General features: G+C 35.3%; 1 pseudogene; it reads left to right on the forward strand.

Moving 5' to 3' along the window:
* The first annotated feature begins 30,104 nt into the window (after positions 1–30,104).
* Positions 30,105–94,265, forward strand: LOC101146242 (little elongation complex subunit 2-like; annotated as a pseudogene).
* Positions 94,266–144,179: the final 49,914 nt, after the last annotated feature.

Here is a 144,179-nt window from a genome sequence, read left to right on the forward strand (position 1 = left end):
TCTTATTTCTGTATCTTGTAGCTCTTGCTTTCAAACCCTATTGATGTACTGTGGTTGTTGTATCAAAGACCTGATGAAAAAGGAGACACAAGCAGGTAAGCAGGCATTTTTCATTTCTCTCCTTAAGAAATTTAGCAGAGGAAATAAGAAAAAGATGAATGAAATCAAAGGTACTCGTTCTCTTTTATAAATGTCTGAGCTTACTAAAGACCTTGTTTGGACATTTGATAGGAGGAGCAACAACAATGTTCTGTGTGTGCTAGGAAAGGGATGTGAAAGATCAGAGTTAGAGGTCTGCTTAGGGATTCCCAGAAGGGACTCTTCCACTAAAGAGCCCCAGGGAAGTAGAAATACCTGAAAGGAGATGGCAAGACCCAAAGAAACTAGACCCTAAGTCCAGAGTATCTCAGCCTCACCCAAGATTGTTGTAACTCAAATAACATCACACAGGATCAGATCCAGAGAATCATAAGATTCAGATCATAAGATTCAGTTCCAGATCCAAAGAATCATAAGATTTCAGAGATCAGGTATTTCAGCACCATATCCTAAGGCTAGAGTTATTTCTCCATTGCTTGTCTTTGAGCAAAATCTAGGGACATGAGCACAACACTGTAGAGTTACTCTGATTATATTTAAAATTCAATAGTTTTGCTTCCATCACAACAAAATTCTTATTCAGAATCAGATTTAGGCTAATCGTGGAAAATAATAAATCTTTCCACCTCTGAGTTTGATTGGAAGGACTTACCTGTTACATAAGTTTTGTTTGTTTGTTTGTTTTGAGATGGAATCTCACTCTGACACCCAAACTGGAATGCAGTGGCACTATCTCGGCTCACAACAACCTCCGCCTCCTGGGCTCCAGCGACTCTCCTGCCTCAGCCTCCTGAGTAGCTGGGATTACAGGCTCCTGCCACCATGCTCAGCTAATTTTTATATTTTTAGTAGAGACGGGGTTTCACCATGTTGGCCAGGCTGGTCTTGAACTCCTGACCTCAGGTGACCCACCCCCTCGGCCTCCCAAAATGCTGGGGTTACAGGCATAAGCCACCGTGCCTGGCCCTACACAGGTATTTTTACATAGATGCTTTAAATACATATTGATGGTTGGTTTTTGTTGTATATTACTTTTATGTCTATAATGTGGCCGCCAAGATTAATGATAATATATTCACTAACATATACGTGTGTTAATAATTGTGTTTAATTCTGGAGATAGCATAAAATAATCTTTGTAGAGCTCACAGTTAAATGAATTGGTTCCAACTCAAGGACTATCTTCTATCTGTTGATGGTGATTCCTGAGCTCTGTGTTGTTATGAATTCTGGGCCTGTGCCTAGTAATTTTACCTGTACTTAAATTCATGCTAAGTTATTGATTAGTGATTTCTGTATGGATGGGAAAAGGAACACTAGCAGAATATGTTTTATTATAATTTCTTTCCAGGCTAGCAGGTTCATGTTTCAGGTAGGAGGACAAATTATATTCATTATCAGTGTCCATCAAAATTCAAGATACGGTATCAAGCTTAGTAAACAGGTTGAAATATCAAATTCAGCATATAAGAACATGTAACTTGGAGCTTGATTTATGCATGCCTCAATTTCTTTATTTATAAGTGGGTGATGACAATGTACTAACTGGATAGTATGAGGATTAAAGGTGATGATAAGTTGCTTGTTCAATGCTTGATACATAGAAAGTGCTCAATAAATTATCATAATCCTATAAATAATTTGAAGATATATTGCTTTGACCTCCTTTCAGCCCTTTTTCTAAATCAGATGCAAGTGGTATTAGAAAATATTTGTCAATATTTTACAAATGCCTCTTCAATATAGACATATCCTTTATTTAAAAGCCCAAACTGCAACATATTCAGCCATTCAAAACAATAATTATCGTCCCAAGCACAGATTAGTAAACTAAGTTAAGTGTATGATTAATTTCTTTCTTTTCTGTATTAATTATGTAATTATTTCTTCTGTGTGTACATGTAGCTCAATAGTAGTGCCTATGGTATGAAATATTTGATTTCTAAAACATACAGAAACCTTCTAGTCTTATAGTTCACCTTCACTTTCCCTATTTTACAGAAGTTCACTCTTCCGCTCACATAAATTGCCTTTTTTGTTGACCTTGTCGATTTGTATTAACTACTGTTTTAAGTAGCATTTGTGTATGTGTGTGTGTGTGTGTGTGTGTCTAAACCTACTTAAATTGCTTATAGGTTTAACTAGCATTTGTGTGTGTGTGTGTGTGTGTGTGTGTGTGTGTGTGTGTGTCTAAACCTACTTAAATTGCTTATAGGTTAATCCCTGCTTTAGAACTTCAATTCTTGACATCTCATTTCTGAATTAGTTACTGTCATTTTGTCTGACCTTTTCAATCTCAGCAGTGTCCTTCCTATAAATACAGCAACAAGAATTAAACACAGTAGTCAGAATGCAGTCTTCCCACAAAGCACTGATAGAATGACTATAGTCATTTTGCACTTTGAAGTAAGAATACCAAGTCCTTTTTACTCTATCCTTGACTTGTTTGTTTCCATTTTCTATATGCCTGGAACTAAGAAAGCCCTGTTTAAAAAGAAACCATTTAAAAAGCATTGAAAGTATTATGAATAGGGATAAGGGACCCTAATATTCAAGAATAGAAATTAGTTTAAGTTAGTATAAACTTAATTTTAAAACTCTCTTCCATTGCGCTCACATCATGGTGCTACATCACTGTCCCTCTCCTCATTAATCTCATATACCAAATCTTGTTTATTCCACTTCAATCCGTGAAAACTTTCACTTTTTTATTAGACCCCCTGTTCACATCTGCTATTGGTAAAATCAGCAACCATCATGAAAACCTATCCATCATCTTTGCCTCTTGATTTCCTTATTCCGATGATGTCTCACTTTACTACATCTAATTCACCCACTTCTACAATCATGCTTTTTTGTTACCAGAAACTCTACCGTCTCTAAAATAATTAATTAAAACATTCCGTTCTCTGCTGAAAACTCTCTTATGTTTGTTCCAGTACTTGAATCAAATGGTTCTTTAAACTTATTAAGACTTTATTCATTGGTCTTTTTAAATTCTTTCAATCCATGTGTCAGTTTCTTTCAACACTTCCCTCTGTATGCAGGTTACATTCTATAATTAACCAGTGTAATTATTCCCATACAGTACTTTAAACTGACTCCTTTCCTTCTGTTTTTCCAGCCTGTGAAATAGCCTTTTGGGAATGCAACTGATTTCTGAGGAAAAATCATATATCCAAATAAATTAGCATCATCATGAATTCATGATTCATATCTTCAAAATAAAAATCTTTCAAGAATATCATTTCTGTACTAAAATTACCTTCCCACTTTCTGCTATAACTAATTTATGTGTTTCCATTTTCTTTAAAGCCCCCACATTTCATACTTCATTGATAAAATAGAACATATATTCAAACAATTATTTAATAAACTTACCTCCCCCTACAAAGGTCTTCTCTTTCTTCCTACCTTTCAAAACAGAATAAATTTCCTTTATTGCACAGCTTAATCCCACCATATGCCTTCTTGTCATCTTAGAACCCTATCACAAGACAATTCTCCATGGATTTCTTATGTTTCTGCACATGGGAAATAGGGACATTGACACCATTTATTCTCTTTTATCTTTCCAAGATTATTTGTATAGTGAACATCCTTGAAAGATAGAATGGTGTCTGCTTTGGGGGCAGAGGGCAGATATTTTTGCCATCCAGTATAATAAAGATATCTTCCACTGTGACAAAGATTGGGCAGATTTACTTACTGCCTATTATAAAAGATTCAGGTTCCCTAAGCTAAATTTTCTTCACATGTGAGTTAAACTCATTGCATTCAGGATCAATCTGGGCCAACTTTCTTTTTTTTTTTAAATTTTTGTATTTTTTTTATTATTATTATACTTTAAGTTTTAGGGTACATGGGCACAACGTGCAGGTTTGTTACATATGTATACATGTGCCATGTTGGTGTGCTGCACCCATTAACTCGTCATTTAGCATTAGGTATATCTCCTAATGCTGTCCCTCCCCCCTTCCCCCACCCCACAACAGTCCCCGGTGTGTGATGTTCTCCTTCCTGTGTCCATGTGTTTTCATTGTTCAGTTCCCACCTATGAGTGAGAACATGTGGTGTTTGGTTTTTTGTCCTTGCGATAGTTTGCTGAGAATGATGGTTTCCAGCTTCATCCATGTCGCTACAAAGGACATGAACTCATTTTTTTATGGCCACATAGTATTCCATGGTGTATATGTGCCACATTTTCTTAATCCAATCTGTCATTGTTGGACATTTAGGTTGGTTCCAAGTCTTTGCTATTGTGAATAGTGCCGCAATAAACATACGTGTGCATGTGTCTTTATAGCAGCATGATTTATAATCCTTTGGGTATATACCCAGTAATGGGATGGCTGGGTCAAATGGTATTTCTAGTTCTAGATCCCTGAGGAATCACCACACTGACTTCCACAGTGGTTGAACTAGTTTACAGTCCCACCAAGAGTGTAAAAGTGTTCCTATTTCTCCACATCCTCTCCAGCACCTGTTGTTTCCTGACTTTTTAATGATTGCCATTCTAACTGGGCCAATTTTGTTTACCCTCTAGGATTTTGTAGGAAAGAGGAATTGACATGAGTCTAAAGTTCAAACTTGCTGTTCCTGTGTTGTAAAGTCTTGTTTTTCTTATCTAATAGTCTGATATCTTTTCCAGCATCCATGAAACTGTGTCAGGCTAACATGTTGGCTTGCAAGGAAGTTAAAAATTATAGCCCTTCAATATTCTTGATAAGCTCTTGCTGTACTTTTCACTATCTTTTTATGACTCTTTACCTTCTTTTCCATGAGATCATTTTCTTATATGTTTAACATGCTCTAGATTCATCTTTAAAATAGCTAAAATAATTTTTAACCATACCTATTCTGACTGGTGTGAGAGAGTACGTCATTGTGGTTTTGATTTGCATCTCTCTGATGATTATGAATACTGAGAATATTTTCAGGTTTGTCGGCTACTGGTAAGTCTTTTGAGAAGTGTCTGCTCATGTCTTTTGCCCACTTTTTAATGTTTTTTTCTTTCCCTATTGATTTGTTTAAATTCCTCAAAGATTCTAGATAGCAGTCCTTTGTCAGATACATAATTTGCAAATATTTTCTCTCATTCTATGGGTTGTCTACTTATTCTGTTGATAGTTGCTTTCTCTTTGTAGAAACTCTTTAGTTAATTAATTCTCATTTTTCTATTTTTTATTTTGTTGCATTTACTTGTGTGATCTTCATCATAAATTGTTTCTCTAGTCCAATGTTTGGAAGAGTATTTTCTAGAGTCTTCTTCTAGAATTTTTATAGTTTGAGGCCTCACATATAAGTCTTTAATCCATTTGGGGCTAATTTTTGTGCATGGTGAGATATTAGGTGTCCAGTTTCATTCCTCTCTATATGGTTGTCAGGGTTTTCCGGCACCATTTATTGAATAAGATATCTTTTTCTAATTGCTTATTTTTGCCAAGTTTGTGAAAGATCAGTTGGTTGTAGGTAGGTGGCTTTATTTCAGGAGTCTCTATTCTGCTCCATTGGTCTATGCATTTATTTTTGTACCTGTACCATGCTGTTTTATTTACTAAAGCCTTATAGTATAGTGTGAAGTTAGGTAGTGTGATAACTCTGCCTTTGTTCTTTATGCTTAGGATTGCCTTAGCTAATGGGGCTCTTTTTTGGTTCCATATACATTTTAGAATAGTTTTTTTTTTTCCTAATTCTGTAAAAAATGACATGGGCAATTTGATAGAAATAGTGTTTAATCTGTAGATTAGGCAGTGTGGACATTTTAATAATATTGATTCTTCCAACACATGAGCATTAATTGCTTTTCCTTTAGTTGTGTCATGCATGATTTCTTTAAGTGGTGTTTTGTAGTTATCCTTGTAGAGATCTTTGACCTCCTTGGTTAGATATATTGCTAGGTATTTTATTTTTCTATCACTGTAGTAAATGGGATTGCATACTTGATTTGGCTTTCAGCTTGGCTGTTATTAGTGTTACAGGAATGCAATTGATTTTCGTACATTGGTTTTCTATCCTGAGACTTTCCCAAAGTCATTCATTAGGCCTATGAGTCTTTTGGTGAAATCTTTAGGGTTTTCTAGGTATCGAATCCTATTGTTGGCCAGGCACAGTGGCTCACACCTGTAATCCAAGCACTTCTGGGAAGCTGAGGAGGGCAGATCACCTGAGGTCAAGAGTTCAAGACCAGCCTGGCCAATACAGCAAAACCTCGTCTCTACTAAAAGTACAAAAATTAGCTGGGCGTGGTGGTGGGCACCTGTAATCCCAGCTACTCTGGAGGCTGAGACAGGAGAATCCCTTGAACCCGGGAGGCAGAGGTTGCAGTGAGTCGAGATCGCACCATTGCACTCCAGCCTGGGCAACAAAAGCGAGACACCATCTCAAAATAAACAAAAAATAATAAAAAAAGGAAAAAAAAATCATATTGTTAGCAAAGAGAGATAATTTGACTTCATTTTTTTTCCTATTTGGTTGCCTTTTATTAATTTCTCTTGCCCAATTTCTCTGGTTACCACTTCCAGTAGCATGTTGAATTGAAGTGGTGAAAGTGGACATTCTTTTATACTGTTGGTACAAATGGAAATTAGTTCAGCCACTATGGAAAGCATGTGAGATTTAGAGATTTCTCAGATTTAAAAATGAAAATATCATTTGACCCAGAAATTTCATGTGTTATTCTACCAAAAAGACACATGCACTTGTATGTTCATCACAATACTCACAATAGCAAAAACATGGAATCAACCCAGATGCCTATCAACAGTGGATTGGATAACGAAAGTGTGATACATATACACCATGAAATACTACACAGCCGTAAAAAAAACTCTGAGACCATGTCTTTTTCAGCAACATGGATGCAACTGGAGACTGTTATCCTAAGTGAACTAACACAGAAACAGAAAAGCAAATATTGTATGTTCTTGCTTATAAGTGGTAGGTAATTTTGAGTTCACACAGAAATAAAGAGAGGAACAATATTCACTGAGGGGACCAAAAAAAGGGAAGCAGAGAGGAGAGCAAGGCCTGAAAATCTTCCTGTTGGGAACTCTGCTCACTGTCTGGGTGAGCATCATGCAATACACCCATGTTACAAACCTACATATATACCCCCTGGATCAAAAATAAAAATAGAAATTTAAAAATATAAAAATAAAAAAATTAAAATGGGACTTCTAAAAAAATTAAAAAATTAGCCAAAATAAGACTAAAATCTTCCTTGACAACAAATTTTCTTCCAGATCTTTTCCTACCTTTCAATTCCTTGTTAAAGATAGACTCTCTCTGTGCACTTCTCATGCATTTTTTCTTTCACAACACTAGTTTTGAATTATGCTCCTTTCAGGAAACATCCTGTAAAAATGGTAAGACACATCAATATTGTCTAAATATTGTGGAAGGCAAAGCCTTATAATTCCACCTCTCCTTGTAGCAATGAACATAGTTTTTAGAAATCCTTCTTTAAAATATGCTGTTTCTTGGCTCTCTTGATACCATGCTTTCTTATTTCCCTTGTCTGACTCTTGGTGGTTATTTGCAGACTTCATTACTAAGTTTTCTACTCAATAGGACCTCCACACATCACGTTTTCTTAGGCTGTAGCCCTAAGTCTCTTTCTTGTCTCACCCAAAAATATGTATATAGATTATCTTTTTTGGTCACATAATGTGATGGTTAATTTTAGGGGTCAAATTGACTGGATTAAGGAATACCTACATAGCTGAAAAAGCATTATTTCTGGGTACATCTGTGAGGCTATTTCCACAGGAGATTGGCTTGTGAATCAGAGGCCTTCATGGGGAAGACCCACCCTTAATATGGGAATGGATCCAATCAACTGGAGCCCCAGATAGAACAAAAAGGCAGAAAAAATGTAAATTTACTCTCTCTGTCTCTCCTGAAGCTGGGACATCCTTCTACTCCTTTGCTTGGACTTTAGAAATCCAGAATCTCTGGACCTTGGACTCAAGGACAAGACTTCACAACCCCACCAGGTTCTCAGGCCCTTGCCCTCAAGCTGAGAGTTACATCATCACCTTCCCTGGTTCTGAGGTCTTGAGACTTGGAATAAGCCACAATACTGGCGTCCCTGGTTCTGCAGCTTGTAGACAGTGTATGGCATGAAATTTCAGCTTTCTTAATTTTTTGAGTCAATTCCAGTAATAAATCACCTCGCATGTATCTATATAGATTTATATCCCATTGATTCTATCTTTCTGGAGAATCCTGACTAATACACATAGCTTTAATTGGCACAGGAAGTCCTCAACATCATCAAAACTACATAGAGCAGGTCCTTGAATAACATAATTTTCTCCAACATCATCATTTCCTTAACCCTAGATCAGAGAAAAAAAAACGATTTTGTTATACATTGTTTTCCTTAAGGTCACAGTTGCCAAGAACTAATCAATGACATTAAGTGAGGACTTACTATATTTCTATGTTAAGAAATATCAATGTCTCCCTTGAATTCCAGGCTAATATTTTATACTTTTTCTCACATGCATCAAAAAATTGATATGACCTGGCCCACCACTGCTTCGTAACCACCCACCATCATTTTTCACATTTCAGTAAATGACATCGACTCAAGCTAACTCACATGTTTGGGAGTTTTCTTTATGCCTCTGTTTGCCTGCTCGTATGCAATGCATTACCAAGCTCATCAGTTTTGCCTAAAAAATGTATCACCATCTGTCCATTATCTTCCCATCACCATCTTAGTCTATACCGTCATATTTTTGTCTGTTATACTAAATACTAATCTCTTGCTTCTTAATTGGTCTTTACACTTGTGATCTAGCTATAATCTTTTCATTCCTTAAAATGTCACAATAATCTGGAAATATAAAAATATAAGTCACATAATCTGTCTTAAAAATGAAGGAAAAAACTATAATAAACACCTATTGTGCTTTGGGCAGGGTTGCAAATTATAATCAGATCTGCAGTACTCTGATACGATGTGACAATTGCATATCTTTACACCATTTCCTTCTAGGCCCTTTTTCTCTTCAGTTAGTGATGACAGCTTATTTAAGTTCTTTGAGATGTACAAACTCCTCTGCTATAGAAGTATTTTGATCTTTCTTCTTCTCTCTGCCTGAAATGCCCTTAACCTCATACTTTACTTGGATAAATTCTTGTCCTTAAGATATCAGTTAAATTTCAGTAATAGCATGTTTATTTTAATTTCTTTCATAGTTCTTAGCACAATTTGCAATTATATTATATTTCTGTCTGTTTACTATATTGGTCATCTATTAAATTCTAACTTCAAAGCATGACCATTCATTCTTTGTCACCTCTTAAATCTAGAAGAATGTTTGGAACATAGTAGGTACTTAGTATGTTTAATATGTTTTGAAAAGAAATGAATACATCTTTAGAAAGCTCAAGGTGCAAATAGATTTTTAATATTTAGAAGTTTACCATATTGTATTAAAACTAAAATTTTCCCAATTTATTATAATAAGATTTCAATTAACTTCCTAGGAAATTTTTCAACTATGCCAGCATTGAATGTTACTGAATAGTACCCTCAAAGGTAATTTGGTTTTGCTGAGGTTACTCAATTTTCTTAACTAAAGTGGTAGAATGATACTAGAATTGATTTTACTGTGTAGACATGGCTCAAGTTGATTACTAAGCAAGTTGTATAATACTGTGAATTCCATCTATTTAGAGTTCAATCTAATCAAGCCATTTTCAACTTTTATTACTCAGTACATGAAGATGAAATAATATTGTAAACATGGTAGTCCAGAGAATCAGATGGAATCCTAGATGAAATAAATCATAGAAGATACAGGGCAAATAGGATCAGTTAAGATATAGTTCTATTCTGAGGCTCCACATGTCTTTATTTTTATATAAACACTGAAAGTAAACATATATGTATGAAATTTAGTAACTAACATATCATAAATATAAATTTGAAAATGTTTCTGTACTAATTTCTATTAAGGCATTCAAGTTCATATTGAAGTAAAATATATACATGAAATAAAGACTATATCTTCATTAGAGGATATTTTCTAAATAGAAGAATATTGATTCCTATTTTCAATTTAAGGGAAAAGGGTAACTCTTTTCACTACTTAAATGCATTGTTTTGAATTATATATTTTAGTTTTAAATTTTGTATGAATTATATGAAATATCCCAATCATCATTTATTATAAATATAAGGAATCAAAATGCAATTTCTAAAACATTTTAGAATATTTCTATACAACTAAGAATCAGGTATGAGATGGCCAATTAAAACTAAGGAGATTTACTTACTGTAGCTGTCATTCATCAATAAGAATGGTATTAGGAATAGGAACACTCTTTTGGCTCATGTTTTTGTATTACTTTAAGATTCCTCGTTCTAAGCATAAGTTGGATTTGAGAATATATTTTTTGGCAGCCAATAAGGATGCTATCAGAGAAACATATAATCTAGTCATTACAAAAGTTTTGGAAAATAAATTGATAGGGATTAAAAGTGTAGGTAGATGGATGAGATTGGAGACTATTACTCTAAGTGAAGTAACTCAGGAATGGAAAACCAAACATCGTATGTTCTGATATGTCGGAGGTAAGCTATGAGGTTGCAAAGGCATAAGAATGATGTGATGGACTTTGGGGACTCGGGAGGAAGAGTGGGAGGAGGGCAAAAGATAGAAGACTACAAATAGGGTGTAATGTATACTGCTTTGGTGATGGGTGCACCAACATCTCACAAATCACCACTAAAGAACTTACTCATGCAACCAAATACCACCTGTACCCCATTAACTTATGGAAAAATAAAAATGAAAATAAAATATATGTAGAAATTGGCTATTGAGTTTTTACTATGTAAAATTTTGGTTTTTACGGATTAAATATAATTAAAATGCAATTTTACTTTAAAAAATTAGACCACCACCACCCATCAACTACCAATTCCCCACCCCCCCAACTCTTTTTTTGAGACAGGGTCTTGCTCTGTCACCCATGCTGTAGTGCAGGGGCATGATCATGGCTCACTGCAGCCTCAACCTCCTGGGCTTTAGCGATCCTCCTACCTCAGCCTGAAGAGTAGGTAGGGCTACAGGTGTATGCCACCAGGCCCAGCTAGTTTTTAAAATGTTTTTGTAGAGACAGGGTCTTGCTATATTGTCCAGGCTGGTCTTGAACTCCTGGGCTTAGGTAATTCTCCCACTTTGGTCCCCCAAAGTGCTGAGATTACAGGTATGAGCCATGATGCCTGGCCAACCAATTCCGTTTTCTTGCTCAAACTAAAGTTGCTGTTGTTTATAACATGTCCTGACACTATGGCCTATATCAGGACTTGTTCTCAGTTTCCATATCTAAAATCAGACCAAATTCTGGGATCAAATCCATGAATTGGACATGAGTTGAATAATGTTGAATGAGATGTTGTAGGGAATATAGCAATTGAAGATCTTGTGGTGTGGATACACATCACACACATAGACATACGCGTGTACACATACACACACACAACAGCATACATATATTAATTCACCATTGGTATTGACATGTTCTTGATGTGTGGCTTCTCTTCTTCCTTTTTATGAATAGAAATTTTTATTTAACTTACTCTGCCCCCATTCTATCAGTGTTTATTAAGATGTGTTGGGCAGTGGGCAGAGAGCTTTTATCCCATAAAGAAGAACATCTGGACCTTATTGAGAACACTCAGCTGAGACTGCATATGCTGGGTTGGGCACAGCATCTGGATGGGGCTTTGGGTTATCTCCCATGGGGAAGGGTGAGGATGTATTATTTGTATGGGAAGAAAGATGTAGCACAAGTTCAGACTATGGCAGAAAATATTAGTTATTTCATGGTTGCACAGAAAGATTACGTATCCTACTTTCTATTTAATTAGATATGTTTACTGATTCTTGCTATGGAATGTGAATGAAGTTAATATGCACCTTTTCCAGCCTGAGATATAAAGTTTCCCCAAGCACTTTTTTCCCTTGTAGATAGTCAGAACACCCAACACCCAGCAATATCTAAAAGTTACATGTTGAGGACAGTAGAATATCTACCAGTCTTGAGTTCCTGGATAAGTGCACAGAGCTGCCTCACCTGACTGAATTGTAAACCCGTTCAGCACTTTTACAGAAGCAAGCAATAAAATCCTATTGTGTTTAAGCCTTCATATATCTTAAATATATTTGAAATAACAGCCGGCATTATCCTCACTGTCTAGTTACTGATAACGAGACAGAAAATTCAAGTAACTAATTAAATGAGAAGAATATATTAAACAATCTTAAATTCCTAAGAGTTGTCTTAACATAATTAATAAAGAAGCTCATATTAAGCACTATGATCAAGGAAAATTACCAAATATTACATACATTGTTCTTTTACCTTGAAGATACACATTTACAGATATAAATTCATATAATCATTCACAACCAGAATTATCTAGTAGGATAAAGAAAAACAAGAAATTCACATAATTGTCAATAATGTAATGAATTGTTTTTCTACATCATTGGTTTTCAACCTTGTCTTTTCATTAGAACCATGTGGAGAACTTTTAGACACACCGATTCCTAATAACAGGTTGTTATAATGCTTTAAAAGCTTCTAAAGAGAATCTGCTGTGCAGTCAGATTTGAGAACTATTGGACTCCACATCAAAAAACTCAGCAAGTTACAAGTTGTATGTCTTATTTTCATTCCCAAAATAGGTTAACTACATGAATATTATGCAGTTTACTCATCACTCTCTTAGAGCTTCTTAAACAGAAGAATGAGTCAGGGTCTGCAACTTCCTATAAAAATATATATGTCTGATTTCATCTGTGAAAATTCTGGTTCAATGGGTTCAGAATAGGGAGAGCTATAGCTAAGACTTTCTATCTTTTAATTTGCACCCATCCAGCGATGTGCTCTTTGATTCTAGTGCATATTGATCAGTGCTTGAAATGATATAGAAAAAAAATTTTTAAAAAGAAAGATCTGCACTTTAAGCATTTGTCAATATGCCTTATACTCTTTTTCAATTTTCTTCTTCATATTCTCATACATCCTGCATGTTATGTCTGAAACTTCTCGAATCTGGAAACATCAAAAGCAGCAGCAGCAACTAGTCTAAAATGAAAATGTTAATGAAGCAGCACATGAATTGAAAAATCATTCTAACTACCATTTCTTCAGTTAAACCACTACTCTGACTGTATCAGAACCTTTCCTGCTTTAAAGAAAGAAGGAGTTAGAAGGATGCCTGAAAGTAATTACAAGAATAAGCTCTTTCCCAAAGAGAGAGAGCTTACCTCTGACAGACGAAAAGAAACCAGACTTCATGAAAGTCAATGTTTTTATCATTGTTATACTTATTGTTCTGTTTTTTTTGGGGGGCGGGGGAATAGATCTGTTCCATATGTAACTTGGTTTTTCTAATTGCTAATTCAAAAAATTCAAAAATTTCTGAATTTCCATAATATAATTCATCTTTCTAAACAATCTGAGGTATTACTCTATTTTATTGTTACTTATATAAAAGGAGAAAAACACGTGTTGTTTTCAAGATATACAAAATATTAAAGATGAATATTTAAAACTATTTTTAGAATCCCAACAACTATCTTACTCAATTTCTACCCACTGCAGAAAACCTTTCCATCTAACCATTGTGTACGTGGAACTTCTATTTGATTTAAACTCATTGTGGATCGCTCAGGCCAGTACTTTAAAAAAGTTCAGTTTCTCTACTTCCCAAGTTTTCTAGAAGTGACTAAATTTCACTGAATTAATAAGCGTCTCTCATTTATGGTCACCACCAATTATTATAAAACTATTGTAAATTATCTCTGCTTATTCTGAACCCAGAGCTAAAATGTTGTATCTGAAAATAAAATCCTTTGGAATTTGTAACTGAAAATGATCAGATTTTTTAAATGGTGTTAAATTACATAATTGGGTTATAAAGCTTGAATATTATTCTAAGTGATATAATATTGACTTCAATATTTTGAGAATAGAATTTTAAATTTCTTCTAATTAATATTATGGTTATACTTAAATTACAAAGCACAGCCAAGTCTTCTGTCGGAGCTAAATGACTCCAAAGTAGGAAATAAGTTATCTTGAAGCTGAGGACGAGGCAAGGTCTTATTGTACAGGCCTATAATTACACATGTGCATATCTCTGTAAATTCAATCCCCAAACTTCCAAAGAAGATCATAAAGGAAGCATATCATTTTAAAAATAATTTATTGTAATTTTATTTATTTTTTATCCTGTATTTTAGAATCAGGGGTACATGTGCATGTTTGTTAAAAGTACAGTGCATGATGCTGAGGTTTGGAGCATGAATGAATCTGTCACCTAAGTGGTGAGCATAGTACCCAACAGGAGGTTTCTTCAACTTTTGCTCTTCTCCCTTCCTCCCACCTCTCATATCCCCAAAGCAAATTCAATGTTAAGTATACAATTTCTTCTTTCTTTTTACAAAATATTTTGTTAAGACTTATATGAGGTCCTTGAAAATTGGTCTAATATTTGCTTTTAAAAACTAGATAACAGAGGCCGGGTGTGGTGGCTCACGCCTGTTATCCCAGCACTCTGGGAGGCCAAGACGGGCGGATCACGAGGTCAGGAGATCGAGACCATCCTGCCTAACACGGTGAAACAATGTCTCTACTAAAAATACAAAAAATTAGCCAGGCGCAGTGGCGGGCGCCTGTAGTCACAGCTACTCGGGAGGCTGAGGCAGGAGAATGGCATGAACCCGGGAGGCAGAGCTTGCAGTGAGCCGAGATAGCGCCACTGAACTCTGGCCTGAGCGAAAGAGCGAGACTCCGTTTCAAAAAAAAAAAAACAAAAAAAAACCAAAAAAAAAACAAAAACAAAACAGAACTAGATAACAGAAAGAACGTAAGGCCACAAGAAAATATTTCTTGGGTGAACAGCCATTATTCCTTAGTTTGTGCCCCCAATTCTTTCCATCCATTTATCTAGAGAAAATTTGAAGATTATCTTACGAGCATCACTAGGCAAAGATCTCATTCCTCCTCTGAAGTAATACAACTCATGATCAAAATATACTTGCTTCATAATGTAACTAAATTGATCCATCATTAACAACAAATAGCAAGAGTCAGAAATCAAATTACATTTATTTTAATTCAGTAATCATTATGCAATGTAGTGCTCTAGATGTGGGGAAGTCTTCAGAGAGATATGAATATACATCCCTGTCCTTAAAGCTGAACAAATTTCCAAAATTGTTGTTATGCCCATTTGTAACACAAACAATGGTCAATGTCTGGTTTAACTCTTGATCTCAATTAACTCTCAATCTTGCTATGATTGCAACAAGCATGATCATTCAATTAATACATTTGTCAAAGAACAATAGTAGGTATGCTAAAAGGTTTCCTAGGCTGTGAGGTTTGTGTTTTGTTTTGTTTTAAAGGGGGTTATTTTCTATTTTTTATCTCTACAATTTAAAGCCATGTGCTTTGCATATATTAGAAACTTAATGACATGGTTTGACTCTGTGTCCCAAGACAAATCTCATGTTGAATTGTAATCCCCATAATACCCACCTGTTGAGGGAGGGTCCAGGTGGGAGATGATTGGATCATGAGGGCGCCTACCCCCATGATTTTCTCATGATAATGAGTGAGTTATCATGAGATCTGATGGTTTTATAAGGCAGATTTCCCTGCTCTTGCTCGCTGTCTGTCAGCTGCCACCATGTAAGATGCGCCTCTTCCACTTTGGCCATGATTGTAAGTTTCCTGAGGCCTCCCCATTGACATGCAGAACTGTGAGTCAATTAAACCTCTTTTCTTTATAAATTATCAGTCTCAGGTACTGTCTTTACAGCAGTGTGACACCAGACTAATACACTGAATATGTGTTTTGTGAGTAATTTTTGAACAACATTGAGAATTATTTATGAGTAATATTAGGAATAAGTTCAAGGGAAAGAGATATTGCTGCAAGCCAGAGCGTGAAAGAGACGTTTAAAGAGTTCGAAATGTATTTATTTTCATGATGCTTTTAAGCTAATTTTAGTGAGTGTATTTAGTTCATCCTCACATTGCTATAAAGAAATACTTGAGACTGCATACTTTATAAAGAAAAGAGGTTTAACTGACTCATAGTTCCACAGGCTGTATAGAAAACATGGCTGGGAAGGCCACAGAAAACTTACAATCATGGTGGAACGTGAAGGGAAAGCAGACAAGTCTTAGGTGGCTAGATAATGAGAAACAGAGAGAGCATGGGAAATTGCTGCACATTTTTAAAAACCAGAACTCATGAGAACTCAGTAACGTGAGAACAGCAAAAGGGAAATTTGGCCCCATGATCCAATCACCTCCCACCAGGCCCCTACTCCAACATTGGGGATTACAATTTGACATGAGATTTGGGTGGGGACACAAATCTCAACCATTTCAGTGAGTTTGAAATTTTACAGGATCAGAGGCATTAATGATATTCTGATGGAAGTTATTAATACTTTTGTCTAAAAAATACACATGTACTTTACCATAATACTTTTGTGTATAATTTCAGGGCCTCTTCTGAGAGCTGTAATTTCCTCCATGGATGCCTTCCTGGGATCCATGGGTTCTAGATGAAAAGGTCCTTGATATTTTATCTGATATTTTTTAACCTCACCAGGTAAGAATACATCTTCTCATCCTATACATGCATACATTTCCCTGTTAAAACCAATTGCAGTTGTTATATGGGTATTTATATTTGCTAAAATTCTTAAAACTGTATCCTCAAAGTTGGTGCCTTTTACTTAAAAGTTACATCAATAAAATTTATTAAAACTAGTTTTTTAAACTCTATAAACATATCACAGAAAGTACTGCTCCCATAAAAAATAAAAAAACATTTTCACTGATCTTGCATGTGACATCATGGCAAACTTTTAACTTCTATTAATAAAAAGTGGTACAGATTAACATGAAGGCATCCTTACATCCCTGGCACTGAACTGAGAAGTGAAGACAATTTTGTACTTTACAAATATTTTGTATTACTCAGGGGGAAAAGTAGTCACAGAATGGCTTACATTATGTAATCTATAACCAGAGTCACATGAAAGAAAACTTGATATCTCTGGTCAAAAATCTTCTTTGTTATATTTTTGTGGAGAATTCCTCCAACTCCCCAATACTTTACTTTTTCATGTGTAGACAAATATTATCAAAATCTGGCAAACATTCTACTGTGTATATGTACCACATTTTCTTTATCCATTCTGCCAGTGATGGACACTTAGGTTGTTTCCATATCTTGGCTACTATGAATAACACGGAAATGAACACGGGAGTGCAGTTATCTCTTTGACATATTGATATCTTCTGTGGATATATACCCAGAAATGGGGTTATTAGATTTGTATTATAATTCTATTTTTATTTTTGTGGAACCTCCAAGAATAGATGTTTAACATATTAACCACAAAAAAATAGGTTGGTGAGATGACAGATATATTAATTAGTTTAATTGACTCTTCTACATTGTATACATAGACAAAATATATTGTACCCCATAAACCATACACAATTGTTATTTGTCAATTAAAAATAAATTTACTTTAAAAGTCCAGTGAAAATTATTATGACTTTTCATTGTCATGTGACCAACATGATCTATATAGTTGGCCAAGCCCCATTTAAAAAATGATATCAGCTTTTGTCTTGAACAGTTTGGATAATGTTTCTTTAAAAACAAAAGAAGAAGCCAGGGAGCTTCAGTTACCCTAGGGAAACTGAGGTGAATACCTACTCATCTTTACTTAAAATGAATACATGCCATCTATCAACAAACACCTTTTTCTCCAAATCTATGTTGACATACTGTAGTTCAAATATCAGGCATGTGGGAATATAGGTCTTGTGCTGCTCACGGTATGCGAGTGCTAGGACAATGTCAGGAATAGGGTGAGTAATGACACTGCAGATTGAAGTCATCTGCTTATTTTCTGTATGCCTGTACAGAGCACGCATCTGCAAAAGAATTTTCCTCATGTTGCTTTGCCCATGACCTTGATCCAAATAAACCCATCCTTCAAAGAGAAATGCAGAGTCATTTTATAGAATAACTATATGACTAATTAATCTATCTTTTAGTCTTTTATAAATAATAGTATACTTTTTGAGTCCAGTATCTATCTATTAGCTCACAGGTGTTTTTAAATGCATTTTCTATATTGGTCTAGAGAAGATATGAAAGAACAACACATTAGTTCCCTATTTTATAGACACACTTAGTACCATATAAATCAAAGGGAATTTTGTCCATATATCTTAGAACAAACAAGATAAGCATATTGGTATTTCATAAATACTTGAGAAATTAAAGACATTGCCACTCTTCAGTGTACTGTAAATATCACAGGCAGAAATAAATAAAGCTTATATCACCCAATCTTCACCCTTACATAGTCTTTTTAATATAAGAGTTCTGTGTTAGTCCATTCTCACACTGTTAATAAAGACATACCCAAGACTGGGTGATTTATAAAGGAAAGAGGTTTAATTGACTCACAGTTCAGCATGACTAGGGATGCCTCAGGAAACTTACAATCATGGTGGATGGGAAAGCAAACACGTTCTTCACATGGCAGCAAGAAGAAGTGCAGAGCAAAAGGGGGTAAAGCTCCTTATAAAACCATCAGATCTCATGAGAACTCACTATCATGAGAACAGGATGGGGGAACCACCCCCCAAGATACAATTATCTCCACCTGGTCCTTCCCATGACATGGGGATTATGGAAACTACAATTCAAGATAAGATTTGGGTGGGGACACAGCTAAACCATATAAGGCTCCAAATAATAACTAATAGATAAATACCTAATTGTTGATCTGTGCACTTGTGTAACCAAATTGCTACCCCTATACTTATCCATACATTCTTTAACTAAAAATGAAGGATTACTCTATTTGTAAGTCACTGGAGCAGGGTAGGACCTTTGCATCAAGTACTTAGCTACATATTCTCATTGAATCTGTTCCAAAATGTATACGCATTATTTATTTTTGGAATTATAAACAATTAAAATGAGTAGTTTTGTGTTAATCACAGCATTTCCTACATTCCTAAATGAACAAAAACATTTTACCACCTTGAAAATTGTTTGGCATATTGTAGTATAAAAGGAAACACCAAACTAACTAAAAACAAATACGCAAACAAAAAATAAAACACAACTGTTCTCTTCTCCCATCTGTAAAGATCTATGTGATGACCTTGAGCAAGTCACTTGATCTCTTTAACTTTCATTTTTTCCCCTAGCTCACAAATGAAGATCTGGTTATTCCTAAGGTCATTTATAATGAAAAACTTCGGTTATCAATGATACATCACTATAGAGCTATAAATATTTATTTTCCAGTCATGGAGAATGAAAGCAGAGGTTATGCTGTCCAATTTTCATGACAATATTTGAAGTGATTTTTTTTTTACTTGCTTATAGAAGCATGTAAAGGGTACTAACAACATATTTGGTCCTTTCTAGATGAATACCATCACTAGTATTATATCATCATCTTTTGACATTTTGACTTTGGAAGATTTCTTTCCAGAATGATTTGACAGTTCAACAGGAAGTATATAGTTTCTTGGTATTTGAATATATGCTTGATACACTGAATACACACACACATACACACAAATATCTTTATTACATTGCAGTGTTTTCACTTGACATATCAACTCTTATTTTTTGTATTATGTCCCCTTAACCTTTAGTAACTGGGAACGTCTGACCTCCACAAAATGTAAGAAGTTGCCTTGTTGCTAATCCTCTGGCCAGTTTTTGAAATTAGAAGTGATGCCTACCTCCTAAGTTTTAAAGCGGCACAATTTCCGGTAACCATCATAAATGCTAGGTGGAATTGTCCATCCTTGAGGATTCCAAGTATACATAGATATTTCTCAAAGGATCAGGAGATTCTTATCTTACTGGCATTTAAACCACCCATACCCTGTCAAGAAAAAAAAATGATTACAGACATGAGGATACTACTCTAGCATTTCTACCTTGTCAGCTTCGCCTATCAAATAACCAAATAAACTCACCACTTATGATTTCTTTATAGCTATTAATTTTCGTGGAAGTGCATCATACTGGAAATACACTCAAAACATGTAGAATAGCCCAATTCAGCATTGTTCTGCCTAGTGACATGATTCCTTTAAGTATCTCCGTCAGGGCTTGGTACGCAGTCCTTCACATAGGAGTGGTTCTGTGTATGCCATTACTACATGACATGACATGCCAGAACACCATGTCATTTGTTCCCACTTACTCTGACTATACTGTATTATAATCCTTTTTCATATAAGTTCCCTCAGAGGAAATTTTTTATTGCTCTCAGATATTTCAGCAACCTGGAGCATTTATCTGCCTTTAGTCTACCACTGATCAGTGGATGCTAGTTTTTGAAGAGATGTACACAAATAGACCTCATAATTAGCTACATCATAAGACTGATTTATTTAAACTGTAAGACAAACTTCGTTTTTAAAGTTTTCATTTACTTGATGAATATTGGAAATTCTTCACCAGAAGGAAAAAAGTAATAAAAATTTATGAAGGAAAATCTATCACTTACTGAAATCATTCATTCTAGAATCAGCTCACTAATAAATGAAGGAGACAGGAAATATCTCAACACTTTACATCCCAAGAATTGTCATTTGTAAGTGACACTGATGAGAAATTCTTCCTGCAATAAACTATTGATCTCACTGGTCATAATGATATAAAGAACATGATATGTTAGAACAAGAACATCTAAGTCTCTGCATCTAAGTGTCTGTTTTTTTCTGCTAATACAGTCACATCGATTATGTTTGCTTCTAGGAGAGGGAAAAGGACATTATCCTAAGTCTTTTCCAATAGCCTTTATATCCACATAATGTTCAACTTGCTAAAATATAGGATAAGTGAAATAAAAATCAGAAACATACTAAGAGTGTTGCAAACAGCAACACACTATCAGAAGCCCTAAACTTCAACAAGTATTTAATTTAAAACCAATTTCCAATCTAAATTGATCTTAAAAGTAAAAACCAATGCATGTCAGTGATTTCCTAGGTTTCTCTTTCATGAAGTGGAAAGCTTGCCAGAAAAAAATGGCTTTTTTCCTCAGATAATTGGCTTAATAATTTTAAGTATCTATATATTTTTCTAGTCAATCGACCTGTATTTTTAATACTAATAATATATTTCATCTTTAAAGTTTGTTTTCCTCCGATTTTTTAATATTTGAGCATTCTTTGTTCTACTTTAAGTTTTCCAGATTCATCCCCTTGGTAGGAAATTACAAGTCTGCCTAAGAAAGAAAAAGTCGAATTAAAAATCTCTCTCACTCTCTCTCATACACACACACACACACACACACACACACACACACACACACACACACACGGAGGAGGGAAAGGAGGGGAAGGGAAAGAAGTAAAATACATAAAGAGAAACAAAGACAGAGAAATAAAATGAGAAACTACTATGTGCTTACTAAGTGACAGACGTATGTGGCTATTTTTGAAAACCTGAAGAACTGCTCTACTCTAGTAAGTGGGTGAGAGAATGAATTCTAAAATGAAAAAAACTTCAAATGAAACTTTGCCCCAGCTACTTACTGGCTTTCTTATTTTAGGCTTATGAATTTTAGATATGATAGTACTTACCTCATAGGTAGTGTCATTGGTAGAATTATTTGAGTGTATTAAAGTGTTTAACATAACATGTGGCCCAATAAAAGCCTTAATAAATGTTTGCTCTCATGAAGACATCATGACTCCCCCTCAAAGAATTCATAGTCCAAAGAGGGACAGACAAATGAACAGAAAACACTAATAAAATCTGTTCAAAGCTAAATTAGGCTTATGCCCAGGATGCTGTGCAAAGTAGCCCAGGGGGCTCAGCTGTGCAGAGAAGTGGCTTGCAGAAACAACCAAGCTGATTTTTATAGAATAGCAGTGTGAAACACCTTGTGGTGTGTGCCACAATTCACAAGCAAGTTAAAGCATATTGTGCTTCTAACAGGTTTTCCCAAAGTAGAAGTGTTTTTATATTCCCTCAAAGTCTTCAAGCATAATTGGAAAACACAAAATTTCTTTAAAAGAGTCTATATACTGCAGTAATGAGGAGAGTGTGTCTGGTTTCAAACACACCTATACCCAAGCCTGTCTCTGCCACGTAGTAACGACTGGTAAATAACTTGTCCTTTCTCACCTCAGGATCTTCATCAGAAACAAGGACATTATATAAGCATTCTTTGGGATAGTAGGAATTAAATAAGTTAATGCTCGCAGAGTCCTTAGTAGTGCCTATCATATAGTATGTGCTCAATACATATGAAACCTGTTATCTGTCTTTGCAGTTTGGTATATAGTCTTAACATTTATATCCATTTTCTACTATTATATTCCCATGTACTTTTAATTCCCATTTCAATTACTTAGAATTGAGAAAAATTGAGTTTTAAGATGGTACACTGTTTAATCATACTTCCTAGAAAGAAACATTGTTCACTTATCCTTTTATTTAATACTTACTTATTATATGCCTCCTTTAGGACAGATACTGAGATAAATGCTGCGAATACAATGAGGATAAAAAGATGAACTTATAGCCCAGTAGGGAAAGTAGGCATTAATCAAATAATCACACTAATAAATGCATAATTTCAAACTGAGGCAAATTATCTGAAAGCAATCATGTTAATGAATGTGTAAATGCTTATTAGGAAAGTTGGAAGAACAAAATAAAGAAGACTGACTTAGATGAGGGAAAATGGTGATCAGAGCAGGTCTGAATAGGAGAACTGTATGAAAAATGAGTGAACTGCCCCAAATCAGTGGGAGAAATTAGTGGTCTGGCAAAGGGAATAGAAAATGCAGAGGATTTTGTCAGCTAAGTAAAAGCACAATATCTTCACAGAACAAAAGAAGGGCAGGTTAGTTGAAACAGGGTAATTAAGAAGGAGAGGAACATGAGATGGAGTTTAGGCATGGACAGCAAGCACCACCATACTGAGCATTGGATGCCCTTTTATGGACTTGAATTTATATCTGAAGAGCAACAGAATGAAACTACAGGATTCTAAGTAGCAGTGGTAACATAAGATTTTCATTGTGGGAAATAAAGGATGAAAAGAAGGACCAGAGAGAAGGTAGGGGAAACTCAAATATGATGTCTTAGTCCAGGCCCTCAGAGAAGCAGAGATTAGATATGCAGGAAAATGTGGAGAAGCCTGGGAGTCATTGGATCACCACACAGGTCTGAACTTTGTGAGGGAGAGAGGGAAGGAAAAAATCTGAGTGGAAAAGTCTTAGGTGGCATTTCGACATGAATAATGGGAAGATCTGGAGTTTTCTTTCAGGTGAATCCGTTGTCTTTCAGGAAAGGGCCTACACATGCAGTCCCTGTAGTACTTAGTCACTGCCTGGCAGCAGTCCCTGGGATGTTTAGCCTAAGTATGGATGGGGTAATAGATTTTGGGGTGCAGCAACTGGGACTTTAGTAGGTTGTGTTCTTTGTACTTAGTAATAGGTGTGCTGAAAGATTCAATTTCATGGAGGCTATGTACTGTGTTGACTCTGAAGAAAGAAAGTAGACCAAAATGATCAAGATTTAAGAATAAAAGTCAACATCAATATATAATTTCTTAAGAAAGGTTGATAATTTATCAGAGCAGTCTTCCCTGGCCACCCAAACTATAAAGCACTCCCTTCTCACATATATTCCTATTCTCTTATTGAGTTTTATTTAGGGAACTGGCATTTACCAACTGATCACATTATATTTTTGTTTTAATTTTTTAAGTCTGTCTGTCTATACTCCCCTACTATAATATAAACCTAATAATTGCAAGGAACTTCCTTGGATTGAACTGCTATTTTTCCAGCAACTCAAACAGTGTTGCCATTTAAGATATATGTGTTGGAAAATTAATGGCGGTGGGGAAGGTGTTAAGGATGACAGAATATATTGTCAAAGAAGACTTCCAGGTTTAAGGCATGTGAAGCTTAGTGGATGGTGGTTAGTTACTGTTGAAATACACACTGGAAATCTCGGGCAGGTGGGACAGAAAACAACACGTTTTTATTTGTACCTGTTGAGTATGGAATTCCTCTAAGACATCCAAATTGAGCTTGTAAATTCCCTAATAAACAAAATGTTATAGTACAAAATTTTTTTTGTGGGTAATGTAAGAGTGCAAGTGTAAGTACAGGTTAGATCCGGTTGTGAAGACCATTCTATAATAGACTAAAGAGTTGAAATCTGAGAATTGTACTTCAAAATCAACATATATTCATCAAGACTCTGTTAAGAGATGATTGAAGAGATTAACATATCGGAAAGATAATATTTGAAGAGAGATAGATCACTCATGAAAACAGAGAAAATATGGAAGTATAGAAGTAAAAGGCCCCAATATCCATTTGAACACACAGGGAAGGAACTGGGTCTTTAAAATCATGTTTCCTTGGTAGGCTCTTCCTTCTATGAAATAGTTAAATAAATTTATGCCAACAAATAATATTAAATATTGGATTCATCAAACTCCCTTAATTCCAATTTCATGTTTATTAAGTTGTCTTCTGACATTTTTCACATTGGTCTGCCTGTCAGAAAAATAAAGTCATTTAATAGCAATATCTCATTATAAATCAATAATCTGGGATTGTGGTTTCACATAAAAATCTCTTGGACTCAGTGTATGCCTTTTGCCCACCCATTCCTGATAAAGGTATTAACTCAGTTCAGATTACATTAACAAAGCCCAGTTCCTGAGCATCCAAGGCTCAAGGGCAGATCCAGGACTGGACAAATTTATCAAAGTACCAAAATGCCACCCTGAGCATTCTTTGGAGTCAGCCTACTAGCCATAGTTTGTGGTGACAAAATCTGGACATTGTTGGTGCCTTTGGGGGAAAAAAAACTTCAAATATGATGCCAGATTAAATAGCAGTTGACTTGTCTCCAAAATAGACCAGTTTTTACCCTAAGAAGTGAAATAATTTTGTCCCTTTAGGAACAAAAAGGAGTGCAAGGCAATTGTTGTTTAATTGTGGGCTATGAAATGAATATGAACATGAATTCAATCATGGACCATCCATTTTATAGGCATGTGACATCAGGCAACTTGCTTTATGTCTCTGTCTCCAAATGTTTGTGTTGTTAAGATGGAGGTAACAATACTTACTATACAAGACTGCTATGAAAAAACATATGACCTAATGTAATGTGAAATGCATTAGCAGATAGTAAATGCACCACAAAGAGTATTAGGACATTATGAATGTATAGAAATCCTGGAATGGAAAAAAAATACAAAAATGTACTCTTCTTTATTTCCCACTTGATTTTGGTAGGGAAATAACATACTTCCTGTCCACTAGTTAACTTCCCTTTGGCAAGTTATGTTATGTTGTTAATTAATTAATTAAAAGGCTATATATATATATATGTATATATACCAAAAAATGTCTGTAATTGCTGTAATGTACCCTTATACAGGCAGACCTCACTTTTCACAGTGCTGTGTTAAGTGAGATTCATGCACATCAGAGCCATGCAAAGCAAAGTCATTGCTACTCTACGTAGAAGTTTCAGTTACCATGGTTAAGTGATCATGAGGACTGCCTACAACATAGTAGCCCATGAATCATTAACAGCTGTGACCATAATCACTCTTTTGCTCTTTCATATACTTTAAGAACAGAAAACCAAACACTGCATGTTCTCACTCATAAGTAGGAGGTGAACAATGTGAACACATGGACACAGGGAGGGGAACATCGCACACCAGGGCCTGTTGGAGGATCGGAACTAGGGGAGGGATATCATTAGGGGAAATATCTAATGTTAATGACGAGTTGACGGGTGCAGGAAACCACCATGGCATGTGTATACCTATGTAACAAACCTGCACATTCTCCACATGTATCCCAGAACTTAAAGTATAATAATAATAATAAAATCATCATACATATGAGTAAGGTCTGAAATAAAATAATGGCAAATTGTTGGTATTTGTCAAAAAAAATCAGCTAGAAAAAATCAATAAAACCTAGTATTTGTTAGCACAATAATGTGCTATAGTCAATAATGATTTAATTGTACATCTTGAAGTAACTAAAAGAGTATAATTGGGCTGTCTGTAACATAAAGGATGCTTGAGGGGATACCCCATTTTCAATGATGCGATTATTACACATTTCATGTCTATATCAAAACATGTCATGTACCCCATAAATATACACATGTACTATGTACCCACAAAAATCAAAATAAAAATATACTTCAAAACTCATGGAATCAAGCATTCTAATATACCAGTAACTGGAATCTTAGAAGAAGAGGAGAGAGAGAAAAAGGAACCCAGTTTTTTTAATTAAGAAAAAGAGTTTTATGCGGCCATAAAAAAGAATGAGTTCACTTCCTTTATAGGGACATGGATGAAGCTGGAAGCCATCATTCTTAGCAAAGTAACACAGCAACAGAAAACCAAACACTGTATGTTCTCACTCACAAGTGGGAGTTGAACAATGAGAACACCTGGACACAGGGAGGGGAACATCACACAGTGGGGCCTGTCAGGGTGTGGAGGGCAAGGTGAAGGAAAGCATTAGGACAAATACCTAATGCATATAGGGTTAAAGCCTAGATGACAGATTGATAGGTGCAGCAAACCACCATGGCACATGTATACCTATGTAACAAACCTGCACATTCTGCACATGTATCCCATAACTTAAAGTAAAAATTGAAACAATTTAAAAAAGGAAATAACAAGTAATATCAATTGCATAGCTCTTAACCTTCAGTAATTACGTCATTTGTAGTTAAATGCCTTTTTCATCAGTCATATTATTATATTCTGTAGCTGGTTTCTATTACATAATTGTTTATCTTCAATAAATATGTTTTAATAAAAAGAATATGACATTAATAAATATAATATTGTTCAGTTTTCTATTTATATGTGGTGGTTGCTGTTTGGCAGAGAAAATGCATGGAGGCGATGTTCTCCAAAGTGAATCCATCATTTTTCTCCCCAAACTTGCTCTTCTTTCTTTATTCACTATTAAATAACTTAATATCCTCCTCATTATAAGATGTAAATCCTTGCAATTATCTTTACCTTTTTTCTTTGTTAGCCTCATACCCAGTGGGTGGTTAAGCACCTACATTTCTGGCATTGTGCTGTCTGTCACAGCTGTTCTTTTTCCTTTAATTTTATTGCTCCACAAGAGATTAGACTATCATTAATTTTCCCCTGGATGACTGCATAGTTTTCTACCTAGTCTGCTCTTTTTTTCCTCAAATAACATAAGCGCTATGCTTACTAATTAATTTTCTTAATACACAACTGTAATCATGCCATTTCTCTGCTCACAAGACCAAAACCAGCCAATATTTGCATTCAAGTTCCTCCCCAGACCAGGCCTCAAATTACCTTTTCTATCCCCACAGTTTACATCATTTCTCTAACTCTATATTCATCATAAATTTAAGCAACATGGATTAACTGTATATTGACCTTAAATTTAAGGAACATGTTTTAACTCTATATTCACCCTAAATTTAAGCAATATGGAACAATTGACTTTTGTACTTTTGTTTCATCTAAGAGAAATAACTACCTTCATTTTCCCCACTTTCGTTCCTCACACTCATGTCCCATATTCTACACAATCTCTAAATGCTGGCATTTTCTCTACTTTTCAAGACCAAATGACAATGTCACTTACTCCACAAACTATCCAACTCAAAGCTAGATGTTCTCTCTCCTCCCTCAGCATCCTGCCTCTCTTGATTTTTAAACTTCTTATGACAGGTATATTTTCCGTTTCCTATAGTTATTTGTGAATGCAGTAGGCCTCCAACTATCCTAGAATATTCACAAATAGGGAATCTGTATCTGTTTTGCTTGTGCTCTCCTTTTGTATTGTACACTCAGTTACTTGTATAGAAAAATTACACACCAAACACTTTTATTATAGCAAGATAAATTGACAATAGAAGTGTTCATCCTTTAATCATTTTAAGGATCTGTGTAAGTGCAGCTACATAAGCTCAATACTGTTTGTTATGAATGCTCATTGGTATAATTAGGCCCTCTAAGAAAAATAAATGAAATCGTAGTAACATTTTCATAAAAAAAGAAACAATTACAAGGGATATGATCCTCAAAGAGCTGTCTAATTGTGCCTATTTCTATTTCTTTTACTATTCATGCCGAGAAGGAGTTTTTAAAATTTCAACTCAGTCTTATTCTTTAGAGGAAAGATACTAGAACAAAATCCACTTAAATTCTCAGTTGCTATCGAATTTAAAATCATTTCATTTAAATATACTTAGAATTTCACATAGCAAACACATTAAGAGGATTATGTTTTCCCTCAAAGTAAGCTCATCTTCTTCAGGGCAGAACCAATAATCAACTACCATGGCATTTGACCTTACTAAATTTAGACCTTATTAAGGAGGTCCATTTAATTTTTTTGAAGATTTACTTTCTGTGAGGAAATCACATATTCCATTTTATGTCATTTGGGAATTATAGCATCAAGAATACCATTGCAGACTAATAGAGAAAACTTTCCATTTCTTTTTTGTTTTTCAAACTGTGAAGCACATAGTCCAAGTTGTATTACACTCCTTTGATGTAAAACTTTAATACTTGCATTTGGGATTCTGATGATGTGTCAGGAAACTTTTTTACTCTCAGTAACCAACGTTGGTCAAGAATAATGGGGAGAGTTATTTAGACAACATTCCTTACCGAAATCTGGCCCAGGGAGACATAAATGTAAGAGGATATAGGACAGAGTTTGCCGTTGATTTCATGGAACGAGCAGAGAATTCCACATGGTTTTAGAAAGAGAAATTATCTTTATCAATTCAAACCAAGTACAGTACATTCATATCCAAAGAATATTTTTTGCCAAGCAAAGTTGAATATTGTAATCAAATCAATAGAATATATCAAACTAACCAAAAAAGAGCTTTGAACATTTGAATAATAACCTCCAGGATAAATTAATATTTCGGAGAAAACATGATATTGTATTTTAAACCTAAGCAATATTTTCTAAAGGAATGTAAAATCATTTTATTTATTTGATTTCATCTTTTTTTTTTTTTTTTTTTTTGCAGTTGCAAGATTTAATAGAGTGAAAACAGAGCTCCCATACAAAGGGAGGGGACCCAAAGGGGGTTGCCGTTGCTGGCTTAAATGCCTGGGTTTATATCCAGATCCTTGTCCCTCCCGCTGTGCTCTCAGGCAATAGATTGGCTATTTCTTTACCTCCTGTTTTTGCCTAATTAGCATTTTAGTGAGCTCTCTGATTGGTTGGGTGTGAGCTAAGTTGCAAGCCCCGTGTTTAAAGGTGAATGCGGTCACCTTCCCAGCTAGGCTCAGGGATTCTTAGTGTGCCTAGGAAATCCAGCTAGTCCTGTCTCTCAGTACCCCCTCTCAACAGGAAAACCCAAGTGCTGTTGGGGAGGTTCACCGACGACCGCTCTAACTGCTTCTTGCTGAACTGGGGTGTAGTAGGGGTTGTGCAGTTGAGATTTCCTCAGGAGGGGCGCCTTTGATGTCATTAACATCGGAGCATGGGCTAGCAGGCCAGTCCAGGGGTCCGCGGTAGATCTTAGTCATAGACTGCATCTGGGGCTCCATTGAAAGAATGATTTGTAGTTTTGCAGCTTTGATTCTGGAAGAGACAAACGCTTTGGAGGTCCCTTCGTGATCACCAAAATGTTATCGGGGGTCCTTGTTCACAGAGCTTCCAAGATGGTGGCAAGCCTCGTGTTCTCTGGCCTGGGCTTCTTGGCCTCACAGATTCCAAGGAATGGAATCTTGGGCCATGCAGTGAGTGTTATAGCTCTATTAGAAGCTGTGGGTCACGGAAGAGAACCGTGGAACCCAGTGACTAGTGTTCAGCTTGATTAAGAGGAACCCGGGCACTTTGCCATGCAGGAACAATGGCAAGCTTTTAGCCCAATCGGGAGTGGCAATGGGCGCCTCGCTGGATCAGGAGCACAGCAGACACCCTGCCCGATCCAGAGGGGTGGAAGTCAGCGGCAGGTCTGCCCCGGCGCGTCCGCCACCGCGGCAAACAGCAGTGGTGGACTGCAAGCGAAAGCTCAGCTCCAGCAGTAACAAACATGGATCAGAAGAGTGCAGTTGCAAGATTTAATAGAGTGAAATAGAGTGAAAACAGAGCTCTCACACAAAGAGAGGGGACCCAAAGGGGGTTGCCCTATTTGATTTCATTTTATGCATTTGTTATTGCTTATTTTGTGCAGAAAAGTGACGTAACACGGTGGACTTTGAATTTAGAATACCTGAGTGTACTTGTTTCTCCACTAATTGTGTGCACTTTGGGCAAGCTTCTATGACTCTATGCACCTCTGTTTTCACTCTGAAGCCTTTTATAAATATTGCTTGTTTTTTATTAGACAATTCTTATTAACCTACTTTTATGTGTTTGTCAAATTATTAGAAAATAAGATGAATCTCAACTCTTGAGATTTTAAAAACAGTACTGAGATGCATCAGTTTATCTTTGCGTAGTATGAAAATGTTATAACCTAAATTGTCTCCCCACAAAATTCATGGTAAAGTCCTAAGCCTGAATTTTGTTACAGGCATACTTGTTTTATTCAGCATCACTTTACTGCATTTTGCAGATATTGCATTTTTTTTTAATTGAAGTTATGTGGTAACCCTGGATACAACAAGTCTGTCCAACAGCATGTGGTCTCTGTGATACATTTTGGTAATTCTTGGAATATTTCAAACTATTTATTTATTATTTTATGTGTTATAGTGATCTTGATGTTACTATTGTAATTATTTGAAGGTGTCATGAATCATGTCCATATAAGATGACAAATTTAATCAATAAATGTGTGTACTCTGAATGCTTCACCATGTTCCATTTCTCCATATTTGAGCCTCCACATTTGCTGAGATGCAATGTTGAAATTAGGACAACTAATAACTCTATGATTACCTGTAAAGTGTTCAAATCAAATGAAAAGTCACACATTTCTCATTTTAAATCAAAAGCTAGACATGATTCAGCTTAGTGAAGAAGGCACGTCAAAAGTTGAGATAGGATGAAAGGAGGACTCTTGTATCAGTTAGCCAAGTTGTGAATGTAAAGGAAAAGTTCTAGAAGGAAATTAAATTTGCACAAAACTTCATTAAGTTCTGGAAGGAAAAACAAGCAAATGATAAGTGAACAGCCTTATTGATGATATTAGGAAAGTTTTAATATTCTCAATGGACGATCAAACCAGCCACAACATACTCTTAAGCCAAAGCCTAATCCAGAACAAAATTCTAACTCTCTTCAACTCTATGAAGACTGAGAGTGGTGAGGAAGCTGCAGAAAAATATGTTTGAAGCTAACAGAGGTTTAAGGAAAGAAGCTGTCTCTGTAAAATTAAAAGTGCAAGGTGATGTACCAAGTGCTGTTGTGGAAGTTGCAGCAAGTTTTCCAGAAGATCTAGCTAACATATTTCATGAAAGTGACTACACCAAAAAACAGATTTTTTAATGTGGGTGATACGGTCTTACATTGGAAGAAGATTCCATCTAGGGCTTTTATAGCTAGAGAGATAAATCAATGTCTGACTTCAAAGCTTCAAAGCACAGGCTGATTCTGTTGTTAGGGGCTAATGCAGCTGGTGACATTAAGTTGAAACCAATGCTCATTTACTATTCTGAAAATCTTAATGCCCTTCACAATTATGCTAAATCTATTCTGTCTGTGTTCTATAAATGGAACAACGAAGCCCAGGTAACAATGCATCTGTTTAAAACATGGTTTACTGAATATTTTAAGTCCATGGTTGAGATCTACTGCTCAGACAAAAGAGGTTTCTTTCATGAAACTACATAATACTGCTGCACACAGTGTACCTGGGCACCCAAGTGTTATGATGGAGATTAATGTTTTCATTACTGATAACACAACATCCATTCTCCAGCTCATGGATCAATTAGTAATTCTGACTTTCAAGTCTTATTATTTATAAAATACATTTTGTGGGGTATAGCTGCCATATATATTTATTCTTCTGATAGATCTGATCAAAGTAAACTGAAAACCTTCTGGAAATAATTTACCATTCTAGAAGCCATTAAGAACAATTGTGATTTAGGAAAGGAGGTCAAAATATTAACATTAACAGGAATTTGAAATATATTTATTTTAACCCTCATGGATGACTTTTAGGGGTTCAAGAATTCAGTGAAGGAAGTCTGCAGATATGGTAGAAATAACAAGAGAACTGGTATTGAAAGTGGAGCCTGGAGATGTGACTAAATTGGTGCAATCTCACAAAAAAAAAAAAAAAAAAAAAACTAGAACAGGCAAGGAGTTGCTTTTTATAGACAAGCAAAGAAAGTGGTTTCTCAAGATGAAACCTACTCCTGGTGCAGACGCTGTGAACATCATTGAAATTACAATGAAAGACTTAGAATATTACCTAAACGTCCTTGATAAAGCAGGGGCAGGGTTTAAGAGGACTGACTAATTTTGAAAAAAAAGATTTACTTTGGGTAAAATGCTGTCAAAGAGCATTGCATGAGGCAGAGAAATTTTTCATGAAAGGAAAAGTCAAATGATGGGGCAAACTACGCATTTGTCTTATTTTTAAGAAATTGCCACAGCCATCCCAATCTTTACCAACCTCCACCCTCATACATTAACAGCCATCAGCATTGAGGCAAGACCCTGCACAAGCAAAAAGATTACAACTCACTGAAGGCTCAAATGATTGTTAGAATTTTAAACAATACCTTAATTTTTCACTAAGGTATGTACATTTTTTGGATATAATGCTAGTGAACACTTAGACTATAGTGCAAATATAGCTTTTGTAGGCACTGACTGAGAAACCAAAAAATTTGTGTGACTTTATTTATTGAAATATTCACTTAATTGTGGTGGTCTGGAAATGAACCCACAGTATCTTTCAGGTATACCTGTATTTGGAGATAGGGTTTCCTGGGGGTAATTTAAGTTAAACTTACTAGTATAATTATAGCAAGCAATATATGCAGTGGATACTCTCATCATGTATCTGTCTTTCACTCTATCCTTACTCTCCAACCCATCCTTTTCTTAGCTTTATCACCATTATAGAGAACACTGAATATTTTCCCTCGATATGATGTGCTAAATCATTTGGTGCTTAAATATTCTGACTATGGCCGTATTGGAGTGAGATATAGGTAAGGAAGTGCCATGATCTTCCTCTTTAAAATAAATTCAGGACAATTATTCAGGTGAGTGTCAAGATACTGTGGAAGTCAAGGGTGGGGAAGGGGTGAATTCATATTTATTGATTGACAGACACTGACCTAGGCAGTGGGGCCATAAAAAGAGATGACTAATTAGGTCTATAACTTTCTGGAGTTTCTGTTATAGAAAGATAATAAGATAGTAAGTAATTAAAACAATAAGCAAGATAATTTTAGATGTTTATATTATATGTTAACATGCTAACAAAGGAAAATGGCAGAGTGATGTGATAAACAGCAACAGGAAAGGGGCAACATCAATTTGTGTGGTCAAGGAAAGACCTCTATAAGAGGACAAGGGTAGTGATATCCCCTTTATCATTTTTTATTGCATCTGTTTGATTCTTCTCTCTTTTCGTCTTTATTAGTCTTGCTAGTGGTCTATCAATTTTGTTGATGTTTTCAAAAAAATCAGCTCCTGGATTCATTGATTTTTTGAAGGGTTTTTTGTGTCCCTATTTCCTTCAGTTCTGCTCTGATCTTAGTTATTTCTTGCCTTCTGCTAGCTTTTGAATGTGTTTGCTCTTGCTTCTCTTTTAATTGTGATGTTAGGGTGTCCATTTTAGATCTTTCCTGCTTTCTCTTGTGGGCATTTAATGCTATAAATTTCCCTCTACACACTACTTTGAATGTGTCCCAGAGATTCTGGTATGTTGTGTCTTTGTAATCGTTGGTTTTGAAGAACATCTTTATTTCTGCCTTCATTTCGTTATGTACCCAGTAGTCATTCAGGAGCAGGTTGTTCAGCTTCCATGTAGTTGAGCAGTTTTGAGTGAGTTTCTCAATCCAGAGTTCTAGTTTGATTTCACTGTGGTCTGAGAGACAGTTTGTGATAATTTCTGTTCTTTTACATTTGCTGAGGAGTGCTTTACTTCCAACTATGTGGTCAATTTTGGAATAGGTGTGGTGTGATGCTGAAAAGAATGTATATTCTGTTGATTTGGGGTGGAGAGTTCTGTAGATGTCTATTAGGTCCACTTGGTGCAGAGCTGAGTCCAATTCCTGGATATCCTTGTGAACTTTCTGTCTCATTGATCTGTCTAATGTTGACAGTGGGGTGTTAAAGTCTCCTATTATTATTTTGTGGGAGTGTAAGTCTCTTTGTAGGTCTCTAAGGACTTGCTTTATGAATCTGGGTGCTCCTGCATTGAGTGCATATGTATTTAGGACAGTTAGCTCTTCTTGTTGAATTGATCCCTTTACCACTATGTAATGGCCTTCTTTGTCTCTTTTGATCTTTGTTGGTTTAAAGTCTGTTTTATCAGACACTAGGATTGCAAACCCTGCCTTTTTTTGTTTACCATTTGCTTGGTAGATCTTCCTCCATCCCTTTATTTTGAGCCTATACTGATCCCACAGAAATACAAACTACCATCAGAGAATACTATAAACACCTCTTGCAAATAAACTAGAAAATATAGAAGAAATGGATAAATTCCTCAACACATACACCGTCCCAAGACTAAACCAGGAAGAAGTTGAATCCCTGAATACACCAATAACAGGCTCTGAAATTGAGGCAATAATTAATAGCTTACCAACCAAAAACAGTCCAGGACCAGATGGATTCACAGCCAAATTCTACCAGAGGTACAAGGAAGAAGGAGCTGGTACCATTCCTTCTGAAACTATTCCAATCAATAGAAAAAGAGGGAATCCTCCCTAACTCATTTTAGGAGGCCAGCATCATCCTGATACCAAAGACTGGCAGAGACACATAAAAAAAGAGAATTTTAGACCAATATCCCTGATGAACATCGATGCAAAAATCCTCAATAAAACACTGGCAAACCAAATCCAGCAGCACATCAAAAATCTTATCCAACATGAGTGGGTTTCATCCCTGGGATGCAAGCCTGGTTCAACATACACATATCAATAAATGTAATCCAGCATATAAACAGAACCAACGACAAAAACCACATGATTTTCTCAATAGGTGCAGAAAAGACCTTTGACAAAATTCAACAACACTTCATGCTAAAAACTCTCAATAAATTAGGTATTGATGGGATATATCTCAAAATAATAAGAGCTATCTATGACAAACCCATGGCCAATATCATACTGAATGGACAAAAACTGGAAGCATTCCCTTTGAAAACTGGCACAAGAGAGGGATGCCCTCTCTCACCACTCCTATTTAACATAGTGTTGGAAGTTCTGGCCAGGGCAATCAGGCAGGAGAAGGAAATAAAGGGTATTCAATTAGGAAAAGAGGAAGTCAAATTGTTGCTGTTTGCAGACGCCATGACTGTATATCTAGAAAACCCCATCGTCTCAGCCCAAAATCTCCTTAAGCCGATAAGCAACTTCAGTCTCAGGATACAAAATCAATGTGCAAAAATCACAAGCATTCTTATACACCAATAACAGAGGGAGAGCCAAATCATGAGTGAACTCCCATTCACAATGGCTTCAAAGAGAATAAAATACCTAGGAATCCAACTTACAAGGGATGTGAAGGACCTCTTCAAGGAGAACTACAAACCACTGCTCAATGAAATAAAAGAGGATACAAACAAATGGAAGAACATTCCATGCTCATGGGTAGGAAGAATCAATATTGTGAAAATGGTCATACTGCCCAAGGTGGATTCAATGCCATCCCATCAAGCTACCAATGACTTTCTTCACAGAATTGGAAAAAACTACTGCAAAGTTCATATGGAACCAAAAAAGAGCCCTCATCGACAAGTCAATCCTAAGCCAAAAGAACAAAGCTGGAGGCATCACACTACCTGACTTCAAACTATACTACAAGGCTACAGTAACCAAAACAGCATGATACTGGTACCAAAACAGAGATATAGACCAATGGAACAGAACAGAGCCTTCGGAAATAATGCCACATATCTACAACTATCTAATCTTTGGCAAACCTGACAAAAACAAGAAATGGGGAAAGGATTCCGTATGTAATAAATCGTGCTGGGAAAACTGGCTAGCCATGCGTAGAAAGCTGAAACTGGGTCCCTTCCTTACACTTTATAAAAATTAAGTCAAGAAGGGTTAAAGACTTAAATGTTAGACCTAAAAACCCTAGAAGAAAACCTAGGCATTACCATTCAGGACATAGGCATGGGCAAGGACTTCATGTCTAAAACACCAAAAGCAATGGCAACAAAAGCCAAAATTGACAAATGGGATCTAATTAAATTAAAGAGCTTCTGCATAGCAAAAGAAACTACCATCAGAGTGAACAGGCAACCTACAGAATGGGAGAAAATTTTTGCAGTCTACCCATCTGACAAAGGGCTAATATCCAGAATCTACAATGAACTCAAACAAATTAACAAGAAAAAAACAAACAACCCCATCAAAAAGTGGGTGAAGGACAATGAACAGACACTTCTCAAAAGAAGACATTTATGCAGCCAAAAAACACATGAATAAATGCTCATCATCACTGGCCGTCAGAGAAATGCAAATCAAAACCACAATGAGATACCATCTCACACCAGTTAGAATGGCAATCATTAAAAAGTCAGGAAACAACAAGTGCTGGAGAGGATGTGGAGAAATAGGAACACTTTTACACTGTTGGTGGGACTGTCAACTAGTTCAACCATTGTGGAAGTCAATGTGGCGATTCCTCAGGGATCTAGAACTAGAAATACCATTTGACCCAGCCATCCCATTACTGGGTATATACCCAAATGATTATAAATCATGCTGCTATAAAGACACATGCACAGGTATGTTTATAGTGGCACTATTCACAATAGCAAAGACTTGGAACCAAGCCAAATGTCCAACAGTGATAGACTGGATTAAGAAAATGTGGCACATATACGCCATGGAATACGATGCAGCCATACATATGTCCCTTTGTAGGCACATGGATGAAGCTGGAAACCATCATTCTCAGCAAACTATCACAAGGACAAAAAACCAAACACCGCATGTTCTCACTCATAGGTGGGAATTGAACAGTGAGAACACATGGACACAAGAAGGGGAACATCACACTCCAGGGCCTGTTGTGGGGTGGGTGGAGGGTGGAGGGATAGCATTAGGAGATATACCTAATGTTAAATGACGAGTTAATGGGTGCAGCACACCAACATGGCACATGTATACATATGTAACAAACCTGCACGTGGTGCAAATGTACCCTAAAACTTAAAGTATAATAAAAATAAAAGAGGTCAAGGGAAGGCCTGTGTAACAAATAATAATGAAAAGGGACCTAAATGACCAGAAAATAGTTTCCATGAAGAGATCAGAAGAAGGATATTCAAGCCATATAAAATTGCAAATACAAAGGCAGAAATAAGCTTGACGTTTACAAAGAACAAGACATTTTAAAAACCTGTAGATTGAACACACAGTCATGGGAGAGAATGGTGAGAAAGAAGGTTAAAGATAACTGACATATGGGTTTGTTGGCCAGAGCAAAGAATTTAAATTTTGTTTTGTGTAGAATGGAAGCCATTGGACTGGCTATGTAAAGGAGTAATGTATGATTGACATTTGAAAACTAGTCCTCTAGTTTTAATTATATATATATATATAATATATATAATATAATATATAATTATATTAATTATATTAAAGTATAATAATAATAATATATAAAATAATAATAATAATATATATCTAATAATATATATAATAATAATATATAAAATAATAATAATAATAAAATTTAAAAAAAACCCGCAATATCACCATCATATCTAAGAAATAAGGATTTTTTTTTTTTTTAGGAAAGTGACTTTTTTCATTATTTCAATAGGTTTTTGGGGAACAGGTGCTCTTTGGTTATATGAATACGTTATTTAGTGGTAACTTCTGAGATTTTGGTGCATCCGTCACCCAAGCAGTGTACACTGTACCCAGTGTGTAGTCTTTTATCTCTCACCCCTCTCCCACCTTTCCCCCAAGAGCCCAAAGTCCATTGTATCATTCTTATGCCTTTGCGTCCTCATAGCTTAGCTCTCATTTTTTTTAATTTTTATTTTTAGATGAAATCTTGCTTTTGTTGCCCAGCCTGGAGTGCAATGGCACGAGCGTGGCTCACCGCAACCTCTGCCTCCTGGGTTCAGGCGATTCTCCTGCCTCAGCCTCCTGAATAGCTGGGATTACAGGCGCCCGCCATCACACCTGGTTAATTTTTATATTTTTAGTAGAGATGGGGTTTCATCATGATGGTCAGGCTGGTCTGAAACTCCTGACCTCAGGTGATCTGCCTCCCAAAGTGCTGGGATTACAGGCATGAGCCACCGCGCCCAGACAGCCTCCATTTATGAGTGAGAACATACAATGTGTGGTTTTCCATTCCTGAGTTACTTAGCATCATCAAATATCCTGCCAGCATTTAAGTTCCAGCTTACCTCATAAAGGTATCTGTTTGAATTGGGATTTAAATAAAGTTTATATATTGCACAATTGAAAAAAAAAAAAGAAAACTAGTCCTCTAGTTGATCAATTGCATTAAAATGTCCTCGAGGTGGGGGATGGGACATCAGAATGCTTTTTATGATTGACTCAAGTCAGTCTTGTGATCAGACACTTTGAAAATTTTTGTCTTAAATGAAGAGTGCCAACATTAGCCACCAGAAAAGTGGTACCTTAGTAGGTGCAAATATATCTTAACCCTAAAACTCAGATAAATTTGTTCACTCTGATTCTGTCCCAGGAGCATTTATACAAATCAGAATTTTCCATTTAAATTAACTTGCTCCATGATTTCCTGGAACTTATATGCTAGAGAAGCAAGTCAGATAATAAATTATTAAACAAAAGGGACATCAGTTCCTGTCATAAAGTTAAAGTGACATTAAACAGCAAATAAAAAACACCATGACAAGTCAAGAAAGAAACTGCAGAAGAAAGAAAAACTTTTTTCTTCCTTTGTGAACAAAGGGCTTAGCATGTTCCTTTTGCAATGGGCCCAGAAAATTTTGTATCTTACTCTGTTTATAGATTTTCTTCATCTGTAAGATCAGGATCGAACTTACAGTTTAAAGATTACATAAAAATAAAACCCATATAGTACTTTGCAGAATGCCTCACAAATGTAGGTGTTCAATAAAAGTTTCTCCCCCTCCCCCCTTCTTCTACTGTTCACCCTTAACTAAGAACATGTTCACTAAGACACTTAAACTCCAGGATATCATTGGCTTCTTCACCTATAAAATAAGTAGGTTTGGAGAGACACTGTCTGAGGTCTGTTATGTGAAGGCAGCATCGTGCTTTTTCTCAGCAATGTAAAGGGGGGCTGATGCCAACACATCACAATCATGTGTCATAGCATGATTCAGGAGCACCTGTCAGCTCAGAGAATAGCTTCTATGAATTATTCAACTTCACTGTACCTTGTAAAGAGAAGTATCTGTTAAAAGGATCTCTAACCTGTTGCATTTGTTTCTAAAGACTTTGATGTTTTAAATATTAATAAAATATTAATATATGTATGTTATTATTTTAAAATATTCTTATCTTATTACAAGATAGGTGTGCCTACATTTTATTTTTAAATCTGGTGATTAAAATCTTTGCTATTATACTTTAGACTTTGCATAAAAAATATAGCATACACACATTATACTGTGCGTGAAAATCAATCTAAAACTAAATAATTTTTAGGCCTGCTTTTAAAAATACCATGTCAGACTTTATAAAGTATGCAATAGATTATTTCTGTTTTTTGCAAGATTAAATTTAAAATTATAAGTAACCTTTAAGATAGACTAATATGTGCTTAAAGGGAAGAAAAATGATTTTCCTCATGCTTCCTTTTCACTCTTCCATCCCCTCCAAAATGAGAAACTTCTCGTCTAAATCTAATAGCAAATATCACAAAAATATGTAGAAAACAATCTGAAACAAAATGAGAAAACATCAGTATCCTGGGACAAGAAGTTGAAAAGATAGAAAAACATCTCATTAAATGGCATGGGATTAAATAGAAAATTAGAGCACAGGTTTTCAGAAAGACCAATTCACTTTATATATTAGGGCTTAAGAATTTGGACCTTTGCCTAAGTATAGTACAAGAAGCAGTTTATCAATTACTTCTTAGTTACTTTAGTAGTGTACAGACATATTTACACATTGAGTGATGTACATGTTTATTAGTGTACACACATATTACTTTAGCTGAATGTAGATAAACTAAAATCATATAAATGCGGTAAGGAGGGTAATTCATGTAAATATTATTCATTATAAGTATATAACAGTTTAATTTTTCACATTAGTTACCTGAAGTAACACATTAAAGAAGAGGGTTGTACTTGATAAAGAAGAGGGTTTTACTCAAAAACATCAGTAGTAAATGCATGATACTAAAGGCTGGGTTTTTCCAAAGATCATTTTAAGGGAGATCCTGGTAATTAATTCTTATCTGTATCTCAGGATAAATGCTTATCATAATTGATAAATGTTTATCAATAATTTTTCTATACATATATAATGTTTAGCAGGATATAAACTTATTTTACTAGGGGGATTTTAAAGTTACAATTATGTCCACATAAACTGATGAGGCCAACTATGAGACAGCCGTCTTGGCAAAAAATGAGTCTTCAATGGAAGCATCATGTACACATATCAAATTCACAACAAGACAATGATATAGCTACAAAATGACAAGGAAATTCATCATTAAGGGTTGAACAGGTCTTTTTGCGAGAGGCTTATATATAGATTCCAAGAAAGAAAGTGTCTTTTACTGGTTAACCTATCTGGTAGCTTTTTGTGAACTGATGAATAAATATATTCATGCCTGTAAATGAAAGTGACCCTTATGGAGGAAAGCTGGTATAGTGCATGAATAGATTTACGAATAATTGGAGTGGATTTAAATGTGTGGCATTTAAAAGGATTGGTTCCTTCTTATTTGATCTTTTGTATAATTACAATATGATGAAGATGGTGCTAATTATTATAATAGTGTCCTCATTCAATGCCATTTATCTGAAGAGATCAAAGACATTTAGAAATCTCAGCTAAATAATCCATTGTGGTAAGCATCACAGGAAATACGTTTGTCTAAGGAACAGCAAAGCAAAATAAAATGTGCTCATGTGAAAAGCAAAGCAACTTTATTTGGCTTAAAATTTGCTTTTAAGTTTTTTCCACAGAGTTGAGAAGCTGCCTAACAAGTCTGATTAGGTCAATAATGCATTTAACTGTGGGGTTCTAAGGCTAAGTATTAAATGCTCTCAGACCCTTTCCTCTTTTTAGAACCTCATGTAAAAATACGACAGGTTAGGTCAGGCACAGTGGGTCACGCCTGTAATCCCAGCACTTTGGGAGGCCGAGGCGGGCTGATCATCTGAGGTCAGGAGTTTGAGACCAGCCTGTCCAACATGGTGAAACCTCATCTCTACTAAAATTTTTTTTAAAAAAATTAGCCGGGAGTGGTGGCGGGCGCCTGTAGTCCCAGCTACTCGGGAGGCTGAGGCAGAGAATCGCTTGAACTCAGGAGGCAGAGATTTCAGTGAGCAGAGATCGCACCACTGCACTCCACATTCATACTAAGCCACTACCTGTGAGAATCGCTAAGAAAGTTTGAGGAGATTATAAACAAGGAAACTATTTAGGGTAAAAAATATCAGAATTTAGGAGTCTGTTAAGAATGCTATGTAATTTCAGTCTGAATATAGTTGATCCGAAGAGAAATAGAGAACATAAAGTATGTGACATTGATTTGCTATGTGTGAAAGCTATTGGCCATTCTTCATTTCTTTCACATCTAAAAGGAAAAATCCGACACATTTCTACCCATCTCGAAGTACAATTTATTTTCAACCAGAAAAAGATTCCAAAGCCATTTTAATAGATATTTTCATTAATAAAAAATGAAATAATTTCCTAGGTAAATTATATTTAATAATTGAATAAAGTATGGCATTCATTGTGTCATCCATAGTATCTCACTTATATGAGTCACATAATAAATGTTTATGGAATTAAAATTATGTGGCATTGTCATATTTAATATTACAGAGGTATTTGATATAAACCTATGCAATTCATGGCCTATTTGGTCCTAAAGCAGGAATGATATTAAAGTCCTCACTTTTACTAGAAAGGCAATATTTACTTTTTTATCCAGTTCCAAGATTCTACTGCATATTCTGTCTCAAAAAGAGCCTAGATTTCTTCAGAATTATATATATATATATATATATATATATATATATATATATATATATTCAACTATGAGTATGAGGAATACTAATGTCATTTTTTAAAGTTTAAAATCATATTCCATTTTTATGTGAATACTAAAAGATGATTAGGAGCTCTCCTCTAGGGTTCTCTCAAAGAAACCAGGTGGCTGGATTCTCAGAAATTGATCCTTAAGGGGAGAGCTGTCTCTAGAATGAGAACAAGGTTAGAGAATTGTATGAATTTTATGCCTTCCTCTTCTGATTAGGTGCCAAGACAGCCACATAAAACACTGCTAAATAGGCAGCATTAGGAAATGCTACAATGAAAAGAATGAGCTCAAAAGACAAAGAGTAAGGAGATTTCCATTAAAACGTCAAGTAATGCAAATATTAGCAATGTCTATAGAATTAAGTTTTATATATTGTTCAAATCACTTAAAAGTATCCAAAGCACATGGTAATCATTCACTTTATTCTCTATATAAGGACTATTCCAAATGCTCACAATATTATCCCTATTTAGTAAAGATAATCATTTTTACATTCAGAATTTTAAAAAATATAATCAGTATATACCTCACACAATAATATTTGCTGTGGTTAGTGGCTGTGACGTGAGGTACAGGATGGAGGAACATACAAATATTTAAGAAGTTCCTATCATAAAGAACTTTACAGAACTATTCAAAAGCTAACATAATAAGCAATAACTATTAGATATTAATAATTAAAAAATAATTATGTAAAAGCTAATATAATTAATAAGCCATATATTTCTATTTTTGTCTTTGATTATTATCTAGAGCATAATTTCTACATTTATGATAAAATATAAAATTTTTGAGTTACAATTGAAGTAGTGCAAATTCCTATTCTAATGAAAATTTTGACACGAAAGTATGATATATTTATGAATAATACTCATATATACACATATGTTTGAAAAGAAAAAGAGTCACAGTATTTCCTTCGAACAACAAAGAGGGTTATATTATTGAAGGAAGCATCATGAAGTTTGTTCAAGGGAGAAAAACATTGTGAACACTTTTTATTATTTGAAGTTTGAACTTTAAGAAAATGACATAAAATTCTGATTAATATGAAAGTGCTAATTGCTATCCACTGGAAGTGTGCATTAATTCCCTCACATCTGTTCATATTTATTTCACAGATACGAGAAGCGGCACTGAGTACCACTTGTGCCATATTCAGTGTCAGCTATTGAGGACACTAAAATCATTTATAAAATATATTAATTAAAATATTATTAAAAATGAATCTTACATTCAAGCAAGAATGGCAATTCTTTTTAAAAATACAATAAAATCTGGTGAGGTTGTGATAGAGAAAGTAAAAAGTAGGTACTATGGGAGCACAGGAAGTTGCATTACCAGAAATGGGGATGTTTAAGCTAAGAATAGGAGACAGTCAGCAAAAATGTGATTAGAAAAACAAAACGTTTCACTGCTGACAGTTTGTGCAACAGCAGTTATGCAGAAAGACAGAGACAAACATATCAGAGGGAGAATAGAATTGCTTGAAGTCTACAGGTAGTTGCCTCACTTGTATGTGTCTCCATGATATCTACACTTACCTCAATGATAGTGCCTGTAGCAGTAACTTGCATTTCATAAGATACATGTCTTTTCACCTTAGATCCATACATTATTTTCTTTTTCAACTAGCTATTCTCAAGTGCTTAACAAAATTAAAACTCAATAAATAATTTTACCCTCACCTAAGGCAGCACAGCTACTCACTCCTCCCTGTTTATGAAACATGTGGATGATAGATGATAGACAGATAGATATAGATAGATAGATAGATAGATAGATAGATAGATAGATAGATAAACAGATAGGCTCAATTCTGTCCCTTCAAAATTCATATGTTAAAGTCCTTGCCCCCAATACCTCAGAATGTGACTGTTTTTGACGATAGAGTCTTAAAATCAGTGATAAAATTAGAATGAGGTCATTAGAATTGGTTTTAATACATCACTGGGGTCTTATAGAAAGAGTAGATTAGGAGATAGACATCAAGGCAAGATCATATGAGGACTCGGGATAAGATGGCAATCTATAAGCCAAAGAGTGATACCTCAGGAGAAAATAAATACAAATATCCTATTGTCTAAACCACCGTGTGTGTGTGTGTGTGTGTGTGTGTGTGTGTGTGTGTGTGTGTGTATGTATATATATCCCAAAATAGATCATCTTTTTGGATGGCTTAACTAGCATTAAACTGTTAATTTTGGCCAATAGATGGTTGACTTTGATTTGGGAAATGTGACAATGATACAGTTCACCAAGTTTGACAAATTCGTGCACAAAGACATGTGTTGTTACTTTCTTAACAAGAAGCCTATGGATGTTTTCAAGAAACCATATCATTTCAACTTATTAATCATAATTTACAGTGTTTGATATGGATTGTTACTAATCAGGATTATGCTTTGGGAATGGAAAGTGATCTCAAGATCATTTTAACTGAGAAATAAGAATTTGAGTTAAGATATCACTCACTGAGAAGAAAAGGAAGGGTGAAGTAAGAGACAATTTAGTTCTATTTTGATATTGACTGTGATATGTAGGACAAGAGAAAAGAATAAAATAAAGATGGCATTCAGATTTCAGGTTTAGAGGATAGTTACCATCAACTAAAGTATAAAACACCCTCTCACAACAAAAAGAGCAGAGTTGAGAGAGAAAAATAGAGTCAATTTTAGATATTCTAAATTTGAAGTGTCCATGTATTATTAAGTAGAGATGTATTAGTGGTTTAGTGAATAAAGATGATCATAGGATTGTTAGTGAAATTCAGGCCGGCTAATGTTGGAGACAAACAAAATCAACAGAGTCGACAATGTGGGATCAGAAAGAAGGATTTGCATGTTTTTATCTTAAAATTCATGATGTTTAGTAACAAACACTAGCTTAAGAGATACATGTTATGGGTTACAACTGGAAGAAACCAAATTTATAAAAAAAAGAAAACATGCTTCTTTAGAAAAGTAGCAAAATCATCAGTTTTGTTTAATGTAATCAAAATGTTCTTTTTTATTATATTTTAAGTTCTGGGATACATGTTCAGAACATGCAGGTTTGTTACATAAGTATACACATGCCATGGTGGTTTGCTGCACCCATCAACACGTTATCTACGTTTTAAGCGCCACATGCATTAGTTATTTGTCCTAATGCTATCCCTCTCCTTGCCCCCCACACCCCCCAACCCCCGACAGGCCCTAGTGTGTTATGTTCCCTTCCCTCTGTCCATGTGTTCTCATTGCTCAACTCTCACTTATGAGTGAGAACATGTGGTGTTTGCTGTTCTGTTCCTGTGTTATTTTGTTGAAAATAATGGTTTCCAGCTTCATCCATGTCCCTGCAAAAAACATGAACTCATTCTTTTTTATGGCTGCATAGTATTCCATGGTGTATATGTGTCAAATTTTCTTTACCCAGTCTATCATTGATGGGCATTTGGGTTGCTTCCAAGTCTGTGGATAGTGCTGCAATAAACATGCGTGTGCATGTGTCTTTATAGTAGAATGATTATAATCCTTTGGGTATATACTCAGTAATGGGATTACTGGGTCAAATGGTATTTCCCATTCTAGATCCTTGAGGAATTCCACACTGTCTTCCACAATGGTTGAAACACTCCCACCAACAGTGTAAAAGTGTTCCTATTTCTCCACATCCTCTCCAGCATCTGTTGTTTCCTGACATTTTAATGATTGCCATTCTAACTGGCATGAGATGGTATCTCATTGTGGTTTTGATTTGCATTTCTCTAATGACCAGTGATGATGAGCTTTTTTTGTTTGTTTGTTTGTTGGCCGCATAAATGTCTTATTTTGAGAAGGGTCTGTTCATATTCTTCTCCCACATTCTGATGGGGTTGTTTTCTTCTTGTAAATTTGTTTAAGTTCCTTGTAGATTCTGGATATTAGCCCTTTGTCAAACTGATAGATAGCAAAAATTTTCCCCTATTCCGTAGGTTGCCTGTTCACTCTGATGATAGTTTCTATGGCTGTGCAGAAGCTCTTTAGTTTCATTAGGTCCCATTTGTCAATTTTGGCCTTTGTTGCAATTGTTTTTGGTGTTTTAGTCATGAAGTCTTTTCCCATGCCTATGTCTTGAATGGTATTGCCTAGGTTTTCTAGGTTTTAGGTCTTACGTTTAAGTCTTTAATCCATCTTGAGTTAATTTTGGGGTATGGTGTAAGGAAGGGGTCCAGTTTCTGTTTTCTGCATATGGCTAGCCTGTTTTCCCAGCACCATTTATTAAATAGGGAATCCTTTCCCCGTTTCTTGTTTTTGTCAGGTTTGTCAAAGATCAGATGGTTTTAGATGTGTGGTGTTATTTCTGAAGCCTGTTTTCTGTTCCATTGGTCTATATGTGTGTTTTGGTAGCAGTACCATGATGTTTTGGTTACTGTAGACTTGTAGTATAGTTTGAAGTAAGGTGGCATGATGTCTCCAGCTTTGTTCCATTTGCTTAGGATTCTCTTGGCTATACAGGCTCTTTTTTGATTCCATACAAAATTTAAAGTAGATTTCTCTAATTCTGTGAAGAAAGTCAATGGTAACTTGATGAGAATAGTACTGAATCTATAGATTACTTTGAGCAGTATGGACATATTCACAATATTGATTCTTCCTAACCATAAGCATGGAATGTTTTTCCATTTGTTTGTATCCTCTCTTATTTCCTTGAGCAATGGTTTATAGCTCTCCTTGAAGAGATCCTTTACATCCCTTGTAAGTTATATCCCTAGGTATTTTATTATCTTAGTAGCAATTGTGAATGGGAGGTCACTCATGATTTGGCTCTTACCTATTATTGGTGTATAGGAATGCTGTGATTTTTGCACATTGATTTTGTATCCTGGGACTTAGCTGAAGTTGCTTATTAGCTTAAGGAGTTTTGGGGCTGAGATGAAGGGGTTTTCTAAATATACAATCATACCATCTGCAAACAGAGGCAATTTGACTTCCTCTTTTCCTAATTGAATATCCTTTATTGCCTTCTCTTGCCTGATTTCCCTGTCCAGAACTTCCAATACTATGTTGAGTAGAAGTGGTGAGAGAGGGAATCCTTGTCTTGTGCCGGTTTTCAAAGGGAATGCTTCCAGCTTTTGCCCATTCAGTATGATATTGGTTGTGGGTTTGTCATGAATAGCTCTTATTTTTTTGAGATACGTTCCATCAATACCTAATTTATTGAGTGTTTTTAGCATGAAGTGGTATTGACTTCTATCGAAGGCCTTTTCTGTATCTGTTGAGATAATCATGTGGTTTTTGTCATCGGTTCTGTTTATGTGATGGATTACGTTTATTGATTTGCATATGTTGAACCAGCCTTGCATCCCAGGGAGGAAGCCAACTTGATAGGGATAGATAAGCTTTTGATGTGCTGCTGGATTCGATTTGCCAGTATTTTATTGAGGATTTTCACATCGATGTTCATCAGGGATACTGGCCTGAATTTTTTTTTTTTTTTCAGTGTTTCTGCCAGGTTTTGGTATCAGGATGACACTGGCCTCATACAGTGAGTTAGGGAGGAGTTTCTCTTTTTCCATTGTTTGGAATAGTTTCAGAAGGAATGGTACCAGCACCTCTTTGTACCTCTTGTAGTATTCGGCTGTGAATCTGTCTGGTCCTGAGCTTTTTTAGGTTGGTAGGCTATTAATTACTGCCTCAATTTCAGAACCTATCTTATAATTATATGATTTATATCTAAGCCCTTGAACCACCTTGAGTTGATTTTTGTATAAGGTGAGAGATGAGGATCCAGTTTAATTCTCCTACATGTGGCTTCCCAATTATCCCAGTACCATTTGCTGTATTGTGTGCCCTTTTCCCACTTCATATTTTTGTTTGCTTTGTCGAAGATCAGTTGGCTGTAAGTATTTGGGTTTATTTCTGGCTTTTCTATTCTGTTCCATTGGTCTATGTGCCTGTTTTTATATGAATATCATGCTGTTTTTGTGACTATGGCCTAATAATATAGTTTGAAGCCAGGTAATGTGATGCCTCCCGATTTTTTTGTTTTTGCTTTTGCTTAATCTTGCTTTGGCTAATTCCACATGAATAAATTCCATATTAATTTTAGGATTTTTTTCTAGTTCTATGAAGTATGATGGTGGTGTTTTGATGAGAATTGCATTGAATTTGTAGATTGCTTTTGGCAGTATGGTCACTTTCACAATATTGATTCTATGCATTCATGAGTATGGGATGTGTGTCCATTTGTTCATGTCATCTATGATTTCTTTCATCAGTGTTTTGGAGCTTTCCTTGTAGAGGCCTTTCACCTCCTTTGTTAGGTATATTCCTAAGTGTTTTATTTTCTTTTTGCATCTGTTGTAAAGGGGTTGAGTTCTTGATTTGATTCTCAGCTTGGTCACTGTTGGATCCAGCAATCTCACTACTGGGAATCTACCCAGAAGAAAACAAGCCATGATATGAAAAAGATACTTGTACATGCATATTTATAGCAGCACAATTCACAACTGCATAGATATGGAACCAGACCAAATACCCAACAATCGACAAGTGAATTAAAAAATTATGGTATGTGTATATGTACACACACACACACACAGAATGAAATACTACTTGGCCATAAACAGGAACAAATTAATGGCTTTGCAGCAACCTGGATGGAACTGTAGACTATTATTCTACATGAAGTAACTCAGGAATGGAAAACCAAACATCGTATGTTCTCAATCATAAATGGGAGATAAGCTATGAGGACACAAATGCATATGAATGATATAATGGACTTTAGGGATTTGAGGGAAAGGATGGAAATAAGGTGACAGATAAAAGACTAAAAATTGGGTTCAGTGTATACTGCTCGAGTGATGGATGCACCAAAATCTCACAAATCACCACTAAAGAACCTACTCATGCAACCAGATACCACCTGTTCCCCAAAACATATGAAAATAAAAAAAATAAGAAAGTTAACTTAGTTTAAGAATTTGAAACTTTGAGGCAAACAAAAGTTGTTGGTTTGCTACTATTCATTACTGTATTTTAAGAAAGTAAGATATATCTCAAAGTAATACAAATTAACTCAAAATTCATAATTAAACTACAAGAATCTGGGATATAGACTAATTACTTAGACACATATACTATAGAAAGAGATAAAGCAAAGTAGAGCTGGTAGGATTGATGCATAAAAGATATGAGGTATTTAAAATAGCCAAACTCATAAAAGCAGACAATAAAATGCTGATTGTTAGAGGCTGTGAAAAGGAGAAAATGGCAACATGTTGCTCAGTTATGCAAGGTTAATACATTCCAGAGAGTTGCTGTACAACATAGATCCTATAGTTAACAATATTGCAGTGTGCACTTTATACTTAATAGAATAGATCTCATGTTAAGTGTTATTACTACAAAACAAAGTCAAACAAACAAAAACCACTCCAAAAGAACACTAGAAATATTTTTCGGGTGATAAATATGCTTTAGTACTTTTAGAGGATGGTATTATAGGTGTATACAAGTGTCAAATCTCATCAAAATGTATACATTAAATACGTGCAATTTTTGCATATCAATTACACCTCTATAAAATTAGAAAAAGAATGTATCAACACTTTGAAAACTTAAATAAGAAAAATGCTGGTTTTCTATTTTCGTTCTGGACAGAACTGAAGAATTCAAAACACTAAAAATTTAGAAAAGATACTGATAATAGAATATTTTTAGAACAGAGATTGCAAATATAAGATAAATAGTTAAATTTTGGAAATCTTTATTTTTAAGTAGTAGATACTCATAAAATTTGCTCATTAGCAAGTTTCAGCATGCTTATGAATTCCTATAGGAGCAACAAGAATAACTGAGAGGGAATTAATTGGACCCCAATATTTTTCTTTTTCTCTACAAAGCAACTTCAAATGCAAGAAATAAAATTGTTAGAAGGATGTAGGAGAAAACAGAAATGAGAATAAATAAATACTACCCCTCTAGATGTCTTAGATCTGTTTTTCTCCAATTTTGGAATATATAATAATCACCTGAAATACCTGTAAAAATCCAGACTGCTGGATCTGACCTTAGACTGGAACATAAAAATAGCTTGGGCAGGACCCTAAAGTCTGCATTTTTAACAAGAAGTTCTCTGGAGACTTTTAAAATTTGGACCATGTAATAAAAAGTTTTTAAAAAAAGACTCTTTTAGAAAACGCAAGGAAATAATAAAATCAATAAGCTCATTATAGAACTCTGTCTAAAAGTAAAAATGTAGTGGGAAAATGTGGAAGAAATAATATTACAATCATGTCACAGTTCAAAAATGAACAAAATGATTACTTTAAGATGGAGGACAGGCACAGGAAGTGAGATCAAAACATCTATATTTTAGTTTTATGTCAACTTTCACAAGATTTTGAACATTGTCCTGAAGAAATATTAAGCAATAGTTTTTAATGTTTTAAGTAAACTTTTAAGTTTAGAATAATTTCAGATTTACAGAAAAGTTAAGAAGATATTAGAGAGTTCCCATATGTCCCACCCACACTGTTTCTGTATTATAAAGATTTTACTTTAGTAAGGCGTATTTGTAATATGAGACAACATTGACTCTTTACTGTTAATATATATTTATAATTCATTCAGATTTCCATATTCCTTAGCGAGCTTTCTTTTTCTGTTTCTTCTATCCACAATACCACATCACATTTAATCATAATATTTTCTAAGTCTTTGCTATGACAGTTCTTAGACTTTGCTTGTTTTCGGTGATCTTGGCAGTTGAAAAGTCCAGGTTAGGTACTCTATAGAATGCAACTCCATTGGGTTTGTCTGATATTTTTCTCATGGTAAAACTGAATTATAGGCTTTTAAAAGGAAGATCACAGAGGCAAAGTGCCACTTTAATCACATCATATGAGTAATAGCTTGATTTGATCATTTCACAATGTATGCATGTACCAAATCATCACATTATATTCATAAATATATATATAATTATCTAATTAAAAATAATATAAAACTGCAGAAGACTTTAGATCCTTTTGGTCCTAGAGATGTTACCAAGAGGAATCTGACCAACAAGTTTTACTAACTAGCTTTTATCTGCCATTAATTTGCCTCTTCCACAAGTTGCTGTTGCGAGAGACTAAAAATCCTTTTCGTTTGTCTTGTCACTTCTCTAAAATTGTATTGTTCTTTGTTGAAGATGCCATAATATATATGCTGAATCCAAAGCCATCTCTTTGAGAACTAGTTATTCCCTGGGTATCTCCCATGTGTATATGAAATAAACATGTTAGTAAACTTCTGTTTGTTTTTCTTTTATTAATCTATCTTTTCTTACAGGGGTCCATTCCAACTAATAACTTATTAGAGTTCAAGAAAAAGTTATTTTTCCTCCCCTGTAACACTGATGTCTCCAACTCTAATTCAGTAATCCCTGGATTACAGCAGCCAGACTGCCATCGTTTGTCATCCATTAACTTGATTGTTCAATATACATGTATAGTGGTGCTAGCATGTACTCCATGGGAAATAACTTCGTCAACTAGAGTACAGCACTCATGTACATTTACTTTTGTCTTTCATCTTACAGTCTCTAGTCATTTTGCAAATTACTTAGATGAGCACCTTTATACCCTAATCCAATCGGTAAGGTAATTTCATACATTTTTAGTATATTTAGATTTTTTGTCTCAGTCTGAATCCCATCTTGGAATCCCTCAAACTTCTATATGATTTTTTAAAATTTGTATACATTGAGAGTCTATGTTTGTACTGTAATTTTCTATGGTTTTGATAAATGCATTATTTTGTATATGCACCCTTATAGTATCAGGAAGAAGAATTTCATCAACTTACAGATTTCTTTTGCTACCAGCGAACTTTTTAATTTTTCTAGAGTTTTATATATTCTAGAATGTCATATATTTTGAATCATACAGCACGCAGACTTTTCAGAATGGTTTCCTTCATTTAGCAAGAAACATTTAAGATTCATCCATCTTTTTTTTTCCATGACTTGATAGTTCATTCCTTTAGTCATTGAATAGTATTCTATTGTATCTATGTACTATAGTTTATTTATCTATGTATTTATTAAAGGGCATCTTTGTTGCTTTAATTTTGGGGTTATGAATAAATCTTCTATAACTTTCATGTTCCATTTATGTGTCTGTATGTGTATGTAAGTTTTTAAATCAGATGGTAAATATCTAGTAGAGCAATTGCTAGATTGCATGGTAAGGCTGTGTGTTGGCTTATAAGAAACTACCGCACCATCCTCCAAAATGACTGTATCATTTTGCATTTCCACTAGCAATGATTGAGAGTTCCTGTTGCTTTCCATTCTCGTGAGAAATTAGTGTTGTCATATCTTTTGGATTTTAATTATTCAAATAGGTCTATAGTATTATCTTGTCGTTGTGTTTTTTAACTTGCCTTTTCCTAATGACAGATGGTGTTGTATATAATTTTTGTATGCTTATTTAACATAATAGTGAGGTGTACCTTCAGAACTTTTGCACATTTTTAATCTATTTGGTTTCTTATTGTTGAGCTTTTAGGGTTCTCTTTCTGCTTTAGATACAAGTCCTTTTTCAGATTTTCTTTCAAATATATTCTTCTGGTCTGCGGCTTGCTTTTTCATTCTTTTAACAGTATTTTTGTTGAGCAGAAATTTCAAATTTTAATAAAGTATACCATCTATTCTTTCTTTCATGAATCATTCATTTGGTATTGCATCTAGGACCTCATCCCCAGCCCCAGGGTCATGTAGATTTTCTCCTGTGTTTTCTTCTAGATCTATTATGGCTTTGCATTTTTCAATTAAGCCTGTTGAGTTAATTTTTGTGTAATGGTTAAGGCCTCTGCCTAGATTTCTTTAAATGGCATATGACATAATGGTAAAATGATCAAATACTGATTCACAATGAAATTTTTAAAACGTAATGGAAAAATAATAAATTACTCACCACTGACATTGCTTAACTCTGGCAACAACATTTTGTAGTGTTCTTTCTTCAATAGCTGGCCACGAATAGGATATGATACAAAATAAAATCTCTAACTCTTGCATATCTTATTTCACATATGATTTGGTACAATTGAAAGAAATTATGAAACAAGTCAAAAAGGTAACAAATATATGATTGGATATTACCATTTTTTTAAACTGTGAAAATTATTCAAAAGCATTATTCAAAAACACTAAATACCAAAAGGCTCTGTATTTTGATGCTAGTCAATGAAGTGGTTAAAGATAATAACACTAGGAAATTAGAAAAGCTACTTTTACAGGCTCTGAATTCAGTCAATATTCTCTGTCATAAGACTATTCAAACTGAGAATATTGAAAACACAGGTGATAAAAAATAGGTTGGCTAACTCTGCTATAATTTATTTAGACAGTATCACTTTGACAGCTAATTGGTGGCAGTATCTAAAACACTGAAATTGCAAAGATTTAAAAAAACAGAAATCAATACAAAAAGCGTGAGGGCACAGAAATACGAAAAAGAGGCCAACACTTTACGATTCAATTAATTTTAGTTCAGCCACTATGTGTTAAGACACTTTACTATGCTTTGCTAATAGAAAGCTGAATAACACATAGGGCTTCTCTTTAAGGGGTCCACTGCCTAACAGAACGGAAAACGCGTTCAAATAATGTAAGATGTATATCAAAATAGACTTTTATACAAGAAAGGTGACAGCTCACTGAAGAATTTATAAGTGTGATAGAAGGGCACTCAAAATACAAGGAACAGCAGATGCAATGGTATGAAAGTGTAAAAACTGCGTTGTGTATTCAGAGATTTATAGATGATTCAGTGATTTTTGAAATTAAAAAAACAGACTTTCAAGAATTATTTTTCTTAATATATTTTTCACAAATAGATATCCATGTAGGGTCTTGCCATCTTAATATGCATATAAACAGAAGTTATATCATTTTTAAGTACATTTATTAGAATTCATCAGATAAATGATTCTTCTTTTTTAACCAAGAAATGAAAAAAATTCTTCTGTCCCAACTGTCTACCTCTTGGAAACTTGAAGCATATAGAATGAGTCTATTCAGATTCATTTCTACCCATTCATTTTGATGCCAATCACATACCATATAGTGTCCAGAGACAGTGGTTGAAAAAATTAAGTGGAAAAAAAAGCATGGTTTACACATAAATTATGTCAACCATAAAAGTGACATTCCTTAGATGATAACCCAGTATAATTGTAGCATTGTAAGCACCATTATCCACTATTCTATGCATTTCTATAGCATTGTTCACTCAAGTTTTCAAGATCAATGAAAAAGTTGCTGTTTTATAAAAAAGTAGTATAAAATGCAATTAGATTTTCACAGTTTTGTGCTGAAGCTGGCTAGTAAGACTCGCAGAAGACAGTTGGGTACATTTTTTTTCCCCCAATTCCACATTCAGTGACCTTGTATTGGCAGATTGAAATTGGCCATGGTAGCAGAATGTATACAACAGAAATCAGCAAATATGACACATCAGTTTTGTTTTCCCCTGGGGCAACCAGTTATTAAACACTTTCCAGCATACTGCTGAATATTTATTTATGAAAATCTTTTAATATTGGAAGAAAAATTACTTCATAGTTTATAGATTGCATGAACATGATTTTTAAAAAATACATACTCAGAAAAATCTTAATACTAGGTAAGGAACCCTTGATATTATGAATAAAGTGATTATTTATTTTGGAAGTGACTACTATTATTAACATTGAAAATTTTGTTTTCAGCATAAGAAGTTTTTATGGAAATCAAAAATAATGGAATCTAAATTGTTAATATTCTACGTTCTACCTCCTAAATTCTGAAACAATAAAAGGAGATTACCACATCAAATTCCATCATGTGAACCACACTAAGATTCCCAATCAACTCTATCATGTATAGGAAAATGATAAGATGCCTGTGAATTTTCACAATCTGTCTGTATTTTGTGTATTAAGCTGTCAGAGACTATCTAAATCACTTCCTTTTCTGTCACTCTGTCTTCGGACAACATCCTTTGAGACACAACAGCATTCAGCAAAGACCTCCATCCCCAAAGTCTCAAAATGATATGTAAATCCTGCAATTCATCATGCTCTGTGTAGTACAGGTTTAATTCTTCCTCCTAGGCCTCAAGCTGATGAAACATTACTCTGATATACAGTACAAAAGCAGTAACAAAGATGTTCATATCAGTCCTTTGTGAGTTTGTGGCAGGCAGAGAAATCAATGAAGCCAAGGGGACAATAGCTGGAGTTTAAACAGGCTGCTGAAATTTGCTAAGAGGCAGACAAAGGGCCTATGCTGAAAGGAGAGCTGCTGTGGAATTCCTTGGCCCCATTATGCGGCTGAAACAATCCTTACTCAGAGAGTGGATTTGCATCTCTAATAGAGTTCAGGCTCTGTTTGTGAAAGGCTTTCGCTAGGCCTGACCCCGTGTCTCAGGAGCACATTGATACCCAGCGCCTTGCCTTTTCCTTGTCCCACACCACAGAGAGCAGTATCATGGGAAAATGCACTAACCTAAAAGAAAGCAAAGGAAGGCAAGAGGAAGGGAAAAAAATTAAAGGCTTGAGGCAGTTTCGGTGGTACTTAGTGGTGAAAATTACTTTGGCAAATAATAGAACCCACTGCTGGTAATTACTGCTAACAAGCTTCCCCCAGCCCAAATGTGACACTTGGGCTGATGTGAGAAAAGCTGATATAGGCCAAGCTTGTTAAGCTTGAATGAAAGGAACCCTTTCCCCTATGAAAATACAGCAACTTAGGGGCTTGCAAATCTTGTAATCTAGTGTTACCAACTATTCAGTAAAACAGAAAAATGGTGCTGCAATATTTAAAATCCTTCTTGGATTTAATTCAGGCTGGTGCCCTAATCCCAAGCAATTGTTGTAATCATGAACATCCTTGGTTTCCTAAACATGTACTCTTGGTTCCAAACAAAATATTTTGGGTACTTAACCTACTTCATGCCAAGGACCACTGGGGAAACCTTTCATACTTGATGCCCAGCAGATAACTTGGCAAAACATTTTTCTCTAGAAGATTTTTAAAACTGTAAACAAATACACATAGTTTGAAAGAAGGCAATAGACTCTTGTGCAAAGTATGTCCCCAGAACACTTTCACGACTTATTCATGATATTAATTTCAAATTAAATTTGGTGTGGTTTGACATAGTAATGTTAACCTCTTCATCAACTTTAAAATTGCTGTAATTACCATGGGAAAGTAATCACATAAAAAATAGCATCTATTAATTATCATATTAATAAAATACTGTGCTTTATTTGAGAGTAAACTCGTGTTTCCTGAGTAAAAAATAATTAGGAAAATTAAAGAAGTCTCAGTAATGTATTTTATATGTTACTATATTTACTGCATAAAAGAAAAGATTTTATTCTTTCCTATACAGGACACAGGCATTTATTAAAAGATGAGTATTACTTGTGTGCAGCAATACTTACATGAAAGATAAATGCTTAATTCAGCATTTTGAATTGAATTCCATTAGTATCATCTGGCATATCCATAGTATTGTAAACATTAATATTTTCACAGTTTTTCAATATTAATTGACTCTGTGATATAAATGACACTTCTGTTATCTAGCAAACCACTGAAATTTTAAGTTCATTTAAGTCAGTGAAAAAAAATAATGTGCTGCTATGAACCTAAATGGGTATAATTGTGACTTGACTTTAAACTTTTCAAAGTAGCTTTAATTTCTTAATACCTCCTTAGTTCATTGTTTGAATGTTCTATTTGAATATTTCCAATAATTTGTTTTTCTCCAGCCTAATTACCCTGGGCATGTGGCAAGTATGAGATGTTGTACAATTTTATTATTTTAAGATTTCATATAGACACTGAATGTATATTGTTATGAATTTTTTTTCAAAAAACTTAAAACACATGTTGAACAATATAATAAAGCCAAGGAGTTACACATTTGTCTAATTATTCATTTTGAAAAATATGTGTTTAGTTCTAGAACTCTGTGGTGTTTCATAGTTATGAGGCCTGGAAACCTTACAGTGCTCTTCATGCAGCAAAATATTGTTTGTTCATATTGGAAGGATTAGTGCCACGTGTCACAGTTGACCCATTCACTTGGCACTCAGGAGAGTCAAAATAAAGTTAAAACTTTATATTAAACCAAGAGAGTACATTTAAAATTTTCCTTAGAATCTAAAATTTTGTGCTTTAAAATGATAATATTAACTGAAGACAATTTAAAAGAACTTTACAACATATTTTATAACTAAATCTATGCTGTGCTTATATTCAATTAATTACCATGGAGAATGATCTATTTTTCTATTCCTGCACTGTTGCAAAATCTTAAAGGGTCTTTTTTTTTTTTTAAATTAAGATGCTGTCTAAGCTATAATTGTGTTTACAAAATTTATTTTTAAATATCTGCATTTGTCTTATCTCCATCATGATAGTAGATAAATTTAATCAAATAATTCCTTTATTTCCTAAACATAATAAACACATGATAAACTACTACTTGAAAAATTATTACCCCCTGACCTCGAGCTAAACCCAACGTGGGTTTAAAATCTTTCCAAGAAAGATAGAATTGTTCACGAAAAAGCTATTTATAATCAGCGAATAAAATTTGGCAAAAGTTTGTTAATCTGTTTTAGAAATGTTCAATTCAATTTTCAAACTTTATAAAATGATGAAGATAATTTTATAATATGCTGTAGTAAGGAAATGCTCTCTTCTTTCTGATCCCATAATCAGGGAAAAGAAAACCACCAATGGGAACAGTAAAGAAGCTAAATAAATGAGTACAGAATACAACCATTCTTCAGCGGTTTTCTTTAAGCAATGTAATTTTTTTTTTCAGATAGAAGGTTGTGTGTGTGCATGTGTATGTGTGTGTGCACATGATTGTGTGTTTTATTATATTATCTTCACTTTGGAACAAAATATTTACACTTAAAATAAAAATTACTTAGACTTTTTGGTGAGAATGAATGCTATAATTAATTCATATAATTGTTATCCTAATGTGAACCACAGAATGCATTGATTCTGTAATAAGAGTAAGTATATGTTTTCAGTGATTCTTTTTGGGAAAACAAAAATAAATGTAAATGAAAGGAAAGAGAAAAACAAGGGAAGGAGAAGAGAAGTCAGAAGGTTAGAGGACATGAAAGAAGCAGGCAGCGAGATGGGGCAAGAGAGACAGATGTGGCTAAGGGGGTGGTAGGAGAAGGGAGATGACAGAAATATAGGGAAGAGAGAGAAAAGAAACTTGTGCCTCACCAGTATGAGCATTTTAATTCATGACACTGTCATAAGTCTATATTCACTAGTATACTTTCTTAAAATCCCGTTTTGCCAGCGGTTCTATTTCTCTTTTATTGAGGCATAATTGACAAATAAAAATGTGTCTATTTTAGGTGTACAATGTGATGTTCTGGCATACATCAACATTGAGAAATGATTACCACAATCAATCTAATTAACATATCCATCACCTCACATAGTTACCTATTACTTTGTGTATGTGGTAAGAACATTAATCCATCTCAGACTTTTTCTAAAATCTGTTTTAAGCTATTTTGTCTCATCACAAGGACAACCCGTGTTAAAAATAGACTTTATGGGAAAATAATTATTAATAATGTATTAATGTTAATACATTTCTTTGGAGAAAAAAATACAAACTTGATGGACTGTGAAGAGTTTAAAAAAACATGCAAACAAATTGGTTGGCTTATCATATTCTCTAAGCCATCTATTATTATTTTAAGTATATAACAGAGAAAATTAAGGGAAGCACCAGTTTATGAAAGAGAATGTGGTAATTGATATCAAATACTTTGTTCTGCAAAAGTATGTGCTCAAGATTATATCTATACTGTATATAAAATTTTGTACATACAGTTTGAAGCTGAGAAATGATCACCAGATGAGACCAGTCACTGAAAGTGGGAGTGTGTTGAGACCTTCATTCATTGTGATGCTCCAATGAAATTCTTAATTGCTTAATTCTGTACACTGTGTTACTACTTTGTCCAGTTTTGAAAGCGATGCTCCCTTTCATTTTCCCTTTCTCTGTCTACTATCAGATATTAGTCCCTGTAGCTACTCTTTCTTGTATGTCTTCATGTTGTATACACTACTTTAGTTGCATTTTATTACCTGTGGTCTGACAACTGCTGCAGCCTCTGACTCTCCTTTCCCTTCTTCCACTTTTCAACTTTGCATTCCACTCTGTATAGATTTATCACATGAAGTATCCTGACATTCAAATCCAATCATGTCGTATTCATACTCAAAAACTTTCCAAACTCCCTATTACGTTCTGAAAAGACAATTCACTTGTTTTCACTCCTTGAACAATTATTCAAAACAAGTATTGAAAGCTTTCCGAAATCTAAACTAAATTTCTTTTCCAAATTTATTCTCACTCTATTCTTCTACACATAGCATCCTTAGAAGAAGTCTGCTATTCCATGTTTATGTCAGTACCATGAATATGTTCCAGATCTGATTATTTTGTTCTTCTTGAAGTTTCCACTTCTCTGCATCACTACCTATCAATGTTCAAATGTGACTTCTATTATTACATCTTCTTGGATCTCACTGGAAAGCAGTACCTCTGAAACTTCATTGCCCCTTACATTAACAAGCCTGTACTTTATTGTAATACTTGTATGTTTAAGTTCTGTTTTTAATCCTTAAAAGTATGTGACAACTTTTCTTCCCATACATACCGTTCATTAACATTGAATGAACTTAGTACACAGAAATAGATGGATACTAGGTATTTTAAATTAATAAGAACAATAACAAAAGAGATATTCATAATGTCAAAAGAGTTAGATTATCAAGATTATTTTTCCTTTTTTTAAAAAAAGCTAAATATAGTTGTGCCTTTAGTGACAAAAATTAATAGTAAATCTTTACATATACTGGTCATTTTTAACTATGGATAAAATTTATCACATTGAGGGATTTATTTCCAGGTTAATATTATAAAAATCAAGAAATGGAAACTATTCATCAATTTTAATTATGTCTGCACTAGCAATAAAATGCAGATAAAGATTGTACTATAAGATAGCATTTGAGATATGCCTTTAAAAGTGAGTTTTCTTTTTTCATAAAAATACTACTATTTGATAGATCATAGGGTATGATATTTCTTACAATAATATATGAGATCAACATAATATATAATGAAATTTATAAAATCTAAAATTTATAACATTATAGGAAGTAACAAGCTATGATTTATATTCACATCAAATGTTTTATAGAAAAAGTACTGTAGACATCTCGGAATAGAAAGATTTTTTTAAGTGAAACTTTTATATAATTATTGATTTCTTATTATTCAATTCTACTGAAAGGCTGCCATTTTTCAGTTCCTTTATTCAGAATGTATCATATGAATAAAGATCCTCGAAATTCTCATAATGCTGATATTTTAAAATGGCTTTTCATAATCTTTTGTGCATTGATTATGTAACTGTTGATATATTTATAATGAGGCTGTAGGATTTTTTTAAAACTCTTTTTCTTCTTTCCCAAATTCAGAGAAGAGTGATCTTTTAAATATCTCTTATTGTTTTTGTCATGTTTTACAAACTGGAATATATATTAAATTTCCATTAATATAACTATAAAGATAGTAAATGTACTTTACAACAGCTGAGTATCTTGTTTTAAAGATACAAATGAGGTCTAAAGAATGGAGTGTCAGTTTTGTCAGTTCGTTTATTTTACTTTTTTCTTTTAAATAATTTCTAATGAATATAACACAAATTTTATAGATAATCTCAAAATTTGGTACCATCTATATTTACAAGAATGGTATATTTCTTATGTATTTTGTAGTGTTTTGTGTACTGTACACAATGACTAAAACAAAAATAGTACAATGGATTATATAGTTTCTCCTATTCTTTGAAATTTTAGAATATATTACTGGTGTCAGTTTACCATTATCTTAGAGAAAAATGGATAAAACCTTACAGTATGACTCAATTTTTCTATCTATATATACAGCATCAGCAAGTACAGGGGGAGTCACTAATAATAGGATACTTTAAATCATTTTGAGACTTTTGAATATTATTAGAAATGCAAACTAACAGACTTACAGCGTGTTTAGCTTCAATACCTGAGGTATCTTTGTTTCTACCAATTTCTATATCATGATGTAAAAATATTTCATTATCAAGTTATGTGATTCTATATAAAGCTAACTTGATTTTTAATGGGCCTTTACACATTATGAAATAGTCCACTAATTTTCCTTATTTAACACTTTGCTATAAAAATGTAAGGGAAAAACACAAAATAACTGCTCATTTCATTTTAACATTTTTACATGAAAATTATAATACCACTTAAAAATCCTTAGGATGTTTAACTTTCTAAAATTAGTCTCAGATTTCTGAGAGCTCTGAAAAATAAGACAATTTATTGCTTATATTTAAAATAGGATAGCATGGTGATCAAATGTACTTTAGTGAGAATTTGAAGGCTGACTATGGAGTAATGCCTTGTGGCCCAATTAACATTTTAAGTCCCACCTACTGGGTCTGTCTCCTCTGTTCCCACATAACAACAAAAATTGTGCATTTAGTTTTTGTTGTATCAAAGAACAAAGACAAAATACATTTCTGAACTTGAATTTTCAGATCATAATAGCATCTTGTCTCCTTGGTGTTTCTTTCATTTTGCCAACTGGGTGACTTGTTGAAGGGAATAAAGAGAGAAGGCTTCATAGAGGGGAGGCCACCGATATCATTGGCAAGAGAAGCGCACGACAAATGAGATATTGTACAGGCAAACACAAAATGAGCTTTCACGCAGGGTTCTGTCAGTGTCATTCAGCTTTGCCTGAATGGATAACCCTCTCATGATTTATCTTCCATTCATCAAGTCAATGCCTGGTATCTTTTCAGTTGTGATGGATAAGACCTTACTAAATTGACTACTGCCTGCTGAGCATTGTGGAGCCTGAGAACTGAACAGGAAGGGGGATCCAACCATATTTCATTCATATAGTAAGTCAGCCATGCTCAGTAGATCTAAGGACTGAGAATTATAAAGAACCTTGTTTCAACTGGCTCAAGGGTCTGGACCAGAGAGTGGTCAAGGATCTATCCAGTTTCCTGATTTTGAAAGTGAAGAAGGAATAGAGGTTGTTAGGGGTTGCCATAATAAGCCATCTGGAACACTGAAAATGAGTTTACTAGAAAGAAAATACTATTCCTTCAGGTCTTATTCCAGATGACAGGTATTTAGCCAAATCTTTTCAAATATCACACTTATTTTATCATAAAAAGAACCATATCAGGTATCCATTATTGCCTATAAATAACAGAAAGAGGCTAAATGTTGTTAAGCCCTATTACAGCAGTAAGCTTACTTTCCTCTTTTAGTTAGCTTTTAGAAGACTATCAAGTTCAGTAAATGTCTGTGGATAGATGGAGGGACGGACATAGAAAGAGATGGAGGGAGAGAGGAAGAAAGGAAAGAAAGAGGGAAGGAAGAAAAGAAATGGAAATTCCAATATTGGACTTAAGATTTAAAGTGTGAGTGTACATTTCTAAGTACTGTATATTTTTTCCACTTTAATAAAAATCAACGCTAAAATTTTCTGAAGTACTTTTTCAAATGTGAAAAGGGTAAGTACAGTGTATCTACTTAAAACTCTTTCACAAATATCACATCCTTTCAGCCCCTAGAAAATTTTTTTCTGATTTCTCCTCATATTTAAAGGCATAGATCTAATTATTTAATTCCAAAAGTATGAATTTATAATAGAGGGTTTATATAAATGCTATATTCGTTGAATAATTTTTTTTCAGACACAGTTTCTCTATTAGAGTTTTGAACTTCAAATATTCTTTAAAAATATATTAAATGTCCATTTTCCATAAAGTCATGACAATAAAATGCCAGTGTACATTCTTAAAATCACTGTCTCATATAAACACATTCAAAGATATGGATACCAAAAATGAGGAATGCCTGCATGAAATAGGGACTATTATAGCCACATTGTACCAAAAGCAAAGAAAAACATTAGCAAACACAAATACACAAAAAACATAACATGAAAAACAGAATATCATATATATTAATGCTGTGGAAATTGATTAAATATATTATTTGTACATTCACAAAGAATTACTTGAAAAGTTCAGTTCAAAGGGAAAAAATATTTTCACTTTTTATATTTTTGTGTCTGCTTTTAAAATTTAATTAACAGATTACTACAGATATTACATCAATACCATATGGAAAAAGATACTAGAAGATCATTAATTCTTATGAAACATGTTATCAAGAGTTATTCATAGGTGAAATGGATTCATTTAAACACACGCAACATAGGAATAAAATATGTTTCTCTTTTATATTTCCAACAAGGAGAAATATTGAAACCTGATTACAAATTGATATACCTTTTGTTTGAAGAGTTAGCTAAGTTTCTAAGCACAACGCATTGGCATGTCTAAGCCTTTGTATTTTACATGGACCTGGGAGTTGGGCCCAGGTGGTCAGGAAGAACATACTCTATGTTGTCATGATAAATATTATGTGAAAGAAAACACTAGCGACAAAAAGAGATAGTGGGAAATGAAGTTAAAGTAAGTGATACACTTGTAGTATATTTTTAGATTTTTAAGCTAAGCTGTCTCCTACTTACATTTGTTTTGAGTTTTCACTTTTTGTTTACCAAATAGAATGTACTTTCTGTAGCAAGCAAATTAAGCAAAAATATCCCCCTCTGACATCTGAAAGCATAGAGAATATTCCAAAAAAGATAGGTCAAATGTATAAGGAATGTCTACAGACAAAAGCTTGTGCGTGCACACACACACACACACACACACACTCACACAAATAATGCCAAGGTAAATTAAACTGACTGATCTCCACAACCTCCTTTTCTAGGGTTTAGTGTAAAACTTATTTAAGAGCCAATAACGCTGTTGATTTTTATAAATTTCTTTGATTCTTTCCTTCTGACTTGGCCTGTAATTATTTTTCTATCTTAATCAGTTTTCCTAAAGAATGTGTTATGGATTGTATAAAGGCATGAACTACAGCCAGTTTCAAGTTATTTGTGTAAATAGTAAGAAATTGACTAGAATTTAACAGCATAGTGTAAAATAATGTTTTGGAATTGTCTTAGTGTATGAATTGTGCCTCTTCTCTCTGTTCTGTTATTAAGGGAGATAGTCAACAATGAGCCAGTTTGATTTTGTTAAATTGGCATTATAAGGTATTTTTGTTATGATGGTATTTTTTACTGCCAACCTTAATTCGTGTAGAGGAAAGAATTAGTGGTCCATGTTATTTTTGCTCCCTTAAGAGAATAAAACTGCTAACAGCTCATGTTACCCGCCACATACCCCAAAGCTCACAAATTAGTTTTATTCAACAAATATTTATTGAGTGCTTTCTATGTGCCAGATGTTGTTCTGGGAAATCGGGATACCTCACTGAACAGTACACAGATAGCCCTGATATCCAGGAGCTTATATTTTGGGGGTAGAAAGGAGCACAAATTGCAATTTTATGGAAATCACTATTAATATCAACCAAGATTTGGAAAGGCAGGCTACTTCCATATGTTTTGATCATTTATCGATGTGTCTGCTCTTTAACAAGTCCTCAGGGCTTTCTATTTTTTTTACACAAAATAATTTTGGAGAGCATTGACACAAATAATCAGAGCATCCAAATTTATAATGATTAAGGTTATCAAGTAAATAAAAACGACACTGGGTATACCTAGAACAAGATCTAGTTTTTAGCCTCAATCTGTGTCAACTTTCTGAGCTTCATATAGTCATGCATCTTTCTTAAACTGCATTGAAAAAGTACATGGTGATTAGGACCATCTGCCCTGACTACTAGGAAGTGTTATTAGCATCATATGACAGAATGTCTAAGGCAGTACTTACAATGGATGAAGAAAGAGGCAACTTACCAAGCGTCTTAAGACAATGCCTGCATTCAGTGGGCACTCTCCATATATCTTTGGATGAATGAATAAACGAGGGAAGAAAAACAAATTTTCAGCACTATTTGTACCATTCCTGGCTGACCTGCCTGTTGAATGTCTGGTCTTTCAGTCCAAGCTTAGTTTTAAAAGTAAAAATGTCAATTCCTCACTCCAGGACTGCACAGAGTACATTTTTTACACATTCTAGATTCACCTAAGTGTTTTTGGTGGATGTGTCTTGTTGTAATAAACAAAAACCCTGTGTGCATTAATAATGATTAACATATTGGTTATTAAATTATGATAATCAGCGTGCTCTTTGAATACTGTTAGTTCTTCAAAGAGGCTTAGCTTATATATTTCAGAGTTAGCATAAGTATCCTGCCATATGATATATTTAGAATAAATGAAGACTTAGCAGCTGCTGAAGAATAAAGACATAACAAAATCTCCATAAGGCTTAACACAAATTTAATTTTTCTTCAAATATTGTGGTTTTATTTTATATCCACAATTATTTATCTCCTCATCAAGCTTAATATTTTACTTTTTGTCTGATAGAGTGAAGAATAACTAAAACTAAAGGTTCCAAAGCAAGATTGCAAATATCAAAGACCTGGCAACAGGGGGTGGAAAATGGAAGACAGAAAATCCGTATTTGGTTGCACTGTCACTTGGCTTCAGCCTAAATCTCAGTTATGTGATCAACCACGCATGTGAACAAAGAAGACATTCTCACAGGAGAGGAGGGATTTCTGATGGAAATCACAGAGAAAAAAGAATATGGTTTGAAAAAAGCAAGAAGATGGGTGTCAGGGCCTTGTGGGTTTTGCTAAACGGGTAGACACCCCCATCCTCTTTGCAGCAATTCTTTTCTTCTTAATCTCCAACTTTCTTGTTCAGAATGCATTAAACCCAATCCAGAATCTCTTGTAAAGGAAAGTTTTGTATATTTTTGATGTCTGTGGGAAAGAAGTGCCCCTGCAGAGGCTGTATTTAAGAAGATATTTTAGAAGCATTTTCTCGAGGGGGGAAATGGTTTTCATTTAAGAGGAAGACTTACTTTGCCATTAGTTTGTTAGCATGAAATTGCAGAACTATGTATTAGACGATTTTCTCATCTCTCACAGTTTAATGTGTCTCTACACAAATTAGCTATCCAACTCTCTCTCCAGCGAAAGAACATGGCATCTTCAAAAGAAATATCATGGATATGAATGGTAGCAGGTTGGTTGTTTGCCTTTAGCTACTCTTGTGAAGAAATTAGGGAAATATTTTTACAGGTAAAAATACACAAAACAATGAAAAAGATGAGGTGATAGTCAATTGAATCAATAACATTATACCAACATATTTAATTTACATTTACTATGGAAAAAAATACACAAAAATGTGGAAAAACAAAATACCACAGCCCACCCAGAAAGGAAAAAAAATTTGTTTACCAGACAACACAGTCAATGTTTATTCTACTTGTAGTTGGAAAAAACACAATTAACTCTCTGAAATTTTGTGAATCACTGTGATATATAAGGCATGTTAATAGATCCTCATTCAACAAATGCACTCAGTACTGAAGGGCTGATTTAACTCATTTGCATCATGAACTAAATAGAATTATAGGTCTTGAGAACCTTGATATTTAAAATGTAGTGCTCACACAGTTAGCTCTTCTTTCCTTTTTCTCTCATATTTACACTAAACACATTCACTTCCATCATGGTCATTAAAACTTAGGTAAGTAGTTGAAAATGTGAAGAATGTAAAATAAAATAATTAAAATGTGTTTAATCCAATAATCAAAGCATTTTATAACATTTTATATATTCAGTGTGTTGGGTAAAGTAGAAGAAAGTCAAATGGCTAATTCAAGATTTAACTGTTTCCATGTGAGTTAGGGATTGGGAGTGGAGGCAGTCAGTGAGGGAATAGAAAGGAGAAGGGAAAGGAAATGGTTTTTACTGTTTTATTCAGACACCTACACAGGCACAAAGAGTTCTCTATACTCATATAAATTGCACCATGCAGCACGCTAAACACACTGCTTGATTGCAAAATAATAACTTCCCGTTTTAGATTTTAAGAATAAACAAAAGCAAAAACAAAATCTTTTAGGAAACACTAGGGTTTAATATGATTTATTGTCCCTTAGTTTTTTTGACTTGTGCTACCATGCTGTAAAAAGTATTGAGAGTCTATCCACTTCCTGACTCAAATTAGAACACACTAACTACCCAGTCACAAAAGAATTAATTGTATCGGAATTGGCTTAAAGGTTAACTTTTCAGTATTGTCTATCTTACCTTACAAATTTTAATGAAGGCTTTCCTGATATACGTCGTAACATCAGTGTAGTGATAATTATTAATGTTTGCAACCCAATGCAAAATCTTTAAAAAGAGTCACCCAATAGGAATCTTAATGTGAACATATTCTATTATTTTTCTGGTGAGATTGCCTTCAACCTCCAAGATATTCCAAATTAAGTTGGCATGTCACTTATCATAAATAAAAACATGAGAAATATCTGTGTCCTGAGAAAAAGGAACATATAATAAATGTCATTGATAAATTATATTTTTGATCTAAATTTATTCAAACAATAATGTCAAAAGTAAATATTTCTATCCTATATTACTGAGGAGAATTGAGCCTTCATCCTAGCATTTCTATCTAAATCTATCAGGTGTGGATAGCCATTTCTTTATTGCCACTGAATATCTGATGAAGTTTTTCATCAATTCCATTGGTGTTTATATTGAAAATCCTGCCACATGTTCCTGGTAACCCTTTCATGATGATGATAATGATATAAGGACTAACATATGGAATGTGAAGTTTGGGCCAGTTACTATTACAAGCACTTTACATACATTAGATAACCTAAATCTTCTACTTTAACAGAAACTGAAGAGACAAGTAAAACTGTTATTGGTCCTTTTAAAATGTAAATAAATAAAATTGTCATTTTTGTAGTGAAAACATTTGGAATTATTTTCATATGTTTCATCTTAATATAAAATATGTATTGGTTTTATTTGACTTTTAAAGGTGGTAACATATAAGTGTGTAATAGGCAAATATACATCCATGTAAAATTTTATAAACATGAAAATTTATCAAGGCAAGAGTTTTATTGAACAATAAAGTTTGTGCATTCTGATTTTGTTTCATAAGATATTTTAAAATGTAGCCATTTTATTGGCCTTTAGTCAGTTTGCATACACTGCTTATTAATGACTCTTATTCAACCAACTAATCATCCTTTCAAATGAGATCAACATATTTTCACATTTTTATTGATCTCAGGTTTACAAAATCTCTCCACTACTTACCAGCAACATAATTATAAATTATGTTAGCTAAAAGCTGACAGTAGTTTATTACTTCAGTAAATGGATGCCCAGAGTCAAAAGAGAAACCCAAACAGATTAACAATGAGAATTATCTGGTTGTTCTGATACAGTACCGGAAAATAGGCTCCACACTGTGGGCACCAATATCATTGAGGATGGTGAAGAAATGGACGCTGATTAATTTTTTTCTCAATTATATTTTTCTTATCTTCATTATTAGGAATAAAAATAGAACACTTTCTTGTTTTCCAGCATGATCATTTGTTTGTTTGTTTACATAGTCATTTAACAATATATAAAGCTACTATGATACTCTACAGCTTAAAAAGCCTAAAGAGACTGCTAATTCTAATAAAAAACTATTCCAATTTTATAATTAGAAAGCAAGTCATAAGTAATTGAGTCAACAAAACTTAATGGCATTTTAAGTAATTAGATTTGATCATCAGAGCAAAAACATTTTAACAACAGAAGCTTGTTTCCTAGGAAAACTTAATATTGTCTCATCTAGGACAAACGTTTTAAAATATTTTTAGCATATGCCCTATAAGGTTCAAAGACAGAATTTCCTATCATCAATCATTCTCTTGGCTAATAATGAGCCAATCTTAACCATAAAATATAGATCAGATTTGTTGCCCTCACATTTAGAGTTTCAGGTTCTCCTCCAGCACTGATTACAGTATTGCCATGCCTAAAGGAGAGGTCTTAGAAGAAAAGAACAAGGATCCATTAATCATGAATCATTACATTTTGTCAGTTGGCAAAGGAATACTTTGCTCATTTATCCTTTGAATGAAATTAGCTCTGGCTCAGGCCCTTGTAGAAGGAAATTTTAAATTGTCTTGGCATCTTCCTATAGCAGTTTGTGTATGTGCCATAAAATGGCAGATGGGGTTTATTAATGGCAGATGAGTTTAGTTTGCAAGTTTCTTTTTATTTTTCTATTTGATAATTTTAATATTGAAGCTCAGATATGACTCATATATTATTGCTGTTCATCTATAACTATATGTTTTATCTTATTAATGAAAGGAAAAAGAGAAATCTGGTAATGTTTACGTTTCCAAATATGAGCAAGCTCTTTCTTCTTTGTGTCATAGACAAAACGGCCATATATTTTCTTAGGTTTAAGTATCCTAGTGGAACCAAATCATCAAAATTGTTGAAAATATTTACAAGAAGTATGTGAAGATGATAATTTACTCATAAACAGCAGTAAGCCATTGATAGAATTATAGGAAGATTACAGTCACATGAATTTATGTTTAATGGACATTTGAGGAAGTTTTGAAAAACTATGTTCTCTCATGAATAAATTTGACATAAGTTTTACTGCCTTTACACAGTTCTAAATAGGGAAGATTTGTACATTTTTACTATTAAGCACTAAAAATTAAGCTATATAACTGAAATAATGGAGTATCCTATAGGTATATTAATCAGCAGTTGGGTCTCACCTTATCGACTGTGATTCTGCAGTGGGGTAGATAGACACAAGAATCTACTGGATGAGGGCTTGGCCAGCGGCTATCTAATGTGGAACAGGAGGTATCTCCTCAAATACATACCTAATTTCACGGAAGTGGCAGAAGTGCTAGAGGAAATACACATATAAAAGTGTCTTATAATCTATAGAGAACTATAGGCATGAAATCTATTATTCAACCTAAAACCAACAGATGTAAGGACTTTACAAATTATTATTAAAAATGTTTATACTGAGCATCCCTATGTTGGACTTGGTGGAAGCTGATGGTGAAAATTTCATTTCAACAACTTAAAACATACTTTTGACTTGCTTTGAAGATGATTAAAGTATGTTAAGAATCATAAGCTACACGCTTAAAAGTATTTCAGAGCAAAGTAAAAAGGAAATGGTATTTAAAATAACTCTTAATCAAAGAAAATCTGTGACTGAATGCATCTCCCTAATAAGCAAGTGAAGCCTCAGCACAATTCATGCTTACAAGAAAGGATAAAGTAATAAGCCATTTGTTTTCCTAAGGTGCCTTGAAATAGGAATTAGTGTCTATTATAAGAAATCATTTAGATATTTTTAAGAGGGATATTTGTTTTTACAACTTATGTCTTAACATCAACCAGCCAATTGTATGGACTAGGTTCTTAGTTCATCAAACACATTCTTACTGTGTATACTTAGCACATATTTTTATTTTAATATAATGGAAATAGATAAGCTTAAATTTGGTAGCAGCCTTAAACAATAAAAAGTGACATATCAAGATAAGAGTTAAAATGTTAAAACATATTTAAGTACAATTCTGTAGATATTACTGAATATCAATTAAAAGCCAATCATTTCCCATCATGACACACCGAAAGCCACTTAACAATTTAAACCAAGATCCAAATGCATCCAAGTTTCTTTTATGTTTTTTTTCCTGGCCATCCTAATGTTGGATTCAGAATCGATCTGTCCATACTACCACCAATTACTTTTTTATGGATATAATATAACTTTTTCTAGTATCTGGAGAAGAATAAGACATATTTTATGTTTATGAAGGATATGGTTCCACTATTAAGGAAGTTTTTGCTTCTGTTTCATAAATCATTATTGAATCATAACATAACTGTGCACCTAGACAGACCTATAAAGTATGTGTTCTGATTCTTGTTACCAGTATGTATACTCCTAAAGTACTAATCCATGTGCGTAAAGGACGTTGCTTATCTCCACATAAACACAAAAGGTCAGGATCCAGCCATTAATTTCCTCTATATTTAAGATGATAAAGAAATACTTATCACACTTTGGCTGCCAAAAGATAATGGAATTTCCCAAAATCTCATTACTTACAAATGTAATGATAGTCTTCTTAAAGTGAAGTAGCAGAAAAGGAAGTGCTATGTTGCTGGAAAAACTAGTATTGTAAATAGATATCACTACACATTACTATTTATGTCAATATTTCACATAAGGAATAAATTTCTTTTATATTTGGGACCTGATTTAGGATTACACAAATGATAGAATTATCTTCCTCTCCATATTGGAGGCTATGCATATTTTCCCCTGAATAATTTTCTTTTTTCCTGCCTTTAAATAACGTAACCCTGACTTCCAATCCTACCTTGTTCCTCTTCCACAAGGTCTTGGGATGCTGGATTGATACAGGGACATAGACATAGGGTCCCAGACATACCAGTACAAGTGAAGCCCAGAATTTTTGCAAGAGTGAAAATAATAACAAATACATACTTATTATATGCCAGGATCTGACCTGTTTTCCATGCATTCAAGTTTTTAATCGTCATGATAATTCCATGAGGTATTAGGAAAATGATATGATCTTCCCATTTAAGGTCGAAATCTAAAAAAATTGTAAGTCTTTTCTTCCTGGGGCCCTGCAGGAAGAGTGTCTGCCTGAGAATGGTACCCACACAGAGAAAAGCTGAACTGAGTCTTGAAAAGAGATCATGTTTTAATGATATTGTTTGATCTCCTGGATCTAAATGTGACAGAAGTCAGCCAATTCAAAAAGTAAAATTAAGCGATAACAATGTTCTAGGTATTACACAGAATAATTTTGTGTATCAAATGCCACAATGAATGCAAAACTCGACATTGATACTTATCGTTAGAGTCACTATACAAAGTATTGAAAACTAATCACCATTTTTTCCAATGATATTCAAAATTTAATGAAGATCCAAACATTTAATTAAAAAAAAATGAAACTATGAGTTAGCAGAATTCCCAGTTTGTGCAGGATTTTATGGCAGGGACAAAGTCTCCCTGAGGCCCTTCAAATCACACCAGGTTCATATTGAGCACACAGGTATTTGGCACTTACTATGGGGAAATTACTACAGAAAAGAGAGATGGCAAAGTCATAAATCTACAGGGGCCCAGTCGTGTGCAAATGAGTGAATTAAACCACGTTTTGAAAGCTCAGTTAAGAGATCAAGAGAGACAAAGCTGGGTGGCTGGCAAGATGGCCGAATAGGAACAGCTCGGGTCTGTAGCTCCCAGGAGATCAACGCAGAAGGTGGGTGATTTCTGCATTTCCAACTGAGCTACCCACTTCATCTCATTGAGACTGGTTAGACAGTGGGTGCAACCCACGGAGGGCAAGCCGAAGGAGGGTGGGGCTAGGGGAACTCCTTCCCCTAGCCAAGGGAAGCCCTGAGTTTTCATGGGACTTTTCAAACTCCCGAAAGCAAATGCGACTGAAGTTTGCCAGTTAAAACGTATAATGAATGATGAGGATTACAGTGAAGCAGAGAATATACTTCTTGGCTTCCTGCCTAAAATATTTCCAAACATTATGCTTTAAAAAAAAAACTAAAATGGAAATTTTTATTGAAAATATTCCAATTCTTAAAAGTTGGTACAATGTAATTTTTTAAGTATGGGCACCAAAGCCAAACCAAAGCCACGGCAAAAACATGTTCCGGATGTGGGCCGGTAATAGTAAAGAACACAGACATGATCAACTGTAAGTTATACATTTACAATTTGAAAGGTGTCTTTTCATTTCTATTTGTTTTGTTTAATTATTAAAATAATCCACTGGAAAATTATCTTCAGTTTATAGATGAGAAAACAGAAGCCAAAAGAAGTAAAGTAAATTGTTCCGGTAATGTAGCTGAAAGATTGCAGAGTTTACACTCATGCGCTAACCCAAAATGAATTTGAAATAGATTTGAGAATTCAGTACAAAGTTTAAAGAAGTCCCTGATATAGCTTTATTATTTATCAACATATTTATTTATCTTGTTATACAACAAATATGTACTGGTCAACGGCTATGTGTCAGGCACTCTAAACACTGAGAAACTTTCAGATTAAAGATAGTAAGGCTACAATGAGACAGAGGAACATTCTTTTTGAATCTTACTTTTTAATTATTATAGAAACTTATGCAATTGCAGATAGGACTGGCAGAAAAATGTTAGGCTTAAAGGTAAGTGATTTTGACTTGAGTAGTTGAAAACGTGGCTTATATACGAAACTGTCATAAACATTAGTAGATGTTTGAGCCATTACAAATTTTTATCAAAGGAGTAAAATAGAAGTCTCTTAATCTGTGAGTTATGAGCTTTTGTGAACTGTCCTGATTTTTGTTTAAAAGTTTATAAGTGCACCTGCATGCATGTGAATGTTTTTCTGTAGACAAGGCTCAGGATTTCCACATATTTTTGAAGGATTCTGTGACCACAAGGTTAATAAAAGCTAGAGTTGAGTTTTTCCTTAAGAAAATTAATCTAGCAGCCGTAGGGAAAGAGGAGACTACCAAAGGCCGCTTGAGAGATGACTGACTAAGTATAGTAGTCCCGGTAAGAAGTAATTGAAACTTTGGCTAAGAAAGGAGAATCATTAACAGATGAATTAATGTCAGTAAAACTTGTTTCTTCTATTCTTCCCTCACTTTTCTTCTTTCCTTCCTCTTTCCCTTACTTCCTTTATTCTTGCCTTTTTTAACCCTATACTGAAGGCTTCACACAGCTTCTTACAAGAACCAATTGTGAACATCTTTTCCAAACTGCTCAGTAATGTAATTTTTGTAACTAAAAATCAGCTATGGATGGGAGCATTTACACCAATTAAAATGGAAAACACTAGAAATCAGGTTTTCCCACCTGTAGAAATGATTGTTAAACATTTACAGATATACAGCTTCTCTCTTCCTTCCTCTCTTTCTCCTTCCTTCCCTTCTTCCCTTCCTTTCTTCTTTCCTTCCTCCCTCCCTCCCTCCCATTCTGCCTTCCTACATCCCTTTTTAAACTTCCTTCCTTCTTTATTTATTATCCAGTTTCTAATCCACATTTCTGCTTGATTTATACAAGATCAGGAAGAAAGTGGACATGTAGCACGTATGTTGAAAAAATCAAATTAAATAATTTGAATAATATTGAGCACATTGAACTAAGTTCTGTATGTAATCATCCATATTGCATATTAACCACCAATGAGGCATTCTGTCTTCAAATGTATTTCAGTCATCTTCTGAAAATGTTTACTTCTTTGTAAACAATATTTTGGCCTTGATTAATTTTCTTGGTGAATGCAATATAACATCACAGAATTTAAACATGTCTAAATAAATAGCGCTCAGTCTCTGAAAGAACAATGAAGTCAAAACACAAGATTTCAAGTCCTAGCTGTGCCACCTAATAAATTTGTGACATTGATCAAGTGACTACATCTTTTTGTGCATTAGCCTCTTAATAAATATGGATTGCTAATTTGTTTCTAGCTCTAAAACTCAAAAACTGTGCTAGTATAGACTGTTTGACGTAAATGTTTTTCCGTATTACATAATATATCTGTGCTGACACAAAATATAATCAAACAGTCCAGTACTTAATTTACATTGTCACTTAAGATATTATCAGTAAGAAGTAAGAGAGTGAGGCTACTGTGTGTATACCACAGACTACATAGAATTATATCTAAATGTGATCTTCTAAATGCCTGCACCTTCTTTGAATGATAATACTTATGTATAACTTTTAATACCTATGCATTCATTGGCCAATATCTTCAATCTTATTTATCAAATTTCTGTGATGTTTCTCTCAGTTACATGTAATCATATAGCTTTCTGAATATTCACTGTAGATTCTTGTTTTTAATCTCTTCTAATTTTCCTTCTGTGGAGGAAAAAGTTTCCATAAAATAAAGTTTAAGAATCAGGAAAACGAGAATATGAATTCTGTAAAATGAAATAACTATATATGTATTTACATACGCATATGTAAATAAGATGAAAAGAAAACACAATAGGAGTTTTTTTATTTAACATATTGAGGTTTTACATATGTCAAAAAGGGCAGGTTAACAATTACTAAAAGAAAAAATGCAAAACAAAAAATATGTTATCGATGGCTGTCCCTTTTTTTCCCCAAATGGTAAAATTTAAAAGCACTTATTTAAAATATAAAAACAAATGTTTTAAAAGAAAATAACCTATATTTACTTAAATGCATATGTTTACTATCTTTGGTTCCATTCCTAAAATTAGAAAGTGTTCTTGCCTCTAATTGGATGAAACATGCAGGCTTTCAGTATTGCATTGTTGCTGTTACCTTTAATTTAATTATGTTAGTGTACTGAAGAGTTGTATAGATTTACTGGGTATTATTATAAATGTCATTTTAACTCTGAAGTTGGACGTTAAAATGTCAGTTTTCTGCTTTTAGGTTAATAAAATATTTTTACAGGAACAAGAATGGTGATATAAAATGCAATGCATAAACCCATTTTGATATGCACTTCATGTAATCACAGAAACTACTCCATAAACAATCTATTTAACTTGTTTCTCCTGACAAAGTTGTACTAGAAGCTCTTACTTTTAGCATCATTATAGTGAGCAATATAGCCTTGCTGCCTAGTTTATTCTATACTGGACAATTTCAGAATCTTCGAGGACTGCAGAATCATTTCCTTCATTCCTACTTTGCTAGTGATACAATCATCTGTCTGATAGGAGGGCTATTAGGGAAGATAGCAAAGTGGCTAGGGTATCTTTTGAGGCTGATAAAACATAGAGTGGCATCAGATAGTGACTGAGCATCATTATATAAAATTGGAATCCTGCACCCTAGAGACCTCTCACTTGATCAGGTACCTATTTATGCCTCCTTGCAATACTTACTTTCAAGATAGAACAGAAAGCTTTAGTCTGCCAGATAATTACAGATTACCAGATTACTTGTGTTTTTGTTAAGTGCATGAGTATAAGTGTAAACATTAATGTGTAAACATGAGAAAACCAAAGATCCCCTGATTCTGATGGGGCAGTGCTAGTCATTTATAAGCAAAGTCAAGATCTCCTTCAGCCTCAATTACTCAATTAGAATGCTGGTGGTTGCTTCAGATGACTTAGTTCATAGCCACAGGAAAATAGAAGAAATGTGCGAAGGAGGAAGAACTGGGGTGGGAGCGGGGGAAGCAGCTACAATAGATGAAGGAATAGAGAAATTTTATCGATCTACCTTTACTATATTTAATAACTAATTTTATGGAGACAGACTATTTTATGTAATAGTCTGACCTATTTTTGATGCTTTGCTGCTGGCAAATTTTGAGCCTCGGCCTTCCCTCTTCCCCTTCTGCCTGTCCAACATGTGGGAAATCTGACAAGAATGCCTGATGCTTCCTATTTTGGTGACGGCAAGAAGTTCAAACAACACAAGCTCCTGCCACACATGGAAATCCTCACCATGGACCCACCCCTTAACCATCATAAAAACCCTGAAGCTAGTAACCTTATTTAGCTCTCTCAAGCCACCTTTGGCCCTGCTTGGAAGGCCTGCCATGTTCTCCCTGGAAAGCCCTATTAGGTAAGGAATAAACCCTTTTCATATGCTTTTGGTGTGCGTCTGGTGTCATCATTCTTGACATCCAAACCTCATTTTGGGTAGGGTTTCACCCTAATTCTATAAAGTGGCTACACAGAAACAAAAATTTGTAAGAAAAAAATCAATGACCAAGAAGTTGGTAGACATTTTCAATGATTTCAAATGATTGATGATGTCTAAATTATAAAATCATCGACTATTATCCTTTGCAATCATAGTAGTTCTTTTCATTTCTCTTTCAAATTTTATGTAATATTCTTGCCCAGTGGAGATCCTGATGAATATTAATGCTTTGCCAAGAAATATTCATACAACATTTAGCAAGATGACATATTTAAGAGAGAAAGATTACCATTTTCTTTATATATTAGTTTTTAAGGCTGCTGTAAGAAGTTGGCACAAATTCAGTGGCTGAAAACAACAGCAATTTATTTTCTCACAGTTCTAGAAGTCAGTAGTCTGAAATCAGAGTACAAGCATGGAAGCTAAAGTCGCTCTGGAGGCTCCAAGGGAGTTGGCTTTTTCCCTTGTCTCTTTGTTTTTTGTGGTTACCAGCATCCCTTGGCTTTGACTTTATCTCTTTCTGCTCTCTCTCTCTCTCTCTCTTTTTTTTTTTTTTTTTTTTTTTTTTTTACAGATTCTTGCTCTATCGCCCAGGCTGGAGTGCAATGGCACAATCTCGGCTCATTGTAACCCCTGCCTCCCAGGTTCAAGTGATTCTCCTGCCTCAGCCTCCCCAGTAGCTGGGATTACAGGCGACCGCCACCACGGCCAGCCAATTTTTGTATTTTTATTAGAGACGGGGTTTCACCATGTTGGCCTGGCTAGTCTTGAACTCCTGACCTCATGATCCACCCGCCTCGGCCTCCCAGAGTGCTGGGATGACAAGAGTGAGCCACCCCTCCCGGCCTCTACTCTCTTTTATATCGCCTTTTCCGTTGCATATCTATGTCCTCCTTTATGTATTCCTCTTCTACTGCCTACTTCTTAAAAGGACACTAGTAACTACTTTTATATCCCCATCGATAATCCAAGCTAAACTATGCTTCTCAAAGTCTTAACTTAATCACATATTTTTCCATACAAGATAGTGTATACTCTTTTACCATATAAGTTAGTATTCCGAGGTTCTGGGGATTAGGATGTGGATACATATGTTGGAGGGTGCCACTATTCATTCATAACACCTTCGCTAATATTAATAGATACAAAACACCATGGAAGCTTTCCCCTGTACCAGTGCCATGTTGAGACAGGCAATATTTGGACCTCTTCCTTCGTTGAATTTATGGGAAGAATTCAGTTAATGTGAAGACAAACATAACAATTAACATGGATTTACCCAGATGACTTCAAAACTTATCTCACCTGTTTATGACCTTTTTCATACTCTTTGATCGTTGTAATGAACCACCTGGTATTCACTCTATGAGCCCTAAATTTCTGCACCGAGAATTCTTTCAGAACAGTTCATTTAGCTCACAGTGTCCTTCTTTCTATCATGGAATGTTCATATTGTATCATCCTGTATGTTTTGTTAAAAAACCAATTGTTTAATCAAGTCTAACTAAACTATAAATTAACTAAGGGAATAAGTTCTACTAATCACTTTTTTTCAGTACTAACATAATTCTTTTACTTACTGTTACATAAATATTTAATGAAGTGATGAGTTGAAAGTGTCAATTTTTTCTTAAAGCTACAAATTTATTTCTGGACTCCAACCAAAGCACTCCCTATCTTTGATTTTTATTCATGTCTACACTAGATTTCCTGTATGACTGAGTGCGTCTCATACTTGCTCTTTAGGCTGCTTCCTTGGATCACCTTTAGGTTGAGTTAGGGTTTTCTAAGTCCCCAATTTCAAATACGTGTTGTCCATGTCTGTAGGATTACTAAGCATTCCCCTATAGGATTCTGACCTGATTCTTTCATTCTAAGAGTCTGAGTTCTCTTGAATCACCAAAACTTAACTTTTAATATCATCTTTATGTCTCCTGCATATTCCTAGATTCAGATAAATGAGGTAGATTGGCCACATTTGCTAGTGAGGTCAAACAGATTATCCCATCCAGCTCCTTGAACTTAGATCCCAACTGCTTGTCATGGAAAGAAATAGACCAACACTTTCAAAAACAGACACACACAAAATCCTTACTTCCATCCGTTGGGGAAAATTGGATGGCTATGTTGAGACTAGAAGAGGCTATGTAACATTACCTTGCTCCCATTGGGAACAATCCTTATTTGACCTTCATCTGTGTCATGGGCTCCCTAAAGGAGGAGCTGTGTGGCTGCCTTCCCATTGTGCAGGTTGTAGAGAAAAGCATCCTCCTTGCCACTAATGGCATTGAGTTCAGATAATCTGGGACCAATTTTCTCCTATGCTGCTGACTTACTTTATGACTTTGGCAAGTCGCAGACTATCTCTGGTCCTCTGTGTCCAGAGAGAGTTGGATTCAACGATAGAACTGACACTATTCATGACTATTGTTTAAACATGATATAATTTAATACTATTTACTTCATCCTAGACTCATTAAATAGGTAATGTACTAAGCATTATGTTCCATGTTGTGATAAAGGGGACATAATTGCTGCACTGAAGAAACTCAGTTCCTCAGAGCCCAGTGAAGAAGACAGACAAGTAAGTAAATTATTAGTAGCACAGATATTATGGTGAGCATTATTGAGGTTTTAGTATCAGTGCATAGAAAGACATAGCAGATGCCATGGAAAGACAAATAAAAAATAGTGAACATATTTGGGATAAGAAAATACTTGGAGAGAGATTGGCAAGTGATCTGAAATTTAAAAGACACTATCCAGATAAAGAAAGCACAGGGACAGAATCTCAGGCAAAGACAATAGAATATACTAAACCATGGAGGCAAGAAAATATGATACATGCAGAGAAGTAGTATATTCATTTTTAACTGTCCAACAAATATTTATCGATCACTTATACTCCAGATACTAGTTATGCAATAATTTATAAGGCAAACAGTGTGTCATCACAGATGGTACAGCTCAGTGTTCAGAAGATAATTGCAGCTTACAGCAATTACTGCCAGCTGTCAGTGTGAAGATTCGAGCCTGGGAAGAAATGAAGCTATGGCGGTGGAGGGACAGAAGTACAAAAACCTGATCTGCTGTACTAAGGGACTTATATTGCATTCAGTGGACAATAATCACAAAGCAATAATAATTGATTATAAACAAGGTAAAAATGTAATGAAATTATGTTTTTAAAATATCACTCTGTGGCCAAGAAAATAGCAGATTGAAAGGAGATATTACTAGAGAACTAGAAATTTATTAGGAGACAACCACAAGAATCCAAGAAGTGAATTATGGATGTTAACGTAAGATACTGAATGTAAAGTTATTTTAAAAAAAGAAAACCCAAAGGAGTTGAAAATGTCTTGTCTTTAAAGTGTCATAGAAGAGTCTGACATGGGTGGCAGATTTTATTGATTTGACTATTCAATAAACACTTATTGTTACTACTAATAATCTAATAGTACAGAGCTAATATAGATTCTAACCATATATGAACAAAATCAACAAGAAAATTAGCCCGTATGAACCTTCTATCCAGTTTAGTGGAAACTAAACACAAACAAGATGAATAAGTAAATTATATGATTAAGTTATAAGTATTACAGAATATAGAGAAGAAAAAGGAAGATTGCTACTGATTTGGGGAGCTAAATTTTTAATAGAGTGGTCAGGGTAGGCCTTGTTGAGAAGGTGATAATTGAGAAAAGACATGAAACAGATGAGAAAGTAAGTCATAAGCATATTTTAAAGGATATCATACGGAAGGAAGAAACTTTGCAAATGTTTTGAGGCATAGCACGTGTCCGGCACGTTGAAGTAAATAGCAGCTTGAAGGCCAGTGTGGACAAGAATCAGGGGCAGTGAAGCAGAGTGAGATGAGGTGAGCCAGAGAGCAGGCAGAGGCCAGACAAAGTAGAATCTTCAAGACCATCTTGGGAAGTTTGGATTGTTTTCAGATAGGGAAGATTTTGTGCCAAAGAATGACCCAAATATACTTAAATTCTAAAAGGAACATGACATTGGATCTGTCATAAATAAGCAAAAAACCAAGGCAAACATATAAAAAATCCAAAGAGGCAAGAGAATATTTCAAGGCAAGAATTGATTGTGACTTGGATATAGTGGTAGCAGTAGAGATGGTAAGAATTACTTGTATTCTGGGTATATTTTAAAACTAAAGCAAACAGGATTTGTAGTTACATTGGATATTCAATAATAATAATTTTGTATACTAATGTAAAGATACAGGGGAGAAATACATTTGAAATAGTAGAAAAAAAAAAGATAGGTAAGAGAATCAAGTGCACAAGAAAAGAGTGTTTCCTTAGGTAGAATCAGATAAGTTTCATCTTTAGAAATGGATTAGAAGGCAGAAGCATGAATATTGATTGCAGTAGGTAGATAGGTGGGTTCCTGTGAATTTGAGAAAGTTCTCTTTGAATGATGTCACTTTAATGAAACAGGAACAATGATTACTTGAGAGTGAAAATGCGAAATTATGTGTTGTACCTTGAGAAAAGAAGGAAAACAATGCAATAGTCTGTGTTAGTCAATTCTCACACTACTATGAAGAAATACCTGAGACTGGGTAATTTATAAAGGAGAGAGGTTTAATTGAATAACAGTTCCACATGTCTGAGGAGTTCTCAGGATAATTACAATCATGGGGAAGACAAAGAAGAAGCAGGCACCTTCTTTACAGGGCACCAGGATGAAGCAAGCAGGGGAAATGTCAGCACCTTCTTCACAGGGCAGCAGTGAGTGCAAGCAGGGGAAATGCCAGATGCTTATGAAACCATCAGATCTCGTGAGAATCACTCACTATCATAAGAACTGCATGGTGGAAACCACCCCTATGATCCAATTGCCTCCACTCGGTCCCGCCCTTGCCATGTGGTGATTATGGGGATTATAATTCAACATGAGGTTTGGGTGGAGACACGACCAAACCATATCACACTGTTTGCAGTTTATACTATGGGGTTCATTGTCACGTGCAAAGAAAATTTAGGATACGGACACACACAAGGAGTCTAGGAGTGGAGGTTTAATAGGCAGAAAAGAATAGAAAGAGAAACACCTTTCTCTATAGAGAAAGGAGTCTCCAAGCAGAAAGGACTGGCTGGTGGCAAATGTGCTGGATTTTATAATCCAGTTTGAGGAGGCAGTGTCTGATTTACACAGGACTTATAGATTGGCTTGATCAGGAATGTCCTTTACATAGTGCACAGGGAAGGCTTGTCATCCCCCCCAATCTTATCATCCAGATGGACTTTCCAGTTGATGGGTGCCATCTTGTCTGCTTCTTATTGTAGATGTTGCTGGCAGAAAGGGGAAGATGGAGTTGCCATCTTGAACATGTCTAATTCCTAGTTCCTGCCAGCATTCACCAGTTCAAGCTCCCAGCTGGCTTGTCTATATTTGCAGATCAACTTTGCAGGTTGTTCTTTGTTAGGTAATGATTTGGATCTGCTTTTCAGAAAAGCCATACTGAGGACTTCCATACCCTTACTATCTGCCTAAGTAATTTCTTCTTAACTCCTGTAACCTGTTCACAATAGCAAAGACTTGGAACCAACCCAAATGCCCGTCAATGTTAGACTGGATAAAGCAAATGTGGCTCATATACACCATGGAATGCTATGCAGCTATAAAAAAGGATGAGTTCATGTCTTTTTCAGGGACATGGATGAAGCTGGAAACCATCATTCTCAGAAAACTAACACAGGAACAGAAAACCAAACACTGCATGTTCTCACTCATAAGTGGGAGTTGAACAATGAGAACACAGGGAGGAGAACGTCACACACTGGGGCCTGTCAGGGCGTGGGGGACTAAAGGAGGGATAACATTAGGAGAAATACCTAATGAAGATGACGGGTTGATGGGTGCAGCAAACCACCATGGCACATGTATAACTATATAACAAACCTACACATTCTGCACATGTATCCCAAAACTTAAAGTATAATAATAATAATAAAACATAGTTTCAAGACTTCAGAATTTGAACTGCATGTTTTGGTTCACATATCTATTCTCTCTCCATAATATTTCTATGTCTCATGAATCCTACAAAATCAGTCCTACCATGACTTCTGAAAATATATTTATTTCTTATTTAAATACAAACAATAGGATTTATGCTACAACCATTATAGAGACTATTAATATGGCAAATGCCTGTGCTTTGTTGTCTACAAAAAAATGTGTTTTGCCATGGTCATGCTATATAAGGTATGGCTGTAGAGATGATTTACGTTAAGATATTCTACCTAAATTTGCTGGTTGACATGAAAGGTTTTGCCTAATAACCAAATTGAAAATGCCAATAATGATTTTCAATAGATGTGAGAATATAAAGACTAAACAAATTCAACGTGGGCCAGATTTCCCCTGGGTGTTATTAACGCATAGATCAGCAGCTGAAGATAGATAGAGGCCAGGCACAAGGCAGCAAATCACTGTCATCCTAAGCATTGAAATGAACTCTAAAAGAAAAGCAAGGCAGTAAATTGTGACATTATCCCCTGGATATTCAGTATATATGCAACTACATGCTCCAGAACTATATCACATCTGTATCAAGAACAGCCCTATGCTTGTGAAATCATGTATGACAAATTAGTATTTAGGAGTGGTATGAAATATTTTTCCAGTCGACACTTCCTTAACTATCATTTCAGTGTACATTCTTCACAGTGAACATTTTACCTAAGCTTATAAAACAAGATAATTTTATTAAAATTTATTGCTGAGACAAATCATAAAAACACTTTTATTAAAAAAAAACAGATGTTTAGATGCTGCAGAGGCTGATGATAATACTACTTAAAACTGATTGTTCCTTTTTTTTCCTCGTTGCACACATCACTAAGGCAATCTTATGAACATCAGCATTATTCTTCAAGGTTTATCACCATTCTCATAGGTCAATTTAGGTTTCCTGGAAATATATTAACTTTGTAATTCAATTAATATGAAAATCCATAGCAAACTATTTGATTAAAATGTGTCCTACACTTCCCGTACGTGTATATTTTCTTTCTTCGAATCCCTTGAAGGAAGATTAATCTTAGAAACTTTCAAATTACTTTTAGTTTTTGAATTTTCAGTTTTTTCAAACAATTAACAAATTGGAGAAGAAAGCAGCAACATAAAGTAGTTCCTTGTTAACACATATGTTATGTTGTTAACACATATTTAGAGATCATTTGAAATTTAAGTGCCCGTTTATGGTCACGAAAATTATCTCTGAACATCTGTGTTCCACACACTCAGAGACAGTGAACATGGCAGTTTCACCTGGCTGGGGTATAGATCTTATCAATACTCTCTCAATTGAATGGCCTTTGGAGTTAGTAATGGGTTTCCAATTTGTAAAACCCTTTGCAGATATCAGGGCTTACAGAGGAATGAAAGAGTGAAATGCAAGTAAAGAAGAAAAATATTAGTGAGAGAGAGAACATATTGTGAACATTTAGTTCCATATTTATATTTTATTTTATACCATTTTTCTATTTCATAAGATAGCCACACATGGCCTCACTCAAGGAGGAAAAGTGATGGTTTGGTGTTCTCCTTACTCAATTAGGACAAACATTCGAGCAGTTTATGTTCATGAGTCAACTGTGCCAGAATCACCAGGAATACTTGTTTAGGATGACCGTATAATGCATCTTCCAATCCAATACCCTTTTGAGAGAGAAACAGGGGGCTTTGATAATTAAGCCAGGAGAACAAGCTCAAGACAATTATGCTTTATTGTCACCTTAGCTAAAATGCAGATTACTCATTCCCATTCTAGATCAAATAAATAAAAACAAATGCTTGGTTTAAAAGAGTGGAAAGAATTTGATATTTTCAGTATTCTTTCATAAAAGGGAGATAATCTGAAGAGGAGAAGAAATAATGTGAAGGATAATTTCAAAATTATAGCAAGAGGCTAGGGGCCCTGGGGTGCCGCCCACATGGTAGGACACGCTTGACAATTTTTTGCACAGTGATATCTACTGTTACAATTTAAATTATTTCCAGTACTAACTGTAATATGTATTTCTCTTCTTTGCATCCAAATATGAATTAAAATGTTTTTCCAATAGTACTTTAAGATTAAGTAATATATTTTAGAGAAGTGGTACTTTAAGATAAAGAGAAAATAGGGGTAGAATCCAAAATTCAGGAAAATGGCAAAGAAAAAATAACCTTTTTGAGACAAGATGCACGGGGGAAACTAAGAATGCAAAGGAAACAGGCCATTGGAACAATATATGTGCTCAAGAGAAATATACAACTCCTCAGTGTCATCAACAGCATGGTGGGGGCAAGTGAGTTTCTTATGGTATATGGAGTGGGAACCATTATAATAAAGGTCCACTCAAGTCTCAGGGACTTTGGTAACTTGAGTCACTTGAGTAACACTGATAATGTGAAGAACATGCTCATGCATAAAACTTTTTTGTGTGATTTTATGAAGGTAAATCTATTAATGGTGAGAGAGATAGCTTAGAGCAACAGAGATTAGGAAGAATAGTTAGTGTGATATTGTGAAATATATATGTGGTCCTCATCTTCTTGTGTACAACTTCTGAAATCTCTAGAATCTGCGAAGTGATAAATGTCATTTGTATGCTAATGAGATGATTAATGGCTGGCAATCCCTAGATAGCTTTGGTATGGGAGCTGGCCACCAGAAAAACCAAGGTGGGATTAGAGGGTTGGAACTTTCAGCCCCACACCCCAACCATCGGGGAGGGGACATGGGGATGCTGAAGGATATGCTGATCACCAATGGCCAGTGATTTAATAAATTATGCCTATGCAATGTAGCTTCCATCGAAAACCCAAAAGGATTGGGTTTGGGGAATTTCAAGATAGCTGAACATGTGGACTTTCCTAAAGGGTGGCACATGAGGAGAAGTATAGAATCTCCAAACTTCTTCCCCCATACCTTTTTGTATGCATCTCTTCATCTACATCTTCTGTAATATTCTTTACAATAAACCTGTAAAAATAAGTAAGCGTTTCCCTGAGTTCTGTGAGACACTCTTGCAAATTAATCGAACCTAAGGAAGGAACTGTGGGAACCTGGATTTACAGCCAGCCTGTCAGATGCACAGGTAAAGCAACCTGGGGCTTGTGATTGACATCAGAAGTGAGGGGTAGTCTTTGGGGCTGAGCCCTCAACCTGTAGGATCTGAACCTATGCCCAGGTAGATAGTGTCAGAATTGAATTCAACTGAACTGGAGGAAACCCAGCTGGTATCTGTTGCAGAACTGATTGTTAGCTTAAGGTGTGGGAGTAAACCTCTGCACAACTGGTGTCAGAAGCATGTTGTGAAAGTATAGTAGGAGAAACTGAGTTTGTTTTTCTCTACTCTGTCAGCACCTGCAGAAATATGAATGAATGGAAATAATTTGCTGGGAGAGTATGACCAGAATTTATAGTAGAAATAGAAGAACTTTCACTTAAAGATTGATATGACCATCTCTACAAAATTCAAATAAAGTTATAGTACGTGAAAACTAATTAAATATGTATTAGAGAGCATAGAAGGAGTCAAATAACTATATTTTTTAGATTTAAATAAACATGCTCATAATAGTTTAGGCGATAGCCAAAGATATCTAATCTCTCTGTGCCTCACTTTTCATATCAGTAATATAGCTATTTAGTACCTATCAATTATTTGTAACAGTACCTGCCTCATAGGTCATTGTGTTAATCATATATCTATATCATATATACATATACACACACATATATATTCAATATAATACCAAGCTAAATAAGTACTGCCTGACTGGCTGTGAATTTATGGTTGTGTTGTTGTTATTTTTATAAAATGATGCTTTTTCTTAAACATAACAGGGCCTCACAAAGGTGAATTATACTAATTACATACATTTGTCCAGCCCTTAATATGTGCCAAGCCCTACCTCAACATTCTGTAACCATTACCTTGGTAAAGTGTGTTCAGTTCACCTGTGACCCCAACTAATTATTTTGGAAATCAGTAAATGCCTTCTATCATAAAGAGGCCTGGGTACACATGAATAGATGAAAACATATCCATCTGATTTCCTTGAAAAAACAGCTACAACACATAGGGCTCCTGATAGTGCAGCAGAGGCATTTCCTAAAAGAAGCACTGTGCTTGGTGGACTAAACTGCTCTACAGAGAGCAATGCATTTCCAATAACTCAACCTCAAATATGTCTCTCCTCAGTCATCTGTCTCTTTTTGTTTTTTTTTATGTGTTTCTGAATTCTTTTTTCTTTCTAATTTACACACACACACACACACACACACACCCTTTATGCCTACAGCAAACATTTTCCTCACATAGGAAACCTAGCTTTAATCCCAAGGCTCTCTCAAGATACACAAGTTCTCTTAAAGTTCTAAAACACAGTAATGTCCAGCATTTGATTGTCTGAATCACCCTTATTATCCAAGGTGTAATCTTATAAGGTAATTGTAATAATAAAATCCTACACCATTCTAAATCATAGCTTGCCATGTGCCATTGGAAATAATAAACTAAATAGGATACTTATTATTTCCTAAATGACTCATTGGTTCAATGTTTTTAGACCACAAAAAAAGACTGGCATAAAACTGTTTAACTGTGATGCCAAATGTAAATGACTATGACAACACCCACTGGTGACAAATGATACTGTCAATGCAATCCATGATAATTACTTTTGTATCTATGAATGTATATAAGTTGATATTGACCTGACTTGAATACAAAAACCCCTTCTGCATTCTTCAGCTGTAGTGGGAAGCAAGGTACATGAGCTACAAAAATTTGTTGATCCAAACTATGTTTTGAAATAATTACTTCAGATCTTATTGACCCCAGCCATTACTCAGTGTTCACACTATGACTCCAGCTGAAGCTTCTTCTTAGAATTCTCAGTGAGGCCTCATTATTAAAACATGGCTTTAAGTTTCTTATCTTACAGGGTGATGCTATGAAAAGCATTAGTATAACAGATTAAGGAGGGCATGTCTTATAAAAGCAAGTCACTAACCTTTCATGTCTACTTCTGCACTTTGTGTGCTACAATGCTCCCTAGATATTAAAAAACAGTGAATCAAATGGGGCTGTTCACTGCAAGGAAAGATCAATTTTTTTTAGCAGATTCCCACAGATAGCCAAAGAAACTCACTCAATACATTTGTATATGAAGCTCTTAAATATCAATACGAATTGTATGTATCCAAAGGGGAGCCTAAATCAAGTAAAATGTTAAGCAATGCTGACGTTTAGGAGTTTTCCTGATAGCCATCATGAATAGAATTAGTATGTTACAAAATCAGTCATGAAGAAAGCCTAAATTTAGACTTTCTAAATTTTAAAAAAATTACTGGAATAATTAAAAATGCTAATATCATTCTTAGATGTTACATAAGGTGTACCCCACTAGCAACACCACCACCAAAAACCAAAAGACCTTTCAAATTTTCAAACACTTCCTCAGGTAGCAAATTATAGAAACGTTGTTACGATTTTCAAAAAGAACTAGGAATTCTTTTTGAGTTTGAGTTTAACATTGTGGATTGCTTCCTTTTATTTGAATACTTTCAATATGCCCATTTCATTATATCATATTCTTCTGAGAACAGATAACATTAAATCCTCTCATTCAGAGAGGGACTAAAATTCTATTCTTAGTCTCCATTATAAAAGTGAAAACTTCTATAAATCTGTTGGATCTAGGACCTTAAAATCAAATATTTTACTTTACATTTCAGATGTTAATGATTACTTTCATAGAATTAATGTAATATTTTTATTAGCAACTTGAAATTATGTGACTGTTTCAAAGGCTCTTACACCATATTACAATTTTTATATATCTATAAAATCTTTTAGTAGTCAATTCAACAACCATTATGATGAAGCATACTGTATTTGCTACATTAAATCAACCTCTACTTTTAGAGAGGGTCATTCTCTATTCTTGAATGGTTCTTCCTAGTACACGCATACCTCATTTTATTACATTTCAATTTATTATGCTTTGAAAATATTGCATTTTTTACAAATTGAAGGTCTGTGGCATCCCCGTGTCGAGAAAGTCTATGAGCACCGCTTTTCAACAGCATGTACTCACTTCATGTCTCCGTATCACATTTTAGTAATTCTCACAAATTTTTAAAATGTTTTCATTATTATTATGTGTGTTATACTGATTTGTGATCAGTGATCTTTTTCTACTATTGTAAATGTTTTGGGTTCCCCATGAACCACATCCATATTAAGATGGCAAACATAATCAATAAATGTTGTGCGTGTTCTGACTACTCTGCCAACCAGTTCTTCTCTCAACGCTCTCCTACTCCTTGGCCCTCATTATTTCCTGACATAAAACTGTATTGAAATTAGGACAATTAATAACATTACAATGGTGTCTAACAGTTCAAGTGAAAGGAAGAATTGCACATCCTTTACTTTAAATCAAAAGCTAAAAAAGATGAAGGTTAGTGAGGAAGTCATGTCATAAGTCAAGATAGGGTGAAAGCTAGGCTTTCAATGCCAGTAAGCCAAATTATGAATGCAAAGGAAAATTTCTTGAAGGAAATTAAAAGTGCTACTCCAATAAACACATGAATGATAAGAAAGCAAAATAGCCTTATTGTTGATGTAAAGTTTTAGTGGACCGGATAGAAAATCAAACCAGCCACAACATTCCCTTAAGCCAAAGCCTAATCCAGAGCAAGTCCTTAAATCTCTTCAATTCTATGAAGACTGAGAGAGACGAAGAAGCTGCAGGAGAAAAGATTGAAGCTAGCAGAGATTGGTTCATGAGATTTAAGGGGAAAAGCTTTCTCCATAGCATAAAATTGCAAGAGAAGCAGAAAGTGCTGATGGAGAAACTATAGCAACTTATCCCGAGGACCTAACTAACATAATTGATGAAAGTGGCTACACTAAACGACAGATTTTTCAGTGTAGAAGAAACCACCTTCTTTTAGAAGAATGTCATCTAGGGCCTTCATAACTAAGGAGGAGAAATCACTGCCTGGCTTCAAAGCTTCAAAGGGAAGTCTGACTCTCTTGTTAGAGGCCAATGCAGCGGATGACTTTAAGGTGAAGTCAATGTTCATTTACTATTCTGACAATCCTAGGCACTTAAGAACAATGCTAAATCTACTCTGCATGTGCTCTATAAATGAAACAAAGCCTGGATGACAATACATCTGTTTACAGCATGGTTTACTGCATATTTAAGCCCACTGTTGAGACCTAGTGCTTAGAAAAGAATTCTTTCAAACAATTACTTTTCATTTACAATGCACCTGGTCACCAAGAGCTCTGCTGGAGATGTCTAAGGAGACTACTGTTTTCACGACTCCTAACACAGCATCAATTCTGCAGCCCATGAGTCAAGAAATAATTTGACTTTCAGGTCTTATTATTTAAGAAATATATTTTGTAAGGCTACAGCTGCCACAAATAGTGATCACAGTGATTCCTCTGAGGGATCTGAAAAATCACTTAAATCTGCAAAGTAAATTGGAAATCTTCTGGAAAGGATTCATTCTCCTAGATGCTTAAAAACATTTGTGATTCATGTAAGAAGGACAAATATAAACATTAACAGGAGCTTAGAATAAGAGGATTCCAAACCTCATGGTTGACTTTGAGAGGTTCAAGACTTGAACTGAGAAAGTAGCTACAGATCTGGTAAAAATGTCAAGGGAACTAGAATTAGAAGTGGAATCTGAAGATGTGACTGAACTACTAAATATCTGTGGTAAAACTTGAACAGATGAGTTGCATCTTACGAATAACCTAAAGAAGTGGTTTCTTCAGAGATGAAATTTATTCCTAGGGAAGATGCTATGAACATTATCAAAATGACAACAAAAATTACATAACCTGGGCCATGTCCTTTAAATATGGCTTTCCCAGGTGCACACGACAATGTGAGGAGTGGGGTGGTGCGTGTGTGTTGTGTGGCTGCCACCTGGGCAAGAACCACGGCGGACCATGAGTTGAGTAAATTCTGGAGGGATTCTGCCTCTATTGGAGCCTTTGCAGCCAGGCAGTTGTGAACTATGAGCTAGAGTGAAGCAGAAATCTAGGAAGACGAGCTGCAAGTTGGTCATAAGTGAACCAGGACTGAATTGGGATATTTTCCCCAAAAATGGCCTTAAGACATTTTTCTCTTGAGAAAATTATAAAGATTATCCCATGGCTCCAAGTTTAAAAGAACTATGTGTTTTATTGAACAGAGAGAGCAGAGGAGTTATGTGGACTTGTTGGTTAAATATACAAAGATTTCTGCAAATTCCAAAACTATCAGAATAAAGAAAAAATGACTTCTTGTAGTACTTAGATATGAAAAAAACATGTGAATGAAGAAGTTATTGAGTTCCTAAAGTTTTTGCAGAATTCTGCAAAGAAATGTGCACAGGATTATAATATGCTTTCTGATGATGCTTGTCTCTTCACAGTGAAATTTTTAAGAGCTTGCACTGAACAACTGAAAAAGTTCCTAGAATTCTATACTCTCCACGAGGTCACCAGCTTAATGATATTCTTCCCATTCAGAGTAGAGATGGAATTAAAGTTAGAAAAATCTCTTCTTGCACTGGGCAGGGTAAAATATGTGAAAACAGTATTTCCCTCAATGCTTATAAAGTTGCAGCTCTCAAAAGATGATATATCTGCCACTGAATTGCCAGAATGAACGGCTGAAGCTATGCATTATTATATTAGAAAAGATCCAAATGCAGAGGAGCTTATTTCAAGATATCACCCTCAGCTAGCTCTAACTAGTCAATCATTATTTACTTTATTAAATAATCATGGACCAATGTACAAGGAACCTTGGGAACTTTCAGTATTGATTCAAGTAATACCTGTTGCAGGTTCAAAACCAGTTAAAGTAATATATATTAATTCGCCACTTCCCCAAAATAAAATAACTATGAGAGAGAGAAAACAATCTTTCATGAAGTTCCATTAAAATTTATGATGCCCCAAAACACATTTGTTCCAGTATCTGCAGTCTTTATGGACAAACCTGAAGAGTTTATATCTGAAATGGACATGTCCCATGAATTCAATGAGTGCCGAAAAATTGAGACTCTTGAAAACTTGTATCTGGATTTTGATGATGAGGTCACAGAACTTGAAACTTTTGGAGTAACCACCACCAAAGCATCAAAGTCACCAATTCCAGCAAGTACTTCCACAGTACCTAACATGACAGATGCTTCTACAGCCCCCAAAGCAGTAACTAAATCTGTGGCACCAAGTGCACCAGACATTTCTGCTAATTCTAGAAGTTCATCTCAGATTCTGATTGAACAATGGCAAAAGGAGAAACAACTGGTCACTGGTATGGATGGTGGCCCTGAAGAGTGCAAAAATAAAGATGATCAGAGTTTGAATCATGTGGTGATAAGGTATCAAATTCTGACAAGTCTTTGATGCAAGATAGTGACTTGAAAACATCTGATGCCTTACAGTTAGAAAATTCTTAGGAAATTGAAACTTCTAATAAAAATGATATGACTATAGATATGGAACATGCTGATGGTGAAAGACCCAATGTTCTGGAAAACCTAAACAACTCAAAGGAAAAGACTGTTAGATCAGAAGCAGCTAAAACTGAAGATACAGTTCTCTTCAGCAGTGATACAGATGAGGAGTGTTTAATCATTGATAGAGAGTGTAAAAATAATAGCGATGGAAAGACAGATGTTGTGGGTTCTAACTTAAGTTTTAGATCAGCTAGTCCAAATTCTTCCTCAGGACAGGCTTCCGTAGGAAAACAGACTACTACTGTTTGTAGGCCTGCAGAGTCATGTGTTTTTTAAAAAAACTTATCAAATGAGCATATAAAAAATATGATCCAGTTGGAGAAATTTTAAAAATGCAGGATGAGCTCTTAAAGCCAATTTCCAGAAAAGTACCCAACCTGTCCTTAATGAATTTAGGAAATTCTAAACAGTCTTCTGTTTCTGAGCAATTGTCTGTTCCTTCAGATGGCTCTAGTTGGCCGAAATCTGGATGGCCTTCTGCATTTCAGAAGCCCAAAGGACAATTGCCATATGAACTTCAGGACTATGTTGAAGATACATCAGAATACCTAGCTCCTCAGGAAGGAAACTTTGTTTATAAGTTATTTAGCCTTCAAGATCTGTTGTTTCTCATGTGCTGCAGTGTCCAGAGGATAGAGATAAGACCACATTCTCAAAGAACAGAGGAAAATCAGAAGACAATTTCCAGTTGATGTACTACCAAAAGTAGAGTATCAAGCTTGTTATGGAGTTGAAGCTCTGATTGAAAGTGAACTTTGTCACTTAAGAACTGAAAGTTTATTACATTCCAACAGCTCATTTTATGTTGGGCATATTGATGCATTTACTTCAAAGCATTTTCTACTGGAAGAAACTACCTCAGAAGAATTAAAAGAAAAGCTTTCAGCACTCAAGATTTCCAATTTATTTAACATCCTCCAACACATTCTAAAGAAATTAAGTAGCTTGCAGGAGGGTTCCTACTTGTTATATCATGCAGCAGAAGATTCTTCACTCCTGAACTATAAGGTCTCTGATGGAAAAGTTACTAGGACAGCATACAATTTGTATAAAACCCATTGTGGCCTTCCTGGTGTACCTTTCAGTCTCTCAGTTCCCTGGGTGCCATTAGATCCCAGGCTGTTATTACCATATCATATCCATCATGGAAGAATACCTTGTACTTTTCCACCTAAATCACTGGATACCGCAACAAAAGGTTGGTGGAACCAGAATGCCTATACGCAGCCACAGGATTCCAGTTTCCACAGAAACCAAAAGCAGTTGCTTGCCTGCTCAGCAAGTTGAAACTGAAGGACTGCTTCCAAATAAAAGAAAAATAACTTGAAGACTGTACCATGGAAAATTAAATTTAAAAAACAGCTATAACAATGTTTAATTTAGAAAAGTTTGGTGGTTCACGCCTGTAATCCCAGCACTTTGGGAGGCTGAGGTGGGTGGCTACCTGAGGTCAGGAGTTTGAGACCAGCCTGGCCAACATGGTGAAACTCCGTCTCTACTAAAAATGCAAAAATTAGCCGGGCGTGGTGACGCACGTCTGTAATCCCGGCTACTCGGGAGGCTGAGGCAGGAGAATCGGTTGAAACCAGGAGGCAGAGGTTGCAGTGAGCTGAGATTGCACCACTGCACTCCAGCCTATGCGACAGAGTAGGACTTCGCCTCAAAAAAAAAAAAAAAAAGAAAGAAAGAAAGAAAGAAAAGTTTGAGGGGAAATATAACAAAAAGATCAGTAGGCAAGAGGAACGTTTTTCCTGTAGTATCCTCAAAAGTTCTTAGAGTGTCTTGAAAAAATATGTTGGCTACGTGAAGGAATGCTTCCACTAAAACATAATATTATACTTTTCACCCTTAAAGTTTGAGGAGGATCTTGATAACTTTTAACATTATCATGGCAGGGAAATAGATAAAAAAGAAAAATATTTTTACATTAAACCTTTTCTAAAAATTTTAAATAGAAAACTAATTTGCTTTTTTTTTATCAAGAACAACACTTACCATTATGTATTATGTCAGTTATATTGCCAGTCTGTTGAGACTGACTCAAAATGTTAAATATTGCCACTGTTGAAGATAATTATGAGCATTGCAAACCTTGTTTCTGACCCATTTTTACAGTTTTTATATACTCCTTTAAAATGATGAATGTTACAAGTTAAAATTACATAACTTAGTTAAGAAAGCAGTGGAAGGGTTTCAGAAGATTGACTGCAATTTTGAAAGACGTTTTACTGTGGGTGAAATGCTATCAAACATCATTACATGCTACAGAGAAACCTTTCAAGAAAGGAAAAGTCAATTGATGAGGCAAACTTTATAGTTTTCTTTTAAGAAATCGCTACAGCCACCACGACCTTTAGCAACACCATCCTGGTCTATAAGCAGCCATCAGCATTGAGGGAAGATCTTCCACTAGCTAAGAACTTCCACTATGACTTGCTGAAGGCTCAGGTGATCATTAGCATTTTTTTAGCAATAAAATATTTTTAAATTAAGATACATGCATTGTTTTTTATACCATGTGCTAGAACACAGAACAGGCTACAATACTGCGTAAACATAACTTTCATATGTCCTGAGAAATGAAGAAAAATTGTGTGACTTGCTTTATTGCAATATTTATGTTTTTGAGGTGATCTGGAAGTGAACCCACATCTCCAAGGTATACCTGTGTTTATCACTATTAATATTCCATATGAAAGAAGGTATGAATACCTCAGTGTTTAATTCCTTGAAAGTATAAAGGAAAACACTTTACCATGTATACATTATCATCCCTAGTTATATTTCTTTAAGTGATAAAGAGAAAAAAAACTAGAGAGGCAGCCATAGTGGGAAAATCAGGCCAGGGTTTGTCCAGGAGCACACAGGAATACCCCAAACTGGTAACAAAGTTATCAATGAGATAGGCCAAAAAGTGGAGAACTAGATTCTAGAATATGTTTTGACAGAAGGATGTATGTAACATCAGAATAGCTGTTTATGTTCTCTGGGCTCTTTTCGTTCTTATCTTCAGAGTAAAGGGTGTTGGATGGCATGGTAAACAAAGTACTTTGATTTATTATTATATTGATATTATATCACCTTGCTTGGAGGTGTATCACAAGCAATATACCCTAAAGGATGTAAGTTGAATATGTATACTTCTTTTTTCTCTTTCTCTTTTTTTTGTAATAAGACAGTGTTGTGAAATAATAATCAAGATGCTTTCCACTTTGTAACATTACTAACCCCCCCCTCATTTTTTTCTGAAAAGACCTAGCCAACACCCTAGAGCAGTTAATCAGTTATTATAGTTTCAGTGTGAGCTTTTTAAAACAGTGAAGAAATTGATAGACTGGTTCAAAGTATAACATTTGAAAGAATCCTTGCAGAGCAATTTTAAACTTTATTCGAGTATTTATATGTGTGTGCATGTAGGTATGTATGTGTGTATTTTTTATCACAGAAGGAATCTCAACATCCTGGGATGCCAAAGAAAGAGAAAGCAGAGAGTTAGATGGATATTGAGGGCCTCTTATCTATCACCACTCCCTAGTCCATTAGCTATAGGCCCCTATATACATTTTGTGGGATCGAGTAATTAAGAGAACATGTATCCAACTTCCTTCTGAAGCCAGAAGAGCAGAGCGGACTGGTAAAAGTTTCCACCGCCTCCTAGAGAGAGAATCAGTAAAGGAGTAATAGCTATGTTTGTAGCCAAGGTCAAAGAGGTCAATACAGACATTATAAATACCAATAAAAGATGAGGTACCTGAGACACTGGGAATGTACCACAATTAGAGGCTTTAATTCATTTTTAGTAAGCAATTATGAATCTCCTAACTTTTCTCTAGTGTTATTTTATTATAGTCATCTCAAGTTGTCAACAGCAACCTGCCATCTTTCCCCGTCTAAGAAAATCCTAGCTATCATTCTCATCCTTTTATTTTTTTGCCAGAAGATTTTGTTTTTTATGTTAACTGTACAAGTAGAATAACAAAAAACCTTAGGCTAAAATTAATATTTTACCATGCTTATATTCATATCACAGAGGCCAAAGCCCTGTGAGACAATTTCCAGTAACCAGTAATTCTGATTTCATTGTTCATAGCAAGTAGGGAAGGCATTATTCCATGAAATGTGATTAAATTTCATGTTGGGAAGAAAGTTTGAGTGTGAAACTATCTAGACTTTTTTGTGCTTAAGTAGAGGACAGAAATTTGAAAATGATAACACTGAGAAGTTATTCATTTCACACATTCCCCTTAAAATGACTAATAAGATAATCTTAACCTTCATGTTTATTAAAAAATGTAGGTGAAAATAAAGTATTTCAAAGGAGATGTAAGAATATTTCTTAATTTAGGTTTATCTTCCAAGAAGTTATTTTAAATGTGTAAACATTAATTTTGATTTTGCATGCAAATTCCCTAACCCCATGTCTGGCACATAGTAGCCTCTCAATAAGTAGTTAGTTTTTTTGTTGGTTAGCAATATTACTGTTAATATCACGTGGCAACTGAATGTAGTTTATAAGGCTGAATATATAAAACTATTCAACATATTTTAGTTGACTTTATTTGATAAAATAACGTTCATTAGGTGACATATTAAGTTCACAAATAAACAGATTTTACTAATTTTGTAGGTACATAACATTGGAAACAAATAATCAAATATAAAATATAGACACTGCCTGGGAGCAGTGGCTCATGCCTCTAATCCCAGCACTTTGGGAGGGCAAGGCGGGTGTATCCCTTAAGGTCAGGTGTTCAAGACCAGCCTGGCCAACATGGCGAAACCCTTGTCGCTACTAAAAATACAAAAATAAGCCATGCGTGGTGGCCTATGCCTCTAATCCCAGCTACTCGGGAGGCTGAGGCATGAGAATTGCTTGAACCTGGGAGGCGGAGATTGCAGTGAGCTGAGATCGCACCACTGCACTCCAGCCTGGGCGATGGAGTGAGATACTATCTCAAAAAACAAACAAACAAACAAATACATACATACATACATACATAAAAAATAGACATTGTAAAATATACCGCTTTTATGGATTATCTCCCTGAAAACATTAAAATAACTGCTGTTGAGCCTGAAATGCTGTAGTGTATTGCAATAACAGTGAAAATGGCATCATGAAATAGTTTTATAAAATAAATAACCTATTCTTTGAAAAAAGTGCCCTTTAGAGATTGTAATGATCACCAAGTAAAAGCAAAATAAATGTTGAAATAAATTGATTATATTTCAGAAATCCTTCCCTTCCTTCAAAAAAAGTAACCTCTCTCCTAGATATTGATAAATGAGATTTTTGATGAAAAAATGAAACTCTGGGCCAGAAAATAGATTTGGGAAGCATCAGTCTTTTGCCCTTTCTCAAAATACAGACATAACTGAAGTGTCAAAAGTGGAACTGACAGTGATGGCCGAGCATCTGACAGCTCAAACACAGCTTGCTCGTCAGTCTGATGCTGCCAAGCAGGAGATGGCACGATTCCACCATATAAATATGTCTGTTATCTTGAGGTTAGGACTGGTTTTTGCCTTCGTGTGATTGGAGCTTATTATTATGAAGCATTGCTTACCACTTAGTCTACAACTTCAGGGCCAATATTCAAGTCTTCATTTCCCCAGTTGCCCAGGATGTGCTTGCAATATTATCTCCCTTTGAATATACTTGATCAGCATGCAAAAAAAAAAAAAAAAAAAAAAAAAAAAATGGGCAAGAGGGAGTACATTCAGAAGCACTTTTGAGATCTGTCATATTTCCTCATTTGCAAGGCAGTATACTACGAAATCAAGTTTTGGATTCTAATTTTCTGGCTCAGTCAGATGATTTGAACTGGTGATGTCAGCACTTCATGATGCTGATGCCAAGCGTTGTTTATGCCTTCCTGTCCTCCAGGGACACGTAAATCCATACTGCATCCACAAGCTGTCAGAGGAGAAGAAAGGCACTGGTCACTAATCTTGTCATGATCAACACCGCTCTCAGCACCCTGGTTTATGTCTTGCCTGGATTGGAATGAGCCGGTAATATAAATGTGTACCTTGTATATCCTTTCCGTCATTGCCATCAGTTGATCTTCTTTTCTCTTGACATTCTTTTAAACCATGTTAGACAGGTGTTACACAAAGTTGAAAACATATCTCTACTAAACAGTTTCATGCGTATGTGTTAAATGGCTATTGAACAATTTATTAGGGTTTTGCAGGAGCAAGCAGTCCCTCCAGGTTCCTTTTTTCCCCTCTGAATTCTATTTTAGTTAACAGGCTGAATATAAAGGAGAAGCCACTGCACAATGTGATGTGAACAGCAACAAGACGGAAAGTTCCCTGCTTAAATGGCCCCATTAAATCTGCCATTGCCCCTTGATGGCCCATGATGGCTCATTTCTTTCAACAAAGAATACTACCAGTGTCGATGTCGTGTTCAGTAATCATGGACTGCTGTTCTCAGAAAAATATATATGTATATCTTTCCCAAATAGTGAATGTTGAGCTTCAACGCTTCAAATTATTTTCAGTCTTTCAATTCTCAGAATGAATAGACACAGAATTTTATTTTCTCTTGCTTAGCATTTTTTATTAATACACTTGGCTGTTCTTTTTGCCTTCAGCAAAAATATTCTGATGTATATGGAGATGAGAGTTCTTTGTTTACTCATAGCCCATGTGCATAAACAAACATCCTTACTATGGGAAGCCTTTATTTGCTACAATACGAGGAGCAATTTTTTAAAAAGCAAATATTTTATAGTTATCACTTCAGCCTGGATTGGAGCCTGTGGCTCATTTTACAACCTGCACAAGTTTTTGGTACTTGTAAATTTGTTGTTGTAAAATTTGGTCTTTCCACCTTTGGCCTGATATCAAAAGCTTTATATTTTCACTTTCTGGAGAAAAAAAACCTTGATATTTTGAAATTCTCTGACCTTTCATTTATGCGTATCCATAATAGAAAAAACATGGCTTAATAGAATGGGCTTCAAATAATTTTGAAGGCAAACCGATTTTAGAGCCAACCCTAACACTTCATATTTGTGTGCTTTCTGGAAAGATATTTAAACTCCACATCTTTCAATCGATTCAATAATAATAATAACAGCATCACTAACCTTGCAATGTTTTTGTAAGAAGCAAAGACATTATTTACAAAGTATCTAGAACATTTCCTTATATACAAACAAGGCTCAATATATAATAACTCTGTATTTTATTTATGCAAATTACCAAGCTCTTTCACTTATAGTGGCACCCAGCTTATTGGTAAAAGAAACTAATGCAGGTAAAATGAACATCTAGAACATTCATTAATTAAATAAAAGATACCCAGAGATCTGATTTTGCAGAAAAAAATAAAGTATATAAAAGCTGTGTAGACCTATTAATTGCTTTTGTTTTCATTAGAGATTTTATTGTGGGTTGATTAAAATGTGCATGCACATGAGGTCTCTTCTGCACTGGCTGACAGTGTTTCCTCCTTCGTGTCCTTTATCTATAATACATTTGAGAGTCTACCAATAATCCCAACCCCGAAACAAGCCAGAGCTTCTGTTCGCATTTCTCTGTCTTAGGAATGGCTCTGTCAGGTTTCTTTCTTAATTCATTAATGCAATTTCATCACTCAATAAAATATATGATCAATTCCAACACACATCCACTAGTTGATGACATAGCTCAGAAATATTTTTGTTTCCATGAAATATGAACAATAGTTTCAGTGGTACCTAGCTCAAAAATGTAACTTCCTTCAAGTTCCTCTTTGAAGTAGTTCCTCAGAACTACTTTGCAAGTGTCCACTTTGGTTAGCCAACAAAACAATTGTTTTGTATATGAAAAAACAAAAATTGTTTTTTGTATATATCCTTTTCTACTTTTCAACACTAGTTGCACTAATTCCTACCCAAGAGATCACATAGGAGGTCATTTCAAGAATAACATACACTTCTAATTCTTTTTGGTTTTATATAGTTCATGAGGCCTCACTCCAGATTCTCACTCAGATTGACCTTAGAGTTAAATGAATAATTTTGGAGACACTGTGTTCTTAGGAAATACTTTAAAGGATGAAAACGTTTAGACCTTGTGGCAAAGCAAACAGAAACTCTGTACTAGCTGTTTCTGGCTGGTCTCCATCTGGCTTCTTTGAGCCCCTCTTTACCTTCAGTTCTCTCCCTTATGGAAAGCTAGCCTAACCATGCACTGATTATACTTTCAGTAACAGAATTCTCTCTGAAGTGGTGTGAAAACGGAGATTTCTGGAGGGAGAGTTTCCATGGCTTATCTCAGATGTTGAAAAGAATCTCTGAGTCAAAAAACTTCCTCATGACAGTAATTCTATTGGCTCCCAAATATTCATATTTGTGGTTGCCAGCTCAAGGCTGTGTCATTTTGAGTCAGAAAAAAATAATAATAACCCACAATGTAACTTTCCAAAGAAAGTACTCAGTTGTCTGGCATATTTTTCCCCTGTTCCTCATTGATGCTTTCTTATTGACCTTTCTTTTTTGCTCCAATTTAGAATCTGTTAATCTGTTACCCCTGGGAGGTATGAATTTCCATATTCTGGTTGATTTATATGGATTTCCTGTAAACTGAAGACTGCAGGATGAAATTAATCACTGTGATGCCTATAGCAGTGGCCCAGGATAAGACTTAGAAAATACCTGATGTTTTCCATTCTTATTAGGAGTGAAATGAGGGCACACTATTTTCATGATGCTTCCTGTGCTGTAAAGATTATTTTGAGAACCTCACACTGATAAGAGAAGAATAGGAACATGACATTTTGTACCTTTAGCTGATGTTTTATGATGGTGATGAAAGAATATCTGAAGGTTTCATCTGACCCTTTCAAGAACTGTAGAGTGTTACAGGACGTCTGTGGGTAGTAATATGATTAGCATCCCAGAATGTAAGAAATTGCTGCATTAACTCCGTTTAGCTATTATGCCAGCATTCAGTAAAAAAGGGAATAGTTCTGAAATTCTGAGTTACATTCACATGTTGGAAGGAGAGTTGTTAGTGTGTTTAATTTCACTCACTTTCTTATGAGATTATTTTTCTTACTGTTCTTCTACATGTAGAAATATTCCATGTATATTCAGTTACCAAAAATGATGTAAATACCAATTACCTCCCTTTAGAAAGAATTAAATAGCATTCTGACAACCCCTAATATTAACAGTTATTAATTTTTAAAAAACTACCTTTCAAAGAAAATCCTGAGAGTCAAAGCTTAGGCCTTTTCTTTGTAGTTAAACTGCATTTTAGTTTTTTCTTTTCTCTCTCCTGTTTTATTTTAGTGTCCAGATTTCCATTTGTCATGGAAATTTAAAATTAAGCCTCTCCAATGTGCAAATTTTAATTTAATATGAGGAAATGTAATTTATTATTTGGCACAGATTTATTGTTGTAAAAAGCTCCCACTGATGTCATGTTGAATTCTGTGCATGAAATGAGGGCAAACAAATGATTCATTTTTCATGAATATTGACAATCAATGTTACATTCTCCTAAAACTGCAGTATAAGATTCTTTACCAAAATGCTCAACTGTATTTCGATATACTTCTTTTACAAAAGCCATGAGACAGAGAAAATTTTATGAAAAATAATAGTGTGGTTGGTATAACCACAAAAAGTGGTATGGGATAAAAAGTCAATTTCCAGGTCATTTTGAATGCAATAGATCCATGAATCCCTACGTCCAAGCGGTAATAACCCCATAGGTAGGGTCAGCTTGTTACCTGTGATATATTTCAGTAGATACATTGCTGTCCTGTCTCTGTTGATTAAATATATGAAATAATTCTTATTTTCACATACAACTGCATCATAGCAATAAAGATCTCTCTTTATGAATCAACCCTTCTTTCATTCGACACATATTTATTACAGTTATTACATGCCTTTGCTAGATATCTGAGACAATACAACAAACAAGATTGACAATGTCACCAATACATCAAGGAGCTTATATTCTAGTGGGGAGCGCAGACGATAAACCAAGATAAATGGGATAATTACAAACTATAAATAATACTAATGTTATGAAGTTTTTCCTGCTTTTCTAATTGAAATCTAATTGCTCTCTAAAGCCTGATATATTATAAGGTGATTAGTGGAGAATAATTTTTTAAATCACTAATTAATGCCCTTATGTTTTATTTAACACACACACACATACACACACAGTTCTGTTTGTTTTAGTTTTCTCTGTGTCTTTTTCAGGTCAGTATTTCAATAAGAAAATGCTAAATGGATTTAGCTTACCATGCCACTGAGCTAAACAATTTGTGAAGTACTTATATATTCATTTTCGTTTCCTAGGGCTGACGTAATAAATTACCACAAACTGAGCATCTCAAAACACCTGAAGTTTTTTCTCTCACAGTTCTGGGGTCCACAATTAAGGGTGGCAGGGTTGGTTCCTTCTGTAGGCTCTGAGGGAGAAGCCAATCCTTGTCTCTCTCCCAGCTTCTGGCGCCCGTGGGCAATTGTTGGTGTCCTTTAGCTTGTAGATGAATTATTCCAATCTCTGTTTCCATCTTCACATGACCTCCTCCTCTGTTTCTCTGTGTCTCAAACGTCCCTGTACTTATTCTTATAAAAGCAAAGTTTATTGGGCTTAGGGCCCATCGTAATTCGGGATGATCTTATCTGCAAATCCTTAAGTACATACGCAATGAACTTTATTCCAAATAAGATCAAATTCTGAGGTTCCTAGTGGAGATACATTTTGGCGGAACAACATTTGCCCAAAACACTTGTAAATTACAATTTTATTCATTCCTGTGCATGTAAATAAGTATTATTTGTTAGGTTAACAAGTTAGCTCCCACATCATCATCTGAAAACATAAATTTACAGCCATGGAACATGGGCAAGTTATTTCTCCGATATCTCTTGCATGTTCCTCATCTACAATATGATAGAGCTGCAAGGAGAAATAGTAGAAGCTACCTTTATAGTTGGAGATGCCAACACCCTGCTACATGTAATGGACAGATCCGGCAAGCAGAAAATCAGTAAGGATGTAGTTGAACTACATAGCACCATCAATAAACTGGACTTAATTGACAGAAAATACTTCATATAACAACAGCAGAATGCACATTTTTTTCTCCAGCTCATACAGAACATTAACCAAGATAAACTGTATTCTGAGCCATGTAACACAACTTAATAAATATAAAAGAACAGAAATCATTCAAAATATGTTTTCAGAACACAATGGAATTAAACTAGAAATCAATAACATAAATATACCTGGACATTTCCAAAATTTTTGTAGACTGAAAACACTCTTAAATAACACCTGGGTCAAATACATCTCAAGAAAAATTTAAAAATACCTTAAACTAAATTAAAATAAAACAAAATGTCAAAATGTGTGGAATGTAATACTTACAGAATTTTGTTCTTTTTTCCGAGACGGAGTTTCACTCTTATCACCCAGACTGGAGTACAATGGCGCAATCTCAGCTCACTGCAAACTCCGCCTCCAGGGTTCAAGCGATTCTCCTGCCTCAGCCACCTGAGTAGCTTGGATTACAGGTGCCCGCCACCACGTCTGGCTAATTTTTGTATTTTTAGTAAAGATGGAGTTTCACCATGTTGGCCAGGCTGGTCTTGAACTCCTGACCTCAGGTGATCCGCCCACCTCGGCCTCCTGAAGTGCTGGGATTACAGGCATGAGCCACCCAGCCTGACCTACTTATAGGAAAATTTTTTAGCATTGACTCCATATATCCAAAAAGAACAAAAATCTAAAATCAACAATCTAATCTTTCACTTCAGAAAATCAGATAAAAGAAGAAAATTAATTTGAAGTAAGCGGATTAAACAAATAATAACAATTAGGTGAGAAATCAACAAAATTATAAACAAAATGAATAGAAAAGGAGAATAATATGCAAAGTGTCTTTGGCAAACCAGATTTCAATGGTTTTATGAAACAAAGAACCTAGAAAAGATGAAAGAGATTTTTCAAATCCATAGGCACCTAAGGTTGAAAATTGCAGTAATGTGAAGATCTAATGTTGATATACTATCACATGCTTTCAGAGGTAAACTAGAAAAGAATTTCTATGAGTACAAAAATGTTCAAAATTTAGTATTTAATGGTTTATTAAGACACCTTATCAATTTTAAATATGTGATTGATTCTATGTTAAAGTCCTTTATAAACAGTAAAGAAAGTATTTTTATCATGATCCTCAGGTTAAAAACAGCTGCTATCTTAGACATGTGATCTTAAGAAAATCTACCTGTATATTTCTACGAAACTGATGTGTTGAATTTAAAGAAATTAGGTGGGAATACTGTGTCTAGAAGAGCAGTCATTTTGGGTTATAACAATTCCTTAACAGCTAAAGCTGAATAAATTTTTGGTTTTGCAACACTTGCCTAAAATGTATACTAGTACTGACAGAACTATTACCCTGATGCATAACATACTGGTAATTAGCATGATAAACCTGCTTTTTGAACAATGAGAATATCAAAAGTAATGAGAGAGAGATTATGATAATGTGAAATAAAAATTAGCGCATAGACACTATGACCTAGTGTTACTTTGCATGATGTGAGAAAACTCAGGGAAAAGCTCAAAGCACCAACAGTGATATGTCTGTGTAACCCAAGGCTTTTCAGTCTGCTCTCTCTAGCTCATAAATCAGTGCTTCTCCAAGAGTGTCATGAACCCTGCACCCTCCTTGTCAATGTTGATTTCTGCACCCATCTCCCAGGCAGGCTAAATCAGGACTTTTGGTGGGTAGGGCCATGGACTCTATGTTTTCTCATGTATCGTTGTTTGAAAATAACTAAATTAAACTAAATTAAAGCTGTTTAATGACATGAATCAGGTATTCATTTTAATCTCAGGGTCTCAAAAAAGTACTGTATATGTAGACTGAATCTCTTAATTATTACTGCACTAAACTAACAATAAGGTAAATTATAAGGTTATGATATTTAAATGATTTTATACTAGCAACTATAATTTTGTGCAAGTTTTAGGATTATTATGTAAATGTCACATTGTGGGTTTCTGAAACATTAGGAAATTATGAAGCTTATTAATAAGAATATACTGTAAGAACTTGATGACTGTTAAACATAAATAAATCTTAGTCTAATGCAAAAAAATTAGTGCAAACAAAGTCTGCAATGGAGTAAGACACAGAGGTCAGGCAGAGTAGCAGTTATTTATAGAACATCTATATAAAAACTGCCCAACATATATTTTAAGTGATTTTTAACCAGTATTTCTGATATTTCCACCTAATGGCATAAATAAATGTCTCACCAGCTGTTGCAAGTCGGGGTCCCTTGGAAAACCATTCTGAGATGGAGTTTAGAGCGCAAGTGTTTTATTAAACCATTCTGAGATGGAGTTTAGAGTGCAAGCGTTTTATTAGAGAGCTGTTGGGTTCAACTGCTTTGGTAATAAATAAAGCAGCTAGGCAGAGGGAGAAGTTGAGCTGTGATACAGTCTCAGTGGAGGCATCAGGCAAACCAACTGCAGCCAGAATAACCATTTATATTTATCCCCAACTGGGGTGAGAGAGCCAGATATTTATAGCCCTGTAGTGATTACCAGATGCAGGCTGCCCCTAGAAGAAGGTATGACCTTGAGCAATGTACCTGTCTGCAGCCAAGGCAAGCCCAGCATGGGGCTGGCAGATGAGGACTAGCTATGCAGACAGTTCTTCTAGCAGCTACATTCTTGAAGGGACAGCTGGGAGAAGCCTACTGCTTGAACCACTTGGCACCACTTAATTTAAAAATTCAGGGAACAGTTAGCCCAGGAATCTAGTCAACCTCTCTTCTTAGGGAAATTTGGTTGAAGCGGATTAGTGAGAAAACCATGTACACTACTGCTATGACTGGTCTTAGAACCACAAAAATTATTTTTATTTTTCTCCTCTATCATCCATTCTATATGCCCTTCCCTTCAACACTGACTAGCAGTTTTGCTGATCTTCCTGGCATGATGAATACCATAATCTCTGAGAAATTTGAGCCCTTGTTCCTCACGTTCTTATCAAATTAAGGTTGTTGCATTTGTCCATTCACCAATATTGGGAAAGAGAATATCAAGAGAAACTAAATGTACTACCTGAATGCTAAATATGTTTCTTCTTGCCACCACTATGTGACAGCAGACCGACTGCATATTCCTGATCAGATTTGATGAACTCTACCAAAATGGTGACTCTCCTTCTTGTCTCCTTTTTCCCTCCAACCCTGTCCCTTGAACAAGAATCCTTAGATTCTCATCCCATGCATAATCATGGTGAGTAGGTCCTACAGCTATTTTGAAGTATTCTCAATTTCCCTCCTTATTAGGCTCTGCTTGTCTTTAGCTGGTTTATATCATGACTTAACCCTAGACACCAATAGGAGAACTGGGGACAAATCTTGAGGTGCACGAAGGAAGCCTTTTCACCATCTTCAAAAGAAGGGTAAACTGTTAGCCTTAAATAAGAAGCAGTAAGCCACTTCACCCTCAAGGCTTAGGGGAATTTAGGGAATTCTAGGTCCAATAAATCTAGATGTCCCCATCGCATGTGTCAAGGTCACATTCTTTCCTAACTGGAGTCTTGGTCCTAGCATAGCAAACCTACTTATATTGAGAGTTAAACCATCTTTGAAGCTCTGCCACTCCTGTGATGAAGTCCTGGACCTAGTCCCCAACTTTCTCTGAGTCTAACTTCAGAAAGTGAAATTTTATTTATGTGGTAAAAGTCCCCTAGCTTTCACACTTAGCTTTCAATTATCAATTAATCACTCTGAGCCTCTCCCTTTCTTTTTTCTAAGGCAATAGCACTTATCTGACCCACAAGTTTTATGTCCTTATAGGTATCTTTATCCAATATTTCTCACACACCATACCTGACACAACACACCATTTAATGCAATCCCTTCTACCAATATACCAGCTTGGATAATTGTAAAGGTATTTTGTTTCAGGAGTTGTCTGTATTTTAATGACTCTCTCTCTTTCTAGGTTAAGGTGACTTCTCCCTCCCCACTACATTCAGACCAAGTTTGGCGCTTTCTAGACTACTGGTACTTCTATTCTACTTGTGTTTCCTTACACCATGCCCCCACCTTGGCAATAACTCCATCCACAAATAAATCCTTCCCAAGTCATCCTAACTTGAGTGTATCCTAACTTATACAAACATCTTTTCTAATATTATCAATTGTCTGTAAATTCCCTCCGTGTTATATATCTGTGCCTGATTTGTATTTGTGTCTCCAACGTGCTCTAAGTGTTTAATAAGTATGCAATAATTGTGTTAAGTGAGGCTTTTTATCAAACAGATACACAGGATTTCTACTTAGGTCAATACTATTATCATTTGCGGTTCCGATTATCATTTGAGGTAGGAATACTTTTGCCACGGTTGGAGATAGTATCTTAAATGCAGTGACATTCACTGCATGTCATATTTTAGTTATAAATATAATATTGTCTAACTCATATTTTCAGTTATGTGGCCTTATTATACAATGCAGAGACCATTTAACTAGATAATGAGAAGTGATAATTACTTAAGAGTCCAGTACGTGTATGTCCTGGTACTTGGTCTCAGGGCCTTATTATTTCTACATCTGTGCAATAAAAAAGTGGGAAAATAAAAATATCACTGAATACTTTGCAGTTCTAATCTTTTGTAGTGCTCTGATGCAAAAAGTTGTAAAATAAGCACATTGCTTAGAATTTTTATTTTGTATATCTCTTAACTTCTGGGACATTGTATTTTTTACAGGTAATGTTCTAGGCAATTGATCATTATTTCCTGCCTTCTAATCGATGACAAAAAATGATAACCAGACAATGTCACTGAGACTTTGGCAAAGACAACAATGAGAGGTTCATAAATACTGCATTTCTGCCTTTGGTGAGGTGGCCATTGCTCAAAGTTAATGTCTTTGGCAGACCTAGATCGCCCAATGTTGATTGACTGACATAAAGGTCAACTGCTTAATTTATAAGCTGTCCTTCCAGAATAAAGTCACGATGCTGACCTACTGGCAGGATGGGGCTGCCGTTGACACTGTTGTATACAATAATATAGTAATGATAATTTTAAAATAATCCATTCACCTTATTTTGATCCTTGCTTCTTGTGATCAATGGCACTTAAGCCAGGTCAAGATAAGTTGTAGACACCTCTAAGGATATAGAACAAATTAAGGCCAACTTGCTAAAAGCAGTATTAACTTAATGTGCATTCTGTTCTAACAAGCTGAAAAGCCAGATATATATAGGTACTAACTATACCACCACAAGCAAGTTCAGGATGGCATTTTCTATTAGTTCAAAACTGTTCAAACACAAATTCAGTCATTTAATCTCTCCATGCATTGACATTATTTTAAAATTTTATCTCGGAAGTCATTTTGTAATATCACAAATTCTATTCTACACGGTTTTTGTCATTGAGATAATCAGGGTAATTTATGAAAGCTGGTAACTATAGCTGAATATGACTTAATTTCTTGAATTCTTTGAGAATATGAACACATCATTTAATTCAGAGTTTCTCAATCTAGGTACTACTGACAGTTTGGGCTAGATAATTCTTTCTTGGAAAGGGTTGTCCTGTGCATTATACAATGTTTAGCATCAGTACAGGCTTCTACTTACTAGATGTAGTAGCAACTCTCCTCAGTTGTGACAACCAAAAATGTTGCTAGACATTGCCAAATATAACCCTGGGGGAAAATCATCCCCAGTTGGGAACCACTGACTGATCTAATAATAAATATTTTAATTTTATCTTCTTGCCAAGCATTGAGCATTGGGGACTCAAAGAACAGAATGTTGCTCGTACTCCCAAGAATCTTACAACTGGTTCAAAAAAGGAAGACCACTAAGTACTACCATTGAGGTATGTATGGAAGTTTTTGGATTTTTTTAAAAACTTTCTATGCTTTCAAAGTGTTTTATTTAGTAATAATGTGTTCGTAAATTTGCCATTAATTGATTAGGCTACTCCTTGCAGTTTTGCTTCAAGGGAAAAGGAAAACCTAAAATATCTGGAAGAAGGGATGAGAATAGGGACCGTAATGAAAATAGAATTGAAATAGCTAAAAGAGATGTCTTGAACTTTGACACCTTAGTAAGGAAAAACATAAACATTAAGTCTGAAGATGAAAACTGATTTTACTAGCATGGCATCATCCTTTAAAAAAGTTATCAAGCAAATCTTCTAGCTATTTGAAGTCAGATGTTATACAAGTTCAACATTTATATCTATATTGCCAGGAGAAAACACTTTCAACCAAGTTTGCATGGCACTATCTTCTCATGTTGGTTTATTCACCTGAAAATGTAGGGCAGGTCTTGTTATCTCTCCTTTCCTGCTGCATTTTTAACCCCCAAACTAAAAGTCAAAATGCAGTGACAGTTCTCTGAAACGCAAAGAAGTTAGAGGATGAACTCCAGCAGGGAAAAATAATGTTTTACCAATGTTGCTGCCACATACCAAATGGGTAGAGTGGGACTTTATATAAAAGTCATGCTCAAAAGGCAGTAGAAAAGAAGATAATGGAATGACTAGACTTAGTGAGATCTACACAATAAAACTCTTCATGGCACACACAATTTTCAGTTGTGACAGTCAAATTGAATTAGTACTCTTTATATTGTTAAAAAAAATGGTCACTTAGTTCATCCATTTTGGGACATGTCCAGGAAAATCATGAACTTATACAATTCTACAATAGAAATCATTAAGAACCATAGCAGGTTTCCTATGTATGGAATTATCCAAGTAATTTCAGCAGAAGTCCTGGAGTCAGAAAGGCACTGCAAGAAGTCCAGGAGAGCGGCAGTTACTTTTAGCTTAAAAATTCACATTTTCAGTAGCAACGAAATACTCAGACCAAATACTGAGCACAAATTTTCCAAAAAATGCAGAAAATTTGTACTTTATACAAAATTTAATTTTTTCACTTGAGTGAAAATTACATAGGTAGTTGGAAACAAAACTTGGACCACACAATTTTATCTTTTTTTGAGCAACAAAAAGTATTATCTCAAGCATATACCAAGGCCAATAAAAGGAGAATTATTTAATATGCCAACCAAAATTAACATCTTGTCTTAAGATCCATTCAGACTCTAAAGAGCGAATGGCCAGAATATCGTAAGAAATCTTTTTATGTATTTTTTCCTGTTTTCCAGGTTGAAATCAAAGGGCAGGTGCGCAAGCTTGATCCAGCAACAAGTTGACTTGTATACCTGCCCAAACTATTTTACAAATGGAGGCCCATCCTGTCCACGACTGTCCATAACCCACTATAAGAAAAGAGGACACTGCCTGAAATGGCAAAATAACAAGTAACAAAGAAGAGACTTTCAATATTTGCCTGAATTCATTGCCTACTTGGTTTGAACCTGTAATAGTTGCAAAGCTCTGTGTGAGATAATTCAAATACGAATTAGATTTCCTATTCTCAACTTGTTCATAACGTAGTGGGGGAGATTAATGCACAAGCAATTAACTAAAACAGACTTCATTAAAATACTCAACTAAAACACAAAGGAAATAATTAAACATAAAACATTGTGGAAAAGGGAACAGGGATAAAAATGGTGAATTGCTTTTTTCTTAGCTCTGGCAAGCTTTTGAAAATTTTTTGTATGTCCATATTCATAAAGTGAGTTAGTCTTATTTTTGTTGCTTATTCTATGTCCTTATATAAAAATTGTAGATAGCATCCTACAAAGATATAAGTTATTATGTTGAGGGTCATTTCAGGAAGGGTCAGTTTCTCTTTCAGCTATTTAAACTGAACCTAAGGTCTTCTTTGAAATTGGTGGTGTTCCAATCAGCATCTCAGAAGTGTAAGAAAAACCAGAGCATGTATCAGAATTTTCCTTTGATTTTTTTGAAAGTGTCATCTTTTATGTTTATATATGTGAGTGAATTTTGAGTGGGCATGTGTTTAATGACATACAGGTTGCAGGCTTACAGGAATGAAAACAAATTATTCTGTTTCTAGTCTCCATTATACTTAATTTTAATCCCAAACTGACTATTTAAACAATAGAATGCACTTACATTCTAAATTATAACATATTTATGCTAATATAGGGAATTACTATATATGCTATTTTTATAACTTTTGGCTTTGACATGTTACATAGTTCTTAGAGAATCTAAGGTGACTAGTTTAACAGTAAGTGGTTATAAAAATGACTTATCTGAGATTTTTAAAAGATAAAAGTATTCTTGAACCAGTATTATTTTTGCTAGAAGATAACTTAAAAGTAAGTCTTGACTAGAAAACATAAAACAAGAGCTTTATCAGGTTGAGAATTAAGGTTTCAGAAAATTGCTTCATAAGTTTCATACACATACAGTTAAAACTGAAACACTTGCATATCATTTAAACCAATTTGATATCAAATGTAGCAAGATGACATTTGAGAAGCAAATCAAAAATAAAATTCTGAGAAGTTCTTGTAGTTTAAATAGCAGTCTCAAGGGGGAATTAAACAGTGAGGTGGGTAATGATGTGTTTTTACATATGATTAAGTTATTGATTTATAAAATAATGCAGAAGTTCATGTTCTGACTTTCTACATATGAGTACAGTGCACTTGGAATGATCGTAATTTATCCACATAATGTTTTTTTTTAATTTTTTTTTATTATACTTTAAGTTTTAGGGTACATGTGCACATTGTGCAGGTTAGTTACATATGTATACATGTGCCATGCTGGTGCGCTGCAACCACTAACTCGTCATCTAGCATTAGGTATATCTCCCAATGCTATCCCTCCCCCCTCCCCCCACCCCACAACAGTCCCCAGAGTGTGATATTCCCCTCCCTGTGTCCATGTGATCTCATTGTTCAATTCCCACCTATGAGTGAGAACATGCGGTGTTTGGTTTTTTTGTTCTTGCGATAGTTTACTGAGAATGATGATTTCCAATTTCATCCATGTCCCTACAAAGGACATGAACTCATCGTTTTTTATGGCTGCATAGTATTCCATGGTGTATATGTGCCACATTTTCTTAATCCAGTCTATCATTGTTGGACATTTGGGTTGGTTCCAAGTCTTTGCTATCGTGAATAGTGCCGCAATAAACATACGTGTGCATGTGTCTTTATAGCAGCATGATTTATAGTTCTTTGGGTATATACCCAGTAATGGGATGGCTGGGTCAAATGGTATTTCTAGTTCTAGGTCCCTGAGGAATCTCCACACTGACTTCCAGAATGGTTGAACTAGTTTACACTCCCACCAACAGTGTAAAAGTGTTCCTATTTCTCCACATCCTCTCCAGCACATGTTGTTTCCTGACTTTTTAATGATTGCCATTCTAACTGGTGTGAGATGGTATCTCATAGTGGTTTTGATTTGCATTTCTCTGATGGCTAGTGATGATGAGCATTTTTTCATGTGTTTTTTGGCTGCATAAATGTCTTCTTTTGAGAAGTGTCTGTTCATGTCCTTCGCCCACTTTTTGATGGGGTTGTTTGTTTTTTTCTTGTAAATTTGTTTGAGTTCATTGTAAATTCTGGATATTAGCCCTTTGTCAGATGAGTAGGTTGCGAAAATTTTCTCCCATTTTGTAGGTTGCCTGTTCACTCTGATGGTAGTTTCTTTTGCTGTGCAGAAGCTCTTTAGTTTAATTAGATCCCATTTGTCAATTTTGGCTTTTGTTGCCATTGCTTTTGGTGTTTTGGACATGAAGTGCTTGCCCATGCCTATGTCCTGAATGGTAATGCCTAGGTTTTCTTCTAGGGTTTTTATGGTTTTAGGTCTAACGTTTAAATCTTTAATCCATCTTGAATTGATTTTTGTATAAGGTGTAAGGAAGGGATCCAGTTTCAGCTTTCTACATATGGCTAGCCAGTTTTCCCAGCACCATTTAATAAATAGGGAATCCTTTCCCCATTGCTTGTTTTTCTCAGGTTTGTCAAAGATCAGATAGTTGTAGGTATGCGGCGTTATTTCGGAGGGCTCTGTTCTGTTCCGTTGATCTATATCTCTGTTTTGGTACCAGTACCATGCTGTTTTGGTTACTGTAGCCTTGTAGTATAGTTTGAAGTCAGGTAGTGTGATGCCTCCAGCTTTGTTCTTTTGGCTTAGGATTGACTTGGCGATGCGGGCTCTTTTTTTGTTCCATATGAACTTTAAAGTAGTTTTTTCCAATTCTGTGAAGAAAGATATTGGTAGCTTGATGGGGATGGCATTGAATCTGTAAATTACCTTGGGCAGTATGGCCATTTTCACGATATTGATTCTTCCTACCCATGAGCATGGAATGTTCTTCCATTTGTTTGTATCCTCTTTTATTTCCTTGAGCAGTGGTTTGTAGTTCTCCTTGAAGAGGTCATTCACATCCCTTGTAAGTTGGATTCCTAGGTATTTTATTCTCTTTGAAGCAATTGTGAATGGGAGTTCACTCATGATTTGGCTCTCTGTTTGTCTGTTGTTGGTGTATAAGAATGCTTGTGATTTTTGTACATTGATTTTGTATCCTGAGACTTTGCTGAAGTTGCTTATCAGCTTAAGGAGATTTTGGGCTGAGACAATGGAATTTTCTAGATATACAATCATGTCGTCTGCAAACAGGGACAATTTGACTTCCTCTTTTCCTAATGGAATACCCTTTATTTCCTTCTTCTGCCTGATTGTCCTGGCCAGAACTTCCAACACTATGTTGAATAGGAGCGGTGAGACAGGGCATCCCTGTCTTGTGCCAGTTTTCAAAGGGAATGCTTCCAGTTTTTGCCCATTCAGTATGATATTGGCTGTGGGTTTGTCATAGATAGCTCTTATTATTTTGAAATACGTCCCATCAATACCTAATTTATTGAGAGTTTTTAGCATGAAGGGTTGTTGAATTTTGTCAAAGGCTTTTTCTGCATCTATTGAGATAATCATGTGGTTTTTGTCTTTGGCTCTGTTTATATGCTAGATTACATTTATTGATTTGTGTATATTGAACCAGCCTTGCATCCCAGGGATGAAGCCCACTTGATCATGGTGGATAAGCTTTTTGATGTGCTGCTGGATTCGGTTTGCCAGTATTTTATTGAGGATTTTTGCATCAATGTTCATCAAGGATATTGGTCTAAAATTCTCTTTTTTGGTTGTGTCTCTGCCCGGCTTTGGTATCAGAATGATGCTGGCCTCATAAAATGAGTTAGGGAGGATTCCCTCTTTTTCTATTGATTGGAATAGTTTCAGAAGGAATGGTACCAGTTCCTCCCTGTATCTCTGGTAGAATTTGGCTGTGAATCCATCTGGTCCTGGACTCTTTTTGGTTGGTAAACTATTGATTATTGCCACAATTTCAGCTCCTGTTATTGGTCTATTCAGATATTCAACTTCTTCCTGGTTTAGTCTTGGGAGAGTGTATGTGTCAAGGAATGTATCCATTTCTTCTAGATTTTCTAGTTTATTTGCGTAGAGGTGTTTGTAGTATTCTCTGATGGTAGTTTGTATTTCTGTGGGATCGGTGGTGATATCCCCTTTATCATTTTTTGTTGTGTCTATTTGATTCTTCTCTCTTTTTTTCTTTATTAGTCTTGCTAGTGGTCTATCAATTTTGTTGATCCTTTCAAAAAACCAGCTCCTGGATTCATTGATTTTTTGAAGGGTTTTTTGTGTCTCTATTTCCTTCAGTTCTGCTCTGATTTTAGTTATTTCTTGCCTTCTGCTAGCTTTTGAATGTGTTTGCTCTTGCTTTTCTAGTTCTTTTAATTGTGATGTTAGGGTGTCAATTTTGGATCTTTCCTGCTTTCTCTTGTGGGCATTTAGTGCTATAAATTTCCCTCTACACACTGCTTTGAATGCATCCCAGAGATTCTGGTATGTTGTGTCTTTGTTCTCGTTGGTTTCAAAGAACATCTTTATTTCTGCCTTCATTTCATTATGTACCCAGTAGTCATTCAGGAGCAGGTTGTTCAGTTTCCATGTAGTTGAGCGGCTTTGAGTGAGATTCTTAATCCTGAGTTCTAGTTTGATTGCACTGTGGTCTGAGAGATAGTTTGTTATAATTTCTGTTCTTTTACATTTGCAGAGGAGAGCTTTACTTCCAACTATGTGGTAAATTTTGGAATAGGTGTGGTGTGGTGCTGAAAAAAATGTATATTCTGTTGATTTGGGGTGGAGAGTTCTGTAGATGTCTATTAGGTCCGCTTGGTGCAGAGCTGAGTTCAATTCCTGAGTATCCTTGTTGACTTTCTGTCTCGTTGATCTGTCTAATGTTGACAGTGGGGTGTTAAAGTCTCCCATTATTAATGTGTGGGAGTCTAAGTCTCTTTGTAGGTCACTCAGGACTTGCTTTATGAATCTGGGTGCTCCTGTATTGGGTGCATATATATTTAGGATAGTTAGCTCTTCTTGTTGAATTGATCCCTTTACCATTATGTAGTGGCCTTCTTTGTCTCTTTTGATCTTTGTTGGTTTAAAGTCTGTTTTATCAGAGACTAGGATTGCAACCCCTGCCTTCTTTTGTTTTCCATTTGCTTGGTAGATCTTCCTCCATCCTTTTATTTTGAGCCTATTTGTGTCTCTGCATGTGAGATGGGTTTCCTGAATACAGCACAGTGATGGGTCTTGACTCTTTATCCAATTTGCCAGTCTGTGTCTTTTAATTGGAGAATTTAGTCCATTTACATTTAAAGTTAATATTGTTATGTGTGAATTTGATCCTGTCACTATGATGATAGCTGGTGATTTTGCTCGTTAGTTGATGCAGTTTCTTCCTAGCCTTGATGGTCTTTACATTTTGGCATGATTTTGCAGCAGCTGGTACCGGTTGTTCCTTTCCATGTTTAGCGCTTCCTTCAGGAGCTCTTTTAGGGCAGGCCTGGTGGTGACAAAATCTCTCAGCATTTGCTTGTCTGTAAACTATTTTATTTCTCCTTCACTTATGAAGCTTAGTTTGGCTGGATATGAAATTCTGGGTTGAAAATTCTTTTCTTTAAGAATGTTGAATATTGGCCCCCACTCTCTTCTGGCTTGTAGGGTTTCTGCCGAGAGATCCGCTGTTAGTCTGATGGGCTTCCCTTTGAGGGTAACCCGACCTTTCTCTCTGGCTGCCCTTAACATTTTTTCCTTCATTTCAACTTTGGTGAATCTGACAATTATGTGTCTTGGAGTTGCTCTTCTCGAGGAGTATCTTTGTGGCGTTCTCTGTATTTCCTGAATCTGAATGTTGGCCTGCCTTGCTAGATTGGGGAAGTTCTCCTGGATAATATCCTGCAGAGTGTTTTCCAACTTGGTTCCATTCTCCGCATCACTTTCAGGTACACCAATCAGACGTAGATTTGGTCTTTTCACATAGTCCCATATTTCTTGGAGGCTTTGCTCATTTCTTTTTATTCTTTTTTCTCTAAACTTCCCTTCTCGCTTCATTTCATTCATTTCATCTTCCATTGCTGATACCCTTTCTTCCAGCTGATCGCATCGGCTCCTGAGGCTTCTGCATTCTTCACGTAGTTCTCGAGCCTTGGTTTTCAGCTCCATCAGCTCCTTTAAGCACTTCTCTGTATTGGTTATTCTAGTTATACATTCTTCTAAATTTTTTTCAAAGTTTTCAACTTCTTTGCCTTTGGTTTGAATGTCCTCCCATAGCTCAGAGTAATTTGATCGTCTGAAGCCTTCTTCTCTCAGCTCGTCAAAGTCATTCTCCATCCAGCTTTGTTCCGTTGCTGGTGAGGAACTGCGTTCCTTTGGAGGAGGAGAGGCGCTCTGCGTTTTAGAGTTTCCAGTTTTTCTGCTCTGTTTTTTCCCCATCTTTGTGGTTTTATCTACTTTTGGTCTTTGATGATGGTGATGTACAGATGGGTTTTCATTGTGGATGTCCTTTCTGTTTGTTAGTTTTCCTTCTAACAGACAGGACCCTCAGCTGCAGATCTGTTGGAATACCCTGCCGTCTGAGGTGTCCGTGTGCCCCTGCTGGGGGGTGCCTCCCAGTTAGGCTGCTCAGGGGTCAGGGGTCAGGGACCCACTTGAGGAGGCAGTCTGCCGGTTCTCAGATCTCCAGCTGCGTGCTGGGAGAACCACTGCTCTCTTCAAAGCTGTCAGACAGGGACATTTAAGTCTGCAGAGATTACTGCTGTCTTTTTGTTTGTCTGTGCCCTGCCCCCAGAGGTGGAGCCTACAGAGGCAGGCAGGCCTCCTTGAGCTGTGGTGGGCTCCACCCAGTTTGAGCTTCCCGGCTGCTTTGTTTACCTAAGCAAGCCTGGGCAATGGCGGGCGCCCCTCCCCCAGCCTCGCTGCCGCCTTGCAGTTTGATCTCAGACTGCTGTGCTAGCAATCAGCGAGACTCCGTGGGCGTAGGACCCTCGGAGCCAGGTATGGGATATAGTCTCGTGGTGCGCCGTTTTTTAAGCAGGTCTGAAAAGCGCAATATTCGGGTGGGAGTGACCCGATTTTCCAGGTGCGTCTGTCACCCCTTTCTTTGACTTGGAAAGGGAACTCCCTGACCCCTTGCGCTTCCCAGGTGAGGCAATGCCTCGCCCTGCTTCGGCTCGCACAGGGTGCGCACACCCACTGGCCTGCGCCCACTGTCTGGCACTCCCTAGTGAGATGAACCCGGTACCTCAGATGGAAATGCAGAAATCACCCGTCTTCTGCGTCGCTCACGCTGGGAGCTGTAGACGGGAGCTGTTCCTATTTGGCCATCTTGGCTCCTCCCCCCCCCCCCCCCACATAATGTTTTAAAAGTGTAACAAGAATCTCTATATATTGGGCTGCATAATTAAGAGACGACATTCCAACCACGATCACTAACAAATGAGCTTGGTGATAAACACCTACCCAGAAAGACCAAATTTCCTAAGAAAGACTATAAGACACTTGGCACTTCTGTTGAAAGATTGTAACTCTTTTTTTTTGCATTTCATTTACTAAATTGAAATCTTTATAACATGCTTGATTATGGCAGTTTTGCTAAACAAATTTCCCACTGAAGAGGTACAAAGTAAAATATCAGCAAAGCTGACTGGTCTTTAGGCAAAATATATTTGTAAAAATCAATTCTGACACAGGAAAATATCTATGTTATATTTTATCTCCATGAAAAACTGATGTTAAAAAATAGTAATTATGCATCCAAGGAACAATTCTTAAAAACCACATCTTAAACAATGGTGTCATTATAACAATCATCCAAAAACAAAATGAATATAAAAGATAACACAGTCATTTCAAATACACTGAAATCAGAATTATATGGTAGAAATAGCACTGTATTCATGTACATTTTTAATTCATTAAATGCTATTCAGGAAAATGGATACACCTTAGCAGGTGCTGAAAACAAAGCAGAAAAATGAACATTATTTTAGATGCACCTGGGTAGTCACAGCTTGGATAACAATAACTTGAAGAAATTCAATCATTATAGATTGTATGCAATGAGACACCACTACTTTTCTCTGGAAAGTTTCATTATTTCCTGTTCTGTTCTATCTTTTCAAATTTAAATGGAATATCATTTGCAGTTTTAATGATGTGATGTAACACACTAAATACGCATGTAGATATGGAGTATTTTAGAAGTGTCACTTGAGAGTTATTCTGCAGCCCTCTATTAAGTATATAAACAGACATTACAAATAAAAATATAATTTTTGAGTGCTTATTGCCAAGTACTTTACAGATATTAATTACCAAGTTACTTGATCCAGCAAATTTAAGCTTCCTGAGAACCTTGGCCTAACAAAAATCCTAGGAGATAGGGCACAATGATTGCACAGAGTTTTATGCACAAAGGTAAGATATGATGTTAAATATCTTGCCCGTTTCAAACAGAGGACATAATAGTAGATGTAGGATTTGAACTGAGTAGTATGGGGTGAAACTCTCATTTTTAAACATGATGCTATATATGCTGAATATAGTTCCTAACAGACACTTGGAGATGTCCCTTTCCCAAAACTAACATAGTTATGAAAAACCTTGTTGATATTTTCTTAACATTAGAGAATAAACTTAAATCTACTCTATTTTTATTATTGTTGATTTTTTCTTCTGTCCAACATCTTCCTGTTGTTTGCAGATAGGATGTTGCCAGCCAGGTTCAGGTTTATTTTGTCCATGCTCAGTAAATCAATCACAATCACACTGGTTTTGCAAAACAGAAAAGATTCATTTACAAGGGCACCAACCATGGAGGTGGGAGAACAGCTCTCAAATCCACCTCCCTGAAGATAAGGCTTAGGGATATTTATGGGTTAGGGAAATGGGCTGGTCTAAGGCATAGGGAGAGGTGACTGGCAGTGGGGAAAAATGAAGTAACAGACTTATTTTGAGCAACTGTAGTTGGGGTTCATGGCATTTCATAGGACTTATATATGCAGAAAAAGGTTGCATTAGCATGATCTGAGGGTGGAGTTTTTGGCCCTCCAATATCAAAAACTACCTCTAGGGCACTTGCACAGGCCCAGTGAAGGGTCAGTGATCTCAACTGGTTTGAACTGGACAGGAGTTGGCCCGTGTTCCTGAAAAGCAACTGAAATGACCATTACCACGATGACCTATGAATGCTATCTATAAAATAGATAGTGAAAGTTAAGTTTCAGCATTCAGCAGCCAAGTTGTAGCCTTCAGCTACAATAGCCTCACCTTTTTTTTTTGGAAAAAGGAAACAAAAACAAAAATCAAGCACCAAAAGCAAGCGGGGCAGGAAGACATAGTCAAATTAATGCCTGGGTTTCAAGGACCTCAGCGATAATCTTCTCAGGTCAATTTTCTTTGGCAGAAATATTTACTTGATTAGAAGAGAAAGAAGAAGAGAAAGAGAAGGAGGAGAATAATTAAAGAAAGAACAATTCCAATCTGTATTAATAAAGGAAAAATGGAAAAGAAAGCAAAAACTGAAGGCCAAAGGGCTTTTACCAAAACCTAGTCAGGCTGTTCCTGCATTAAATGCACACATTGAAATTTGAGGGCCCCTTTATGGGATAGGATAGAACAGAATGAAGAGTATGCCCTGATAACAAAAAGACTGAAAAAGAAGCAAAGAAAATTTCTTTGAAATAGTTGTATCTGAAATGTAAAATAATAATAATAATAATACAAACTCCCCACATTTGGTTATCCAGGTAAATAGAGAGACACACAAAGAATCTATTCACTCTGTTTCTGAAAACCGGCTTTAAGTAAAATTGTCTCCAGTCAGAGGGGGAAGAGAAAAGAGAATTCACACAGGTTCTGTACAGCTATTTTAGGGAGTAACAAATCAAAGAATGAATGCAGTAATCAAGAGATACATGGAGAATACAATCCAAGTAAATAGAAACAAGAAGAAAGCTTAAAGAAGAAATTCACCAAGTGCTAAAATAAATTTAGTAGACAAGTGCATCAAGTACTCAACCAAGTAGACCATGAAATCTATGAAAAAGAGATCGATGATGAGATAATCAATGATAAGGTTGTAGGAGAGTTAGTAGTAGTCAGAAAACAAAGTGAGGAGAATGGTGCCATCAGCAATAGTAGGTATATTAGAAACAGGAAGGAGGAATTGGAAAATCATTTCTAATGATAAGATATCTGTCTTGAGATTATCAGAGATTGAAGAGAGAAAAGACAAAGCTGGAGAAAAAAGGGGTAGTGAAATAAATGCTAGATTTTGGGAACAGAAACATATGGAAAATTGGAGCCTCCTTGACACAGAAAGCAGAACAAATAGAAAAAAAAAGAAATTAAATATACGTTCTTGAAATGAGAAAATACCTGAATCTACACATTGACAAACTTCATTTATTCCCAGAAAATTTAATAGAGGACATTCAAAACTAGAACTTATCCTGTTGAATTATTGAATTATAGGGATAAAGAAACCACAATAATGACAAAGGCATGAAAACAAAAGAAGCAAGTCACCTATAAAGAAAAAAATCAAGAGGGCCTCAGACTTCTTTAAGGTGAGCGGAGATCGCGCCACAGCACTCCAGCCTGGGCAACAGAGCAAGACTCCGTCTCAAAAAGAAAAAAATAATAAATAAATAAATAAATAAAAAGAAAAAACTGCCATCCGAGGATACTATGTCCAGCAAAAATGAAGGAGAAATAAAGTCTTTCTAAGACAAGCAAATGCTCAAGGAATTCATCACCACTAAACTGGATGTATAATTAATGCTGAAGGGAGTCTTAACCCCGGAAGTGAAAGAGTGATATTTACCTTCATGAAAACACACAAAAGTACAAAACACGTGGGTGAAGCAAACATCCAAATGAGAAAGAGAAAGGACTCAGATGGCACCACTAAAGAAAACTACCAAACTACAATAATAATTAAGAGGAAAAGAAAGGAAAAAAGTACATACAAAACAACCAGAAAACAATTAAAAATATGACAGAGACAAAACCTCAGATATCCATAACCTTGAATGAAAATAGATAAAATTAAGCAGGGCACAGTGGCTCACGCCTCTAATCTTAGCATTTTGGAAGGCCAAGGCGGGTGGATCACCTGAGGTCAGGAGTTTGAGATCAGCCTTGCCAACATGGTGAAACCCCATCTCTACTGAAAATACAATAATTGGCTGGGCTTGGTGGAGCATGCTTGTAGTCCCAGCTACTGGGGAGGCTGAGGCATGAGAATTGTTTGAATCCAGGAGGTGAAGGTTGCAGTGAGCCGAGACTACATCACTGCACTCCAGCCTGGGTGACAAAGCAAGACTTTGTCTCAGAAAAATAAAATAAAATAAATAGATTAAATTCCCAATTTAAAGATATAGGCTGGTTAAGTCGATCAAAGAACAAGATATAAATATATCCTGTCAATAAGAAATGCATTTTACTTGTAAAGATACATATAAACTGAAAGTAAACGGATGGAAAAAAATCAACACAAATGAAAATGAAAAGTGAACAGAATTAGCTACATTTATATCAGATAAAACAGACTTTAAGTTAAAAAATAACCAAAAACATCCAAAAGAGTTATTAAATAATGATAAAGGGACCAAACCAGCAAGAGGATTAACAATGCTAAATATATATGCTTCCAATACTGGAGTACCCACATTCATAAAGCAAATATTATTAAATCTAAAGAGAGAAATAGGCTCTGATACAGTAAAAGTAGGAGACTTATCTCACTCTCAGCATTAAACAGATAATCCAGACAGAAAAATCAAGAAACACTGGATTTAAACTGAACTTTAGATCAATGAACCTAACAGATGTTTACAGAACATTTTATCCAACAACTGCAGAATACACATTCTTCTCATTGGCACATGGAACATTCTCCAGAAAAATCATACGTTAAGCCACAAAACAAGCCTCAGCAAATTTCAAAAAATTAAAATTGTATCAATCATCTTCTCACATCACCTGGAATAAAATTAGAAATCACTATCAATGGGAACTCTAGAAACTATGCAAATGGATGGAAGTTAAACAACATGAATCTGAACAACCATTGGGTCAATGAAGAAATTAAGATGGAAATTTTAAAAAGCTCCGAACCAAAAGAAATTGGAAACACAACAAACCAAAACCTGTGTGACACAGCAAAAGCAGTACCAAGAGGGAATTTTATAGCAATAAACACCTACATTATAAAAACAGAAAGATTTAAAATAAATAATCTAATAATACACCTCAAGGATCTAGAAAAACAAAAACAAATAAAAACCAAAATTTACAGAAGAAAATAAACAATAAACCTCAGACCAAAATTAAACAAAACGGAGACTAAAAAAAAAAATCAATGAAATTAAAAGTTAGTTATTTAAAAAGATAAACAAAATGGATAAACTGCTCACTAAACTAACCCAGAAGAGAGAAGATGCAAATAAACAAAAGCAGAAATAAAAAAGAAGACATTACAACTGATATCACAGAAATTCAAAGATCATCAGAGACTGTTATGAACAACTATACACTAAGAAATTGGAAAACCTAGAGGAAATGGATAATGTCCTGGAAACATAAAACCTACAAAGAGTAAATCAGGTAGAAAATCCAAATAGACCAATAATGGGTAGGGACATTGAATCAGTAATAAAAAATCCCCTAGTAAAGAAAAACCCAAGACTGAATAAATTCTCAGCTGAATTCCACCAAACATATATGTAAAAACTAATACCAATCTTCCTCAAACCATTCCAAATAATTGAAGAGAAGAAAATTCTCCCTAACTCATTCTACAAGGCAGGCCAGCATTACCCTGACACCAAAGCTAGACAAGTACACAACAAGAAAAAGAAAAGCACAGACCAATATCCCTCATGAACACTGATATAAAAATCCTCAACGAAACACTAGCAAACTGAATCCAACAACACAAGAAAAAGATGACTCAACATATGCAGATAATAAATATGATATATCACATTAAAAGAACAAAGAACAAAAATCATAGTCATCTCAATAGACACGGAAAAAGCATTTGATAAAATTCAACATTCCATGATGATAAAAATGCTCAACAAACTAGGCATGGAAGTAATATAACTCAAAATAATAAAGGCCATATTTAAGGACTGACAGCTATCATTATATTGAATGGGAAAAAGTTAAAAGTAGTTCCTTTAAAAACTGAAAGAAAGTAAAAAAATCTCTATAAGAAAAACTACAAAATACTGATGAAAGAAATTGAGGAGGAAACAAACAAATGGAAGAATATCCCTTGATCATAGACAAGAAGAATTCATATTGTTAAAATAATCATATTAACCAAAGCAATCTATATATTCAATGCAAGCCATATACCTGCTGAGATATATGAAAAAATGTCGAACATCACAAATCATCACAAATCAAAATCCCAATGAGATATAATTTTACCCCAGTTAAGCTGGCTATTACCAAAAAGACAAAAAAAAAAAAAAAAAAAAAAAAAACCAACAGATGTTGGCAAGGATGTAGAGAAAAGGAAACTTGTACACTGTTGGTAGAAATGTAAATTAGTGTAGCCAATATGGAAAACAACACAAAGATTTCTGAAGAAACTAAAACTAGAAATACCATACAATCCAGCAATCCCAGTATTCAGTATTTACCCAAAGTGAAAAAAACACAATATATCAAAGGGACACATGCATTGCCATGTTGATTGAAGTACTTTTTCAGAAGAACAAAAATATGGAATCAGCCTATGTATCCATCAATAGATGAATGGATAAAGAAAATGTTGTATATATACACAATGGAATACTATTTAGCCATAAAAGAATGAAATCCTTACACTCGTAGCAACGTGGAGGGAAGTGGACGTCATTATGTTAAATGAAATAAGCACATGTATAGCAGACATGTAATGCATACATATATAAACCAGGAGAAAATATTAAGATCACAAGTAACATTAACATCCGTATATTTATGCAAATATAAAATAAGAGATAATGTTAAAATCTGACAAAGCGGCATTCAAGAGAAAAAAATGTTTTCTTAATTGAGGCAAAGAAAAGTACTTTGATGAGAGATAATGCTTGGGAAAGACATGTAAGTATCATTAATATGTCCCAAATTACACAATATTAAATATTTCTTAAGGTCTTGGAAATTCAAAGAAATTAGTCACATACAATAGTCCTCCCTTTTCTGCAGTTTTGCTTTCTTTGGTTTCAGTTACCCATAGTCAACTGTGATCCAAAACTAAGTGAATACAGTATGATAAGATGTTTTGACAGAGAGAAAATATATTGACATAACTTTTATTACAGTATACTGCTACAATTGCTCTATTTTACTTATGAGTCATTGTTAATATCTTAATGTGTCTAATTTATAAATTAAATTCTATCATAAGTAGGTATGTATAAGAAAAAAAGGTATATATAGGGTTTGGTACGGTACACTGATGGTGTTGGAAGAGTTCCCCCATGAGTAAAGGGGAACGACTGTATACAAAAGTAGATATATATTTTATATATAGTGGACCCACTGTATGTATGAGTTCTGAATTTGTTAATTCAACCAACCCCAGGTGAAAAATATTTGGAAAAATATTCCAAATAATTTCCAATACCAAAACTTGAATTTGCCATGCACTGAGGCACGGAGTACTAGAGTTTGTTTGTTTGTTAATTTTTAAAAATTTTCTTTTCTTTTCTTTTTCTTTACCTTTTTTTTCTTTTTTTTTGAGACATAGTTTTGCTCTGTCACCCAGGCTGGAGTGCAGTGGCACGATCATAGCTCACTGCAGCCTCAACCTCCTGGACTCAAGCAATCCTCCCCCTCAGCCTCCAGAGGAGCTAGGACTCAGGCATGCAACACCACCACTGGTTAGTTTAAAAAAAATTTTTTTTTGTAGAGGCAGGGTCTTACTATGTTGCCCAGACTAGTCTCAAACTCCTAGCCTCAAGTGATCCTCCTGCCTCAGCCTCCCAAAGCTTTGGGATTACAGGCATGAGCCATCATGTCTGTCTTGCATTGAGTACCACTTCGAATCTATACTAATGACATTATGAGTAAGTATTCACTTGTGTATTATAAGTAATCTAGAGATGATTTAAAGAATATGACAGGATGTACATAGAATCTATGCAAATACCACACTATTTTACAGAAGGGTCTTGGGTATGGTCTTAGGTTTGGTATTTGTGAGGGGTCCTGAAACCAATCTTCCATGGTTACTGAGCAATAACTGTACATAAGAAAACATTTCTATCAATTCTTAGAACAAATATACAAAAATAAATAATGCTCTGAATAACATAATTAATATGGTTGATTTAAAAGAAATATAAGAAACTCTATATGCAAGAAACAGAGAACATATCTTCTCAAGGATCCATAAAACATGAATTTAGCTTGAAATTGGCAAGGTAGAAAAATAATCTACTACTCCAAATTAGTTAATAAATGTGTAATCTTGATGTCTTTCCTCTATGTTACCTAAGCAACTACTCGAAAAGGATCCCCTTATTAATCTACTTTATATTCAAATATTTCATTCAATTTTTGATATAAAGCAGAATATTTTTACCTGGCCATTTATACCTGGTTTATGTGATTGTATAAAATGAGGCATTTAAAAAGGATTCTTTCCACTAAGAACATTCAAAATACTTGCATATGTGCTTCATGTTCTGAGAAGCCGCATGCAATGTCAGTGATTGATGAGCTAGTTATTTCAGAATTCCATTTTGTGATAGTATTTCAGAAATGTTAAGTCTTGTGGCAGTTTTGCCAGATCAAAAAGCCATAATTCAGTGTCGACCATAATGCTGAGCAGTTAGTTCTGGCCCTGCAGTTTGATGCCATCTTTACATTCAAAGATCTATCCCCCATACACCACTGTCACATAAAAAACACCCCATCCCACTGTACAGTTTGGCATGATTGCCTAAGAGGCTTGGACTGAACTGGCATTAATTAGCTATGTCACACTATTATTCATTCCCCATGAATTTGCTCTTACCATTCAGATCAGGAATGAATTCACTAGCACAGCAGTATGTAGAGACAATATATGATCTACTCGATTGTGTTTGGTCTCATATTTTTACACCAAAGAGTCAGTGTTGCAGAATTTAAAGTGCTCTAAATGCTATTCCATCTTTCATACCTTCCTTTCATTTTTTAGCACAAATAATTCACATGTTAAGAGAATCTCCTCAGTTTGAAAATTGCAAGTGAAGGCCAGTTCCCTTTCTTCCCTTTATGGCAGCCCTGGTTTAGTCTCTTTGCCACATTCTCCCTGTGCCTATCACATCCTCCTTTCTGTCAAAGGCCTACCTTCCTGGATTCAAATGTTTGAGGACTATTTCATCCTGGCTTCACATATAAATTCAGATATATATCCCTATTTATTCTGCATTGTGACCTTCTAAAAGGGAGAATATATAGTTCATGACTGTGCTTTTAATTAAATAATATGGAAAGATAGCTATTTACTAGGTAACATAAGAACCTTAGGTGACACCCTAACAATGTTCATTTTAAACTATTGTTTAGCATCTTAAAAGCATTTTGTTGCTATTTTTTTGTCCAGTATTCTTGTTGCTGCCAGTAACCAGAAAATTATTTTGATGATGATGATGATGATGATTATTGTTATTATTTTGAGACGGAGTCTCCCTCTGTTGCCCAGGCTGGAGTGCAGTGGCACAACCTTGGCTCACTGCAGCCTCCATCTCCTGGGTTCAAGTGAGTCTCCTGCCTCAGCCTCCTGAGTAGCTGGGAATATGGGCTCCCTCTACCACGCCTCGCTAATTTTTGTGTTTTTTAGTAGAGACAGGGTTTCACCATGTTGGCCAGGCTGATCTCGAGCTCCTGAGCTCAAGTGATCCACACCGCCTTGGCTTCCCAAAGTGCTGGGATTACAGGCATGAGTCACAGCACCCAAGCAGAAAATTATTCTTTCTTAAAACTTGTCTACATCCAAGCAAGAATATAGAACAGAGACTATTTAATTTTGTAACCCAGAATCAGACTAGTCCCACAAAACTGTGGACAGTCTTCCAGATTGCGTGTGTTGAAAATAGTTGAAAAGGAAAAGTACTGCATAATCTTTTTTCTGCTAATGAGTCTGAAACATAGACTAAAAAGAAAAAAAATTTGCTAGAATGTCACTGTTAAAATGTATGTCATTAGAAGTTGTTTTAAAAACTCTACTATTAGAAAATATTGGTGGTTATTTGTTAGGAAGCATTAAACTAGAAGTGGCAGAAAATTTTGACTCAGCAATAAAAAATACTTATCTCTTAAAAAGTCCTCAGGTAGGGCCTAATGGAGTATTCTAAAGACATCATGAAGGACCTTTAATCCTCAGTATAACAGCTTAGCTTTTGACATAATGGGAAGATCGTTGCTACAATTTCAGACATTATACGCAGTCATTTTTCTATCCAGTAAAAGGAAAAAAAGAAAAAAAGAAGCCTTTTCCAGGAGAGTTGAGAAAACATCTTCCTATATTCCTTGGCCAGTATTATGTCACATCTCTAAGGTTAAACCAATGGCAAGTAAGGGGAGTAAGGCCACCATGACTGGCTTAGGCAAATCAGAAATTACCCTTGGACCTAAGAAAAGTGACATCCTTCCCTGAGTGACAATGGGGATTTTGCTATCAATAAAGGGGATTAAGGAAGCAATTAATCATATCTGGGAAATTCTTTTGCTGAATTTACCAATACATATTTTGTTTCTTATGAAAGTGTAACTCAAGGCAAGTTAATAATCTTTAGTGGAATTTATAACATCGATAGGATAAGGCCCATATGACATGAGGCAAATAATAAGGGATTAGACCAGAAAAAAAAAAATTCATGTAGTGAAGATTTCATACTCATCTGACATGTTTATGTTAATGGGAACTGGCAAAGGGGGTTAGGGAGACTCAGTAGCTAAGGAGATGAAAGAGAAGGGAAGGTACTGAAAACACAATGTTTAAGGTGACAAATTTATCTTCTCATTTTGTTCTTAATTTAGACAAGGACAAAGAATTCAAAACATCTTTGCTCAGATTTTACAGATTCCAGGCAAATAGTTTTTCCTTCTATATTTCCCTCTCTTCATTCTGCCATAAATTTAACAAATATTGTTCTAGCTGACTGGACTGTGGCCATGAATGACATGGGAGAGAAATGTAAGGCAGGTTAATAAAGCAGGTGGGGTACACTTTAAAATCATGTATTTACATCACACTGTGTTGAAATGATATTTGAGCAAAGACTTTCTACTGTTCAAATCAGTTCGGTCTTAGTGTTAAGTTGTAATGCAAGTGTGAAGTCTTTGAGATAATAAACATCCCTCACAAAATATGAAAATGTACTTATTAACTATTCTATAAAATCTATTTTGTTAAACTATGTTAGAAAAACCTTTTATTCTACTTTCTCTTTACGTATCTCTAGAGGTAGCTTTTGGTTTCTGATATGTACTAAAAATTACCATGAAAATTGATTTCTTCCTTAAATTATAACGAGTTCTAGGTTCATTCAAGCTACTATGTATTCTTTTAAGTTCTTCGACTCACTTGGCTAAACACTTGGCTTTCTAACTGGCTAAAATAGAGCCTCCTTATTTTCTTTCTGGGAAGGCTATTGTTCACTAAATAGAAGGAAGACTTGTGAAGAAGAGGGACACAAGTTTATGAGGAATTGAAAGGTGAAGGCTTCACCCACTTCCAAAATAGCCAATAATCAATCTTAGTGATCAAAGGTGTAAAAGATTGCCTTAGTATCCAGGTGGCTCTCTAGAAAAGCTATTGATTTATTTTCTGTGAAATAGAGAAAGCAGTACTCTTGGGCATAATTTTAAATCAATCAATGTTTATTTTTGATGTCTTTTGATGCCTTCCTCTTATACGTTGTCTGGATACCTAATGCACTTGTTATCTGGTTCTCCTTTCCCAAATTGTCCTAGGCTTTGAAGGTTTTGAATCTCTTCTTGTCATCCTTGTACATAGGCCTCATAGGTCCATGCCAGGTTACAGTACTAACTTGATACATTATTTTGCACAAAAGTGAATATAGAAAAGGATATTATCATTTGTTCTAAGTTATATGCTCAGATTTTTTCAAGAGTCTTGTACATCTTAATCCAAATGGATGTAGTGGATAGTAATAGACATACAGGAAGCATCTTATAAAACAGGTGTGCTTCAAATCATAGTTCTGGCCAGAACATGAAGGCAGCACTCCCTAGGTTTTACTCTGTAGAAAATATTTCCTCTTCAATTTGTTTTCTATCTCTCATTTCTAGAAATTTGAATTGCAGTATGATGTAATAGAGATTTTAAAAACTCCTATAGGCAGGATATAGAAGTTTTAATGAATTGATTGATAGTGTGGAACTTAGATTATAAGGCATATTACTCCCACCTAGAATTATTAGCATCCCCCTCCCCACCACTGCTAGAAATGTTTGGAAAACTGGGGGTATTTTAGAAGCAACACATACTTTGGGTGAGATCTCATACTAGTGGATGGAGATGCAACACATACTTTGGGTGAGGTCTCATACTTGTGGATGGAGATGAGCATGTTGAATATTCTTCAAGCGTAAGGGAATTTGTGTATTATAAAAACCTCCCACCCAAAATGCTCATAGTGCTCTTGTAAAGAAATGCTGAAACATGTAAGTTGGTAGGAGCAGTGAAGGGAGGAGAAAAGAAGAGCCTCCAGTTAACACTATTGAATATGTGGTGGTGAAAGCAAGCAGGTGTGGTGGCTAGGTTAGGGGAAGTAGGAAAGAAGACAAACAAGCATGGGCAAAGTATCTAATCTGCTTCAAATACAAATGTAGGTAACCTTTTTATACTTTTCACATTAACAGAGCAATTCTCATTTTTACCACTGAAAACACTGAAGCTCAGAGATGTTAAGTAATTCATACAAATTCAACATATTAGTAAGGGATGAAGCCAATATTCAAACACAGTTTCATTTAACTCTAGAGTTCACATCCTTTCTCCTAGAGTGAAGGACACCAAAGCACTGCTCTGATCCCAAATGTAATTCATTGATTTATTTGCTTTACAAACACTATATATAAATATATATACTTCCCTTACAAACTTGTTTTGTCTATGGTGTCAGGATTTGTGTAAAAATATCGGATGCCAATAATATGGTTATTCGTAATAACACATTATACATAATAAAATAAAACAAAAGTAGTATTTTATTCTCTCTCTGAGGTTTCAGATGACTAGTGTGCTGAAGAATGAAAGCCCAGGCTGATATGATAATGTGATAGATTAACTGATTGTGTTCTTGGCCCCAATTCATAAATTAATGGCCTCTGTTTAGCCCAGCTATCAGCCCTGTAACTTTATAGTCCCCTCCTAAGCTGACTCTGAACTGGCCTTGTGACTTGCCTTAGCCAAGAGAAAGCTACAGGAGTCATGGTGCTCTAATTATAGCCCTAAATCTTAAAAGGTCTTGCATTCCTTCCCTATCTTTCTTGTTTCCTCTTTGGACCCTGCTACCTCCACAAGAACAAGACTGGACTAGCTACTAGAATACAAGAAACCATATGGAGCACAGCCCAGTTATCTCAGTCAAAGCCATCCTGGACTATTCTATGGCAAGATGATCTCAAGCATATGTGATAGACTAGAAAATCCATCCACATCTCTCTTAACTGTCTCTAGACATGACATATGAGGGAGCACAGTTGAGAACAAAACTATTGTGCAGCTGACCTATAGACATTATGAACATTAAAAATAATTGTCATTTTTAGTCATTAATATTTGGAGTGGCTTGTTACATAGCAATAGACAACTAATACCAATGGCTTTCTTGAGTTATTTTTAATGACTAGTGTTAATGTCCCATGAGAACCAACACTGCTTTAGCTTCTCAGGACCTGGCAATTCCAAGTGCATCAGTAGACCATATTCTTAATATAGATCTGGCAAGCCCATCAAGGGAATGAGAGCATTAACTCATGAGAGCTCCTTCAGGAAGCTTCAAGGTCAGGAGCCATCTGCTAAGGGGAGCTATCTAACAAGGAAGAACTTGGTACATAGATGATACATAAATAAATTGATCTGCTAAAAACGTGAGTCATTCCTTTGGGGTACCCTAGACAGTGAACATTTCCTTTAGTCAAGCTTCTGATAGTTGAGTTATTATAATTAATAATTGAAAAATTTGTTCAAATTTTGGATGCTTAGGATAATAAGGCATTTGGCCTACCAGTTGTACAAGCAAAGCTACCTTTCAATGCAGTTAAACACATGTGTCTGGAATGGTTCAGCTGAAGCCAGGGTGTTTGTCCAAATGACTTTTTGGCATCCTTTCTGACCCATAAATTCATAACTTTAAACAGAATTTTTCCAAAGGAATTGCCTATTCTTTATAGCACATTATTACTTATAATTGATACTTAACAAATTTTATATAATTCAGATCCCATGTTTTAAAAAATTCACTAAATCCCTAAAGCTCATTATTGGGCAATAAGCATGCAATAAACCTGGAAGCCATTTTCAAAAAAAAAGAAGATTTACGTGGGAGGATCTAAAGTCTAGGAATCACAATAATCAAATCTTGTGGTCAGGAGACATTAGTTGCTGCTGTGAGGTCTCTGGAACATAAACATGGCTGAAACCCACATTGAACCAATAGCTTACATCAACAAGTTTTGTACTATGTCCTACACAAACAGATTGGGTGGAAAGAGAAATCTTCCAAATTAAATCAGCTCATCATTTCCAGACAACATTCTTGTAACCCTACTGCCATCCAAATTAGGGAGAAGGTGAAGAAGGAAGATTGGAGCCTCAATAAAACATCTTATAACCACCAAAATGTCAGCTTTCCTGGTTTGGAATTAAGTAGGGTTGGCTGGTTCACCCAAGAATGTTCCTATGAGTGTCCTGGAAAACAATAAAAAATACTAAGAAAATATTTAAGAATAAGCTATAGACTCATATTTTACTAATATGTTCTGCGTCTATAGTAATACTTTGTTAAAAACATTTTTCGTAGCATGAATGATAAAAGTATTAGTTCATGAAAATATGTTATGTGAAGTTTATATACATGTGATTACTATTACAAGTCAAACCCTGTCATAACAAATAAACACTTGTATAAAGTATTATCCAAATCTTACTTATTCGATCACTTGTTTCACATAAAATTTTTGAAAAAATTAACTTCCTTTAAAATAAAGGAAGGCAAATGTCTCTCTTCCTAATTTTATTTTAATCAAATCTTATCTGAATAAATAATAAAAATATGAAGCAGCCAATTAGTTAGCAAACAATGTACTATGAATGTTTTATAACTTAGAAAGTATCTCATGAACCTAACAGTCTCAGCTAATGGAAAGTTTTTGGTTGAAACATGAAGTCAATACTACCTAAATGTGCAATTTCACCATTTCAAACAAAGATTACTATTTACATTTTATTATTTGTTTTAAATATTCATCTAAATAATGTTACAGATGTTAACAAATTGTACATTTTACAAAAGGTTATAAGGAATTGCAATAGCCTCTCGCTCTCATCTCTTCCTACTAATCCTCTTATTTCACAAATCATAAGAAAAAATGGGTTTTATTCCATCAAAGTAAGTATTTTTGTTTCAATGAAGGACACTATAGACAAAATCAACAGCTACTTCATAGATCAGGAAGCAATATTTAAAATATCTAAAGCATCTAAAGATTAACAGTAAAAACATAAAAGGAACTCTTGAAAATCAAAATGAAAAAAATTAGAAAATGCTATGGATAAAGGGCTACAGGTTATGAACAGATCCATCACAGGAAAGAAAATTAGAATGCCTAAGAAGTAGACAAAGATATGACTAAACTCACTTTTAATAAGATGTTTCACTTATGTAATGCTACATAACACAGAACCCAAAATGGAGAGGCTTGAAACAAAAAAGTGATTTCTTCTTTGCCTCATGGGATAATGACTGGCTTATTACTCATTCAGCTGCATTTATCTTTGAGCTTTTCTAGAATTGGAACCTCAAGGCTTGCTTCTCTTACATATGTGGAACCTCAGCTGGGATGGTTTGAACAGATGGGGCCACACATCTCACTTTATCTGGGTATGTTTTCTATCAATATAGACCAACTCGTTATACAGTTCAGGGGTCTCAGAGAGCGAAAGCAGAAGCACAAACTGGCATAGTATCATTTCTGCCACAATCTATTGGTTATAGTAAATCACATAGCCAGATAAAGAAAGGGGAAATCGGCCAGGTGCGGTGGCTAACACCTGTAATCCCAGCACTTTGGGAGGCAGGCGGATCACCTGATATCAGGAGTTCAAGACCAGCCTGGCCAACATGATGAAACTCTTCTCTGCTAAAAATACAAAAATTAGCCAGGTGTGGTGGTGGGCGCCTGTAATCCCAGCTATTAGGGAGGCTGAGGCAGAAGAATCATGTGAACCCGGGAGACAGAGGTTGCAGTGAGCCAAGATCACGCCACTGCACTCCAGCCTGGGGACAGAGCCAGACTCCATCTCAAAAAACAAAACAAAAAAAACAAAAAAACAGAAAGAGGAAATATTTGCAGTCTCTTAGTGCCAGAAGTGGTGAAGAGCTTGTGATTATATTTAACTGCAACATTAGTTAGGTGCAAAAATCTTAAAACAGTAATAGTATACTACTTCTCACACATCAGATTGGTAAAAGGCATGAAATTTGAATAGGGTTGGTAAGGATGTAAGAAAGCAAAAACCTTAATGCACTTATATATAGGTAATATAAATATTGAAAGGACTCTGGTGAAGCAAAGAAGTAAGTAGGATTTGCTTTCTGACACAATATTTGTGATTATACATTCCAGAAATATTTTTGAAAAGCTCCCTAGGTGAAGCTCTAAGAAAATATTCTTTGCAGTATTTTTTGTGGCAGTGAAGCTATGAAGGCATCTTATATGACAATCACTGTGGAATTCAGCAAGTAAAACAGGGTGGATTTATACTGAAGCTCATAAAGCTATTAGAATCAATGACATAAATATACTCATGGAAACATGGAAACATTTTTAAAAACATAATGTTGACTGAAATAAAGCCAAAATGAAATAAATAAGCAATATAGCTCAATACACTTAATGTAAATGAAAATAACACATCTGACTTAATAAAAAACTTTTCCAAAAAAAAAAAAAATGGAGAGGCAAAGCAAGATGGCCAAATAAAAGGCTCCAGTAGTCATCTGCCCCACAGGAGCACCTAATTTAACAACTATCTACATACACAAAAACACCTTCTTGAGGACCAAAAATCAAATGAGCACTCACAGTACCTTGTTTTAACTCCATATCTGAAAGAGGCACTGAAGAAGGTAGGAAAGACAGTCTTGAATTACTGATGCCACCCCTTCCCCATTCACCCACAGAAGTGCCTTGCCACAGAGAGAATCTGTGCACTCAGGAGAGGGAGAACACAGTGACTGTGAGTCTTTGCATTGATCTCATTGCTGTCTTGTCACAGCAGAAAGCAAAACTAGGTTGGAACTAAGCTCACATCAATCCACGGAGGGCACATTTAGAATAGCACTAGCCAGAGGGAAATTGCCCATCCCAGTGGCTAGAAGTTGAGTTCCAGCAAGCCTTGTCACTGTACTGTAAAGTACTTTGAGGCCCTAAATAAATCTGAAAGGCAGTCTAGGCCACGAGGACTGCAACTCCTAGACAAATCATATTGCTGAGCCCGGTGTGGAGCTGGTGGATTCGGGGGGCATGCAAACTACTGAGACACCACCCAGAGTGGCTAAGGCAGTGGTTGTGCAACGCTGCACAGCTGCAAACTGCAGCTCCAAAAGAGACCCCTTCCTTCCACTTGAGGAGAGGAGAGGGAAGAGTAAAGAGCACTTTATCTTGCATCTTGGATATCAGCTAAGCCACGGTAGGATAAGGCACAGTCAGAGTCATGAGGCTCCCATTCCAGGCCTAACTACCAGATGACATACCTATGCATGCCCTGGGCCAGAAGGGAACCTGTTGCCTTGAAGGAAATGACTCAATCCTGTCAGGATCCCTCACCTGCCGAAAGAGCTCTTGGGCCCTGAATAACAAACAGTGATACCTAGGTAGTAAGCCAACGGGATAAGGTGAGGCTCTGAGATGTGCTGGCTTCAGGTGACACCCAGCATATTCATGGTGGCTATGATGGGAAAGTCCGTCTGCTTGACAGAAGCAGAGGAAAAAGTAAAGGGGACTTTGTCTTGCATCTGAGATACCAGCTTGGCTGCAGGAGGGAAAAGCACCAAGTGGGCTCTTGGAGTCCTTGATTCCAGGCATTGGGTCCAGGATGGCATTTCTGGACCTTCCCTAGGCCAGATGGGAGGCCACTTCCCTGAAGGGGGAGTCTCAGGCCAGGCAGCATTCACGACAAGCTGACTGAAGAGCCCTTGGATCGTAAAGGGACATTGGTAGCCTGGCAGTACTCTCTATGGGCCTTTGGTGGTGTTAGCCACAGGGGGAGACTCCTCTGCTTGTGGAAAAGGGAGGAAAGAGTGGGAAGGACTGCATCTCACGGTTTGAGTGCCGTTTCAGTCACAATAGACCACCAGGCTGATATCTAAGGTTCTTGAATTGAGTCTCTGGCTTATTGTTAATCTCTTACTGCACCTAATTTATACATTAAACTTTATCATAGCTCATATGTGTAGGGAAAACCACAGTATATATAGGGTTTGGTCCTATCTGCAGTTTCACTAGGAATCTTTATCCACTGACAGTCTTGGAATGTACTCAAGAATAAGGAGTGAATACTGTGATATCTAAGATCAGCAGAAAATTTTTGGTTTACTTTTCACTTTGCTATAAAGGTCACTTATTGTAGCTCTTGTTTAGTTTAGACCAATTAACATTTTCAACAGGTTTTGTGGAACAGCCAATATAATGAAAATACAAACTGAAATTGTAAAATATGCTGCACATATATTGACTTGGGTCTGGATGATTAACCTTGATTGATACTATAGTCTAGTTAACATAATTAGTTAGCCATAGTATGTATACCTCATGTTGTCTTTAGCACAAGAGATAATAATTTTGTGGAAAACTAAGTTTTATTTGGAAAATTATCACTTTCAATACAAATACTCAGAGAAACTTTCAACTCCACCTAAGTAAATCATCTTGAGAATAATATCTTAGTGATAATACAAATGAATAATTGCAGTGGGTCAAGTGGGAGTTTTAAAAATTCAAGAAGTAAACCAAAAAATTATCACAGTCTGGGCAACATGGAGACACCTTATCTCTAAAAAAAGGAAAAATAAATAAATTAGCTGGGCATGGTGGTGCTCACCTGTGATACAAGATGCTCAGAAGATTGAGGTAGGAAGATCCTTTGAGACAAGGAGGTAGAAGCTGCCGTTAGAATAGAGACCCTGTCTCAAAGGAAAAAAAAAAAAAAAAAACTGGGCGTGGTGGCTCACGCCTATAATACCAGTAGTTTGGGAGGCCAAAGTGGCAGGATAACTTCAGCCCAGGAGTTCAAAACCAGCCTCCTCAACATAAGTGAGACCTTGTCTCTACAAAAAAATAGAAAAATTAGCCAGGTCTGGTGATGCCTACCTGGACTTCTGGTCCCGGCTACTTGAGTGGGGCTGAGGTGGGAGGACCGCTTAGGCCTGGGAGGTCTAGGCTGCAGTGAGCCGTGATTGTACCACTGCACTCCAGCCTGGGTGACAGAGGGAGGCACCGTCTAAATAAATCAATAAAATTCATGACACTCAGTGTGATTCAAAAGGGGCAATGAAGTTGTGCTTATCCTGCAGATGTCAGCTGGTTCTCTTAAGTCATCATATATTGTTACCTTTTTATTTCGTGAGTATAGATAGGTGACTGGCTGTATGACCTAGAATGTATCCTTAAAATTATTTTCAAGGAAAGAAAATTATGTGGTTTTGAGAGGAAAAAGTTTTCAATTTCAAGTAGAAAATGGATTATGTATTAATCCATAAAATTTTATATGCTAGTCCCCAATTATACTTAGTATAGCTATAGTATTACGTTCTGAGCATAGGAATGAATCTCTGTCTAGTCATCCCAGTCATTTATCTTTTATTTTCCCCGTAGTATAAGACAAGAAGTAAGATGGATGAGCTGCCACTTTTCCACAGAGGGATACCAGTGAGATACAGACATTCCTGATGTAGGTTTTGGCAGTAGATGTAGGTTGGCATAAAACTCTTCAAAATTTCCTTAAATAACACTGATTAAAGGTTTATATGCCAACCTCTGCTCTTGACTGCATCTCTTTTGTAAAGGTTCTGGATAAATTTTGAATTTCGTTTGATTGGTAGGCTTATTCAATTGCAGAAAAAGCTGCTTTTTCCCATCACACACATTCTTGCCTTTTCCAAATTAGCACTATCCTCATACCTTGGAAGGTACAGTTAGGTTGAGTAACAAATCCCTGAAGCAAATCTCTTTGAAAAATAAAAATCAATTTTTCACACTTATTCAAAAATGCATAATAATTTGGAGTTTGTCTACAGGGAGGTATTACTTTCTCAACCACAAGTTCCTTTCCTCTTGCTCAGTCTCCTTATTAGAAAACACTGTGTGTAAACCTTAGGTGCACAGAATACTACTATGATTCACTCTGTAGAGTGGTACATGCTGTGAGTGTCCTGCCTGAAGCAATTGTTCTGCATTCCTTTGGGGCACTAGCATTCTCTGAACTAAAATTATGCTTGAAAGCCTGATAATTTAATAAATCTTTTAATTGTGAGCTGTAAATTGTCAAGTTCCTTTTTAGTTTGGTGTTAACAATATTAGCTCTCTGCAAAGAGCACACTGAAATGATTAGGTAGACAGCATCCTTTTAAAAGGCCAGACTATGGATTCTCTTTTTTGTACCATCTTCCAGAAGCAGCCAAATAATGTAGACACTTTACTCTTATTATATTGAAGTGAAGAAAGCTGAAAGTCTAACACATTCTTGGAAAGAATCAAAGAGTTCATTCCTTATCTCAGAAATTGGGTTTGCATTAATGTGCTGCCTTTAGGTATTTCAATCCATACTACCAAGTATGTTCCTTCTTTTCTTGTACATAGCAACAATGCTGACACCAGAGATTTTTCTCTTTTTTTCTCATTTCATTATAATACATTTTCTATGTTAGCTATGAAGAGGTATGGAGTCAACATTTTACTTTGAAAGTTTTGAAATTAATGCAGAAATTTTCAATGGGTGTGTCACAAAGGGGTTTTGTAGTATCTATCTGACAACAGATAACTTTTTTTTGGCATTCATGTTATCAAAACAGGACAAATAGTTTTGTCCAGTTACTCAGGAAAGAGGCCAAGAGGTGCAAAAAAATTCTGGAAGAATCACAGAGAGAAGACAGAGTTATACAATGGGTTAAAATTATATATATATGAAAAATTGGGGAGATAATTTGAATCCTTGATAGCATGTCATAGCAACTTTATGCTTAATTTGAGTTTATTCAATTTTCAATATTTACACTTGAATATTAGTGTGTAATATAGGCACAGAAATTAATTCCAGGAGGCTTCACACTTTATTTTTATAATGCTTTATTTTTCCTGAAGACATAAATGTGCATGTTTAGATATTTATTTCTTTGCCTCAAGCAATACTGTCATCAACCTCCTGGTAGCAGCATTTTTTATGGTTTGAAATCTCATCTAGGCTAACTGACAGCTGTTTTAGCTTGGCTATACATTTTACATCCTGGAGTTCCTGTTTCTTTATCTAGAAAATAAGTCAATAGCATTTTTATGGTATTTTAAATATCAAATGAAATAATATATGAGAAGACAAAACGTCTAGAAGTGTCTCATAAATGTTAGTCCTTTCTCAATTAAAAAGCAAATGTTCATTCAAGGTATAACACAAAAACTAACTGGGCATTAAAAATATCAAGTACATTTGGTTTGCAAATAGCTGTGCCAGTAACCTTAGTTTCTTAAGTACTAATTACCAGCATCCTTTTGGAATATACAAAATGCACTAGATCTCTCTTAAATATATTTCTCATATAAGAGCAGATAAAAATGAACTCATAGTATGTTGTGAGGAATTTTATACTTCTTAGTTCTTTTGTATTCCTATTGCCAATAATTTCAGATTTTCAAAACTTTTTATCTGAATAGTGTTGTAGCCTTATTTTTAATTACTTTTTATATCTCTATTATTAATATTATAAAGATAAGTGATGATCTTAAAATTGTCTGTAAAATATCTTCAAAGGTTATTCATATCCCATTGAATATATCTGATTTTTTTCCATTTCAGCCTTTGGCTTCAAAATTTATAACCATTATTTCCAGTTATTCCTATACATGTACCTTATACTTCAGCCAAATTAAGCTCTTTCTCATCTCTAAACATGTCCTACGTGCCCTTACATTCTCTTACTCAAACCAACCTTTCGGTATGGAATAACGTCGCCACCTGAAACAACCTCCTGCCTTTCATTCATTTGATAGAATTGTATGCATCTCTCATAATCCAGGTCAAATGTGATGTCCTATACAAATGCATCCCTCGTGATACTGAGAAAATAATTCAATGTTCTTCTCTGCATTCTCTCTCTCTCTCTCTCTCTCTGTGTATGTGTGTGTTTATCATATATATGTGGTAAAAAAAAAATGGAAATTTCCCTGAGAGAGAGAGAGAGAGAGAGAGAGAGAGAGAGATTCATCTATCTTATGGCTATTACCATATTCCTAGTTTTTAGTTTACCTCCACATATGCCTCTGGAGCTTTATTTACAATCATCTTTTTGATACTGGAAATACCTAGTATAATGAAATTAAATGAATCCCTTAATCCTTCTTCTGGATTAGAGTACTATGTCACAACAATGAGTATTTTTAAATGAAAAGGAACTGAGAAGTAGAAGGAAGAAATAACCTGGTAGAATAGATGTCCTGTCAGGAACTTGATGAGCTGGTGCTGGGGTGGGGATTGTAAGTGAGCAGGTTCTGAGCAAAAACAACAGGAGCACAATGAATGGAAGTGTATATACAGGCGAGAGATACTATTTCATGTTCTTGGCTAATGGTAACTCTGTTCCTATAGAAAATGGTGATGTAGAGCAACTCGGCCACTGGAGAAAACAAGAAGACTGTTTTCAAATGGAAAACTTGACCTTTAAACTCCATAAATGTTGCAGACCGTGCCCTAATAGCACACCTTTGCTCACACAATTGTGACACTGATCCTCTCGGAAACATTCAGATTCCTCTCATGAACTCTTTAGTCAACTGCAACTCTGTGTAGTGCCTGATCTATGATCTGGCACCTTTCAAAGTTGCCTTTGCCTATTCTGATGCAGATATTGAAAACTCTAGCCAAACTAGGCTGCTCCAATATTTCACACATGACCTAGTTTTCCACTGTCATACAGTTTCTCATATTCTTTGTTCTGACTGAAATACACTTCCATCTAACTTGTCTTCATTCCCCACAATCTCCATCTCTACTTATGTATTGAAATGCTACTCATGCTTCAAGACATAATTAAAATATGTGTTTTTATTTGAGGACTTCCAAGATTCCTAGCAGTATGTCACAAATAAGATATGATTTCTTCTTCTTTGTACAAGCAAAATAATTTAAATAACTTGTAGAAATCATGGTATTCTGTTATAACGTGTGCATACTTTTTAATATCCTTTATTAGTCTATAAATATCTAAACATGGAGTACACATTTTTAAAAATTGCACATTGAATGAGCTAAGAAATATCCTACGAATCCACATGTAAATGATAGGAACTGTCTTCATAAATAAAGTCAGAATAAAATTAAGAAAGTAAAATATTTGATTTTTATGTGAAATAGAAAATTTCGTTCAATTGAGAGATTAATATGGAATATGTTAAACTGGAGTTTGCAACAAAACATCAATTGGTTAGTTTCACAGAGATAGAAAAGGTTGTCAGGCATGGTGGCTTACGCCTGTAATCTCAGCACTTTGGGTGGTTGGGGCATAGGATCACTTGAGCCCAGGTATTTGAGGGCAGTCTGAAAAACATAGGGAGACCCCATCTCTACCAAAAAAAAAAAAAAAAAGGCTGGGCATGGTGGTTCGCACCTGTATTCTCTGCTACTTGGGAGGCTGAAGTGAGAGGATCACTTGAGCCAGGAGCCTGATGCTGTGAGCTGTGATTGTGCCATTGCACTGCAGCCAGTGTGACAGAGCAAGGCCCTGTCTTTAAGAGAGAGGAAGGAAGGAAGGAAGGAAGGAAGGAAGGAAGGAAGGAAGGAAGGAAGGAAGGAAGGAAGGAAGGGAGGGAGGGGGAAAAAAGAAAGAAAGAAAGAAGAAAGAAAGAAAGGAAAAGGAAAGGAAAAGAAAAGAAAAGAAAGTTGATAAACATCAGGAAAACCACTAGCATGAAAAAAAGTGACATCATAATCTAACAATTTTATAATAAAAAGAAATATTGATTGCTTTTGCATCAAGAAGCACCAAATCTCTCAGGAGTTCCAATGTCTAATTCGTGCTGGTTCCCCACCAAAAAAACTCTTAGTGAGAGTAGGGGACTAAAACTTCTGATGGCTGTGTATCTTGAATTCTCTACCAAAAGGCCATCACTAGATTTCTTGCTCATTAAAATCTTAATTCTCTCACCCCTGGGCTATGATTTCTCTATCAAGCCCAGGCTTGGCTACTTTATTCATTTATTCAAATTTATTCATTTGACACCAAAAAAAAAATACAATCTTTTGAAACACAAAAAAAGTATCACTCTTTGCTTGCCTCCCAAAGCAGTCCAGGTTATCTCTAAGATTGCAATAAAAGACAAAATTAAATTTCAAGAAGCAATTAGGAAGAAACATATAAGAATACATATGGAACCCCGAAAAATAACAGTAGTTATTTTAGGTAATGTTTCTCTTTAAAAATTCTAATTTGCTCAGATAGGTCATGTTTTAAATTGAATATTCCATATACAAGCTCAATCCACTTTTAATTATTATTTTGTATTTGAGATGCTTTCTTATCAGCCAATCTTGCATATAGTATGTGATTTGGTATAATCATCTCAACAAACAATGAAATCCTCAACCATGATATCTAGAATTTAACAGAAATTACTGTAGCACACACAATGATTTTATAAAATAAAGGTGGTAATGGGAAGCAGACAATTAAACATCATCAGGAAAATGTCAAGCTGATTTTCTTCCCAACTAATTCAATCCATGACATAAAAATTTCTATGTTTTAAACTAAATTGATTTAACCTTTAATTTCAACATATAAAGAATTATGTTCTAAATTTATTTATTATTTAAAATGCATAATCATACATAAACCTGGGATGAATGCAATGTGACGCTATGTTAAATAGAGCAACAAGAAAAAGTGAAATGTATGACCTTGTTTTAACTAATCACTCATTGTCCTTATTGGGAGAGATTTCAATCCTCCCACCTCTTAAATTTTTACAATAGCTAAGGCAACAAAAGGAACACAGCCCTTTCTATGGAATGTACAACAACAAAATTCTGTCAGTATTCACTCTGCCAAAGTGCTATAATTAGAACTTGCTGGAAGTGAAATTACAGTGATAAATAATTATATTTTCTCTACTAACAGCACATGTGGGAATACAATAGAGATAAACACAATGAGAGGGAGAGAGAGACAGAGTACTCTTTCTGTCTAACATCTCTGATAAAAACGGCACCAGAGACAGGCAATAAACTTAGTATGCAAGTAGTAACTCTCTCCCATGAACCCAGAGCTCCCCAGTTTGTCAGTGTCGAGAAAGAAAGAGTCCCAGGCATTCTTAGGAAATCAGTGACAGCACCATGTTAAATGCTCCTTCATGGGTTATTACAAGTCAGTCTAAGAATCCCTTTAT

Source organism: Gorilla gorilla, chromosome 2 (assembly GCF_029281585.2).
Source record: "Gorilla gorilla gorilla isolate KB3781 chromosome 2, NHGRI_mGorGor1-v2.1_pri, whole genome shotgun sequence".
NCBI lineage: Eukaryota > Metazoa > Chordata > Mammalia > Primates > Hominidae > Gorilla > Gorilla gorilla.